Genomic DNA, 141718 nt, shown 5'->3' on the forward strand with positions numbered 1-141718 from the left:
ACTCATCTCTGAAGTCTACTGGCCTCCAAGAGAATGGACTTACTTGACACATCATTCAAGACTGGTCCCCAGAAAGAAGCATTAGGATGTTAGTGACTCTTCCATGGGACAAGGGGCCCAGTACATGAAAGGACATTTCCTGTGCTGCTTTTAGCTCAGGTTTGGCTCACAAAGGGCAGAGGGTACTGAGCTTTAGCTTGACTGGCAGGCAACGGGGGAATGGCGCTGGCGCTGGCGCTGACGTCCAGGGCAGGGCATGCTGCCTAACCCAGCGCTGACACATCCAGCCTGCCTCTTCCTCTGAACCAAGTGGTTTCAACTTTACGGACCTACCAAGTCAGAGGGCTGGCCTAAAATGGTATGCAGGGTCCCATCCAAGGGTAAGCTTTCTCCGCCAGGAAAATCTAGAAGTTGGGCTGAAACAAGCAAAGGCCTCCCGGCAAAGACAGATCCTCTCAATTCAAGGCATTTCTTTGGTCCCCGCACTGCTGTTTCCCAGGTGTACAGAGGGCTGGGACCTGCCACGTGTCTCTTTTCTTTTAGACATTCATCCAATCGCACTGGTAGGCAGTGGGGACAAGTCTTCAGCTTCTAAACATAGTTCATGTCTTAATTCAAATACAGCTCCCGTTTGGCTTTATCAGAAGCAACGCCCCAGTATTTTTGTCAGTAGGGACAGGGGTCCTTTTTCAATGCCTTGGTGTCAACATCAGAATTCCTTAGAGCTTTCTGTCCTTCCTGCATGTGGCTCTCGCTGCACCTGGGCCTCACCTCCCTCTCACCCCTCTCACCCCTCTCCATCTGGGCGGGTGTGGTGGGGGGTGAAACCCTGCCAGGGATCACTTAGGCCCACCTACTCCTTTTCTGCCGTTTCTGTATATTCCATGAAACTCTACAGAGGAAGCCACCCCTTGAGGACACAGATCAGAAGATTAGACGGTTAGTGACAGTTACCCAGGTTCTTCAAGAAAGGAATTTCCATTTATTTGTCACTGTCTTACCTGACATCCTCACCGCCCACCCACATGCTGGCTGCTGACTGAAGACTCTCCCATGGTCAAAAGACCCCAAGCTTTTCTGACCCCGGGAGCCTTATCAAGGTGCCATCTGCTGCTTTGGGAGATGGTGGCCTCTTACTGACCAAGACGTGATGGAGAGCAGGTCCGGCAGAGCCAGGCAGCGGAGCAATGCCTCTCCAACTTCAGTCACGGGGAGCTGGTTAGAAGTGCAGACGCCTGCCCAGAGGTTCTGAGTCAGCCGACTCCGGCAAGGCTAGGACTCCTGCATTTTCATGAGCTCGTCCCCCTCCGCCCCCCAGACGCGGATGGAGGCAGCCTTCCACCTTCGGCTCTGAGGAACCCGTAGAGCAGTGACGAGGCAGTTACCTGCGGAGGAGCAAATCACACACCTTCCACCAACACGCGGGCACGCTGCCCAGCAGCACTGACCCTCGGCCGGGGACGCCTCTGACCCCACGTGAGCCCTCTCCCCACAGCCACCCCACCCCACGTCTCCTGTCCCCACACCACCTATTCTATCATCTCCTAAATAAAGGCGACACCTCTGAACTCCCGGTACGTTAAGGTATGCAGTTATTTTATTTCCTTAGCCTGACAGCATAAACTTCATTAAACAAGAACCTGCAGCTGACAGAACTGACACACAGACCCCCCCGCCGAGGAAGGACCCCTTTCACTAGCAGAGATGAAGTGTCATGTCCGAGATGAATTGAAATGTCATGTCTGAGTGTGATTCCTGCTTCCCACCCCCACCCAGGTAACCAGCCCTAAAGGGAAGATGACCAGAGTCAACAGGGTCCCCGTGAACAGCTAACAGTCACCCGCTGAGATTTTTTATAACTGGCATCTGCAGCAAATGAAAACCACAGGAGGGGAGCACTGGCCACCACTGGGCATTTCTGTGCGTGTGGGGGAAGGTTTGGCAGCCCGAGAGTGAGAATTTGGGAGGAGCTGAGTGGGAGGCGCAGACAGTCTACCTTACTCACACCTGGCCCTTCCGTCCGTAACACACCTCTGTCCCTCGTCACGGACCGAAGTCTGGGAAATGCTAGACCAGTGGTTTTAGCCTGTAACTGGGAATGGCTGAGGCTCATTCAAGTCCAAGGTGGGTGTGGGAAAAGGGGCGCCCAAGAGCAAGCAGGTTAGACAGAGATGCTCAGTACTTAGTCAATTCCAGTTAATGCTACCAAAACTATCCTCATCAATGGCCCGCAGGCCTGGCTCCTCCAGCAGGAGAGCTCCGATCAAGTGCCTGGGTCGGAGGTCTGCTGCTGTGACACCTGTGAGATTACAGCTGGGATGTGGGGAGGTGTGGAGACAGGAGAGGTCAGGGGCCACAATGCTTTCATTACAATGGGTCTCTTGGTCCCCAGGAATGGTCCACTACCACGAGTCCTAAAACGGTCCCATCCCCCTTCCCTACCTGTCAAATGTGCAAACGTCAAAAATAGAATCTCTGGCCCAAGAGAAGGAGAGTGGGAAGTTACGGGTGGTCCACGACCTCTGGCCCCAGCTTGCCCACCTCCTGACTCTTCTACGGCAATCGCACGCAAGTGAAATCACAGCAGTGTTGTGAAGCTCCGTCGTCCTCACCCTTTTCTATCAAAGCCAGTCTGACAGCTCCGTCCTGACCTGCCTGCTCCCTGGGGGCCAAGAGAGTGGCAAAAAACATCAGTTGAGCGTGTGAAAATATGTTGATGGTGTGTGCAGTGTAGTGTTTCCAGATGTCTTCACCTTCTGTGTCCTCCATGGTGGGAGCCCTCCCTCTCTCTCCCCAAGCCCCACACACGCCCCTCCCCCTGCCCCGAGTCCAGGCGCTCCCATCGGCCGGCTTCCAGCACTCATTTCCCGTAGACGCTCTCGTCACTGTAGGCCACGTACAGAAAATAGTCTTCCTCGTGGTTGTCCTGGGGGAGGATGAAAGAGGACAGGTTCGAAAACATCATCGCATTCTCTCTAGGACCTGAGCCTCACACAACCTTGGGAGGGACGTACGGAAGGCATCCTGAGTCCCCACTAAAAAGAGGCCTGAAGCCCAGGGGACTATAGTCAATATCTTGTAATAACCTATAATGGAAAAGAATCTGGAAAAGAATATCTATCTATATACATGTATAACTGAATCACTTTGCTGTACTCCTGAAATTAACACAACATTATAAACCAATTGTACTTTAATTAAAAAAAAAAAAAAGAGGATTGAAGATAAAGAAATAGAAGTGGCCAGGACTCAACTTTGAGCTCTCAAGGTCACAAAAACCTTCATGGAGAACATCACATACACATATCAAGAACACAAACATGACCTTAAGAAGCTCATTCTGGCAAAGGGAACGTAGATACAATGTAACATCTATACTGGACTATGTACCAATAGGGAGTGTACGCTGTGGAATAAAAATCAGAGGTTACTGGAGGAGTTCAGGCAGTCCACAGATGGGACACCTTAAGAATGCAGCAGCCGGTGAACTCCTTTAGGAAATAACGCAGTTACAATCTTTGCTGACACAGCAGGGACAAGTCCTTTACTACAGTTTTCTCAGATGCTGACCGTTTACCAGTTAAACCAAACGAAATCACATTAAATTGTTTTCTCCAACTGAGTTTATCTGTTAAGGCAAATGAATCCGTTTCAAGGCTGCCTTAATTCTTCAATTTCATTTTATTTGGAATTTTGTTGGTCAGAAACCATTTCCTGCTGTTTCAACACAGATGACCCGGCGTTAAAGCGCTGGAGGAAGACAAGTCTAAGAAGAGGATTCAACGGGGCTGAATTTAGTGGGGCTGCTCATTCCCCAAAGGACAAGTGGCATCTGATCTCCCAGGGCCTTCCACTGCCGTGGGAAAGAGGATCCTGGTAACACCGCCTGCCCCACTTCCCAGGTGTGTTATCCACACGCACTGGGACAGAAGCTTGAGAACGCCAGACGGCAGGGCACCGTGCCCGGGACCATTACCTCATACAGCTGGCCCATGGTGGCGCTGGTCGGAGGGATGGTGTTGTTCACAAAGAAGAATAAGGCGTCCTCAGGTCTCAGGTGGATCCTCTTCCGGATTAAGAAGTAGAACTGGCCGACTGGATGAAGGGAGGTGTGAGAAAAGGCAGGCGAGGCGGAAGAAAACACAAGATTAGCAGAAGGATCGGATCCAGGAAAAAATTCTACTGCACCTGCTCCAAAAGGTTCCGGGTGTACCTAACCACCTGGGCAGAGCCGGATCCTGTCCTACAGCTTGAGAAACAAAAAGTGAGACTCACAGGAGCCTGCATCTTCCCTGACGCGCCACCGAGGAGTTTAATTCCTCACTCCTTCCCCACTTGACTCAATTTCTGACCTGACACCTTTGAGGGAATAAGACGAAAGTGAGACAGCCCCACCACCGTCTAAGCCTCATCTGAGACACACTCCCATGCCCGCTCCCACCCCGAGACAAACTGGTGATGGGAAGAGGTCCACTGGACTGCGGGAACCTGAGCTCCATCGCTGAGCCCAACGCTGGGGCCGTTGAGTGTGGTTCAAGGCTTTCCCTTTTTATGGAGCACAGTGCAAAAGTTCTATAAGGCTGATACCCAACAGATCTAACAACCCTGGAGCCAACATATCTACAAAATCTCTCCAAGTGTCTCCCGGATGCAGTGGTTATCCCATTAAGCATCAGTGTGGAGAATGCATGTATGCTCTGCAATTCCGAACAGTACGTACAAAATCCTCTGCAATTCCAAACGGTATCTACAAAATTTAAGTAACAAAAAATGGTAGCTTGAGGAGACAAGATACTTAGCTGAGAATCTCTAAAATGTGATCCTGCCAAGAAACGAGCCTGGTTTTCCTTTCGGAGTAAACTGATAACACAGTAACGAAGCTGAATTTCAAGTGGTTTAAATCAGGGACCTCTGATCTGTCCTTTCAGTCTTTTGCACTTTGCTGCATTTAAATCAAACAAGGTGCAATGACGGGAAATGCTTAAGGGAGGAGATGGGTGATGGAAAGGACTCTGACGTCACCATTCCTGAACCACCTGACTCCCTGGAGAATCCCACTCACTTTCTTCCACTCCCCTCCTCTCAACCTCACAGTCTCATGCATGCAGGAGGGTCTGGGAATGCTCTGCGGGGTAAGAAGGGTCGGGGCGGGAAAGTACGTTACCAGTGAGGTCAGAGGGCACCAGGTACTTCCTCTTGTCCAGATCAGGTACCCTGGCCTTGGGAGCCTTTTCCACAATCACCTGTGAGGAGAGGCAGAGACTGGGAATGAAAACTGCAAAACCCAACCTCGTATTTTTCCGTCCGCATCTTACAGCTGCCCCATCTGAAGTGGGTCTGTCTAGGCCCAATGAAACGTGTGCATTTCTCACTCCCCCCTTACCCCTTACCAAATGTGTGGGGAAATGGCCTTTCTTAGTGAGGCTGTAGTTTTGTGACGGCAAGGACAAGAGGATGGGGAGGGTACGTGATGAAGAGAACCATGATTTTAATTATAAGTTTCCTGTCGGATATACTGTTAAGATATACACCTTCTGGTGTTTAATTAGAGCGCCAGGAAGATCGTCTGGATTCTCTCAGATGGTCCTGAGTAACTGTTAGTTTTATTCTTTCTTATAAATGCTACTTATTAAAGGTACAGATAAGGTGGTTTAAATTTTACACTTTGTCAACATTTTTGAGAATGAGTGCAACTATGAAGTGAATATTAAGTTTTTTCACTTAATAGTGTCTTGAACATATTTTTTACAGTCATTCTCAAACATTTTTGAAATATTAAAACAGTTCTCATGATATTCTTTGATGTCAGTACAATAACTTCATTTACCAATATTGATTATCTGTTAGCATTTTAGGAGATTTTCAATGTCTACATTAAATATTTCTATACTAGTTCAAGTTTCAGAACTGTAGTGGAAAGGAAAATACATGTAAATTTAAAGACTTTTTATACATGTAGATTTATGAAATAAAAATATTTAGAAATTTTAAATATTAATTTAAATTTAAATATTACAAAAATATATTTAGCATTTCTATGTTATATAAATGATATGATATACAAAGTAATTTAAATTATAAATATTTATTAAACAAGTTTTCTCTTGCATAGCACAGGGAACTATATTCAATATCTTGTAGTAACTCATAATGAAAAAGAACATGAAAATGAAGGTATGTATGTATATGTATGACTGAAACATTATGCTGTGCACCAGAAATTAACACACTGTAAACTGACTATACTACAATAAAAGTAAATAAATAAAACAAAAATTTAAAAATTATAAATATTTAAAATCTATTGGAAAACCATCAGTTTTAGATTTTTGGTTTAGAAAATATAGTCATTCTAGACAGAAGGTATGGCAAGTACAGAAAAGTTAAAGAAGTAGAAATAAACACTGGACATGTATGTCTAGTAGCTGTGTGATATTCAATAGATCACTTAACCTCTCTGAGCTTCAGTATTCCAATGAGTAAAAGGAAAATGACAACTTTCAAACTCATCTTGTACGGAATCATGATCCTGATACAATGAACTTGAATAAGTTATGAAATTTTATGTGAGAATGCTTTGTGAATTATAAAGGTCTAAACATAAGGGCTGACTTGGAGAAATCTGAAGCTTTTAAATTAAACAGGACAAATTACCGTAATGAAAAACCTATTCATTTTTGCACAGAACAAGAAATTCTGCACCAGGAAGACCAGAAGGACATGATCACACTTAAAAATAAAAATAAATCTAGGTGCAAAATAAATGACTCTCAGGTACAAAATGTACAGTGCGAGGAATATAAACAATAACTAAGTAACACAGTGACACATCGTAACTAGACTCATTACAGTTATAATTTTGAAACATACAGAAAAAAATCACTATGTTGTGTAACAGGAACTAACACAGTGTTGTAGGTCAAGTATACTTTAAAAACAAACAGACAAAGGTATAGAAAAGGAGATCAGATTTGTGGTTACCAGAGGTGGGAATTGGGGAGGGCGGTAGCAGGGAGAACTGGATGAAGGTGGTCCAAAAGTACAAACTTCCAATCATAAGATAAATAAGTACTAGGGATATAATGCACAACATGAGAAATGTAATTAACACTGCTGTGTGTTATCTATGAAAGTTGCTGACAGCAAGATTTCTGATTACACGATTTTTTTTCCGTTTCTTTAACTTTGTATCTATATAAATGATGGATGTTCATTCAACTTACTGTGATAATCATTCCACAATGTATGCAGATCAAATCATTATGATGGACACAAACTTATACAGTGACATGGATCAATTATACCTCAATAAAACTGGAAGAAAAAAATTAGTAAGAAACACATAAAAATAAAAACTGGAGTAGTGATATGTGAATCAGAAATTAAAAGAAAATATAGGAAGAGCATCAGGAAGAGACCAACGAAGGCCCAGCAACGAGGATGGACAGGAGGCAGCAGGTAAATGGAACCAAAGGTTAGGAGGGACCCTGAGACCTGGCAGCTCCAGCTCCAGCCCAAGAAGGAAACCAAGGAGAGAGCAGAAAAAAAGCGATGAAGCCAAGTGGAAATATGACATCAGGAGGGGAGGGTGGGGTGAGAGGGACAGGAGAGAGAGGCAATCATTAAGGCCTTGGTTTACCAGGAAAATATTTAAGTTTCTGGGAATCCCACCTCTACTCCCCACTTACTGTGGGCCTTGGGCCAGGTGCTCTGCCTGTTTGGTTCTGAATTTTCCTTATCTGTGAAATGAGGCTACTACTCCACAGGGCTGTTCATGATTTTTTTTTTTTTAAAAAAAGACACTCTTTTCTTAAGTTTCCTGCTATGTTGCAGGTTTTCAATACACTGTAGCGTAAAGATAACTTCAAAATCCCACAAAACTCTCAAGGCCCAGGCACAACTCTTCTTTTGGATGGCAGCTACACAGACACATGAGGCGAAACTCAAGTCATGCGAGAGGTCAGGGTACGTGACTGCTTTAATCACACCAGAGGTCCAACTGGAAAGGGCTTTTAGCAATCATTTACTCTACTCTCTTTTCTGTAAACAAGACACTTGAGCACAGCGAGATTCAGCATCTGCCCAGAACTAGAACCAAATCCCAGAACTCAGCAGAGCTCTTGGTAGGTCAACACTGGAAAGGACACACGCTGAACACGTCAGGAGCAGCTGGGAGGCTGACCACTGGTTCAAACCTATCTGGAGGAGCCATGAGATCTAAGTGATGGTCATAATAGTTTACAAAGTATCAAAGAGGCAAAACATTGAACACCAAACAATGAGCAGAAAAACAAATGGGGGGGGATTGCTGAACTATTCTGGGTGAATGCATGGAAAAGACTGAAATGGAAAGGGCTATTTTGAGGAAATACATGGGAATTTTAACTAGACTTAGGCACAGGTACAATTCTGACTTTGTGGCTTGAAAAGAACTTCTGGAACAGAGCCTCATCCCTAGAGAATTCTCAATAAACAGTAGTCATTTTGCTGACTGTGATGTTTTCCTGGCAATCATATTACCACCTATGAACTCTTGAGGGCAGCAACAGTTTACTTCTCCGTCTCCAATAAACAGTGTGAGGCACACAGTGCCCACTTAAATAATTCTGTTTAACAGAACTGCATTAGAGACTGAGAAACAATATGGCAGGGAGGGCCCAACAGCCAGGGTGGGAATCCCAGCTCTGCCACGCACCAGCCACCTGAAGTCGTTCAGAAGTTCCTTCACTGCTCTGCGTTTCAGATCCTTCCTCTGCAGAATGGGAAGGCTGGCAATGGTGTGAAGATTTAGTCAAGGGCAGTGAGAATACTCCCAGGTGCACAGTAAACCATTAATACAGGCTAGTTGTCACTTTTAAGTCTTCCTTTAAGAAAGTAGGATGGGTTATCACCAGACTTGAGGGACAACTTTGAAAGCAGTCGTCCAAGGTCCAGAGACTAATTTGTGAAGGATCTTTTCCTGGAGAATAGGGCTAGCTCTCCCTTTTAGCTGAAAAACCTTTTGTATGTAATTCCTGGGGAATGAAACAGCCCCAATGTCTCCTCTACCTTATAGCAAAAGGACTGCAAGGGGTCTACATGGCCACGGTTGCTTCTGCTAGCTGTGAGCACAGGAAAGTTAGACGAAGATTGGAAAGGCGTCCCAAAGAGAGCACCATCCGATCATCGCAATTCCTTTACCTGTAAAATTGTAAGTAATATACATCCTAACGTCCCTGCCCGAAGATAAAGAGGAAAATCCTCAAAGTCCCTAGTCCTCCACCTCCCACACTCAACGACTGTTGCTCCCTCCACTCCACGTTAAAGTCTCCGGCCTTGCAATCTGGCTGCGCAGCTACATTCGAGAAAAGCCAGGCAAGTGGCGGGGGAGGGGGTGACGAGCCAAACGCCCGGATGCAGAAAGACACCTTAATGTTTCGTCTCTGTTCCACCTCACTGCCTGCACTAGCTCTAACGACACAAACCAGAGTCCAAAAACCGAGAGAAAAAGGCCCCAGTCCTTCCTTATTGTGTCCAGGTAATGTGCTCAGGGTAAATACCGGAGGAAGGCTGGCTGCCCCCACACACACTGGAGCCAAGAAGGATGAGGCAGCCTGGCTGCTGCGCGGAGAACGTGACCTTGTCTTCCGGGCCAGGCCGGTCTTGTGGCGCCCCCTCCCTCCCTAATCCAAACAAAATAAAAGAAAAGATCCACTGCCTTCCAAACACTTCCCTCCCAAACCCCAAGGCTCCGAGGGCCAAAGTCAATTTGGTGAACGGAGAACCATCCAAGGCGGAAATGGATGGGAGCAAATCCACCGCATCTGTTCTTCCCAAAACAATTTCCACGCAGTCTTAAAGGCAGCAAATACATGGCGCCAAGCTCTCACAAAAGGGCCACATTCTGAGCGCATCCCAGCCCACACAGCCTCCGGATACTGCTGAGTCACTCAAACGTAGGCTCCGCTCTAGAACTGCGGTCAGCTGGGAAGATGCGGACGGGCCCAGGGCACACGGCGTGTCGAGCGGTGCGCAGCCCGAACGTCCACTCCACCGGCTGCGGCCGCCGAGGGGCCGCTCAGGGTCAGTACTTTTAGGGACCACCCCCTTTCCGGGCGCCTCGGGGCAGCCACCACGACCCCCCGCCCCCAGCTCCCCCTCCCCTCCCCCTCCCAGCACACTCACAGGGACCCGGTCCGGGTATTTCTTCCGGATCTTTTCCCCCTCCTTTTTCCGATACTCAAAGGGATGGTCCTCCTTGTACTGGAACTTCATGATGGGCCGCAGGGCTTCCGCGATGCCCGCACGGGGCCTGCCTCCTCGCGGACGGGTGCGTCTCTTCCCGTCTTGACTCCCTCGGCCGGATCGCGCGGGGTCTCCGAGCCGCTCCGGAAGGGCCAGGCCCGCGTGGCGCCGCCGCTGCGCGGAGCTCTCAGCGGGGGTCTCGGGCCCCCGGTCCGGCGGCAGGGACGGCCAGGTGCACAATCCCCGGCGGCTTCCCCGAGCGCTGCGGGCACAAAAACAACCCGGCGGCGCGCGGGCCCCGTGACGTCACGAGGCCCCGCCCCGCCCCGCCCCCGCGGCCCGGGGCCCGAGAAGGGGGGTGGGCGCGGACCCCGGCCGCTTCAGTGTCCTCGCCGTCTGTGCAGACTGTGCCCTGACTCCGGTTCCCTGCGAACGCGAGCAATTGTCCCTTCTTATCTGATCGTGACTGTGACATTAAAGGTATTTTTAAAGCAAACAAAAAAGATGTTTCTAAAGAGGTCTTCCCTCTCCTCTGCCATTTCTTGGTTGGGCCCCAACACACATACAGATGGCGAAAATCAGCTTTTCCCCAGCTCGTTGGGATCTGGAGTCTGGGAAAAGGCGGGGTGGGGGTCCTGGGGCTCCTCTGGCCAATGCAGAAGTGGCCCCCTGCTTGCATTTTGCTCTCTGCTGCTTGGATTGCACTCACGCTGCGCCCTGGGTGCCAGGCTGGCTCCCCGCGACCGTGACCCCTCCTTCACCACGCTGGCGTCATCGTGTTTGGGTCGTTGCCGCAATTTGCTCCTAGAGCAGCAACATAAACAGAGCATGACTCAGGGATTTGATGAGACGTATAAGCTGAAGGGCGTGAGGAGGTGGAATCAAGGTCCAGAGAAGTCATGTCAGTCAAGACTACGACGTGCCTCACTCAGGCTCGAACAGAGCAATGATTTACTGTCTCCTGTTTACCCAGAAGTTTTATCTGTCTTCTGGAAAAAGAAAATGTCCAGCGATTCAGGCGATGAACTCAGTACTCCTCGAAGATTCTTGATTCTAATGCAAAAATTCACCTGAGGAGACGACTCGTCTCCTAACGCGAATAGAACGCGCCACCGGAAGGGTGGTGGGCGACAGGAGGGTGACCCAGGTGCCAGCGTCGCCTCCCTCTGGCCCTCCCCTTTCCCTACTAAGAACCAAAGGACTACGGCCTTTCCAACCACTGCTAACAGTGATTCCAGTGACCTGTAAGGGAGGGGCAGGAGACATTGTGAAAAATAAGAAGAGTGAGGAAAAGATAAACAATGATCTGTGCTTTGCTCTAAACAAGTCCGGGAAGTTCTGGAAAATATATTAGACAAAGGCAGCCCTCCTCACCTGTCTTCTTTTATCAAGATCTCCGGATCTCTGATTCAAAAATCAAACCCACGAAATAAAAGAAACTAAGTTACATTATTGAACAAGGAAAATGAATTGCATAGCCCTACACTTTTTGATGCCAGTTCTCTTTCTCCATGGCATTTTCCAATCCCTCTTATGTACAAAAACCCAGGAAATCTTTTGTCACATTATATCTTTATAATGTTTTAGTTTTTATTTTCAAAATGAAAATCTTAGCTTTTGGCCCCAGTATCGCTGAATCTCTCAAAGGAGTCCTTTAAAATCAATCGAGAAAAGTCATTATGATGTAGATTAATATTTCGAGTATTGTTTTCTGATCAAATCTACTGGAAACAATCGCAGCTAGTTTAAAGCTGATTTTAACTTCAGTTTTAAAAATACCTAACCACAGTGGCAATTTGTATATGAAAAGTTATTTGGAGATTAATTTTCAGTTAATCTTTCTGCCTTAACGCTTTTCTAAATGCTAATACTTTATCTTAAAACACCCAATCTGTCAACCTCCAAAAGCTTGCTCTTTAACTTTTTTTCCCCACAGCAGGACACTTAAAATATTATATAGGAGATAACTGTTTAAATTAAAACATTCAATCAGATAAAAAATATTTCAAAACAATTTTTTAACCAAAGACAAAATACTGTGTTAAAAAGTTCACATTTCAGGAACTTTCATTCATTGCTGATGGGAATGAATGATGGTATGGCCACTTTGGAAGACAGTTCGGTGGTTTCTTAGTGTCAACCAAAAATTGGCGCTTGCCACCTGCCTCTATAAGGATTGGATCACTCTGGCACTTGCCATCTACCTCTGCTGGAATTTGATCATGAGCCACCAGCAGTCCTGACCTCCAACCCTCCCTGAAAGGAGGTCAGGGTGGAGATCAGGAATGAGGCGCTCTTTGCTCCGGGAAAAACTGGCAGAACAGGCCTTCAGGTAGTGAGATATTTTCAGGAGAAGATTTTATGAGCCCAAGTGCTTGCATCTCCTCATATCTAGAAAAGCACTAAAACCATTAACAGCGACATCTGCTCCTCATGACCAGCAGCAGCCTCTGCCTGTGTGTGTGCTTGACTGCATGCACCCCCTTCACTGAAATCATATATAATACTGAGTTCCCCCCGCCTCTTCGGAGCAGTTTCTCAGAGCTAAGATGCTGTCTCCTGGGCTGTAGTCCTCATTTTGCCCCCCAGAAACTTCACCCACAACTCTCACGTTGTGCGATTTTATTTCAGTTGACATCAGGAACCGAAACATACTCTTAGTATGTGATACAGCAATCAGCCCCTTAGTGCAGGGGAGCAGAATTTGCCACCCTAAAAAATATCTCTGGTGTGTTGATTATTCTAAGTTGGTTGTTTTCTAAGAAACAGCACACATGGGGGAGAATTCTGAAAAACCCTTTGCAAGTAACATGTACGTCTGCAAGGAAAATCTTTTTTTTATAAAGGTGTCTCCCTTGCTGTTCCTGGAAGAGGATTATGACCGAATCTCTAAGAATGCTTATTAACAGAGGAGTCAGAGGCTTAAAGCCACATAATAACCTTACCCTTGTTTACTGTGTTTTTCCTGGCAATCTCCGTTGCAGTCTCGCCACCCTTCTGTCTTTAGCCGAGGAAGGTATTTAAGGCAAGGGCTTTGGACGTTTTGGTGAATGACTCAGTTCCCCTGGGTCTCCCCTATGTGTGCGTGTTATTAAACTTCTGTTTGGTTTTCTCCTGTTAATGTCTCGTGTCAATTTAATTCTTAGACCTGCTGGAAGAAACAAGAAGGGCAGAGGAAAAGCGCCTCCTCTCCAACCTTAGCATTTACCCAAAGAAGTTGAAAACTCCTGTCCACCTAAAAACCTGTACACAGATGTTTATAGCAGCTTTATTTGTAATTGTCAAAGCCTGGAAGCAATCAAGATGTCTTGAAGTAGATAAATGGACCACATCGCACCTCGCCAACCTCCAGATGGAAGGAATGTTAGAGAAATTCATGGACAGGTTTTAAAACCACCATTATTAACTAGACTTACTATGGTGATTGCTTCACGATATGTGCGATACCAAATCATAACATCGTACACCTGAAACTAACATTATATGTCAATTATACCTTGATAAACATACATAAATAAAACCACCATTATTACTCAAATCCATTATTAATTAGTCTTTAATTTTATCTCTATCATTTCTAGGAGGTAGAGAGAAACAGCTCACTGACATCAGAATAACTATAATAAAACCACATTTCATTGTGTATTTCTCTTCTTGATATTATTCAGTGGCCAGAGATTCTCTGTAGTCTTTGGAGAAAGTTCAAATTCCTCGGTAGAGAAATGGAGGACTTAGGATCTGACCCCTGTTTATTTCTCTAGCGTCATGTATAGCCGTTCCCTATTTTCTGTTCTCTGTTCCAGGCACATTAAGTTACTTAAACTACTTTTTGCCCTAATAGTGCCCTTGTTTCTGGCCGTTGGATATTCTCAAAATATCTTCCTGTGAAAACATTTTCTCCTTTTGTTTTTTTCCTAATTCCTACAAATCATTCAGGATTTAGTACAGGCATCACCTCCTCCAGGAAGCCTTTCTGATTTCATGTGCCTGGGTCCTTTCATCTCCTTTCAGTGGGCTTCCAAAGCTTTGTCTGCTGCTTGTTCTTCTAGCACATTCTATAATTATGTGTTGTACATCAGAAAAACTTATGCCTATTACTTCTCATTGTTTTTTTGGTGGGGGGAGGAGAGGTAATGCATGATTTTGGAGGGAACTCCTGCTCCCGCTGATAACCACACTGTCCCTCTAGTGGAATCCACTGATCATCGACCCTCACTGCCTTGGCCATCTATACGGCCATGTCATTTTGAGACTCGTCAAGATCTTTTCCTAGAATTTCTCACATGTAAACTAAGAGCAGGAAGCCTCTACTTTGGTGATGCAGTTTGGAGGACATAAGGTCACAGGCTTACGGTGGCCACTGTTTTAGTCTCCTGCAGCCCGAAAGTAGCAGTTCAAGGTGAGAGAGCACTGGGGAGGGAGAAATTCCTCCCCTCTACCCCTCCTGAGTTCTTGGGGCTGGACTAATAATAAAATTGACACAAGATGGATTAATGGGAGAAAAAGAAACAAATTTTAATTTGTGGGCACAGAGGTCTCAGAGATCTAAAAATGGCCAAAGCAGTCAGCTTTTATACCTTTTAGACAAAGAAACAGTACATTTGTGAGAAATTGACAAGTCAAAGAAACTTAGGTTTGGGGTACGCAATTAAAGAAGAATCTGAACAGAGCTTGGGCTTGGGGTAGTGAATTAAAGAGGCGGCCAGGTTTGCTCACACAGCCTGCTTGTGCCTGAGTCTCCTGTCTCGGGGGAGGAGCGCCCTTCTTCCTCCTGATGCAGGGGTGCACCTTTCACGTGGGAGATTCCCTTCCTCGCTCAGGCAGACAAGGATGAGGCTCACGGTGTCTCTCTTGCATCAGCTGTTTCTTAAGTAACTTTAATTCAAAATCATATGTCATTGAGGCGTATTTTGGAGCTGCCTGTCCTGGCCCAACAACAGATAAAGAAGATAATCCTCAGAGAGGCAAGATAGATAGATGGGGATGAAGACAGATGTATAAAGAATTAGAGGCAATTGTAATGGCATTTAAGCCCCTAGTTTGAGGCAGTCTCTCACATTAACTGTGGGATCTGGCACTATCTCTGCTTTCAGGAAGCAGCCCCCAAATGAGGAGGTAAACCAAGAAAGGAAAAGGCATGGCGTGTAGAAAACAAGATTCAACACCGAAGGGATGAAGGTAAGCTACAACGTAGTAAAAGTGATTGATAGTTATTAACGTAACTAATATACATGCTTTATATAGACTATGAGTATTTTTATTAACCTCCACAATCCTCACTTAATAATGTAAGGCATGTGTCCTCATTTGATGATCATTTTACAGCTTAAGAAATTGAAGCATAAAACGGTCAAGTCACTGTACCGGGGCTGGACAAGGAATAAGGGAAAGGACCAGGATTTAAACCCATACAGCCTGGTTTCACGATTGTAACCATTCAGTAGGCTTTTCCCTGCCTCCTATTATACTCATCCAATCAAAATTCTGATACAAGTATATTTAGAAAATAAGGGGCACAAGGAATGTTCGGATGTGTTGTGGTCACAAAGGTAAGGACGGTTGTGAAAAGGGCTACGTTTTTATCTTCTGTGATGACAAGTCCATAGATAGTGCTCCGACCTGAAAGTAAAAATCAAGAGTAGCAGCACATGCACAGTATTTGGAGAATTACAGATTTTTAAAAAATCCGCTAAAATGGAGGGATTATGTGTGCGTGTGCGTACATAAAAGATGCCACTTTTCTTCAGGAGCCTTGGAGAGCGATTTGACTTTTTCAGGTATGAATGTATGCATTTGATTTAAAGGAATACAAATTAAATTAAAAAAAACAAGAGCAGGGAAGATTTTTCAGTTTGGTGTTTGAAGTCTGAAGCTCAGTCACTCCACTCTCTGCTAATTACATCACTCCTCTGCAATTCGGCCTCCGGAGCTGACAAAAGGGAGCACGTGGTTTGCAGAATTAAACAGTGCCCTGTTGCGCTGCAGGCATCCACAGGGCTATGATTACTTACTGATTATTTGACGTCTGATGAGCTTTTGTCCCCTTTGAATTGGATTTGCATTTATTGACTTTGGGCCTTACTGAGTTTGGATTTACAACCCTTGAGGGGAGGAGGGGCAGAGAGTAATCAACTTTACCAGCCTTGGTAATCAGTATTAACGTTGGAGGGGAGAGCAGGTCCTAAATCCAGTGCCAGAGGGTGTGCCAGAGACACTCAGCATAGGCAAGTTTGATATGCAAACTGGGGCTCAGGAAAGGTCCGACACTCAGAACATCAGTGTCATTTGTGAAACAAGGACACTGAGAGCCAAAGGGCAACATGAACAGTTGAAGGATGAGTGCTCTCCGGAGGCAGACACGCAGGGAAGAGGCGTTACATTTAGTCTGCCGAACTTCCTAACTTTCCTATCACCGTGCTTTTATGAAAGAAATTGGAATTTTGTCTTTGGGGTAGTTAACAGCCTGTCTTCTACACCTCACTTCCTTATTCATCCTCCAGTGGCAACCAAGGCCTCTCACAAGTGACGTGGTCTCTCTTCCCGCTTCAAAAACTTTCAGTAGCTTTCACACAGTGCCGGAGAAAGACCAAACCGCTCAAGCCCATGGGTAATGCTTTCCGTAAAAAGATGCCAACCTGTCTTTTCAAATTGACTTATTTCTATCACTCTTGGAATTTTTAACATCCTCCATGATTCACATTCTCATGTCTCCTTTCTTTGCTCATAGGCAGAAAACGCACTTACAATGTGCATTCGATGTTTAAAATGTTATGTCCCTTCAGACTTCAACTCAGACTCGACCCCTTTCAAGACACCCTTTCCAAACTCTAAAGTTATGGGGAATTTGGAGGTGGGAAATACTGCAATTCTGGCTTCACCGAGGTGGAGGGGCCAACAGGACACCAGCCAACATTATTCAGACACAGCGTGTAAGGTATTTTCCACAGTTGAAGGCTCGATGTATCTTGTGCAATCCATAAATCACTGAAACTGTTTTCCCAGCCAGCCTGTCTAAGGACAGACTTCCCACCCTGGCGGGAACTGCCTTCCCGCCAATCTACTCACCCAAAGAAAAGAAAACAAAACTTACTGTTTCCAAGACTTTGCAGTTTTTCTCCCTTGGCTCATAAATGTGTTGTATAGATACCATCTTTGCTTTATTTCCAGGCTCTCATACACAGATAAACTCCTCATGTGTTAACTGATCAGACCCACTGATAAAGCTCTGACCGGCCACCCCTACAAGGCCGGGTCAGCAAGGTTCTGTGTCCAGCTCCTGACCTAGCCTTGGACCAGAAACAAGGCGCTGCAAGGTATCCCATACTGTTCTCTTTGCCTCCAAACCAGAAACAGAAAGTCATCAGAGCCCAGTCTATCTTCTCTCAGACCCACTGTTCCCCAGAAAGGAGGGCCCGTATCATCCTTGTGTAAATTGGTAGATGCCCACCTCTCAGGACCAGGAGCTCCATGCTGTCAGAGTCATGGCCTCCCGTTCTGGAGACACGGACACGTCCTTTCAGATGCTGACACCGCACTGGACACAGCCCTGATGGTAGGAGTTTCAGTTTGGGCAAGTAAAAAGTGATTTAAAAAAATGTGTCCCCCGCCAAGTATAATCACCCCAGGAAACCAAATGGAAGTGTAGCGAATGGATAGTGTGCACGTGACCTCCGGGCTGCAGGAGGTTTATATACACTTGTGTCATTTGGACTGAGAAAGAGGTGGGAGAGAATCTTCACTGCTTAAAATAGACCTTCTAAGTCTAGAACAATGGTGCAAAAGTCGTATTTCCTTACCATTTGGTTATTTTTTTCAGTTTGCGCCTAGCTTAGAGTTCTGCCGAAAAGAAGAAATAATTGTCGTTGAGTTCATTCCCATCACCCTCCACCTGGCCCCTGGTTCATTTTCAAGCTCTCATCACCTTTCACTAGGATTTTTACAATAGGCTCCTGGCTGCCAGGAAGACCCACCATCTTCATATTTCAGCTCAGACCTCAGACTTTTCACCGGTGTCTTTATAAAATTTGGATCACGTTATGGAACTCTTCCGCTAAGAAACTTGCATCACTTTGGTCTTCAAGTTCAGTGTCCGAATTACTCAGCATGAGGCTCAACAATGTGATGCTTGTCTCGTTCAGCTTACACAATCCCTTCTTTTTATTTACAATGCATAATTCATCCTAAACTACTATATACTAAAGGGAAGAAACTAGTAGAAAGTGGACAATTAGGGAATAAGCAGGAGGAAGGAGGATGCAGAGTTGATGATCTCGTTTGTACCCATATATATAAATATACATTTTTACTTGATGGCTTCCAAACTCTTGTCCTCCTATCCAGACCCCGGAGTCCCAGATGGGCAAATCCAACAATCTCTGTGCCATTTCCAGTGGCTTATTTTATAACCAGTACAAAGGTCCTATATGGATTTTTTTCCCTCACAAATTGAGAATTTTCTTCTTCAATCTCAGGGACGATGAGTTTCCTCCTCAGCACATTTGAACTTTCCTCGCTGCTTCCATGTAGTAGACCTTGATCTCAGAGGAACTTGGTTTCTATTTTGCCACCAAATGCCTTTCCTCCATTTTAGAAATCGTTGAATTTAATTTCCCCCTAAATCGGGTCTCCGCAAGTCTTTCCCATCCTAAGAAAGAGCTCCACCTTCCGCAGATTGGCTCAGGTCACTCACTTAGGAATCATTTCTCACTCCCTTCCCTTCCTACAGCTCCCCACCCAGTACATCCACAGGTCCTGACCATCCCATCCCCCACATTTCTTTCAGTCTGCAGCTCTGCTCCGGAGTGTAGACTTTGGAGTGCAATCAGTTAGCTTCACTGAACCAATATTTAAAGTTTGAAGGGTCAATATGAGGAAAGTTAAAAGGGGTTTAAAAATTGGAGAAGAGTGGTGCGAGTGATCGAGCTGATGAACAGATGCCTTGGAGTAAAGAAGCCAATCGAAGTGGCTGCCAATCATGACAAAATGGGAGGGTGACGGGAAGGGAACGCTGGGTGTGACTGAGGAGAGGGTCAGGGTGGGAGGAAGTGTGGCAGAGAGAGCTCTTTAGAATCAGATCCTTACAGGCAGGATTCCTTCTAAGATCTTGTTATACCCGAGGACGTTTTAACTTCTCATAAGACTGTAGTATCTTGAAAGATGAAAGGGCCTAGGATATTTTATGGAATATGTGATCACAGATTCACTTGGTAGTGGCAAAACCAAGCCACCCAGGGTGCTGTCAAAAATCCATGTATTTAACAATTTCCAGAGGCAGTTTCTTAAATGATGCAGGATAAATTCAGATCACCAGCAGGTTAGACTTAGAATGGGTTCCCTCTGGGCTGAGCGAGCATCCAAGAAGGAACGTACCGAGGTGGGGCCCTCACCAGCCGTCCCCTGGGATGCACTGCTCCCCGAGTCGTGGAGCTGACTCCCTAACCAACGAGTTTTCCCAAATATTCTTAACCTCCACACAGAACATAGTAAGAGGAATCACGCCTTCAACTGTTTACCGCCATCAACACATATTTATTGATGAGATAAGCTATGTTAGGTGTGACTTGGCAACAACGTAGCAGGCTGCCTGGCAAAAGGACAAATCAGACCGTGATTCTCAGCAGAATCACGGCAGGCGGTGAAAATTAGTTGTCAGTGCTAAGAGTAACGAACACATGTGCGTAATAATTTACAAATCGTGTCGTGTACAGGTAGCGTATTTGATGTGCACCACGGTCCTTGGCGGTGTTCGTTATCCTCTATTGTACAGGTGAGAAAACTGTGCTTGAAAGATTTCAGGGACTTTTCTAAGGTCACTGGTAAGTAGTCTTTCCCCAGATACGCTTCACTTCCTAAAGCTGCCAATAACAGTGCATTATGGAGGTGGGATGTTATGTGGACACCGTGGTTCCTGCCATTTTCAGTTAGTGCTGGAAGAACCGGAGAGGGACCCGGATTCCAACAGGAGGGTGCACTTCTACCACGGCTCCACCAGGTGGCAGTGGAGGCTACCACTAGAGACGAGCGTCTGTCCCTGTAGACACTTGGCTTTAAGTGGCCAAAGCAGGAGAGCGGGAAGAAGCAAAGCAAAGCTGTCTGTGCATGTGCATTTGCGTGCGTGCCTCTGTGTGTTTGCAGGGAAGAGGAACTAAAACCGGAATAGAACTGTGACTGCGCTCTGTGCCATCTCTCGTGCTGCGGGTGAGGAGAACCAGACTGAAAGAAAGACCTTGCTGTTTGATGCGTCCATACCTTACCGTGTTCTCTTGGCCCCTGCCTGCAGCCCCACCCCTGGATTCTGGGTGATCAGTGAGGTATTATTACATGACGTCCAAAAACATCACTGCCACTCAGTGTAAGAGTGAATGTTCTCTCGAGAGGGAGGATGCATGAATTCAGGGCACCCCTGTCTCTGGCTGTGCCTACATGTTTGTCCTTCTCGCCAGTGGACACCATCTATTCACGGAGCAAGCAGCAGGCAGTATCCCAGGGGCCAAGGAGCTCAGTAACGGGGGGGGGGGGGGGGGGGAGGATCCGAGATACATTTGATGCTTTCCTGCTCGGTACTAACAGCATTGCTACAGGTGAATTGCAAATGTTTGCCCCTAGGTAAAGAATGCATGTCCCTGACTAGAGCATTCCACGTCAGGAAATATACGTGTCTGGAAATGAGGAGTTGGAATCCATCTTTTCCACTGAATGATGTTTAGATGCTATCCTACGCCTTCTGAAAGTCAGGGGGGAAAAATGTCCTATTTGTCTGTGAATCTCTACCAACTCTGGGGATGCCCCCACCCCATTTGTAAAACCAGAGCTCCCATCAATTGGGAGGGTGTTGTGTTTGAGGAGACGCCTTCTCCAGTGGAGGCAGCTGCCCTTCTTCTGGTACTGGGGGTCGGTCAGATGCTTTCTGCCCACTCCTTGAAACGGTGAAGCGACTCATGCGAAGAGCTTCTTCGTACCCTGGGAGGGTGTCCAGGCAGGAGGGCAGCTGGCCCAGGGAGCTGTGCGAGTGAGCCACAGCCAGGATTCGTCGAGCCGCAGGGCCAAACACTGACTGCAGGGCTGGCGAGGGAAGGAGGAACGGAGCCCAAGTAAGAGTGGCATCTTCCGAAACCAGAGACTTACGACACACTTCATTCCCCTTCATTCTTAACCCATGTCCAAACTCATTGTCACCCTTGGCCACGGATGTTATGAAAATCCCGTGAAGCTGGTTTAGAAACCAGCTTCACTCTTTGCCAGCAGATCCCGGCTTCTCTGGCTCCCTCAAGTCATCTAGAGTGTGTTCCCCTGGCTCACAACCCTGTCCGCTCTCCTTTATGGATTTGGAACCCTTGACACCACCTGCTGAAGCTGCAGACTCCTTAGAAAGGGTCCTTTCTTCCCTACGGATCTTTTCTCCAAAATGACAGTGAGGAAGAGAAGTAGGAGAGGTGAGCTGTGACATGCTGTATTGTTGTCCTTGCAAAATACACATCACGGTGTCTTGTCACCTGCTGTTCTGCCTGGTACTTACCCTCCGATTTGAGGAAAGACTATAATCCAAAGACAAGAACCGAGGGAAATAAAGGAAAGTCATCAAGTGTCGTGGCTAATATTTAGTGTATGAGGATTGAAAATGCACACGACAAATTTTTCTCTAAGAAAAAAATAGTCTAGATAATAGAAAATGTAGGTTTCCACAAAATCTAAGACATTTTTGAAAAAGGGATATGTTCAGAGCTTACAACAGTCTTATCAAAATATTTATAAGCTTGGTAATTCTTCCTCTACGACATTTCCAATATTGTCCCCAACATTTTGCGTCTTTCTTCACTCTGACATCAGACCAAAAACTGAGACTACAGCAGCTTGAGAGGCCAGGTCGCCGCACCCTCAGGCTTCTGGGAGTGAAGGCGACCCTGAGTTTCAGAACCTTTATCCGACCGGTGTTTTCACACCGCTGGACCATGCGGATGGTTCTTTTAAACTTGGGTTCACCTCCCGTGCTCTGGGTCCGTGTACTCACAGGTGATGGTGCTCTGGAGTGTGCTGTCGTGATCAAAGGCGATGACCGTGACTTCATAAGGGGGCCGGCCCGCCTCCTCCCCGGCCTGCGGGTGAGCCAGGCAGCAGCGGAAGCACGCGGAAGTCAGGCCGCACAGCAGGAGCAGCGCCCCGAGGACCACCAGCAACCTGCGTGGGGCCCACGCATCAGTGAGGGCTCTGGGTGCTGGTCTGGTTCCCAGCTCTGCCTCATCGGTCTCCAATGCCTGCATCTCGATTCTTGTTTGGATAGTCTACAGAATGGCTGTAAGATTTGAATTCCCAGGACTTCACTGCACATACATACTTCCTTAATTTTGTCAGTAAGACCAGGTCAGCTCCCCGGAACAATTCCTGACAGATTGAATGTGGTTTGGGGACTGCTTTGGACTGAAGTAATCTCTCTGTGGTTATTTCTAGAGCTGACCCTGAGAAAGTACACAATAATCCGTTGATGTTGGCCCAGAAGATGGTATTGAAATAGGAAATCCTGGCATATTGTCACATAGGTTGGTGATGAGGTAAAGAAACTTTACTCCATGAGATGCTAGGTAAGTAGGCTGGCTGGCTCAGACTTTTTCTCCCCCCTGCTGTCAATCTATCTAAACACTAAAAAAACTTAAGAAAAAAATATCCCTGAGGAAAATAAAGTCCTTTCTAAATGTCTTTCTGGGTAATGTAGCTGAAACTTACCATATATACCAGAGATGCACCCAATCTGTGGTCAGGCAACTATGGAGAAAGAATAAGGTTTTTTGACAATAAAAATATAGTCAATGCCTATTATAATTCCAGAATCAGAAATATGAGCTACGATAAAATGATACTGTGTTATAATAAAAGAAATGCAGTGTAACTGAATCACTGTGCTGTACACCAGAAATGAATACATTGTGAATTTAAAAAAAAAATCTAACATAAATAAAGTCACAAAATCCTGAAAAAAAAAAAAAAGCTTCGCAGGTTACAGTAACTTCAGTGTAACCAGCTGAATCTGTTTGAAAATGGGATGATTTATACCACGGATTAAACTACTGATCATGAAAATAACGCCAATAGAAAATGTAACCATGACCAAAACCGACCAGTTTTGATGACAATTACCAAGAAAGAACTTGCAATGCAACTTTACACAGAGTGAAAATGAATGTGAAAGTTAAGATCTGGATATATTCGAGGTCATCCAAATGTAAATATAAAGAAAATTTCAGTTACAATCATGAAAGCAGTACAATGAAGCTTGGTAACGTTTTGCAAGTTGTCGCATAAAGGACCACCGTAAAACCATAAAACCTCCCACCTTAAAAGAGAGCTTTAAATTTTCACATCCATGATCGACACTGACAGGCTTATCTACTGAGGCCAAACGAGAAGGGGGACAAAGTGGAGAAACCAACTTCATCACGAGGAAAGCTAATTGAATATTCCGAATGAACTAGGGCAAGGGTCAATTTTCTCTATAGGATTAAAACATATGGATATTATGGGAGAAGGAGTGTGTGATGGGTTCAGGAGTGTGAAGGGGAGAAGGGAAATATTTGTCTTTGAAGATGAGTGCATTTTTATAAACAATTCATCTTTTTAAAAATATTAATTTTTTAACAGAAGTCCTGGGGATTGAACCCAGGACCTCGTACACGCTAAGCACGCATTCTACCACTGAGCTAGACCTTCCCTCTGAAGATGAGTGCATTGAATAATCCTTTCTGATATAATAATCTGGTGAAACCTACTGAAATTTTTGGACAGTTGTAGGCCGTAGAGTCTGCTTTTTGACTGAACAATGTCTTCTCTAGGTTTTCTCACATTCCCCGTTTGTTCAAAGCCCTGTCTAGTTCTACAGTGTCACGATTCTGACTCTATTAAAAATAACTCTTCCTGTGGTGGTAGGTGTCTAAAGCCTCAGAGAGCAGGTGACGGGTCACCCGGGCCATCACCGTTTCCCCTGGATGTAGCAGACCTGCCTGCTGGGAAAGTCTTCCCAGATGTGTTTTCCTCCACCCTAAACAAGTCTTTTTTTTTTCAACTGTCCCTGCTTTTTAAAATAGCTTACCTCCAAGAGGAGTGGGTCTCTTCTCTTTTAACCTTTATGTCTTCCATGTCTACATAGGACCTAGTTGTGATAGCATTAGATTAAGGGGTAACCACCTCCAAGTGATAACTAAAAGCTAAATGAAGTCTGCAATAAATATTAACAGGCCCCCCACATAGGAAGCACTTTTCAGATTTGAAGCAGTGGTGCCACCTTGGCAACCACCCAAATACATCTGCCTGTGGTGAGTGAATCCAGTCAGTCTCGGTGAGTCACTGAGAAGCGTGGGGAAGGAAATCTGCGAACCTCCTTGACCATATAAGCGGATGAAGTCTGCTGCTTTGATAGGAAGATTGGCTTTGGGGGAAAAATGCCGTCAGCGGTGTTATTTTGAGTACTCAGGGTGACACAGACGCATGTCTGTGAGGTGATGGGTTGATGCCCATTTCAGTAGAAAGAAGGGAAGTCACAGACCTCTGATGACATTTTGACCCTGTCTTGGGTGTTGCTATTTTTTTGCCTGTCTGGCCTTTCTCCCCGTGTGGACTCCCAGATACTTACTGTTCAGGATTGACACAGTTCTCCTCACATCTCGCCCGAGGAAGCTGTGGGAAGGGAAACAGAATCAGACAGGGAAATGGTCTCAGCTGCTCTGCTCAGCAGCCTCTGAGTCGTCCCGCGTGACCGTGCTGTTAGGTCGGAGGTGACAGCAGGGCAAGGACACGGTCATGGGGTCAGTCGTGTTTAGGACGGGTTTCATCTCCCCCGAGCCTGTTCTTTGTTCTGTGTGAAGTGGGAGCACCTGGGAGAGCAAATATCTCACCTGGTTTTTGGTTTTTGTTTTGGTGGTGGGTGGGCGTCCCTGCCTTCGTGAGTGAGAGGCAATGTTTGTATCAAGGTGTTTGTCCTAGAAGCTTTCTGATCTATCCCTTAGGATATCGCTGTTGCCTTCCTAATCCTCCACCAGTTACAGACTGAATTCTACCCTCAGGATGTCAGAGTCACTGTGCAAGAGAAGAAGGGGGAAAAGGGTCGGGAAAAACTTATTTCTTGAATAGCAACTCTATGCCAGTCAGACTGCTAAGAGTTTTTAAGATTTCATAGCATTTCATCACAATAACCTTGCAGGTAGGTATAGGTAACTTTATTTTGAGACGTTAAGGGACTAAGGCATAGATAAATAACATGACCAACTGCACACACTTATTGATTTGGGCAGAATTCAAATCACATTCTATTTTATATATATATATATGTGTGTGTGTGTGTGTGTGTGTATTGAAAGAATTAGCAGAACCAGGAATAAATCTGTTCTAACAACTCCTTGACATTCCTATCAAGTCCTTTCTACTCCTAGTAAAGGAAACTCTCACGCCTCTACTTTATATTTCAGTTGACTTTCTCCTTCAAAACCCACTCTAGGTAAACTTGTGTTCTAGAAACTGTTTCTCTCTCCCAATAACTTCAATGACTTGCTACTTCAGGAAATCAACAAAAAAAGGCCACAAAGTTCCTCTAAAAAGAGACAGAGATGTGAATTTATTGGGAATGAGGGTTGGGGGGCAGGGGACACACCTACGCGCATGATACAGGCTATGAAAAGACTTGTAAAAGGGCTAACGGGTGATCTCTGCAGGTGACATTCGCGAGACTCCTGGGTTTGGTTTTAATTTAACATCGTTGGCCACTAAGGATGACAAAGTGTGTGTTTCCTCAACCCGCCCCCTGGTACTTTGTTTTGCTTTCTTGACTAAAGATTTAAAAAAATAAAATAAAATAAAAAAAAAAGGCCTAAACTGCTCAGCAGATAAAATGCCTCTTTTCAGGCCTGTTGTGAAAAGAGAAGAGATGAGAAAGGAAGGGAAGAGAAAGACAAGGAAGAGAAGAGGAAGCAAAAGGAAATTACAAGAAGAAGATATGTTTTCAGACACTCATGGAACTGGTTTACAGGTAGCCAAACAACCCACTGCCTGGCAGGTGCTGTGCACGAATCTGAAACCAGCTCATTTCTTCATTTGCTTTCCTTCTTAGCAGATTTCAGAACTGTGTACATTTCTGCTGAAAATGATCCAGAGCCCCTCAGTCCAAGGACCGATTCTCAGTTCATGAGTTACCCAGGATCTTCTGATTTTTAGTGGGGAGAAATAAAAGGCCCAACGTAGTTTTCAAGAGTTTTCTCTCTTAAGTTATCTCTGATCCAGAGGCACTGAAACCTCCAGAGCAGTATTAGGGCTGATGAGGGAAAAGCACTGTGGAGGGGAATTATGCAGTCAGCTTTCCTAATATACTTGGGATTGGCAGGGGTAGGTGATAACGATGCTAAAAGACAGAAATGTACACGAGGCTTTTCTGAACTGCCATCACTGCTCTGTTTGTGCATCTACCCCTGCTTCACTGATGTCACTGGTCACACATGCAGTGGGTAACCCTGGAACACTAAGGAGACATTCCATCCACTCATTGCCCCACCACCCCTCCGATTTTACATATATCTTTTCCCTTCATTCATTTCCCCTCAGATTCTTCGAGAATTGATTTATGTGACAAACAAAGGAGCAAACAAACAAAAGCCTTCTTCCTGCGTCTTTACGACTCACCTGGACGAGATACACCAGGGCAGAGGCCACCAGGCTGTGGGCTTGCTGTCCCATCGGGCTGGGCTCCTTCTGCTCCAGGTCACGCACTGGGCGTCCGTCGCCTCCTCTCCATGCTCTTCTTGACCTGGAGGATTGACGGAGAGAAGCGTTTCTCAGCAGTAAATCAGTTTTTCTTTCTCTCTCCTTCTCACCTCTTACTGCCTTGGGCTTTTCTTTTCTGTGGTTTTTCTCTCCTCTGTCATCCTAGCTTCTTTCTCTCTTTCTATTTCTGGTTTCAGGTCTCTTTGCCTTCTTTTTTTCCCCTCCTCCTTTTAATCCTTTCTACGAGCCCTTGACTCTCTTCCACTGCCCCGAAAAGGAGGATATTCAGAGAGGACACGGGAGTCCTGGGAACCAGGTATTTTTCTAGGCAAGGGTGAGAAACTTGACTTGAAGGAGGATCAAAGGCACATAGAGGGAGACCGAATAGGTTCTCTTCTCCATCAGAAAAGTGGTACTATTCTTGGTCCTTCACCAAAGCACTCCAGGGCGACTGCTGAACTTTGAAAGTGACCCTGCCAATCTCCAGTTACTCCCCTCTCCATGTGATTAGCCCTCCTTTCTTGCTCTTTGAAACCCTCCCCTTCACCGTGTTGATAATCAACTCTCCTGGTTCTGGGTCATTTATTCTTAGACATTGGAGTAGGACTGAGAAGTTGCCAAATGAACTGGAAAGCTCTCCCATCTTTGGAGAGAGCAGATTTGAAGATTAGAATTTCTGGGTGCTGTCCATGAAATCCCCCTCCACCCTGACTTCAATTTCCATTGAAACAGTTAAATTAAACAGACATTTTTAAAGACTGAGTTTCAAGATCTATATGCCTCTCACTCTGTCTTATAAAATCTAAAGTCAGAGCCAAAGTAAGCATACATGGAAAGGACATAGAATATTTGGAAAGAAACATCTCTCCAGGAGCAAATGAATGCTACAGAAATGATCTATGCTTAAGCCAATACTCTTTGACTGAATACAAAGTATTAAAACATTTTTTAAAATACAAAGTATTTCATAAGAAAATAAGACATTTGTTTACAGGGTGTATCTATCTCATAAGAATTCAATAAAACCACCTTTGAGGTCCTTTCTAACCCTGAAAGTCTCATTTTACTGAGAGTTCTTGAGGGGCAACTTGTTGAGTGGAGTTGATTCAAAAAGCCCTCACATGGCATGGCATGCCAATGTGATATGAGAATGGAGAACATAAACTTAATTTTTTCTTTTAGCTCAGAAAATCAAATCATGAGCGAACAGCCTGATATGATACTGCTGATTCAAAATCATTCAATTCCAAAGCTAAAGGGCCTCTTTGTTACTCTTTTAGATGTAAGTGTACTTTCCAAATTTCAGCAGAGAGCTTGGCCAGATGGGAGGTACTTTGCTGGACCAGGGAGCGGGACTCTCATCTCGGCCCTCCACCACGTGCTTACGTAGCTTCCCCGCCCTCAGTTTACCATTTATGAAGGAGGAGTGGCATGCCCACTTGACCTGCCCGAGATGTTGTTCACAGAGGAAATGCAATCGGAGACATGGAGGCATTTTGATGAGAACGTCTCTATTCAGCCAGCCTTTCCCATGGAGCATCATTGACCTCGCCCTTCTCGTTCTCTTGTCAGTGAGGCACAAGGGCCTCATGGCTAAGAATCCAGCTGGGCTGTCGGTGACTAAATACTTACCTTGTCACTTACCAGCTGTGGGGTCTTGGGAGAGTTATTACATCTCTCTGTTGGTTCTGTTTCATCCTATATAAATTGGGGGAATAATAATAAGACTGTTTCTTCGTACCCTTACTGACGTTAAACATGTTAATGTGTATGAAGTGCATTGGATAGTCCTGATATATTTGTGAGTGTTAACTAAGATTGTCTTGATTTCCACTCAATTTTTTTCCACTTTTTTTTTTTTTGTTTTTGGAGTGGGAGGTAATTAGGTTTACTTACTTTTTAAACAGAGCTACTGGGGGTGGAACCCATGACCTCACGCATGTTAAGTACGCGCCCTACCACTGAGCCATACCTTTCCCACCTTCCACTCAGCTTTACCGATGACTTTTATCTTCAAAACGCTGGGTGACTGATGTCCTCCAGCCTCTCATGTCTATTGTTACCATGACCGTGTTTCAGCTCTCCTAGAATTCCAGGTCTTGAATATCCCCCTCATTGCTCTCCTGACCTCTCTTCCCCCGAGCATGCCAGCCTTCACCTGCATGAACAGGTTTGCCCGTGAACATGACTTTTTCTCCCCGGTGCACTTACCTGCCATGTGATTACCATCATCTTTTTTGCCCTCTGGCTTCCTAGCAGGTTTGAACAAAATAGGATTCTGTTAATGACCTTCTTGTTACTTTTTCTTTCTTAGAATGACTATTGCCACTTCCCCTCCCCCCACCCCTGTCCCCACCGGAATATTCCCTGGAGAAACAGAACGTCTGGTTGATCCTAATGGAAGTGATTCTATGCCTTCTGGCAATTTTAACTCCGAGCTCAGTCCCTATCGAAGCGTCCATGTGGAGATGGGTGTGAGCGGAAAGAGGATTCAGGTGGGAAGACGGAAGGAGGTGCACACTGGAAGGGCGGGGGGCCAAGGGAAAGGGGAATGGTCCTGTTACAGCCCCGCACGGTCCTGTTGGGGTTCCCGACGCTCGTGAATCATTAGCTCACACCAGGCTGTTCAGGACGTGGAGCGGAACCAATGGAGGGTGCTGTACACAGGCCTTTCACCTGTGCTGCGGGGAAGTGTTGTACAGAGGCTGCAGCAAGCGCGGCTAAACAATTGCTCACTGCTGGCTCCTGTGGTTGTTCTCCGTTTGACCTTGCCTAGCCAGGTGACCTCTGTGGGTTCCCTGCCTCCCTTGCCCCAGTGAGACGGGCTCTAGGACTACTATTAGCCCGAGTCATCAAGAGTGAGCTATAAAGAGCTGAGTAGGGAGTTTGGTCACAGCCGTGTCTTCAGAAATAGATATTATGGGGGGGGGGTAATAGCTCAGTGGTAGAGTGTGTGCTTAGCATGCACAGGGTCCTGGGTTCAATCCCCAGCACCTTCATTAAAAAAAAAAAAAAAAAGCAAAAAAACACCCAACCAGAAATAGATAATGTAGCAGGAGAAACCAGTTCTCTCTTGCAACTAGTGGGAGCTCCACTCGGAAGACGTCAACTATAGCGTTGATATATTATGACCCAAGGCAGCAGACTAAGGGTCGAACGTCAACCTCAGAGGTACTGAAGGTCAGTAAAAGGATTAGATTTAAGAACGTTTAACAAAACAAGAGGGCTAAGATTATCACAGGATCATCAGTTTTATATACCACGCAACACACTGCCACAAATTAAGCAATAATGTAAAACAACACACATTTCTTATCTCACAATATCTATGGGTCAGAAGTGTGTGTCCTCTGTTTAGGGTCTCACGAGACTACAAACACGGTGCCTACTGGGTTGTGTTCTCATCCAAAGGCTTAACTGGGGAAGGAATCACTTGTAAGCTCCCTTAGGCAGAATCCATTTTTCTGTGACTATGGAATTCACGCTTGCTTGTTTAAGTTCAGGCAGACAGAGAGGAGAGCAGAGAGAGAGAAACCCTAATGACATAGGCACTATACCTTCTGTGACCCACATACATGACATTACCTTTGCTGCACTCCAAGCCACAGGTCCCGCCCACACTCAGGGGGTGGAGAACACACAAGGGCATGAACATCGGGAGGCAGGGATAGTGAGAACCTCTTGAGGTCTGCCAAGTCTGTCCAGCTCTCTGCCCCATAAAGATTATGGAAATTATCCCCACGGACCTTTCAAAAGCAGGAAAAACCCAAATGTTCACCAATGAAGAAATAGATAAACAAAATGTAGCATACACATACAGTAGAATATTAATTCAGCTTTGAAAGGAAAGGAAATTATGATACATGCTACCATGTGGATGGACCTTAAAGACATTATGCTAAATGAAACAAGTCAGACACAAAAGGACAAATGCTGTATGCTTCCTAGAGGAGTCAACTTCATCAAGACAGAAAGTAGGATAGTGGTTTCCAGGAACTGGAAGAGGGAAGGAATTGGGAGTTGTATTAATCAGGTTTTCCAGAGAAATGAAACCAGTAGAATTTGTATATGTAGAGGAAGAGATTTATTATAAGAAACTGACTTATGTAATCACGGAGGTTGACAAGTCCAAATCTCCAGGCTTAAGATGTAGGAGAGTCAATGCTGCAGTTCTGGTCCAAAGGTTGTCTGCTGGAGAATTTTTTCTTTTTTGGAGGAAAGTCAGTCTTTTGGTCTATACAGGTCTTCAACTGATTGGACGAGGCCCACTCCCATTGTGGAGAGAAATCTGCCTTACTCTACTGATTAAGATGTGAATCTCATATGAAAACCCCCTTGCAGAAACACTGGAAGAATGTTTCACCAAACATCCAGGCCCGCTGTGAGCCACTCAAGATGACACATAAAATCAACCATCACAGGAGTCACAGGGGTTATTGTTTAATGGATACAGAGTTTCAGTTGAAGAAGATGAAAAAGTTATGGAAATGGATAGTGGTGCCAGTTGCACAACAAGGTGAATGTGCTTAATGCCACTAAACTGTACACTTAAAAATGGCTAAAATGGTAAAAAAATAATTTATGTTATGTAAGTTTTACTACAATAAAAAAAAAAAAAAGAGGAACCTACTTGTTTCTAACAGGCTTGAAAAGGGAAAGCAAAAAATGGCCACACTGAGGGGCTAAATCACCCAGAAGACAGTGACAGGTCTCATTTGACATTCTCCGTGCTGTGGCTCCTCCATGTGAACTTCTGGTTGGAAGGATGTCAGGAAGAGATCTGAGGATGATGCTGGTGTGGCTGTGCCTTACTCCACACTATGTTTAACGTCGCCTACAAACTGAGTATCCTCTGCCTTGGCGATCTGAAAAGTCTGTCTCTGAATCCTTTGAGAGAGAGTCATATTGCATTTATAAAAGCAGCAAGAAGAAGCCACCCATGTCTTTTATCATCTGGTATAATTGAAAGACCAGGGAGCTGAGTCCTTGTCTAGCATCAGAGAGAAAAGAGATATTCAGTAAACCACTTAAATCTTGGCGGAAGGGGACTTTAGTTCCACTTTCTCAAAATAAAAGAGCTGAGAGAGGTTTTCTTTAAATGTAGTTTAAAAATCCAGTTGGTGATGTCTTCCTAGTTAAGAATCTCAAGCGTTAACTGTCAGGAGAAATTAGTTTGCAGACTATTGCACAATATCTGGTATTCCAGGCTGGTAGAAAAGAATGAGAATCTCTTAATAGAAGGAGCTTACTTTTAAAGGGCATATAATTTAGTTGGCGAGATGGAAAAATGTTAATGGAATTGAACATTAATGCAGTGCACTGTTAGAGTATACAAAATTAAAAAAAATGATGATGGCAATCCAACTTATAGGTTTTGAGAAGATTTTTTAAGGAAAAAAAGGAATTGTTTTTGAAGGGAGTGCAAGATTTGTAGAGCACACCGCCCCCGCCCCAGGCCCTGGACTCCTCCGTGAGATTCCTGTGAGTGTTGACCCCAAGGACAATGGGTGATCATGTTCTCCTGGGCCTCGTGGGTGAAGCGTGGAGGTGAAGAGCAGAAGTCTGAGACATCTAGCTGCATCTTGGGACTTCCCTAAAGAATATAGTTCTTTCTTTCTGATCCTGTGTTTCTTTGGGTATTTTAACTGTAAACTCACACATATCCACCGGAGACACTTCTTCCCAGGACAACCCATAAAAGGTTACTAGGATGTGATGAGCTCACAAGAAACATGTGTCATGCCCATTTCATGAACGCGCGTACCTATACATCTCGGCATACCTGTATGTCTCGTAATCCACTAGAATACTGATGGCACCCGAAATCGCTGTGTCACCGTGGAAAATGATACGGTGTCCTCTTCCCTGTGGTAGCATTTTAGTATTTATTAACTCATCATTCAAATAATTTCCTGAGATTCTATTTATGGGACAGTCACCATGGTGAATGCTGTAATGTTTCTAGTCTTTCCTCCTCACAATCAAGGGAGGTGAGATGGGGCTTGAGTGATAAAAGTAAGTAACATTGATTCGTTACAAGTTGATTTGACTAGAGTGTATTTGCTATGTGCTGAGCTTTCTTTTGTGAACTGTCATAGAATAAACCTTTAAGTGATAGATAAACTTTCTTCACTTTGGTCTCAGATACTCTGCACAGGAAAAGAGAATAAAAAAAATTTAGAGGCGGGAGGGAAATGGAACCCTAATTAGGCTGTCAGTATTGGTGATTTTTCCTAATAGTTTCCTAGATATTTTATTTATTTATATTTTTCTCCAATCTTCTTTTGTGTATCTCCTTCCTTTTAGTTTTTCCTGTTGTAGTTTGAGACAAGTATCAGATATCATATGATTTTGCCCATAACTATTTTAGAAGATATCTTTAAAGATAAGGATTTTTTTTAAAAGTATAAACAGCAATGAGACATTTCTTATCTGGTTAGGAGGTTGTGAGAGACAAATAGGTGAGAATTCTACCAGTGCATACATAAAGGATCTTTACTGGGGTCCCACCGAAGAGTCTTCGTGCCTCAAGTCAATCATGCATAAAACGCATTCTTTGATGGGCAATTCAGCTGTGCTGAGTATTACTACTATTGCTGATGAAACAAGTCCAAATTAAAAAGGAAAATGTGAGACTTATGAAAGACACAGTATAGAGATAGTCTGCTACAGTGAAATAAACAAATATGGATCTTGGACTCAAATAATCTGGGCTAAATGCACGCTCTTCAGCAAATTTAGCGTGACTTACACTTTTGAATTTCAATTTCCTTATCTGAAGCCTAGGTACAAATTCCTCTCCTCTAATGCTTATGAAAAATACAGTTTTCCCTTTCATAAATTACTTAGTGAAATATCCTGAAACGCTATCCAAATCACCACTTTCCCCCCTCCTGCAATAGACATAACTCAAGAATTTGCGTCAGCCAACTTCCCAGTATGAAGCAAAGCCTCTCCTTCCTCCTACCAATGATTGGGTCATTCTGTTGGACAGCAGGAGCTATTTAAACACTCCAGCAGGAGCTCATGCATTTTTACTTTGTAGAAGTCCTTGACCGCTTCACTCGCTCATTCTTGGAATAGATTTGGTAATGACTTTTGAAGACCTCAGGAGCACGACCGTGAAGGATCAACCTGATCAGAAGCCAAATGGAGAAAAAGCTAAAGGTACCAGGGGTGGATAAATGTGTACAAGGGCAGGATTAACTTAAAAACGTAAACTAATTGGATACAGGATTAGAGGACTAAAACATCCAAGTATGGGAAGACATTAAAGGGCTAATCACATTTACTTAAAAGGAAAACAAGTCAGCTATGATGGTGATAACAGAGGTGATGTGATGAATAAACGAACTTGATCTGAATGAGGATGTTGTGGAGAATGATGACTAACTTCTACTGAACGCTGGCGACAGGCTTGCTCTACGATATTCATTTTACATGCATTACATCTCTAAAACTTCACACCTTGAGATTAGGGCTCCTATTACCTCCCTTTCATAGAGGACTATCTGGGGATCATGAGGATTAACTAAATTATTCAGTTTTATGCAGCTAGTAAGTTGCAGAGCGAGGACTGCTCTCTGAGAATATGGAATAAATATTGACCAGAGGGAAATGTTCATTGAAAGATGTGCTCAGATATTTGCCCCTAAGGCAAGGATCGGGCAATTATTTGCAAGACACAAAACTATCTTCAACTTCTTTTCTGCCAACTTGCCACACACATTCTAGAAGCTTAGTAACTTTCCAATCAGAGGATGAACCATATTCTTTCCTGTCAAAAATTTCTGTTTTGTTTGTATCATCTGTTCAGTCCAATAGAAGTGCGTTTGATGCATGAGAACTCTGTGACTATATTTGAGCTTTGTTGATTTGGATCATGACACATTCACACTGGAACTTTTGTGAGTGTGATGTTCTAAATCATGTAGCTACTGATTGGATTCAAGACCTATGTTTGGAGCTTAACATCTGTGTGATCTCAGGCAAGTCACTCAATGTTCAGTTTCCTTATTTGCACATAAAGGATAACATTAGCAGTGCCTTACTTGCTTATCTTACAAGGTGAGGAGTCCAAATCCATTACATGAATGTTTTCCTCTGGAACCAGTCATATCTGTGCTTTTTAAGTGGTGGGACACATAATTAGATATCCATACATCTGTGAGCTACATGATTTATCATTTTTGTAATAATGGGGAATTTGTCTCTTGTAACAAGAGGGCTACAGCTGGTATGAGTGTAGGACATGATGTTAATATGAATCAAGTGAATACTGAGGTTTCATTCCTGTTTTTCCTTGGTCACTGACCCCAACTTCAAGGTAACTTTAGTGGAATAAAAATTGAACAGCACAAAACTGCGTCTTAGTTCTTTGAGGCTATCTCAGGCGATTAACTGACCAGAGGTTTACTTGCTTGGTGTCTGACATCAATTTGTGGTACATTACTTATAACTGTGTGTGCTGCTGAACGCGAGTTCATGTGCCCTGTGCACAGTGAGGCCAAATAAGCCGAAACATTGGAGTGTGGAGCACAGAAAGGCTTATTGCAAGGCTGAGCGAGGGGGACAGGTGGCTCACACCCAAGAAAACCTGAACTCCTCTAAGGATTTCAGCAAAGCATATTTAAAGGCCAGGTGAGGGAGGGGGTGGCAGGTACCTGATCAGCTTGTGCACAATTCTCTGACTGGTTGATGCTGAGGGAACAGGGTGGTCAACACCAGCAATCCCAAGATGCCACAAGGTCTGGGGGCCACGTGCTCACAGTCTTCAAGTAGTTAATTTCTTCCCTTTGGTGGTGGTTTTTAGCATCTGAAAAACTCGGGGAATATGCATGAGATACTATTGTCTGGGTCCTTCAGAGAGGAGCTACAGCAGAAGATATGGGGGAGAGATCTGTCCCAGGAAGGCCCCCCAGGGTCCTGCTATGGTTGTGTGTCTGTGTGCATACAGACACATAGTCTGTGTTAAAAACATCAGGCTCTCTGTCCTGCAGAGGAAGTTAATCCAACCAAACTGGACTGAGGAGACTCATTGTGGGGAGAGAGGACAAAGCAGAAGTTTTAGAATCAGAAATTTAGAGTCAAATATCTGGTATGGAATCCTGGCTCCTAAATTTCGTCAGTTGTGTGACCATGGATAAATTGCTTGACTTCTTTAACCATCCATATGTCTCATCTGTAAATGTGGGGGATGAATTACGTGCAGAGCCATTGGGAGGAGTAGAGGCAACTACTGCAAAACGCCAGGTACAGACAGGGTCCAAAGAATTGTTTGATCGCTTGCCCCCATCATTTTTGTCTTTCTGATTCTACCCCTGTCACTCTAGGTCTTCATCATCTTTCCTCTCGGAGGTGGTGCCCTGTGGCTGTGACTCTGGGGACCCTGTGCCTGGGATTGCTGGTGACCGTTATAATGCTGATAATACAATGTAAGTGCTGAGCAGGGAAAAGACGGAGGAACAAATGAGAGCGTGTACACGTTTTATAAGTTTGTTGCATAGCAACTGTAAACAGTCTTGATTTCGATACATTGTAGGCAAACTGTTTTTAGAGTGAGTGGAAGATGAATGGGTATATTTTGCTCTTCCCTCAGAGAGGTTGAGACATGCATGGGGTGAAGATGATGAATGGTAGGTTTTTGTTTGGTTTTGTTTTCATAACTTCATGGAGAGAGCCTGTTTGCCTTTCAGAATAATGAGGAAGGAAATAACTTGAAGTTACTAGTCCCTAAGATCATCTGAGGGACCCCAAAGTAAAAGAAACTTCATTTAATGTTGAGTGTTAATAGAGATGATTAAGTACCAATTTAAAGTTAAGAAGCCAGAAGCACAGCCTTCATAAATAAAAGAAAACATTCTTTAAACTTACAATATGGCCAATTTAGGAAGGAGGAGATGTTAAGAGGATAAGAAATGGAAAGAAAATGGTGCCAGTCATCCATCTAACCCACCTATGTATTTAAGTGGTAGATCTGAGTTATGTAGGCTTCTAGAGTCCAGGTTATTAAGGTCTTTGATTTGTTTCTCAATTTAGGGTCGCAAACTACATACTTTTTTCAGTCTATGAACACTTTCAATCTGTAAAGCCCTTTCTAATGATCGGGAGGAGAGCCCTTGACTGGCTGGTGGTGATTTAGAAGACTCTTCTGAGGCTCTGACCCCTTTGCAACAGGGTCAAATCTGGCTTTCATGTCAGGGGATCTACTATGCACTGAACCATCAAACTTCCAGAACCGAGACACTGGACTCTGACCATTTGTTGCCTGCTTGATTTCACAACCTTCCTTTCGTGTCCAAACTTCCTAAAAATAAATCCAAAAATAACAAACTAAAACCCAAAACATGTTTTCAGACTCTTGTGACACAGTAGCTTAACGTATTCCGGTGGGAGGGTTTCTCAGAAATGGGGTAAGTGTCACAGTTTTTGAGTAAAATTCGGAAGTCTGGAAGCGCAGAGAGATGAAAGCAGAATGAAGGCACAAATAAGGTAAATCATTAGTGACAACGCCTGCGAATAGTCACTGAGTCCGGCTGGTGCCTACCTTAGATTGTATTGTATTTATGCTACTGGATATAATTTTTTTCTTGTGACTCCTTTTAACTTGTGTGTGACGGTCAATAGCAAGGAAAATCCTTTTTTCCCCTAGATCACAAGTATCTGTGATTGTTTCCAATGTTAAAAAAATATTTCAGGAATATCAAAGAACTTCCAAGTCCTCAATTTCTAAGCCAGTTTGGGTCATTTTGCAGTAGTTTATTGCCAAAGCCAGACGGTTTGATTTGCTTCTTTGATTTCCTCAAACTCCAGTGGAGGCACTTTTGTTGGGGATTGGAAATGGAGTCTTAATTCAGTTATGGTTTAGTATCCCAGGTGACTGATCTTCTAAAGCAACAGCAAGCAAACTTTACTCACCAGGAAGATATCCTGGAGGGACAGATTTCAGCCCAGCGCCAGGCACAAAAATCCTCCGAGGAGTCACAGAAGGAGCTCAGAGAAATGATAGAAATCCTTGCCCATAAGCTGGATGAAAAATCCCAGAAACTAACGGAACTTCAACAACGGAAAATGAATCTCCAAGAAGCTCTAAAACAGGCAGCAAACTTTTCAGGTATGAGGGAGGGAGGGGTAGAGAGAGGTGGTGGAAGCTTCTTGGTAAATCTTAAGCTTTTTTTGGAAATGTCTCTAAACACAAAATTGGCAAAATCATACATGTACCATTGTCCATTCATCATATTTTACACTGAAATCCTTTTTTCTTTTTCTTTTTTTTTTATTTTGCAAAAGGGATACATCTTTATTCTTTTTTTTTAATTTTTTTAAAATTTTTATTTTTTTTTACATTTTTTATTGATTCATAATCATTTTACAGTGTTGTGTCAAATTCCAGTGTTCAGCACAATTTTTCAGTCATTCATGGACATATACACACTCATTGTCACATTTTTTTCTCTGTGATTTATCATAACATTTTGTGTATATTTCCCTGTGCTATACAGTGTAATCTTGTTTATCTGTTCTACAATTTTGAAATCCCAGTCTATCCCTTCCCACCCTCTACCCCCCCACCCCGGTAACCACAAGTCTGTATTCTCTGTCCATGAGTCTATTTCTGTCCTGTATTTATGCTTTGTTTTTGTTTGTTTGTTTGTTTTTGTTTTTTAGATTCCACATATGAGCGATCTCATATGGTATTTTTCTTTCTCTTTCTGGCTGAAATCCTTTTTTCGTCATCCTCACCCTACCCTATGCCAAATTCTTGAGATAATCTGATTCAATTAACCACACGTATTGGTGGATTTAAGTGTTCCTTCCTCACAAGAGCCTCCTCTTTTTAATATTCTAGCTTTGAGATTTTTTTTCTGGAAGAACCCTCCCATCCTTACCCTTTGCACAGATTCTCATCTTTTTCCGTTCCAGTGTGTCTTAATCATTGATTTCTTTTCCTAAGGGGCCTCCCGTGTTCCAGGGACCCCTACCTCTTCGTTGGCTTTATTCTGTGGCACTATTTCTTAAAGTGTACTGCATCAATTTAAATTGAGTGAATAAAAGTAGGCTAAGCTTGTAAGTGTTGAGTAGATGCTTCAAATCAGATGAAAATCTGAGGGGCCCAGGAAGTTAGTCTCTATGAGTTGATTTTAGGTGATGAAATGAACTCAGACTCTAGGAGGCAGGTAGAAATAGTCACAGCTGTAACAAGTAAACGATGAGGTGAACTCTGATATTATTACAGAAGTAATTTGTATTATTTAGTTTCTCTACAGTCCGTAATTACAGCAGATATGTGCTTTCAGTCATGGGGAGAGTTAAAGGTATGAGATGGAGTTACGTTCAAAGGTACAGGTACATTGCAAGAGCACCGTAGTCTTGGCATTGGAACTGACCACCAATCATAAACAGAGATTTCTCCAGCTTCGTGCTTGCACAGTTCACTTAATCTCAACCATGTAGTTTCTTTAAATAAAGATTATATAATAATCGTTTCTAGATAGCCACCTTTTATCTTCTAGGTGAAAAAATTGAAACCCAGATAAGTTAAATGGTAATAAAGCAATATGTAGTTTTGTATAGTTTTGCCTTTATAAATCCCTCTAATGGGTACAAGGTTATTTAAATTTCCAAAGTTAGCTGAAATTTTTAGGCAAATTAATTTTTAGCAAGTGTCAACTATGTATTGAATCTCTTGAAGGCAAGAGCTACTAAGGAAATAAAATAATACATCACGTCAAAGAAGGCTTAAAAGGAGGCTAACATATCAAGGCTAGGAGTGTTTATATAAGCAGACATAGGTCCATACCAGCCATTGTCTTATTTCACAGGTGCGGCTGTAAAATGATTTTGTTTTTATCAGGCACATGGGATTAAATCTACATCATGGCTGTTTCAGAACCATCTCCCAGAGATGCCAAGTATGAACAACTAATCAAAAATAATAGGCGATATGTCTTGCTGGCAGATATGCCAAGTAACGTGCTCCATTCCTTGATGGTGTCAGATCAAGGCTAGTTAGTAGAGATGTCAAAAAAAGTGCCCCTTTTTATCAAGCAGTTTCTCAAAAATCATTGATAATAAAATACCATATGAAAAAATATGCCAGTTTTCTCAACTTTGAGACGAGTTTTATCTTTCTCGCTACCGAGTTGTGGTCCTCAGTGTAAACATAAAGAAGGAGAGATGCTGAGAAATCACCATACATGGTTTGCTTGAGGTCGTCCGGCTGGAAAGATGCGAGATCCTCACAGTAACAGGCTTCACATTTGAACACGGAATTAGTGGTGGTTCTCAACATTCCACGTACAAAACTATCATCCACGTAGCTTGTTAAAAGTGGCAAGTTCCACATTTACCCTCAAACCCTGTATCAGAATGTCTTGAGGGGCACCGAGAAATATTTCTTCAATTAATTCAAACTCCATCAGGAGTTTGAGAGGTAGTGTGATACAGTGATTGAACACACAGATGCTCCAGTTAGACTGCCCATGTTCAAATTCCCATTTTCTCCATTTTTCAAATGAAGAAAATGAATGAAGCCTGTCTCCTACAGACTGTCGTTGTGAGGATTAAATAAGCTAATACACAAAAATTACTGTTAACCGTTTTGGGCACGTAGCGGTTTTTGTGCTTGGTTACATTAAAAAAAAAATTAAAAGAAACAGAGGTGGTCTGAATACCACGTTTTGAGATTTATCTCTTTTGCTTTTTATGGCTTGGAAACCTGCCCAGACTTTTCTTTCCTTATGCATTCTTAACCCATACATTCTTTCCTTTGGCGTAATAGGACGGCACTTGGCAAATGAAGAAGTAAGAAGCTTGTGTTCACTGCTTTCAAGCTGGCCTCGTGTATGCCTTTCCTCATTTACTTTCTCCTTCCACTCTGTCCTCTCTGATAAAGCCCATTCTTAGGAAATTATCTAATGCCTTTATGCCACAATGAAAATTGAAATTAAAACGTTGCCTTTCTCAAGGATTTGGATTTTTCATTTTCGGTCGCAGCATAGAACCAAAGAGCTTTGTTCCCCACGAAAGAGATTCCACGTGCTAGTAACACACGGAAGACATGACGATGAGGGCGAGGAGGAGGACGATTTCGGGGCTGTTTAAAATACCTGTAAACACACAGACTTTGCCATATTTTGCCTATCGACTAAGCCCTGAGTTGAGATTTTTGGGCTCCCCGAGAATTTTTCTGCTGAAAACGTCTCCCTATTCTCTGAAATCTTATTGAAATTGAGGTTCTCTCTTTGCATCAATATACTGTTCTCCCTAGAACAGCTCTGTCCAGAAGAAATACAGTGTGTGTTTCACTAGCACCATTAAATTTTCTAGTAACTACATTAAAAAATGAAAAAGAAACATGAAATTATTTTTAGTGACGTATTTTCTTTAACCCAATATCTTGAAACATTATTTCAACACTAATCAATATAAATGTTATTAATGGCATATTTTATATTCTTTTTTCTTACTCAGTTTTCAAAATCAGGTGTGTATTTTACACTTAATAGCACATCTTAATGGAGACTAGCCACAATTTAAGTACTCAAGAGTCACATATGGGTACATGTCCAGAATCAGGAGACACAGTATTTAAGCCTAAATCCATCATTTAAAGATATGAAGTTCTGAAATATATAAGCATATCTTTGGTAGCAGAATAGCTATTAAATATTCACCCCCCAACGCTCACTTCCATAATTCCAAATATAACTTAAAAAAAAATAGATCAGATTCTAAAATTGTATCCCAGCTCAAGCCCTGCTTTTTAACAGCCTTGCTTTTTAATTTAGTTTTCTAAAATCAGAATGCTTCATTTGTTTTTTCTTCAAAAAAAAAGTGTTTTTTTGGGGGGGTCTAATGCTAATTAAGAGGTGGTGTGCAGGTGAGCGTGCTGAGAGATGAACTGATTTAAGAATTGTAGAAATATTTTTACTCCGGCATAACTCACTGATTAGGTATACTACACTTCATAGGTCCTTGTCCCCAGCACTGGCTCTGGCATGAAGAAAACTGTTACCGATTTTCCTCTGGCGCATTTAATTGGGAAAAAAGTCAGGAGAACTGCTTGTCTTTGGACGCCCATTTGTTGAAGATTAATAACACAGGTGATCTGGTGAGTTTTTATGGATGTATGTTGGGCTGGAATATTGGCTGACCGGGAAACAAATCAGGTTTAGGCCCTAGGTGAAGGAGCACTTCTTTGAGAATCAGAATATGTACCTGTTTTCTGGCCTAGTCTGGCCACTGGTTATGGCATGACCTTGCATGGAGAAGCTATGGGCTATCTCTAGGCTCCAGTGGACATTTCTATAAGAACCATCAAGAGAATGTCAAAGATCTCTTCGGGTCCTTCCGTTTTGTGAATCTAATCTAGAAAGTCCACATCGACTTTGTCATCAACTCAGAAACGTTACTCCCCACAGGAATTCATCCAGCAAGCAACCGCCCATTCCAGTTTCCCGTTCTGGATGGGGCTGTCTCTGAGGAAACCCAGCAACTCGTGGCTCTGGGAGGACGGCTCTCCTCTGATGCCCCACTTGTAAGTTTCCTATTCTCTGCTGAACCCACGAGTGAAGTCGCTGCCGCGTTCCACACACTGTCCTCTTCCTGTTGGAGAGAAGCTCAGGGGATTTCTGAGTCTCCTTCTCCAGTTCTCTCACACAGGGACTTGCCCATTTCCCCATCCAGGCCTTCTGAGTTCTCCTGCTCACTTTTATTACTAATTAGAAGCTTTAAGACAAGGCTAAGTGACACAAGGTGGAAGGAAATCTAATTTTTTTTTTCCTCCTGGCCTGCAGGTTTAGAATCCAGGGAGCTTTTTCCCAGATGTATCCTTCAGGCACCTGTGCATATATACAAAGGGGAATTGTTTTTGCTGAAAACTGCATATTAACTGCATTCAGCATATGTCAGAAGAAGGCGAATCTATTGAGAGCACAGTGAATTTGAAGGCTCTGGAAGAAAAGGAGAAGAACTTTGAATTCCCTTCTGGAATTTAAGCTACACTTCGTCACTTCAGTGCAAACCAGGGGAGCCCTGAGAACTGTTGTTACTAGCTGAGGAACTGCTTAGCAGAGACTGGGGCTCCGGCTGCTTGACACCTTGATGTAAAAAGTTTTCATTCTGTTTCTTTCTATGTTAGTTCACGTATCTCGTCCCGAGCCTCCCTGCCAGCCTACACTGAAGTCCATTTTCATGTTTCTCTTGTTGTTTCTAAGAACTGTTGCTTAACTCAAGGTCACAAAAATTTTCTCCTATGTTTTCCCCTAGACATTTTGTAGTTTCAGATTTTATAGAGAAATCTATAATTTATTTTGGGTTAATTTGTAAGTCATGTATGGGTGTACGGAAGTTTTTATTTTTTATTTTTTCTGCCTATGGACGTTTCTTGTTTCCACAACATTTGCTGAAAAGTCTATTCTTTTTTCACTACATTGCCTTTGCACTTTCGTCAACAATTGTCCATACATGGGTGGTTCCGTCTCTGGACCCTCTATTCAGTTTTCCTTTGATCTATTCGTATATGTGTTGTTACAACACCATCATGCTATTTTTGGGTTCTGTCGTTTTATAATAGATCTTGAAATCACGTAGTGGTAGTTCTTCAATGTTGTTCTTTTTCAGTTATTTTACTTAATCTGTGTCTTTGTATTTCCATTTTGATTTTTGAATTTGCTTGTCAATTTCTAAAAAAAAATACCTTTTGAAACTTTGAATGTGATTGCACTGAATCTATAGATAAACTGGGGGAAAACTGAATTCCTAAAAATACCGATTTGTTCAACTTATGAACAAGGTATACATCTCCATTACTTTGATGTTTCTTATTTTCGTTAAGCAATGTTTCATAATTTTCACTGCAGAGATGTTTCCCATGTTTTGTTAGATTATCATCATGTATTTCACATTTTCATGCTACTGTAGACAAATGTAAACATTTGTAATTTTTATTTCCAAAGTCATTTGCTAGTTTATACAATTATAATAAAGTGTTTTATATCAACCTTATATCCTGAACCTTGATAAACTCACTTATTTCTTCTAGTAATTTTTATTTTGTGTGTGTGTGGGTTTCACTGGACTTTCTACATACTTAACCGTGTTGTCTACAAATAAAATTTTTTTTTCCTTCCTGGACGTTTAAATTTCTTCTCCTTGCCTGACTTCATAGACTAGAACTTCCAGTACAACGTTGAATAGAAGTGATACAGGTGCATATCCTTATTTTGTTCTTGATCTGGGAAATAAGCCATTCAGTGTTACACCATCAAGTATGGTGTAAACTGTATCTTTTTCATAGACGATCTTTATCAGTTTGAGGAATTTCCCTTTTATTCCTAGAATACTGAGAGGTCTTATCAGGAACAGGTATTGATTTGTCTAAAAGTTTCTATACCTATTGAGATGGTCATTTAGTTTTTCTCTTTTTGTGTGTTTTTAACATGGTGGATTACATTGAATAATTACAGAAGGCTAAGCCAACTTTGGGTTCTTGGGACGTATTATCATTTAATACATGATTAAATCCAGTGCACTTAGACCTGCTAAATTTAGCTTAGGGTTTTTGCAACTATGTTTAGGAAGGATACTGGGAGGCAGTTTGCTATTCATGTAATAGCTTTGTCTGGTTTAGGTTTCAGAGAAGTATTCCTTTATGGCAACCTTCTGGAAGATTTTGGGTAGAACTGGTACTGTTTGTTCATTAAATGTTTGAAACAATTTGCCACTGATGTCATCAGGGCTGGGATTTTTCTTTGTTTTACAAGATTTTTAACTATTTTTACTGTTAAAGAGTCAGTGTCTTTACCAGATGCAGTGCCAATCAGATGACTTATTCTTGAATGAGGTTTGGTAGTCGGTGTCTTTTGAGGAATTTGTCCATTTCATCTACGTTGTTTAATTTTTTTGCCCTGACATTTTTCTTCATATTTTCTTATTCTTTTAATATCTCTGGAGTCTGTAGTGATGCTGTTTCTCTCATTCCTGATGTTGTTACTTTGTGTCTTCTCCTTTTTTAAAAAAATCAGTTTGGCTGTAAGTTTAAAAGAACAATTTCATTTTTCTTCTGAGGAAGGTTTTTGCTTCATTGAATGGAATTTTTTGTGAAAAGTCAAGTCTATTACTTTTTGATTTTCGGTGTTATTAATCTCCCCTGCAATTGATATTGTTCCTTTCCTCTACTTATGTTTTAATTAGCTCTTTTTTTCTAGTTTCTATAGATAGAAGCTAGTTTGTTAAGATTTTTTTTTTCAAATATAGCCATATAGTGTTATGAATTTCCCTTTAAGCACCTCTTTAGTGATTTGGAACAAATTCTAATATGCTGTGTTTTTTTATTCACTCAGTTCAAAACACTTTCTAATTTTCTTTTTAATTTCTTTTTTGATCCATTGGTTATTGAGAAGTGTGTTATTTGGTTTCCAAATCTTTAGGGATTTTCCAGAGATCACTATACTATAGGTTTCCAATTCAATTCCACTGTGGGTAGAAAACACACTTTTATGACTTGAATCTCTTAAATTTATTGAGACCCGTTGGTGATATTTTTATTTTTCTGAAGGAATTCCTTTATCATTTCCTGCAGTGAAAAGCTGCTTGTAAGGAAATCTCTCTGCTTTTGCATCGAGTTTGGAAATTTTAAGTTACTGAGCTATTAGTATGTTTTTTCCCCTCCTCGCCAAAATATCCCCCCCCCCAAACACACACACACACAACACACACTGCTCAGGGACTCCAACTGCATGTATACTGGGCTGCCAGAAGTTACCCCACAGCGCCCTAACGCTTCTTCCTTTCCTGTTTTCTTCCCTTCTTCCCTCCCTCCCTTTCCTGGTCCCTTCCTTTTCTTTTAGAATGATCTTGTCTGAGTGTTTCATTTTTGATAGTTTCTATTGTTATATCGCTAAGTCCATTCATCTCTTCCACCGAGTGTCTGTCATTAATATCACATGGTGTATGTTTTATCTCACACTTTGTGGTTCTCACCTCTAGGAGTATGCCTAAAAAAACACTTCCATGTCTCCATGGAGCTTTTTACACAGATGAAAATATGAAGAAGGTAGTACCTGTGTTAGTGCCTCTGCCTCCTGATTCTATCGTCTGAGTTGTTGTCTGTGATTTTATTTCTGATTAGAGGAGAGTTGAGCCTTGAGCAAGGTGGGGGTTAGGGGCACAAGCCCCCCGGCAGGCGAACATCCGTGTATAACTTTCCATCAGCCCTCTGTATCCTTGGCTCCAATCATGGGTGGCGTGGTACTGTAGTACAGATATAGTGGAAAAAATCCGTGTATGAGTGGATTTAGGCATTTCAAACTCATGCTGTTCAGGGATCTACTGTATAATTGACTGACAATATTATATTAAGTCAATGCTAGATAATTTAAGTTCCTATAAATATTCCAGAGTTTAATTGTGAGAGATATTTAAGTTACAAGGAAACCACATGATGTTCCTGGGTATTGTATTTATGATTATCCGGCAGTACCAAAGAAGTTCTCAGTCTGGGGTTAGCTAGTCTCCATTATGAAGGAAATATTTTCTGAGTATTCTGCCCAAAATACTCCATAAACGATGATTTTTTTTCCCCAGTCTTGCTGTTGGGAAAGAGCGCTCTTCCCTGCCGTGTGATCTTGGGTGTTACTTCCTGTATTCATTTTTGGTGGCTCTTTCTCCAGTCCCTCTGGTGATGCCCCCACGCTCACGCTCTGATCTGTAGCTGGTCCCCTGCGGATCTCTCTGGCTTCTTTCTCTGTGACGCTCTCCTCTCTCTTGTCCTTTCCTCTAAACTCTTGCTGCCTTTGTCTTTCTCAATTCGGGAGTTTCCCACTTATGTCCTCAGTTCCCCTTATGCATGTGTGGCCTGTGAACTCTGTAAACACGGAGAGCTGGGGCAACCACGGTGCTCACCTTGTCTGTTTCCATCTCTCGGGCATCCTTGTCCTCTGTTGTTTGTTACCCGGTGTTTTGAAAACTGCTTTATGTATATCGTCTGTCTCTGTTTGTTGGTTTGTATCAGGTAGGAAGGTAAACCCAGTCCTTGTTCCAGGAGAAGGATTCTGTAATTAGGTACTTTAGTTTCTCTTTCTGTTGGAGCTCCTGATACCTCAGAACAGAAACACGTTGAGCTGAGAGGATGCCTGGCGCGGGTGGGGGGGATTCTAGTCAAGACTGGAAGATGTATTTCTTGCCTATGCGTCTGGTACAGAAATTTCAAAGCTGATGACAAAGCTGTCTTCCCTCGCCAAGCTGCCAGTGGCTCTGAGTCATCGCTCAGTCACTTTTACTATTTCTGACGCCAGTTCGTCCAAACATTGGCAACTTCTGTTCCTAAACCTTAGATTTGGAGGCTATTGCCGCAATCTGATCTATCCTGGGGACTATCTCTCTGTTTATATGCTGCTTCTGGATCCCAAGCACGTAAATATTCTTGTGCTTGTTATTGTGTCCGTGAGGGCTACCGCCACAGCCGTGGCCAGGAGCTTATTTATGTCCGCCCTGAAAGCTAAGACTGGGTTTTACATTTTGAAAGCGTTATTAAAACAAACATGCAGCAAAGACTGTAAGTGATCCCCAGAGTCTAAAATATTTATTCTCTCATCCTTGGCTGAAAAAGTCTGTTAGCCTCTGATGTAAATAACTTACTGTGTGAGGCGTGTTCATTTCTCTGAATTGGAACTGAGTTCAAATCCCAGTATCTTCTTATCTCTGTGGTCTGAGGAAACTTACTTAACATCTTATTAGCTTGCTTCCTTTAACTGAACGTTAGAAGAACACTAGTAACTCAGAGACCCTCCTGTCATATCTAGCAGTTCATGGACACTTGAGAATTTAATGGAATAATATTTATATAATAATTCACGCAGCGCCTGGGATTTGGTGAGAGTTCAGAAATGTTAACTATACTGTTCGCTCATTTTTTCCCTGTCTTTATAGGGTCCTACAAGGGTTTCTGTTTTTGATAGGAGGTTCTTCATCTCTTACAGCAAATTGACCAAATAACTTAAAGGTCCTCTTAACTTAGGTTTAATTGGGTTTGTAAACATTGCTTAGCATTCTTGTTTATTGTTGTTGTTGGAATACTGTATTGAGGGATGTTCCCTGACTTGGCACTTGTTTCCTGAATCATAAAATTATTGTTTAGCGTTCCTTTCATTTCCTCTTTGTAGAGATTTTCTGAGTTTATTAGGGCCTGCGGGACATCTGGGTCAGCAAGGGAATAGATGACGTGGACTGGAGTAAATGCGCAGCCTAAAACTGAGTTAAGTTTCCTTTGGCCAGAGGGCGCGAGCCGGGATGACAGCCTCTCAGGTGGCTCTGAGGGACTGCTCCGCAGGGGTAGGGGAGGAGCTAGGATATATAGGAGCTTTACAGCACAGACCAGGTGGTTGGAACAATAAAAGATTACTTGTTATCTAAAGAAAAACAGGCACCTCAAGATAAGAATTTAGTGCTTTTCTGTATATGGGAGGAAGCAAACATTCGGGCTCACTGAATTCATTCCTTTGACAAGCATCTAGCTATCTAGGGCCAGTATCTTGTCCTTTCTTAGTCTGAGTCCCCTTCAAGTGCCCCATTGTGAGTGGCTGCAGAGGCCAGTCTGTGGGCTGGTCTTCACTGGGGGTGGGGGGGTGGCAGCCGCTGATGACTTGATGGCTTCAGCATTCTTTGTTTACTGATATGGTTGGCAGTATTTTTTCTTTCACAATGGTATTTAAGTGAATGTTATTTCAAATATTGAATTACCTTAGAGTATTTTGCAGACTTAGACTGTGCTGGTTTGGAAACAGGAGTAGAATGTATATGCTTTCTGAATCTATTGTTTGAGTTTTTAAATCTTAACAAGTAAAATGAACAAATTTTTAAAAATCTCGTCTTTATGTCTTATTGGCTCCAAATGTATCTTCTTTGCAGCTACATTTACTTCCAAAATCCTCTCCACCTCTCCCTCTCCACGATCAGTCACCTTCAACCCGGTGACGTGCGAGGTACTATCCTGTGAAAGATGCCGTGGACCAGACAATTGATGGGCCACTCATTTCCTGGGGGTAAATCTTAAAATGAGAGAGAAGTATGTGATTCTACGCATTTGGACAGTTGGGAACCTCAGCATTCTTAGTAGGGCTGTTAGCCATTTGACTTGTACCTGGACCCTAAGAAAATCTCAGTGGCTTTGAAAATGATTAAATTGGCTTTTGGTAGAAGCCATTTAAACTTAATGGTCCATGTTCTACTGCAGTGAGCAGTCACAGGCCTCAGCTCTGTTTTGGTTCTTTTACTCCATTAAGAGCACAGCTAGGTGGGGTGCTCAGTGGGAGAGCACGTGCTTAGCAGGCACGAGGCCCTGGGTTCAATCTCCAGCACTTCCCTTACAAAATAAATGAACAAACCCAATTATCTTCCCCTGAGAAAACAAAACAAAAATACTAAAAAAAATATAAATAAAAGCACAGCTGACAGATAATTTATAATTCCACTCTTACAGAATAAGCAATCCAGTAGTAATATAAATAATTCAAGTTTGGTAAAGCATCCTGCATGCCTGCCAGCAGGAATCTACCTAAATACATTCATAAACATCAAACCATCTGTGTTTGCTAAGTTCTTTTCTGGTATATGCTTATATAGTACTAAGTCTTTTACTTAATTGCAATAATCCCAAATATTAAAAAAAATTAAATAAACAACTTTTTCTAAATATTATGCCCATCCTATTAAGCATGTGTGTTATGTATGGGAAATGATGTAGGTGCATGATATATAACTTTAAAATACTTGTTCATATACATCAGTAACTTAAATATCAAAATACTATCAGGATACTTTCCCCAAGTTATTCTAATTTACTGTGACAAGGAGATGTGGAGTTGAGATTTTTCTCACTCTTTTTTGGGTACATTCATTCATTCATCTAACAGTGCTCTCTCAAATGCCTCCTTCCTTAGTGCCAACAGAGTAGACAGTAATGAATATATGGAGATTCTATTTTCAGGGTACTTACAGTCTACTGTGTTGGAAGGAAACAATTAAATTAAAGATAGCTACATATATACAATTTTATTTATTCTCTTAACATATGAAGTGGTACTCTAGATGCTGGGAGTTTGTAATGAACAAGGCAAGTTTCCTGCCCTTCAAGAAGGGATCATACACTGGCAGATACTAAAAACTAAAAGGACAGTAAACATCAGCAGTAGTTATTGAAGGAATCCAAGCCTGAGCACCACAAAATAACCCCTCGAAACTACAATTTCTTAGGAATGAGGAAATATAGATGCCTTTAAGCAGAGCAAAAGTCACGTTTTTATTATGAGTCAGGTCCAGACTGCAGAAATTTTCAGTTTTGCTCATTAAGTGCTTAAAATAGATGAACTTCCTCTAACTTGCCTTGAAATTTGCAGCACAAAGCAGCAGGTGGCACCATCACCTCATTCACTCCTGCCTGATTTTGCTAAATTTTTTTTTTTTTAAGTGAAGGCAAGTTTATTTAGGGAGATAGGTACTCCATAGACAGAATGTGGTCCAATCTCACTCAGAAGGGAGAGTAGCTTAGAAGATACACATTACACAGGCAGAATGCAGACATCTCAAAAGTCGAGAGGGAGAGAAAGCATGAGGTGTGGGAATGCTTCATTTAAAGCAGATGCACATGCCATAGACAGGGTGCAGGCCATCTCAGAGGGCAACAGAGAGAGTGACAGCGCGGTGTCACGTTAGTTTTTATGGGCTTGGTAATTTCATGTGCTAACAAGTAGGATTATTCCAACTATGTTGGGGAAGGGGTGGGGATTTCCAGGAACTGGGCCCCATCCACTTTTTGGCCTTTTATGAACAGCCTGGGAACTTTCATGGCAACTGTGGGTGTGTCATTGAGCATGCTAATGTACCCAAGGAGCGTATAATGAGGCTTGAGGTCTACTGGAAGTCAACTCTTCTGTCATCTTGATTCTAACCAGTTCATCCTATCCTCAACGGTTGTGTCATTCCTTCAGTGGTTGTGCCCTGCCCTCTTCCCTCCTGTCTCATTCCACCCACTCAGATTTTACTTCCATAATCTTATGGGAAGCAGAGGGGTGATGATCGATCTTCTGTAGCTGCTTCAGGGCTGAGTAGGGGCGCTGACCCTGCCTGTCAGGGAAATCTCTAGAAGTCTGGTCTAGGGGTCCCAGGAGCAGGACAGCTTCTTGTTTCTACTCAGAGGGTGGCATAGACTGGAATCCTCCAATAGCCATCGTCTTGATGTGGAACCTCCCAGAGAGAGTGATACTTAAGATGAGAACTGAGTATCACGAAAAATCCCACCAAGTAAAGCTCTCTAGGCAAATCACATCAGCCAGGGTATAGGTGCAAAGTCCCTGAGACGGGAACAACTTGATGCGTTTGTGTGATCAAAAAGAAGAATCTTATGTGATATCATTTATATGTGGAATCTAAATATTTTGTCCACTGTGTGGTCAGGCCACTCAAGGTGATTTTAGGATTACAAACAAATTTTACCACGTAAGTAAATTTGCTATTCTGGACTCCTGGATAATAACTATATATATTTCATATTAACAGGTCTGTGTCAATTTTCCTTTAGTAAATATTGTATTCTGCATGGAAGTTGATTCACAGAGCTCCCAGTTACACTGACATCTGGTTTTGGGAACAAGTCGGAATGGTTTGGAATTGCCCGTAGATTTTAAATAAACGTCATAAAGTCAAAGAAACAGAAGTTGAGTTATTTCAATTACCATTCTATGCAACTATTTGTAATTATTATCTGTACTTACATACGTTTCAATTTGTAGAGACATTTGAAATCTTCTAAAATTGATCCTGAAGAAACAAAGACACGAACACGATTGAAATTTCTAGAATAATTGTGAAATAGGAATTTTCTAAATCTTTGCCACAATATTCTAGTATAAATCTTTTTCTTATTTTTATATTAGTTGTTTCAATGGAAGAACCTTTTCAAAATTAAACAAAAAGTGGTTTTAAATCAATTGATGTGTCAGGGTACACGGTCTAGCCAACATGAACATGTGAAAAAGATTAATCTTGATGAAATTATTGACCAATTTGGAGAAGGTATGGGTCCAAAACAGAAATTGTAATGTTGTTATTTATTACTGTGATACACTTTTATATAGGTATAAATTCCTTCTCCCTTTTCCAAAAACAGTATTAATATAATCAAAAAGATTTTTATCCATATAATTAAAAGTAGTTCGTACAGTATTTATTTTAGTGTACATATATATATATGTACCTTTCAATTTTTACTGGCATGATTTTATATATAAAATTCAATTAAAAACTCACTGCTTCCATTTGTTTTCTGATTATTATTACTATCATTCATTCCATTTCGTGATTATTACTAAAAATCTGTCATTTAGAGAAGGAGGCAAAAAAAAAGTAATAAATGAGCTGTTGAAAGTATGCTAGGTGCACCACTGCTCAAGGTACTCAAGGATTAGTGAGGGAAACAGTTATAAGTACCCACCAGTAAGAAAATGACATATAAATATCATTTCTTCCTTGGAGAGACTGGAAAGTTTCAAACACAAATGCCACGTGAGAGTGATGTTTATATACGCTGTGTACACGTCCCCCCAGTCCAATGGAAGGGACAGGGCTCAAGTTAGATGGATAGCAAGGTCATATGTGAAATGTGAGCAGTGTAACCAGCTGAAACCACTAGACCATGAACAGAACAGAAAAGGGCAGTTGGACTGGGGAAAAAATGGTGAAGAACACAGTTTCACTCTGAAGGATCTTTCCATTATAAAGAGAGCCTTTGGCTTAATTAAAAAAATTTCAAGGACTCCACGAGAAGATTCCATGTCATTTGTAGTTAAGCATGACTACCACTGGAAAGAATGTTGTGAATGAAGCTGAGCCATTTTTGGGGTCTGCCCAGCCCAGGGCACACTTAAACAATTTAAGTAATTTATTTGGTCTTGATCCTGAGAATATAGTTAATGTTCAGTTGAGATTTAATTGCTTAATGGATGGATGGAGGGAAGGAGGGAAGCAGGAGACCCAAGTTAGCATTCACACCTGAGGTGGAATTTGAGGATTTTTTGGGTGAAATTTGTGAACGTAAATAGAGAAGTTATTTGAAATGTTGCTGTCTTCCGAAGGCTTACAATTTCTTTCTCTACAAAGGTTCTTAAGGGAATGATTAGTTTGTGAATAATCTTGCCACCTATTTAATTCATTTATTTCTACATATTCATATAATCCGTTCTCTTTATTCATTTATTTATATCAAATTTCCAAAAAGTCACATTGGACCTGTGCCTCAGGATCTCCTGTGTTTCCATTTCCTGGTGTGACGCTCATTCTAGTAAACTTACCCAAATAGATACTTTTTTGGGAAGGATATTATTTTTGAGATTTCATTCTGGGAACAAACGCTACTGCTGACAACAGTTCAACATATGAAAAGGTAGACTTTGGTTTGATTCCTTGCTTCAAAATTTTTATTAGCTTCTTAAAACTGAGCAAGGGAGTCAAATTCCTCTGTGTCAGTTTTGTCATTTGAAAATCGGGCTAAAAACAGCCACCTCAAAGATGTGTTGGAAAACTGAGATTGTATGAGAAAACACGTGCAGTGGACAATACTTAGCTCATAGCAATTGTTGAACAAAGAGTTTGCTACTTTGTGTTCTTGACCTCTGACAAATCTCCAAGAGATTTGCTTCCTCTGTTGTTACAACAATGTACCTGAGGCATCTTTCATACACCTACCTGTGGGTTTTCACTTGTTAGTCAATGAGCTTCCTCACAGGTATCTACCCATCTCTTGTGCTAGCTTATAGTTCTCTTAAGACTCCTCAGTCTCAGAAACAGGATCTAAAGGTACCAATGGGAAACTACCACAGCATAGTTTTCATTTCCTGCTTTTGGGTATCTGCTTGGACTACTTAAGCTCAACTTGTTAACACTTAGTGAACGCCTCTGCCACATGATTTGACTCATAGATCCTCTTTTGTCCACAGGCAGTTGTCTTAGGAGAAGAGAAGAAAGAGCTCTCAAATGCTGTGCCAATTCTGGAACTCAGTAGAATGATGGAATACCGTTCGTCACTGGAAAATTTGGATGAGGATGGATACACTCAACTAGACTTCAGCTCTCGCCACATCACCAGGAGATCCGTGGACTCAAAGAAAGGTATACTTTTCTTCCTGACTTCAACATTCTCATTCTCAATGACTAAAACTGGAAGTGGAAAAAGAATTTTGAGAGACTAGTGATTTGTTGGGGCTTTATTAATCTATTTTTAAAGGTTTCAGAAGCCCCTGAAGATAGTTTGACTGTGTGCTAAGCCTTTTTTTTATGGCAACCATTCAGTGACCAATCTTTAGTACAGTTGACCCTTGAACAATGTGGGTTTGAACTGCACAGGTCTACTCATACATGGACGTTTTTCAGTAGTAAATATGACAGTGCTCCACAATCTGCAGTTGGTCGAATCTGCGGATCCTGATCTACAGACAGGAGGAATCGCAGATATAAAGGGCCGACTACAAGTTACAGGGAGATACAGGGAGATTTTTGACTGGGGGGGTGGGCCCCTTAACCCTTGGGTCATTCAAGGGTCAACTGTATTTAATTATGATGATAGAAAATACAATTTCTCTGTTCTGTAGAAATAAACTCTTCAAAAGTGAGGAGTTGGTAATAAGTGTGATGAAATGCAATGATGATAGAATTCAAAGGGAGTAACTTGTGGCTTATTTGTTAGAAACGAGCAAGTTGTAGAATGGAGGTCAAGGACACTTGAAGAAAGAAGTGTATATGACCCGCATCAGGATGCTGGAGAGAAGAAAGGAAAGATGGAAAAAACCACTTGTGATTTTGCAGAAAAGGCCAAAGGGAAGTCAGAAGTCATAAGATTTAGAATCCCAAATCTGATTTTTTTTTTGATTTGGAATTTTTTAAGGCAAAAGGGAGTTCTTTGTATACCAGTGAAGAAAAAAACCTATGTGTTAGTTAAAAATATCTCATTATCAGGACATGTGACTTAGAATGTAAAAGAACTGAAATTTAGAGAAGGGCGTTAAGAGGTCTCTGTCTTCATTAAATGAGCAATTAAATCTCCTCTGTGATTCTTCCTATTTGTCAATTCTCTGAAATGCTTTCACTGCTTAGTCTCAGTCTTGGTGTAGTGATAGTAACATCAAGTGAGCTGCTTGTTATCAAAAGAGAGATTATTTACAGGTTTTGAGGCAGAATTTTCTCTCTTCTGCTTTCTGGTCGTCCACATTGCACAATTATTTATCTCTTGTCACTTAAGCAATTCTTTTCTTGGGCAACCTGTCAGGGAAGAGTGGAAAACTGGATGATGCAATGGGCAGGGAGGCATGTGTGTGTTTATACACATTTGTGGACAAACTGAGAGTTGTCTATCATGCACTGGTAGGTGCTTTTATGCGTGTCAGCTTATTTAATTCCCACAGTAATCCTTTGATGTATTATTACCCTGATTTTTCACAAAGAGCATTGAAAAAAAGCAGAGGAAGTAATTTGCCCAAGGATATGCAACAAATAAGTAAAAGGGGAAGATTACCCTTGGCAACCAGTGCTATTTCTGCTACATTAAGCTGTCTCTTCGAAGCCTGAGTAGGATTTCAGGAATCCTGGCAGCGTCAAGACCTACAGACATCAATGTGGAACTGAAATTAGGAGTGGGCAGATCCCACGGCATGGGGCTCAGATGACAGTTTCAGAACCTGAAGAAATGTGTTAAAGGTGGAGCAAAATTCAGACTAATCCAAGATGAGTCGGTTTTCTGGGGGTCAGATTTTGATGAACTGTAGGACTGAAGTGCTCCATGATCCAGAGACTCACCTTCTCTCTTCACTTTCAGCTTCCTTTGGTTCCTTACGACCTTGTGCTCCATCCCCTTGTTGGCGTCCCGTTGCTGTGACTGTGGGGATTTTATGCTTGGTAATGCTGGTGACAGCCGTGGTCCTAGGTACCATGGGTGAGTTTGGTTGGGGAGATGCACAACAATGGAGATTCAATAAACATTTATGATGTCCCAGGCACTCTTTTAAGAGCGTAACATAATCTAATTTAATCTGTATATTGACTCTACTGAATTGGTGGTGTTAGTTCTCATTTTATTTCTAGGGTCATAAACTGGTTAAGGTAGGGCCGTGATTAAGAATTTAGGTGATCTGTCTGAAAAACTCACACTCCTAACTGCATTTCTCTGCTACCCCCTTGAATAGCTGGTTTCAAAGCTGTGGAATTCCTAGGATAAATTAATGAAAGGAAACCAGTGGAGGTGAAGAAGGAAGTACAACTGGTGTTCATCTTCCTAATGAAATAAATTCTCTAAAGAGACTCTAAGCTCATTTTATGTCTCAAGATTCAAGGAAATTGTTTTATTACTGATCTTTAATATGAATCCTTTCGGTAATACCAGGAAACACCGAAGGCTCATTCCAAGTACGAAGTAGGTATTTTGTAATGGATGAACACATTTCCTTAGATTTTATATCTCTTGCATTCTACTGTCAACAAAGCATTATGGTGTCTTCACAGAGTCTTTATGAAAGATTCCTTAATTAGTCAAGTGTTTATTGAGTACATTTTATGTTGTAGGCACCAGGCAAGTCCTCAAGGATTCTCATTCTCAAATGATAGAAAATAGAAAATTTATTACTGTTTCAAAACTATCATGGCTCCAAATGACAGTATTTTATTTGCCTCTTGCTTTCTCTCTAACCCCTTCTTCTCTATCTGCTTCGTTTTTCTCTTTCGCATTACACTTTCTTCATGGAAGTTATTTCTTTTTTCCATCTATTTAATCTATCATCTATTCTATCCATATCTGTTTATCCATCTTTACCTCTCCATCAGCAACATATTATGCAGTTATCATTACTCAAGAGTGTATCCCTTTGAACCCTCCTACACTGTTGGTGAGAATGTAGTTTGGTGTAGCCATTACAGAAAACAGTATGGACATTCCTTAAAACACTAAAAACAGACCTACCCTATGATCCAGCAATCCCTCCTGGGCATCTATCTGGAAGAAACTCTAATTTGAAAAGACACATGCACCCCAATGTTCATAGCAGCACTAGTTATAACAGCCAAGACATGGAAACAACCTAAATGTCCATTGACAGAAGAATGGATAAAGAAGTTGTAGTGTGTATACACATATACAGACACACACACACACACACACAATGGAATACTACTCAACCATGAAAATAATAAAATAATGCCATTTGCAGCAACATGATGGACCTGGAGATTGTCATATTAAGTGAAGTAAGCCACAAAGAGAAAGAAAAATACCATGTGGTATCACTTAATGGAGAATCTTAAAAAAAAGGACACAAATGAACTTATTTATAGAACAGAAACAGACTCACAGACATAGAAAACAAACTTATGGTTACCAGAGGGGAAAGGGGGTGGGGAGGGATAAATTGTGAGTTCAGAATTTGCAGATACTAATTACTAAACATAAAATAGATAAACAACAAGTGTACTACATAGCACAGGGAACTATATTCAGTACCTTGTAATGTCCTATAATGAAAGAGAATATGAAAGGGAATATATATATGTATAGATGAATCACTACACTGTATAGCAGAAACTAACACAATGTTGTGTATAGACTAAACTTCAATTAAAAAAATAAAAATCACACACAAGAAGAACGTATCCCTTAACAGTCCAACAAAAATACGGGTTTGGGGGTTTTAATTTTCAAACATAATAACATGACCTTTTTCTCTGTCATTATTATTATTATTGTTCTTATATGAAGCTATATGGAGATCCAGTTCAGGGAACAACCCATTGAAGAATGACAACTTTCCATCAAGAAATAAGGAGCACCGCAGTCAACCCACACAGTCATCTTTAGAAGAGAGTATGGCTCCGACCAAGGCTCTCACAGGCAAGGGCAGAGTTAAAGGATGGATAGCAACCTTGACTCAGAAGGGTTCATTGTTGGTGCTAAGGTTTAGAGCAGGGGGTGAAGAAAGGGCTTTTGCATGCAGTGATCGCGCATTCAGGGAAAGAACACGGCAGTGTTATCTCAGTAAAATACACCCCGTCATAGATACAGTGAAGTGACACAAATGCCTTATAAACTTGGTTGAACAGTTGTAGACTGGATTTTTCCCTCAAATCAGTATCTAATTGATCACAGACTATGTCTTCAGGCTTATCAGAGATTGTACAACTTGACGTGAAGGAACAAGCTGTGTTCTCCTGCTTTAGGAAACTGACATTTCAAAGTAATATAATTAAAATAGGAAATACGATGTCAGAACAGAAAAAGGAAAGAAGGGAAATTGTTGCTAAGAATTAAGAGGCTACGTTAAACATGCACAGAAGAGATTTACCCGATAGATATGTTTCTAAAAACTGGCTAAATTTGTTTTCCTTTAATCATACAATTTCATTGATCTAATTATAATCTTTTAATATAATGAGCTTCAATTTCTGATTGCGTCATGATTGACTATGACAGTATTTTGACTTCAATTTTCCATCTCTGGACACATACCTCCTCACTATTTGTATCAAGTAGCTAATAAATCAAAACCAAGAGACTCTACAGGGTGAATAATAGCTCTTACACTTTTCTTCTCACTGGGAAAATTGCGTTCTGAAATGGACCTCACACCTATAAAGTAAGTTAACATGAACTTACTCTATAGCTCAATGAGTGATTTTGGGTTGATTTATTTTAAGTGTCATCCTGGAGAAAGGGAATTCTGGGCTGAATTTGAAGAAAATGGAAGACAAGTCAAGAAGGAAAGGCAGGTGGACTGTCTAAAACATTGCTTATCGTTACTCAATGCGTTTTTAAATTTAAAATGAGTAGGAGGATCTTAACGTGGCTTCTTCTGCAGTGCCATATCCCTACCGTTTGAACTGAAAATAAAATATATTAATGGCAAGTCATTGATCATTGATGGAGTGTCCTCAGGGTGAATGGTACTTACACTAAAGGAGGGGATTGGTATAGAATGAACCTCATTGTATTTACCTTTATTTCCAGGAATTCTTCCTAGCTCGTGTCCCCCTCACTGGATCACACATGAAAATAGCTGCTACCTATTTAGGACATCATTAGATTCCTGGGACGGAAGTAAAAGACAGTGCTCTCAGCTGGGCTCTCATCTCCTGAAGATAGACAGCTCAAAAGAGTTGGTAAGTGTAGATGTCAGTCACAAGTATCTGTGGGCTATACTGAGCATAAATACAGAGGTAGATTCCTGCTAGTGATGATTTTCCTTAGAAGAACGTCATTTTACATATTCTCCATAATTTTAATAATAGCATGCAATACGTGAGTAAAGTTCACAATATATGCTTCTATTTTTCATGAGTTAATCAAATAAGCACATTTTACTTTAAAAACAAATCCTTTCAAACACACTCCAAGTCTGCATGACTAAAACAATCAGGTCGCTAGTCATCTTTGTGGGTTTGGATTTCAGTTGTCAAACTGGTGGAGTGAAATAGAAAATTGTCCCCCTTGTCATCATCATTATCAAGAAAAATCGCAGCTGTGACAATACGCATTTATAAATCATTTACTTCTTGCAAGATATTGGGAAAGGCAAAGAGGTGTAAAAAAGTAAGCTTGCTATTGCAAGGGTCATTCAATTTGTAAGAAAATAGAAGCAATTCAACTGCTGTGAAAAGTTAAACATTGGGTATCGGCCACAAATACCATAGAAGTTCAGAGAGAGATCCCCTTCGACATAAAAAGTTGATGCCACAGTCTGCCTGCATCCCCCACCAAGGTGACTCAATCTGTTGCCTCTCAAAACCTTTGAGACTGTCTGTCTGTATCTTCTGTCTTTGTCTCTCCATCTCTAGCTCATGTGTTTGTCTTTATGTTTCCTTACAGGAATTTATATCATGGCAAGTGTCCTCCCAGCCTGATCATTCATTTTGGATAGGGCTTGCTCGCCGTCAGACTGAAGGACCGTGGCTCTGGGAGGATGGTTCAATGTTCTTGCCTGACGTGTAAGTGTCTGGAGAACCAAAGCGTCATAGCCTTTCCCAGGGAGGTGAGAGCTTGTCAGTTAAGAATCTGATCTGTTGGCCACAATAAGAAAGAGAGAGAAAAAGATACATAGTGGTGAGGAGAGAAAGAGTGAGTCAGGAAAAAAAACAAAACAAAACAGGAGGGTAGGGGGGACATTCGAGTCAAAAAGAGCTGAGTAGCCACGTAGGGCTACCGACATAATTATTCCCTCCAACAATTGATAGCATCCTGGAATCAATGAAAATATAACCCTAGAAAACAATAGATGTACAGATTTATGCAGTTTATTGGATTTTCCCACATATTTATGATTTTCATTGCTTCTTACTCCTTTCTACCTCTCCTACCTTCGATTTTGAAGTTTTTTTTTTATCTGAAGAATACACTTTAGTATCTCCTTCAGACTTGAAATTTTAAAGTTGGATTCTCTGTGTTTGTCTAGAACTGTCTTTATTTTAACTTTTCTAAAAAAAAGTTTTAGTATAAAATTAGAAATGTGTAGTTTTTTCTCTCAGGCATTCAAAGATACTATAATGTTTTCTACTTTTTTTATTGTTGTTTTGGAAAGGTCAGCTATTTGAAAGTAATACATGTTTAAATCTGATGTCTTTTTTTCAATTTTGAAGCGTTGTAAGCCATATTTGTGTCAAATGTCACCTCCTCCCTTCCGGACTTGTAGTTTTATGTATTCATAGTACCCTACGTGTTTCCTTTGCTTTTTCCTGCATTTTCATCCTTTCTCCTTTAATCTATATATTTAAGTCTCACATATCTTCCAGTTCATTTTTTTCTCATCTGTAGCTCATCTGCTGTTAAAAGCCTCAATTAAAATTTTAATTTTTTTGGATTTGTTCTTTTTTTTTTTAATAACAGCTTTATTGAGGTGTAATTTACATGCCATAAAACTCATCCTTTAAAAGTGCACACTTCGGTGGTGGTAGTGTATTCATCGAGTTGTATATCCATCATCACTATCTCATTCCAGAACATTTTCATCACCCCAAAGAGAAGTCTTGTTCCCACTGGCAATCCTTCCCCATTATCTCCTCTTCACCCTGTCCCTGGCAACCACTTACCTACTTTCTACGTGTACAGATTTGCCTCTTCTGGACATTTCATGTAAATGGAGCCATGCAGTATGTGGCTTTTCGCGTCTGGCTTCTTCCACTTAGCATAATTGGTCCATCTATATATTAGTACTAACATGTATTCATACATTGTGTTTATCCAGTCGTCTGTTGATGAACATTGGAGTTGTTGCTGCTTTGTGGTTGTTCTGCATAGTGCTGTCATGAACACTGTTTAGTGAATTTTTCAGTTTTATAACTTCTCAGATCTACTCAGTCACTGTCTATATTTCCTAGCTTTCTTTCAACAGTCTCAATGTTGTCTTTAGACTCCTGGAATACACTGTATACTTCTTTTAACATTTGTGTTGGATAAGGCCAGTGTTCTATACTCATGTGCACCTGCTTCCATCATCTCTTTCTTGTATTTTTATTCATCTTGATTTGTTTTCTTGTAGGCCTGATTATTTTTGCTAGCGGGCTTAACGTTGTATCTTAAATATTTGTAGAATTAATTTGAAGTGTGCAGAGTGGCTTTTCATTTGCTTCTCATAGGCACTCCGGGTGTGAATAGTGCTAACTCCTGAGTATGATCGCACTTTGATTTTAATACCACTTCACTATTTCACTTCGAATAGCCCAAGCACAGTGAATTTATTAACAATCTTAACAAAATATATCTCTTAATTTTCTATAGCATTTGTCTGAGTTTTCTTTTGCTATTTTAAAACATGACTAGTGGACTCTCTGAAGTCCTAAGTAGAGGTTTGATGTGTAACTACTCATTGGTGACAGTGATTTAATCTGGCTTGTACCTACCCCCCAAATCTCTTAGATGTCAAGAAAATATTCTGGTCAGAATTTCCCTGAGACTGGGCCTTAATCTAGTCATTTCTGCAGAAGCATTTTCTCAGTCCTTCAACTCCAGGGCCAAGGAAAGATAGATGTGCAAGATGAAGAGCACCAGACCACAGCTTGTACACTGAGGCTCACTGATGCCCATTGAGTTTTGCTAAATAACCCGGCTTCTTTAGGAAATTAAAGAGCAAATAGGACACAGCCCTGCCTCTATCTACCCATGGCCATTCTCATAGTGGTCTACATTATACTGCAGTACACAGCTCAACCTTCAGGATGCACTCAACATATAGAGTTGTTTGAACTGCCTCTAAATGGCCTTGATATCTGTGATTCCTCACTTACTTCTTGATAACTTTCAGCAAGAACTCTTCCACTCACTAAATACACTCAATAATAATTTCACTAAACTGTTGCTTTATTTGATAAATATACTTCTAGGTAAAAGGTTGAAAGATAAGTAAAAGAAAAAAACTGCCTCTACAATATTAAATGGTTTTTCTTTTTTGTCAGAGGTTTTATTTAGTTGTATGCAACTAGTTGTATTTCTTTAAACATTTTTGAGTCATTTTTATGACTTAATAATGAAGACGATTTTGTTACCATTTGGAAACAAATAGAATCTAAATCTAAGTTTCCTTTTCCAATAATATATACACTTCAGAAACTCTCTTTGCCAGTATCCTTACCAATTTATTTCAGCTCTGTGTAGACAGTAGACAACATTTCTTACGTTTGTTCCCATTACCTCCCTATGTTTTATTTTAACAGGTTTCAAATCAGAAGCACAGTTACCCAAGAAGACTCATCTCACAATTGTGTGTGGATTCATGTGTCAGACACTTACGACCAACGTTGCAGTGTGCTTTCGTACAGTATTTGCGAGAAGAAGCTGTCAATATAATGGTGGGGGTGTCACCAGGGAAACGCAAAGAGAAGTATGTAGGATAGTAAGAAAGGCAGGAAACAAAACAGAAAAGAGAGATGATTGAGGTCAAAACAAATGCTGAAAATAGCAAGAGAGCGCAGTCATCTTAGCTGAGAAACAGGACGGGGAGGCTGGGATTTCTGTATTTACCAACTCCGCTGGGCAACCCGAATTATATTCTAGTTATTAGAGCCCTAGAAATGGAGTCCAGGCAGCTGAACTTGAATTTTCTTTCTACCGCTGACTCTGTATTTACCTGGGATTAGCCACAAAGGTGTTTCAAGATCTTAATTTCTGGCTATACCGGAGTTTTTTTTTTTTTTGTCCTTATAAAGGGCCACTGGAGTACCTCTGGTTTGTTTCCATGATTTGTTCCTGCACTTTCAGCAGTGTATCAGACACAGGAGGAATTTTTTCTTTTATTACCACAGTTTAATGATTTTTTAAAATGTAGAAGCACAGGCAAGTTTGGCGGGGAGGGGGGTGGCTAGAAAGAATTATCGGGGGTAAAGGGAGCTCTCCAGGTGTCTGTCCATTTCATCCAGGCAGCTCTCATGATGGGTGGTATTGAGGGTGGCCTGGAGGGGCATGGTCACCTCCCCTCCGTGTCCTCAGACCGCCTGCTAGAAATCTTTTTTGAATAGCTAAATGAAGGAAAGAAAAAAGAAACTTCACTAAATCAGAGCCATTTTACTATTTCATTCATTGGTGTGGTCATGATTTTGCTCAAAATCATCATAAAAATTAGCAATTCCATCTTTTTTTCCCTCAATTAAATAGCTGACAGATTATGCCTGCCATGTCTCTAACTAGTAGAATCTTGTATAATGTGAAATTGTAGGAATTTGCTCTTACAAAAAAGCTTTCTCCTTTTTAAATGCTATCAATCAAAAAAAGATCTGATAATAAATATAAAAAGTAACCTGTCTTATTGACAGAAGTATTACCATTTTGTAATGCAAAGTGTGTTTTATTACTTTTTATGATTACTGTTTTGTAGTTGTCAGCAATTCCTTAGTAACTACTATAAAAAGGTACTTTTGGAACATCACTATTTTGTCTCTTTCTTGCTTTCTTTTAAACTTTTCCACTGGTGCTATTTATATTTCCGGGGGGGGGGGCGTTTCCAAATCACTGGGGAGCCATTTACACCCTTCCCGTGTTTATTAATATGTGAACAGAAATCGTGTCAAATTCACTGGATTTGTCACCTTAAAATGGTTAATGTTATGTAAATTTCACTTTAATCAAAAAATGTTAAAGAACCTCTGGCCTTTAAATGATGTTCTGTGTGTGATTAACCCTATCACTATTTGCTCTCTCCCCCAAAATGGTGACGAATTTGGCACTGGGGAGGAGGTAGCACAGTAGGTAGTTTTGTGATGAAGCATAAATTTTGGATCTTAAATATTTAAAAATCTGACAGAGGAAAATAGAGAGTTTTGATGAGGTTAACTATTTTCTTTTAATGCACTAACCTGTGCTGTCGCTCTCTGAAAAGAAATGTGGAAAGGCAAAGATAATTCAGGGTGAAAGCTCAATTAAGGCACAAAGTGAAGTTTGGAAGAGAGGCCATGTATTTTCATTTGGTTTTGGTTTGGTGGGTTCCTCCTGTGTCCTCCTGCTGGAGTGGTGAGTTGAAGAAATCATGACAATCAAGGGAAATAATTCTGTATGCCGAATGTCCAGAAGTCCCTCTCTAGAACAGCCAGGCTAGCAACAATAACCTCCAACTTAGAGATAAAAGCCTGACTTTAACAAAAGTGATGGCGGACAGTAGGAGTGCTCCAGGTTGGCCAAGGCATACCATAGCCCACTCGTTAATACACATTTACGCCACAGCCTACGTGGAAACGTGCGTGGGAATCAACACAAAATACACACACTTTTCCAAGAGATGGAAAGGGAAGACAGTTTCTAGCTGGACTTACGTCTGAATTCAAGATGAGTAGTGATCATACTGGAAGAAACACTTACCCATCCCAGGGCCCCTGTCTTCTCCTGCCTGAGTTACTGCAGCAATTTTCAAAGAGGTCTCCTAGCATCTGCACTCATCTTTCTTTCGTTCATTTTCAAACATAGCAGAGTGATGCCATTACATTTAAAACAAATCATGCCAGCTCTCTATTGAAACTCTCCTCGACTTCCCACATACCAGGGTTAAAAAAAAAATCAAAACAGAAAACAAAACAAAAGACCTTTACAATTGTATGCAAGGCAATTGCTGTGGCCCGCTTTACTCCTTTGAGCTAAGCTACTTTTCTCGTCTTCACTTACCCTGTTCAAGACGCTGGTTTCTGTATTACTTCTCAACCACAGCTAACATCTTTCCATCTCAGGGCCTTTGACCTTCCTGTTCCCTTTGCGTGAACAATTCTTATCCCCAGTATCTGCAGGACCTCCTCTTTTACTTCTTTCAAGTTGCTATACAAATATCACATCTTTTTTTTTTTTTCAAATATCACATCGTAATGAGGCTGACCGTGACTACCTTATTTAAAATTACCAGCCCACCTTCCTGTAAATTCTTAATTTCCCTCACCTCCGTATATTACCATATTTCTTATCATATTCTAACATATTCCACTGTTTACTTACTTATTATCTTTCTTGTATATCAGCTGCCGTCCTCCCTACAGTGCAGGCTCTAACAGTGCAGAGGGCTTTGCTTTACACTGGAGTATCTCGGAACCCGAGACCTGCACCCGGAATAAAGTAGGTGCTCAAAAAATATTTTGAAAAAAATAAGTGTTTAAGGACAAGTAGCAAAAATGTTCATGTAGATTGTTTGGCAAAAATTATCAGGGCTCTACTTGAATGACCAAAGTGTGAGAAATAATTCCTAGTTGGTATTTCTTTAGGATCATAATTATCAGCACCTCCTAAATGCATGTTTTCAGGCCCCCGCTGCTGCAGTTTCTAATATTCCATCCTTCTGCCTCATTCTCCTATGTGCTTCACTTTCCTCCCCCAATTTTTTTACTGCCTTCTCTCCAGTGACAATTTCTACTACATCAATCTGATGCAAATGGCCCAATAATTTTTTGTCTCCTACTTTTTTGCATGGCCTTATGCAAGGGAGATTTCCTTTAGGTTTGTGTTATTTAGAATAACCTGATGAGCAATATACAGCTCGAGACACAATGAATTCACAACATGTGCGTCTTGCAGCGCCGGTGTAGCCCAGTGGTAGAACACGTGTTTAGCATGCACAGGGTGCAGGAGGTCCTGGGTTCAATCCCCAGCACCTCCACTAAAAAACAAATAAGGGAATAAACATAATCACTCCCCAACCCCCCAAAATAAATGAAAATGTGAAAAAAAAAAAAAACTAACAAACAGCACAGGCGTCCTGACCCATCTCTCTGGCACCTGGCTGCCCCAAGCCCAACACCTCCCACACTATTTTGTGTCTAGTATGTTTGATTTAGCCAAGCTGTCTCCCAAAATACAGAAACGCATTGGTAGAATAATGTAATTCTACTGTACTGATTCAGGGAAAAAAATCCTTGGATAAAGCAATCTTCTTATTACCTTCTCAGCTGACTAAATTTACGCAAAATTTTTTACCTGGCTTCCTAAAATCACAGGTAGTAAGAATTCTAAAATTCTGGACTTCCACTAAAATCTGGGATTGTTCATAATCATCACGTACCAAATGTGTTATGTATAAAATGTTCAATTAAGTCCACCGACTGTATTGAATTGATGACAGGAGAGCATTTTTAATTTAAAAACAATTTTCCTTCCAGTTTTATTGAGAGAGAATTGACATACAGCACTGTATGCTTTTTTTTTGGTGTGGGGGGTTAGACTGTCTGTCTGTCTGTCTGTCTGTCTATCTATCTATCATCTATTTATTTAAATGGAGGCACTGGGGATTGAACCCAGGACCTCTAGCACGCTACCACTGAGTTATTCCTCCCCTCAAGGAGAGCATTTTTTAAAGGTAATTCTGTCACTGATCCGTTTTGTGACTTCAGAGCACTTAGCTGGGCTTCCATCTCCTTTTATTTTTTTGTAAAATGAAAAGGTAGAACCAGTTCTCTGTCCCCCGAAGGGCTCGTTCATGCTGACATTCCGTGTGCGTGACGCTTTATACTAGGCCGGTGGAGAAAGGAAGAGGCCGGTCCTGTAGTCCTTGCACTTGGCGAAGACAGAGGCACAGGGGTTACACTGACTGAGCGCCTGTGCGTAGGTGATGGGTGAGGTCTGGGTGACGTCCCTCTGACTGATTATTGCTCTGTAAGGTCAGAAGGAAACTTGGGGATTGTAAATTCTTGCTTTTTTTTTTTTTTTTTAACTCTGTAGTCTCACAGGAAGCACTAGCAAATAAACAAAAGAGAGCGGAGAAGGGCAGCCCCTTCAGGGATGTTCTGACTGAGCCCGCGCGGCCGGCTCGGCGTCCGGAGGCCGCGTTCTCAGGGGAGGGGCCGGGCCCCTCCCGGCGGGAACCGGGTCCCAGGCCTCCCCGGCGGCCCGCCCGGGATGCCCCGCAGTGCCCGGGCTTCGGCGCCGCCGTCTCACAGCCGCCGGGCGGCCCTGCAGGCATCCGGATGCAGGCCAAGCGCAGCAGCGCGCGGGACATGCTGGACGCTGACGGGGACACCACCACGAGCCTGCGTTCTGGCGCCTCTTCCGCAACCCAGCGGCCGGAGCCCGGGCGCACAGGTACCCTGCCTCCCGCCGTGCACACTAGCCAGGGCCCTGGCGAGGGCGTGAGATGAGCTGCCTCCCTGGGAACGTGCAAACGGAGGGAAGAGAAAACGTGCCTGTGATTTCCAAGAACGCGTAACCTGGCACTTTCTACACTTGGGTGCCACATATATGGTCATCTGAAAAAATGAAACTCTGTATGTGCACGGATTTTTTTTTCCCTAAGATTTTGTGGCTGGCCATTGAGGGTGTATTGCCCACAGACGGGAGCCTGTGCGATTAGAGCAGTGTCCCCTCCCCTCCCCGGGTTCCTAGGGAAGCCAGATCCAGGGCTGTTTTACTTGCCACCTGCGATTGATCTGGAAACTTCAGATTTATAAAAGCTACCTTTTTGCTAGTTTTGAACTCCTGGCTTTAGAGGAGGATTTCCAAGCAGACACATGAACCCTAATATTTTGTTATAATAATTCTGCATCCCGAAGTTGTGAAGCCTGGGGAGAGCCATGCCAACATCAAAGGTTTGGTTTTATCATCTGTGAAATGGGAGGGGATTAAAGCAAATGCTCTCTCAGGTCCTTTCAGCTCTGAAATTCCATGATTCGATGATATAGTGGCCCCAGAATCAGTTACTTTCCCTCCCATCCCCTTTTGTTTTGTTGACTCTTAGGATATTATTGAGATGATTAAGTTAAATTGTGAAAGGACTTAATTTTAGTTACATTCAGCTTCCATCTGATGCTTTTGTTTACAGTAATTCACTCTTTGACGTGGTAATAAAATACATATATTTTTTCAGTCCATAGACGAGATGATTCACATACATGGAGAAGAATCTTACTTCCTAAGGAACTCAGCCAATCTAAGGCAGAAATGTGACTCGAGTTCTAACGGAAAGACACCAAACTGTAAAAGAGACAGGACGGGGTTCTAATTCCAGGGGTGCCACTTACTGTGTGATATTGGACAAGTTCATTACAAATTCTGGGGCCTCAGCTGCTTTATTTATATGACGCTAATGATGGTAACCATGTATATAGCGCTTGTTACGTGCCTGACCCTGTTTTAAGCATTTGACGCATATTAATTTATATTAACTTGAACTAATGTTAAATAGAAGTAACAAAACCGCTCTTACAAGATGCCAGGGGCTTTCTAGAGCTGTTAAGGTTGACAGCTCTAGAAAGTCCCTGGTACATTGCAGATATATCAAAAATGTTTCTTTGCAATATTCTATTCCTTGAGAATTCCTAAAGTGTTCTGTTTAAAATTTTTCTGTGGGTCTGCATCAGAGAGAGATTCATTTAGTGCCTGCATCTTAGTTATGTCCTTTCTTTTGGACCATGTCCAGATTTTCTTCACTTTTTAAAATCTGGACACACATTGTTCAGTGTTCTCTTCCTTTTCTCCCTTATCAGCTAACTTTTAAGTTTTATTCCTTTCCCTTAATAAATTTTCCCATTCACATTTCTCTTCTTTTTTTGAATTATCGGTTTGTTTTGAAATAATTATAGATTCACAGTAAGTTTAAAAAGAAGTACAGAGAGGTCCCGGGTACACTTGACCCAGTTTCCCCCAACGATAAGGTCTTAAAAAATGTTAACAAAAGCAGGAAATTGACAGTGGTACAATCCACCAGTCTTACCCAGATTTTGCCAGTTTTGCATGCACTTGTGTGTGTCTAAAGTTCTATGCAATTTTATCACATGCAGATTTGTGTACCAACTCCATAATCAAGATACAGACCGGCTCCGTCACCACAGGCATCCCCCTTGCTTCTCTCTTCCAGTTACATCCATCTCCTTCTCTTTCCACGTCCTCCCACCCAGTTCCTCCCATTCACTTCCTATTCATTGAACGACCCTCTACCTGAGATCTACTGTTGTGGCAGTTTTTAACTTGCTTACTTACTTGTTTGTTTGTTGATTTATTTTTACTAAACTATCTAGTAAGTTATGAGGTGACCCTGGGGATTTCCAGCCTCCTTGATGTGAAACAAAGTGACGATTTTGGAGTGTCAGTTTCTGTAGCCACCGGGTATGTGTCATAGGATATGGTCCCTTTTCCTCCAGCAGATCCTATGAACAGTCAGCTCTTAGGGCTGTGGCTTCGAGTGGCTTGTGTACAACTTCATTTTCACCTTAGACTAGAGCCAGGAACTCTCAGGAGGATCAGCCATCAGCATAATCCGGAACAGGGTGTACAGATAAGTTTTGCTGGGGATGGAGGGTGGAGAGGTGGGGCGGAGAGGCAGGGTGGAGCGGGATGAAGCACAAACTGAAACATCTGGCAACTGTTTTTAAGGATGGAAATGGAAAATAGTAGTAGAGTTTACAAAAGAAGTGTCTTCGAGGCGAACATCTGAAACTACTTATCTGACCCTACACGTAGGATGTTTTGTTTTCATCTGGTGATAATGCAAATATTTAGAGGAATGTCACCATAAAAGTCTAGTTATGTATTAGAAAAATAGATCTGATACCATTTGACTGCTAAAAATAACAGAGCACGAAGGCATTTTGATTCTTCAGTAGGTGAAATGAGGTCACTGATGGATTTAAACAGGGATAACAATTTTCTGGTTTTAAAAGGCCATCTAGGTGGCAGTGAAGGGGATGGGTTGAAGGAGTGTGAAACCGGATGAGCTTAGGTCCATATTGCGCACTAGTCTAAACGTGAGGTTGGAAAAACCTGTACTGAAGTGGTGTACGAATGAGGAGGAGGGGTCGGAAGTGGAAGATACCGAAGAGGCAGAGTTTAAAGAACTGGTGACTGGTTACAAGAGGGAAGACAAGGGAAAGGAGAGCACGGGTTGACTAGGTTCCATCTGATGTGATGGGGACGGTCTACCATTAACTGAGATACAAACGGTAAGAGGAATAGGACAAATGATGGATCCAGTTTGAGTCTGAGGTGCCTGTAAGAGAAGGCACATGCAGTCGGAGCTGCCCAAAGGCACTTGTCTGTACAGCATGTAGGTTGGAGGTAAGGATTCTGAGCTACATGAACATGTAAGAATTCTTGGCGTTTAGGTAGGAATTAAACTTTGTGAGAATGAGGGAGATCACTGAGGAAGACAATGTAAAATGAAAAGGCAAAAAAAAAAAAAACCCCAAACCAACCCAACCCCCAGGAGAAGAGTGCCAAGGAGAGAATTTTAGGGGATACAACTCAGGAACAGGCTGAGAAAGAGATTCCAACAGGAGCTACTAAGAATGGCCAGTAGAGAGTGATGGATGTGGACTGGGAGGGAGAGGCATCTAGGAAGCCGAGAGGCAGTAATGTCGAGAGAAACGGACGAGTCAAGGGTAGATAGCGCATTTAAAAAATAATACACAGTTAACACGGCAGAGAGTTCAAGAAAGAAGAAAGCTAGAAACAATGTGTTGTCTTAGAAATCAGAAGGAAGATAGATTATTGGTAACTTTTCTTAGCAAGGGGTTTGAAAGGAGCTAATAGTTATGCAGCCAGATAAATGATTTAAGTAAACTTCTTTTCTTTTCTTTTTCTTTCTGTCTTTGTTTTTGAGGAGCCTGGCTGTAAAGAAAAAAGGCCAAGTGTTAGGAGCTGAGGAGTTGCGGGGTTGTGTGAGTGCTTATAAAAATTCTTTTTTAAGGGGCGGGAGATTCTAACTCAACTGTAGCTGGAAAAGAAAGGAAACTACAGCTCTTCACAGTAGTAATATACTGGAGAGAGAGAGAGAGAGAGAGAGAGAGAGAGAGAATAAATTAGCTGATGGACCACATTTCCTGCTGAAGACTAAATGTAATCCTACCAAAAAATATTAAAACCTATCTGTATGTAAGGAAAACAAAAAAAAAAACCCTTTAATGATAAATTCAAGTTGCACTTTTCCCCTACTCATCTTAATTACAATATTCTTGAATTTTCCCTGGATTTTTAGCTTTATTTCCTCAACTACAGAATAAACTCTTCCTTAAAATGTCATGGCATAAATCACATCTACGTGATTCAACAAATCTTTCATTCAGATCTACCAAGTATGAAGCATTATGGTAGGCACTGGGGAGCCTCTGTTTTTAGGTGCTTGGGGAAGTGGAAGGAATAATCTGATTTAATAATTAGAAGAACGTGTCATGTAGTACAACTGAATGTGCGTGGGAGGCCACAGAAGCAAGTCGGGGTGAATAAATTACTGGGTGTGTTTATTCATGCGTGTATTTTTGAACGAGGTGACATTTGATCCCATCTGCAAGTCTGAGTCCAGGTTTTCCAGGAAGAACAAGACGGGCACGGGGTGACCTTTCCACAGTGAGATCACGTGTGCAAAGGTAAAAGCAGAGAGGTCAGAACTAGTTGGGTGCAGTGTATTAATGGGTACAAGGAAGGAAGACAAGACGACAGAGGGAAAAGATGAGGGGTGAATTTTGGACTGGAATTTAGATCAGGATGAGATAATTTGAGGGATCATATGCAGAGTCAAATAGGACGGCAGGGTAGACTGTTGGGCTCAGGAAAGGGTAGTCCTCGAAGGGAGGGGTGGATGGGGGAGGTTTGGGGCAACTGAGGCTAAAAGGAGGGTGGAATGCTACTATGCAGGGCCTCTTATAGCATGCTGAGAAACATTCTTCCCTTAAGGGAGAGATTAAATGTAGGCGGTTCACCTTGCGGATAGCAATGGAAAATGTATGATTAAAGGTGGCTATGACTGAGATAATTCACAATCTGGAAATGTAAAGTTGCAAGCAGGAAAATGCTAGTCTTTCTGCAGTTCCATGTGGAACTGCCTTATGAAGGCAAATATGACTGTGGGATTTGTGGGGACAACTGGGACGTGATTTAAACTGTTCAGCTCCGGAATGAGAGCGCTTAGGGAGCCCTTCCGTCCCATCATTTACTAGCTGCTCAACGCAAAGCAAATTCAGCAGCTCCTGGGCACAGCCGTTTTCTTACCCAAATAACGGTGAATAGTTTACACTTGGTAGTGTCAGCACTTGGGAGTGGGGCGTACCAAGTGTTCCCTCGGATGCCTGAGCAAGTGTGACAGGTCTCTTCATCCACAAAGTTTCTTATACTCACAAAGGAATTTGTATTTAAAACATGACCTTAGCACTGTAACCTTTTACAGTATAGTTATAGTAAGAGGATACAGGAAAGGGGTGTTTTTTTTTTCATATATATTTCTTATTATTCCTAGGGATGTTTATATCATTCCTTGGCCTCTCCACACCTTTTTCTGAACACGCCCCAGGAGACAGCATAGGGGCTGTCTTCCAAAAAAATAAAACCATAATAAAGCCAAGCCAAACTGAAGCATCTCCCAGGCAGCTTATTTTTCTTATTTTAGGTGGGAGTGGTCCCTAGAGAGAGACCTTGTTATGATCAGGGCACTTGGAATAAAACTCAGGAACATGAAACTCACCGTTAGGAAAAAAAAAAAAATCTAGAGGGAAAAATAACATTAAGAGGGAAAAATAGCATTAAGAAAGAAAAAGTAAAATTTTCAACAGTGTTGTCTCCCATCCTGGAAGTTGCTTTCCTAGGAAATGATTATACCTGCTGTAGAAACTCCCAAGGGCTGTGTTTCTCTGGGACTTTAGTTAAAACAGGAAGACACTGTGAGTTCAAACAGGGAGGAGAGACGGAGGGAGGAGAGGGAAAGATCAGAGAGTCGGAGCAGAAAGATTTCCAAATGATCAGGGAAAGATAATTCCTTAGAAGGGAACTTTTTAAACTTTGTTTCCTTGGCTGGAGCTGTGCTACGCTTTTTTCTTCTTCTGCCCTAGAGTCAACCGTTAAGAAGGTTCATGTATTTATTCTTTGCACGGATGTAATTAGTATTACATAATGTTCTAGTCCCTAAATTCCATTCCCATCAAGATTTCAGTTCACTCTTTTTGATCCTTTGGGCAGAAAAATCAACATCTCCCTTGCCTTCAATATTATATAAGGAAAAGTAGCTTTCTGGAGGCATAAAGAATTTGATTTCCATAGTTCTACTGATTTCTAATTTTGGCCATGGAAATATTAATCATAAAAAGGGACAGGACTTTTTAAAATGTATGCCTTTGAGATGTGTATTAATATAAATAGGTTTGAGCAGGAGTAGACAAGCTTATGAATCAGACTCACATAAATCTGTGCATGGAAACCAGACAGGCTAGGAGGTGACTTTAGCTGAGTCTGCCCTCTGCTGACAGAAATACTGCTGAAACGCGAATAGATTAAAAAAAAAAAAATCAAGCTGTAAAGTTTACCTTTAGATAATGCTCTGTGCCTTTAAATAATGCTAAAAATTGCATAGTTTAAGTAGTATTACATTTTCATAATTTCATTCTTCCTTCCTTTGCTCATTCAAATATGTATTCAGCCCTTATGTGCTGAGCGCTATTTTCAGTCCTGCAGGCACACTGGTGAACAAGATAGACAAGATCGTAGTTTTAATGGAATGTACCTTCCAGGGGAAAGAGATAGACAAAAACCAAAAAAGTCATGAAAATATGACTTAGTAATCTTATTTTAAAAAAAATACATGATGGGGTGATGTGCAGGAGATGGACTCCCAAGGACGTCTTCCAGGGACATGCCATGTAGATGGAAAGCTGGGTAACGGGGAGGAGGCTTGCCGGTAACCCGTCTGGGGACTCATCAGTGCAGATGCACAGGCAGAGCTGATGCAGAGGTGCTACGATGGGGCCACGCTTGTTTGGCTCGGGGTAAACAGAAAGCCCCTGAGAGCAGGGCGTTTGGCAGAGAATAGTTCAGAAATGCGTGAAAGCACGAGGTGGGGTCCAATTGAAAAAGAGTCTGGTAGAATTTTATTCTAAGTGCAACAAAACCATGGGCAGTTTTCAAGTCTCGAAGTACCGTAATAAAACCTCAACTTAAAAAGAAAGAGCAATCTGGGTCTTTAAGAAAAGCCGTGTGGATTTTATTTTAAAAGTAATGCATGCCATTGACAGTTTTTAATGAAGGAGATGATTATGAAGAGAAAATGAAATTCACATTTTTTTAGAAAACAAACTTATGGTTACCAAAGGGGAAAGGGCAGGGGAGGGATAAATTAGGAGTTTGAGATTAGCGGATGTACACTACTATATACAAAATAGATAAACAACAAGGATCTACTGTACAGCACCGGAAACTATATTCAGTAGCTTGTAATAACCTATAATGAAAAAGAATGTGAAAAAGAATATATATGTGTAACTGAATCAATATATGTACACTAGAAACTAACACAACATTGTAAATCAACTATTCTTCAATTAAAAAAAAATTCATTATAACGCCAAAAAAATTCACATTTTAAAATATGTCAATGTCTGCTTCCTGATTTTTACTTATTTTCCCTGTTAGGTCACAAGTCCCAAAAAGATACTGATTCTACGTTCTATTTCTATACTATGTTTACCAGTTATCATTCCCCGTATGGAAATAGTGTTTGGCGCAAACCTCTGTACCTAAAATATATGATGTAGAGGACTTTGCTAAAGAGGGAAGGGATTTATGTGTCTTTAATTTTTCTGCTTTAGAATCTGACTTGAATTCCTGACGAAGCGAAACTCACAGGCCATGAAGAGACCCGAGTTGGTTGGAAGATTTTGCTGTCCTGTTTTATTTTAATCACCGTTTTAGATACTACTGGCAGCTGACTGAAGGTCTTCCTTCTCAGATATTGCGGGTCAATCCGACTGACAGCTGACCTTACTTGGTGATAGGTTGACTTGTGACTCAGCAGAGTCTTTGCAGTTACCCCAAGGCCAACCTGTGCGGTGTGGACAAGGGAAGGAAGCTGGCCAGAGGTTTTTTATTTTTTGATTTTTTGGTAAATTACTTAGCGAGTGCAAAATTGAGATTGCTTAGATCCATCGTTGAGAAATTGATGACCATGTTTCTCTTATGACCTATTTTGGTGCTCTCAGTCAAATGAATGAGCAAACAAAATCCTACAAAAGAGGGACTTTCAACCTAGAGATCCCAAAGAGAAACAGTCAAACAATCGTTTCTCATTACTGATACGCAATTTGCTTTTTAGAAGAAGCATATGTGGAACTTGGGAGGGGGGCGTTTTGCAAAAGTAACAACAAATTGATTCCATCTCTTCTCTGTTGATGTGAAGACTCGTTCTTTGTTCAGGCATTTTCGTAAGGTCTTTCACAACTTGAATTTTGACAAAAAGACGGTGATACAAACAACCGTTTAAAGATAATAGTCATGCCACCTTGATGCTGTGCAAAGGAGGACAGGGTGGACGGGGAGGCTAGAAGTGGGTGGGGCTTGTGACAGCATCTAGCTATGATAAGTGAGGCTTGGCAGGGAGCCTTGTGACAATGTTTCCAGGACAGAGGAAATGTTATCTAGCCCCTGATTACTGTTCTCCTGCAAACTTTGCTTCTGCCCAGAACCAACTCACTTGCTACTGACATAGATCCAAGAGGAAGAAACAGTGAAACCCTGTCTTTTCTTTTGCTCCCGGCAGGACACCGGCCTTCCCCTGCTTGGCGCCCGGTGGCCCTGGTCCTGTTGACTCTGTGTCTGGTGCTGCTGACGGGCCTGGCGGCTCTGGGGCTTGTGTGTAAGTCTGAGCTCTGACCTGGGCGAGGAGTCTGGTTCCAAAGTTTGTCTAGGAGGAGAAATGCTTGCTATGGATTTTGTTTTTTACTTAAATTCTGGAGCCTGTGAATAGTTTCAGTGTCCCTTATTGTAATGCAACTCTGTAAAATGTGTACCGTGGAAGAGGCATTAAAATACAACAATCACTTACCACTAGGCTTTTACATTCTGTCTGAGATAAGAAGGTTTTTGTCTGTTTGCATATATGTCAATATTTAAATTCAGCAATTTTTAATGACTGCAAACATGGGCCCTCTTCCAGTCCACAAACTAAAAATAGACTTACCATATGATCCAGCAGTCCCATTCCCAGGCATATATCCGGAGGGAACTCTAATTCAAAAAGATACATGCACCCCAGTGTTCATGATTCATGAAGGGTTTTTCTATTTAGAGTTAGAAACCTGGAGTTTAAAGCTAAGTGTTGAAATTTTCTAGCCAAGTGATATTAAGAAAATTACTTGTTCTCACTAAGACCAATTGCAAAGCTATAAAAATACAGAAGTTATAATATGACGATTTCAATGACTAAGTGGGGTAACAATACATGGTACGTTGTCGATACTCAACAGAATGATCAATAGATAAATGGGTCTATGATTTTAGGTTGAGTAAAGGTTTGACAGTGTACACAAAAAGGCCTATTGAGCAGTAAATAGGGTTAAGAAATTTATCCTTGAAGTTAGGAACTGTTATTGTGACTCCACATTTTCAGATAAGGAAACAGAGAAATTAATTTGCTTAAGGCAGCGCAATTTATTTTGTACTAGAGTCCAAGCGCGAATGTGGGCAATATGAGATCTCAAAGCCTTGGCTCTTAAACAATGTACGGTTTTGTCTTCCCCAGATGTAGAAAGTAGAAATAAATATAGAAATGAAGAAATAAGCTGTCCAGTCTGACTTGGTAACTCGGGTTAGTTTTTCAGTTCTACCAGCTCTCCAACGCTCAGCAAGACAGCATTTCTCAAAAGGAAGAAAGATTGGGGAATCTCTCCCGACAGCTGCAATCTCTCCAAACCCAGAACAGGAAGCTCGCAGAAACGCTGCATCACGTGGCTGAGAAACTCTGCCGCGAGCTCTACAACAAAACTGGAGGTGAGTCCTGATCACTGCGCCCCCCTCTGCCCTCAGGATCTCTGTCCAGAGAGGGAGTCTCCCCTCAGTGCACCTGGGAACCCTGTACTATTTAACTAGCCGTCTGGCAAACTTAATAAAGAGTTTGGACTTCCTGAGACCCCCCAGTTATTGGGATCATGTAGTTCAGCTATGTCTGTGTTACCACACTTGAGAGGATTCATCAAATCCAGACATTTTAAATCATAAATACAATTAACTTTGGATAACCCAAATAACACTACTAGTAAATAAAGTACAGGGTAATTTCTTAATTTACTTTGGCACATAAACACCAAAGAGTAGTAAACATTTCATAACGCGTTTACAAATTTTTCCTCTTCAAGATGTTAATGAACTCATAACTACAGTTCTTGAATTTGAAGAATCGTATAGGGATCGGGTTAAAAAGGCAAATTCCAGTTATTTTAACGTAGTATGACTTGTCTGGGTACCAAAAATCTGCATTTTAATAAGGACCACGTAGGACGACAAGGCCAAGGGCAGATGAAGCGTGCTGTGGTTACTGCAACTGGATAGGCTTAGGAGCACCCCCTCAGCCCTGTGCCTTCTTTTCCTTCTATCCTTTCGGGGTTTCCTAATACCCAAGCCTAGTCAAGTCAGCCTTCTTTTCTGTCCTCCTTGTCATGCACGCATAGGAAGCAACATACGTTTCCAAGTCCTCAGTTTTTAGTTTTCTTTCAGGGACTTTGCAGTAGAATGAGGTCTCCCAGTCTCCCACAGACGCGCTGGTTCCCACACTAACGGGACAGCCTGACTGCGCGGTCACCCAGGAGGTAACGCCAGCGCGCACGCTTCCACTCCTCCGAGGGCATCCTTCCCGCGGGACCCATGAGCTCGCTGGTCACGTTTGTTTCTTTTCTTGATTCTTTTTTTAACTTCATTGAGGATTAATTGACAAATATAATTATATCTATTTAAAGTATACTATGTGATTATTTAATATGTACCATCAAGTTCAAGATAATTAACACATCTACCACCTCATGTAGTTTTGGGATTTTTTTTTTTTTTTTTTACACTTCCTATGTATCTGACAACCCTGTGCACATTCTTGCATTTTTTTCCCTGTTGGGAACCATATCATCAAAAGATGATCAGGTTTCTCTGAAACCATTTTACATCTAGTTGTATAAAGACAAATATAAAGAAAATTACATAAATAAACTATATTTGGTTTAAATATAAAATCTACATGCAGATGCATTCATGATGTTCCTATTCTCATGAAAATATTCGTATATTCTTGGTTTGATGTTTCTTCCCAGTTTTATTTTGCTGCTGTCCATTTCTTACTTTCCTCTTTCCCAGTATCCATTCATCCACGCATCCATCCACCCATCCATCCATCTGTCCACTCGGCTAGTATTCATTAAGGGCCTTCTGATGCATACTATACAAAACACACACCGACTTCTGTCCTCATGGACCTCTCATTCTATTGGGGCGATGGTAATAAATAGATTTCCAAACACGAAACATGCTCATCAGCTTCTGTGGGTTTGCTCAAAACTTTTCCAGTTTGAATACTGAAGATCTTGCATTCTGGGAAACCCTAGGTTCCAGGCACACAAGACTGATTGGTCAATATATATACATAATGTATGAGAGGGTAATCGATCCTGTGGGGAATAAAGTAGACAAAGGAAGGGAGATTACGGATTCAGGGATGGTGCGTTGCCAATTTAAAGAGGGACACCACGAGCCCTTAATAAAGATGATAATGTAAGAGCAAAGACTTGAAGAGTTGAGAGATGCAGATATAGGGAGAAAGAATAAACCAGGGCTGGGAAGTAGGAAGTTCAAGAGCCCTAAACTGTGAATGCACCTCCATATTCAAGGAATTGTGAAGAATCTGTGTGCCGTAGACTGAGAGGGTAGAAGACGAACAGAGGGTGTGGTAGAGGTTATTTGTGGCATTAGGGGACATTGTAAGGGATCTGGCTTCCATCTGGAGCGAAATGAAGATTCATTATGGGATCTTGAGCAGAGGAAACACACATCTGACATGAGTTTTTAGAGGCTCGTTCTGCAAGTACGTTGAAAGTAGACCCGGAGAGGGAAGGATAGAAACAGAGAAATCACAGAGGAGATGGTGCCCCAGCTGGGATAATATCAGTGGACGTAAATGCATGATGGACTAGAATGGGGTGTGAGAGAAATAAAGGAGTCAAAGAAAACTCCAGGATTCTAGGGCAAAGCAACTAGAAGCAGAGATGAGATCAAGTGAAACGGGGAATAATTCTGTGGTTACGAGGGGAAAGGTTGGCAGTCAGGAATCCTGTTTCAAACATGTTGAATTTGAAATATAACTTAGACATCAGGGTGAAGCACTGAGTAGGCAGTTGGATATATAAGAAATAAGGTCTGGGCCAGAGATATAACCTGACTTTCCAAGCACATCTCCCAAATTATTTATTTATTTAAAGCCTCGTTTGACTTTATGAAATATTTCAAATAGTCAGAAAAATACAAACAACAATGTAATTTCCATTTGTGTATTGACCACTCAGATTTTAACATGTTAACATTTTGACACTGGATTGCTTTTAAAAGCAAGACCTTTTCGTGGAATGATTGAGTCTCTACCCCACCCTACATGCAGGAGGGACTTGGTTACAGGTACCCAACTGTTCAAGGCCCAAGGCCATGTGCCCACATAGATGTTACACCATGGATCTCAGGACCTTGTTCTTATATTTTCAACCACTAGCCGCAGAGTCCATTTCCCCCTTGACTTGTGCATTTATTTCTCTGACTTTGATGCCCCCTCTTAATTTCTGACACACGGAGATTTACTGTTCCAGTTCAGGCTTGGCTTAATATTCATGTGATCTTTTTTCTAAAAATTCATTTCCTTATATTTTGACTGAGAAAAGATCCATATCCTATTGGTATACATTTCAATAAAAAATCTTTTTATTATTATATAAGAATTATATATTATTATATAAGAAGAAAATGATAGAAACTGTAATGGTTTCTCAAATACAGTGCATATATATTGAGTTTCTGAACAGATGGAAAGTTCTTTACGAATTGAATATACTCTCTGAATGCTGAATTACACAGGGCAAAGAACATTGATGTTTCAGTCATTCATGACCAGATTCCATCACCCATAAAAGCAGGCAGTGTCTGTTTTAATTCCCAACGTATGTGCAGTACCAAAGACAATTCCTGGTGTGTAGCGGATGTTCGATGAACGTTTGTAATTTTCATTGCCTGAGCAATTAAATGTCTAAGAGAAAGGGGATCAATTATTTCTTGGGTCATCAGGTATTATTGAATTTCAAGAGAAGAAAGGGTAGAAAATAACTTACCAAATTTGGTTCCTTTTCAAGAACACAGATGCAGCCCTTGTCCAGAAATGTGGAAGTGGCATGGGGACAAATGCTACCAGTTCTATAAAGAAAGCAGGAGCTGGCAGGGCTGTGAATATTTCTGCATTGCCGAAAACTCGACCATGCTGAAGATAAACACACAAGAAGTGCTGGTAAGGTCCTGAGGCTTGGTCGGTGTTCGAAGTGTTCTCAAAAAAAGGGACTTTAAGAGAGTGTGCAGGAAGATTCTAAGGAGTCAGTGTCTACAGATTTTCCCATTTGTTGCAATCAAGGGCTAAATCATATTCCTATTGCTCTGACTGATACCCTGAGGTCATCCTTTGTGGAATGATCTCCACAAAATCCACCCCTTAGGAACATGAGAGAAAGCCCTCAAACTCCCCATCAGTCAGGAGTCAAGTGAAGGATGTCTTAATTTCTTACCTCCTTTGGTTTGGGTAGAAAGGAAACAATATCGACACAACATCAGAAAGATGAAAATAGAACTTCTCGCTCTTCCCTGTGAAACCGACAAAACTTTCGATGGAAAGATATTTAAGTAAATCATTGCCATCGTCTTCAGGTGAATATCCTGCCTTCCAGAGGTTTACAGTCTAACACAGGCTGGTCAAAGCAAATAGGAAATTAAAATGGGCACATGTTGAGCTAAGTACATACAACTCAAGTGCAGTATTAAAATGGTACGATTGTTCCCCTTTCTCTTACATTTGTCATTGCCTTTGGATTCAGTTCCTCAAGCAGTATGACTATCATTTACTTAACACTGTGTTAGCAGAGGTCTAGGCACTGAGTAGTTAACAACAAAGAGTTATTTAGTTGAAATAAATACTCAACTAAGTATGTACCATTCAACTGGGGGGGCACCATCCACTTGGAAACAATGTTTTCAACTTCAGTGCTTTTGTTATGCCTATTCTGTGGCTATTGCTTAGTGATAATTTCATGTATATTTCCAGTAATCTTTTATGGAATCCGTATGTGCCATTGATTATTTGAGAGACTGAGGATGTGGAAATGAATGAAACAAAGTGGATGTCCTCAAGGAACTCATAGTGAAGTGCAAAAGAAAGACATCAAAATGGCTAATTAAAATAGATTTAGATAATTTCTGAGTTAAAGAGTGAGACTAGATAGAAGGAAATAAATTACTTTAAACATCTTCAATATGGCTGGTAGAGAAGGAATTACATATATGTAAATAAACAAACATGTATACGTATATATGAAACACTTTTATTTCCTTCTTTGTCGAGACATAAATCATCCTTATAAATTCTTCTTTTACCTCTTTCTGCATCAAAGTGTATTCATTATTCTTTCCTCCTTCCTGGTCAGTTCCTTTCACATGTATTTGTAAAGATTATGAATCTTTGGACCTGGAGATTGTCATAGCAAGTGAAGTAAGCCAGAAGGAGAGAGAAAAATACTATATGATATATGGAATCTAAAAAAACAAATGACACAAATGAACTTATTTATAAAACAGAAACAGACTCACAGAGCTAGAAAACAAACGCGGTTACTAGGGAGGAAGGGGGGGTTGGAGGGATAAATTGGGAGTTAGGGATTTGCAGTTACTAACTACTATATATAAAATAGATTAACAACAAGGTCCTACTGTACAGCACAGGGAGTGATATGCAACCCCTTGTAATAGCCTAGAATGAAAAAGAATATGAAAAAGAATACGTATGTGTATGTATAACTGAACCACTGTGCTGTATACCAGAAATCAACATTCTGACATTGTAAACCGACTATACTTCAATTAAAAAAAATTAGAGAATGAAATAAATAAATAAACAAAGATTTCTTCCCCGTTCTGGCATTTCTCCTTAGGTCTCCTTCCGTTTCCCGAATCACTGCACATATTCTCTATGTCAGTCTTGTTTAATCCTGTGTTTAATCCTGTGACTTGAAAATAGTGGGTTATTTATAAATCCTGGTTGATATGATTGTCAGCTTCAGAACTTCAGGCTATAGTCCATGTTTATTAAGGCGCAATAATTCTTCAGCTGGGACAAATTAACTGACCTCAGCATGGACACTTTTTCTCTTAAATGTACTCCGGTGTTGTTCTTGTACTAAAAGCACTGGCCAGCCCGACACATCTCTGTCCGCATGTAGTATGGCATCTCTAAAGCTGAAGTTTTCTTGTGTGCCTTTCACAGGACTTTGCCATGCCCCAGAGCTACTCTGAGTTTTTCTACTCTTATTGGACAGGGCTATCCCGCAACGGCAGCCGCAAGGCCTGGCTGTGGATGGACGGAGCCCCTTACTCCTCTGAACTGTAAGCCTTCAGCACGTTTCCTGGGAAAGGCATTGAATAGCGAGGTGTTGCTTGGGTGACCAGAGTCCAGCAGTTTGGTTCAACAAGCGTTATTGGAACATCTGCTTTGAGCTGGGATACTGTGTTTGTTGCAGGACGTCCAAAGATATATAAAACATAGTGCTTAGTCCCAGAATGGCTTGTGAACCAGTGAGAGGGACAGAGTGGGATTCACTGAGAGAGAGAACGAAAGACTGAGGTCTCTTATGGATGAAGAAACTGACGTCCAAGTTGTGATGGTGACGCAACCCCACAACTTGTCCACACCCAGAGATAGTGTAAGACCTCAGAGTCCTTGCTTTCTGTGCAGTGAACTGGGGAGCACATCTTTAAAAATACAGTCTCTGAGAATCGATTTACTGACAATGTAAACAAGAATATTATTAAAAATTAGTTTTACTCCTGTGAGTGTGCGTGGTAGCCTTTGAAATCGCAGATGTGATATCTGCATCAGAATATATGACAGTTTAAAGCTGTGTTTGAACAGACACCTTTCTATATACCCATAGAGAGGATGTATTTTACCAGGAAATGGTACATATTCAATGTAATTACTTTTATTTTACAGTTAAATAAACTGAGTCACAGAGGAGATAGATAATTTTCTAGATGGCAGTAAAGTCCATCGAATTATAACGTATTATTTTAATTTTAGTTAGAAATAATTTCTGTTGTTTTGGGTGATCTGAGGTGACTAAGAATGCACCTGGAAATTGAGGGACTGAGAGAAAAGAGACTGGTGACCGCTAAGATCCCTCCCTGTGTACTTTCTGGGTACTTAGCATTTCATTTTAGAAATAAACTATGATAAAATTAACTTTTTTTCCCCTTTTTTTAAGGTTTGAGATTATAATAGATTTCAGCAGCCTAAGAAGCAGGGATTGCGTGACCATCCTCAACGGAAAGGCTTTCTCAAAGGACTGCCGTGAGCTGAGGCGGTGCGCCTGTGAGAGAAGGGCGGCCAGGGTGGAGCTGCAGGGGCTCCAGCAGCCTCTCTGAGGCTGGGGTCACCTGTTGCTGGGGTCACGTGTTGCCGGGGTCACGTGGAGGTGAATGGTTCTCCAGCGACAACTGCGACTTCCGACCCCCTGCAGAGAAACTGAAGACTCTGTTTTGCAGAACAAGTCAGTCTCGCTGCGTGCACCTGGCATAGCTGGGGTTTCAGTTGCCATTTTCTCCCATTGAATTCCTGTTTATACCTTTCAGGTACTGAAGAACTGATAATAATAAATGTAAATAATGTAAAGTGTGATTTTAGAATGGACTTGTGATGGAGGGAAAAGTTGGCATAAAGGTGCCCTTCAAAAGATGATACCAGCCAGTGTTGTGGTTGTGTGCGCCTCATTGAGAGCTTGTAGGGAGTCTCAAGAGCACTGAGTATTTCATTATTCCAGGAACACAGGAAGTCTTTGAGATGCATGCTGTCTTCAAGAGGGCGGTTTTAACATTTTAAATGTTACATCTTTCGAGGCACGCTTATGTCACCAACACGTGGCTAAATATGAGTGGTCCAAACTGCAGTGAGTTATCCAATCAGGTCACGGCAAGTGAAGGGTAACCCACATCTGCACCCAAGAAGCGCAGCTGGCTTCTTGTGCAGGGCTCCTTCCTCAGGGTGACCACACACACAAGTATAACAGGAATGATTGCAAGTGACACCATCACAGACACTGACTTAGCTGGCTTATGGATAAATCAATTTTAGGAAAATCTATTCTAATTATTTTAATTATTTTCAACAGTGCAAAGTGGGATGCTTCAGTTTCATTTTCAGTAAAAATCTATCTCTTAGTGAAATGACATTAAATTAGCAAATAAATGATAAAAAGAACACTTTTGTATTTATTCTCATAGGACTGTGTCACTTATCAATTGCTATTTGTAGATTTCTTCCTTAAGAATTTTCTCTTCGATTAGTTAGGACATTTCTTTATGTTGAACATATTTTGTGATGATTTATTGTGCTGTGCAAAAAGAATGGCGTTTGTGGCCATAAGATGGGAGCTTTAGATACCTTATTCTGATTCATTATCGGGCAAATCCCTTTACTTCATGAGGTTTATTTCATTAAGGAGGAAGTGGAAATATTTACAGTTTCTTCATGGTGTAACTGTTGGCTGAAATGAGGTACATGTGGAATTAGTTTCATAATCTACATTGCAATATAAAATGCATGGAATATTAACAATAAGTAAAAAAGCAGAGAAGGGATTTAGTTTTTAAAAGTAGGGGAGTAGCGGGTGGGGGCTTAGCTCAGTGGTAGAGCATATGCTTAGCACGCCCGAGGTCCTGGGTTCAAGCCCCAGTACTTCCGTTAAAAAAATAGGGGAGGGAGAGAGTGTACAGCTCAGTGGTAGAGCACATGCTTAGCATGCAGGAGGTCATGGGTTCGATCCCCAGTACCTCTGTTAAATAAAATAACAATAATAATAATAATAATAATAATAATAATAATAATAATAATAATAAACTTAATTACCTCCCTCCCCCTCAAAAAATAAAGTTAAAAAAAAAAAAGAGGAGCAAAGGCAAGCATAAGCAACCTTCTCTGGAGACTTACATTCATGAACAGATGGTAGAGAGGCACCCACATTGGGGAGCTGTAGATATTACCCAATATTTTCTATGATGGGTGCAGGTACTTAATGAATGTGTTTAATATAATAAGCACATAACCAGAGACAGGGATGAAGCCTTTAGTTAAGTGATTATTTTTTAAGCCTTGCTACTGCAGGAAGAAAATATGGCTCATATGAGAAGGTCCACTGATTTTGTGAACTAAGGTGTCACATTGAGATTGCAGACATTAAGTTTTGACCCCTGGCATCCTACAGTCCTACAGACTAGTTCAAGGCTGGGTGACTCTTTAAATGCCGTTGCTTTAAGGAGTCTGGCTGCATGGAGAGTAGGTGTTGGATTGTGTTCTCTCTCCAAATCTGCAACCTAAGGGAAAGTGTCACTTTAGATGGCTAGCAGGGAAAAATAAAAGCATTGATTTGATATTTGTTATTCTATCCATCTTTGTCCTCAGTCCCCTCGTCTGCATAAGAAAACCCACAGTATCGATCACAATGTGAGCAAATACTGCAAAAGGACAGGAAAGGAGTATGGGACAGCATTCTCTCCACACATTTTTTCTTCTTCTGTTTTTTTTTTTTTTAAGAATACAACAATTTCAGACTATTTCATGACATGTGAGAATTACATGGAATGAAAGTTTCAGTGTCCCTAAATAAAGGTTTATTGGAGCACAGCTACAAAAAAAAAAAAAAAAAAGAAAAAGAAAAAGAAAAAGAAAGCAAAGAATCAGAACATGAATTTGAAGCATGATTTTCTCGGGACAGTTTTCCATTGAGAACCAGAGAGAGCAGCGCCCTGTGAGTTGGTTTTCTACCACGAGACTTTTTTTCTTCTAGGCTCTTGTGTGTTGAGGTAATTCTGAAGAAATTGTGGGAAAAGTCAAATGAGGATCATGGCCTTTCCTGGTAGATCTGAGTTCCCCGGGGTACACAATGAGCCGCGTCTTTTCCTGAGGATATTGAACCAGCTCTTAAACACTTATCAACAGGAAACAGGCCAGGAGCCCTGGAACAGCAGGAAGTGTGAGAAGTGTGCTGGGAGCTTCTACTGTGGAGATAGAAGCAGATTGCGAAATACGTAGAAAGGTCTAAAAGGTTGCCTCAGCGTTGGCCTCAACATTTGGGAGTCAAATACTTTCCAAAGGGATTCTTGCATTTTTTGAAGAATGCCAAATGCAGCACGATCGGATTTAAAGTGCACATGACTTCTTTCACAAAGCTCATTGCATGAATAGCTTTTTAGACTCTAATGATACATTTTATTTTATCAATAGTACGATTCTAAAGTTTTTCTTTTCACACATTTAATGTCTTTTGAACAGACTATGTTAAAAAGCTTCTATACGTTTGTAGAACAGAGTTCTATTTTTCCTACTGTCTGCCTTTTTAAAAATGATTCTGGAACTCAGTGAGATGGATTAAAGAGACCCCATTCCTTACTGGTAGGAGGAGGATATGAAACTGGTTATCCTGGAGCTGAGGTCCAATCTCTTACCGCTGTGTTGAAAAAATGCCTTGCTGTACCGGGCCAAGAGCCAACCGCAAGGAAGAAATCTATCCTCCCCCCCCCCCCCCCCGCCACATCTGTGTGCAAAGCAGCACCGTCACTGAGGAAACCTGAGAGGTTTGCGCCAGCTGCGCTGTAGGCAAGACTCGTGGACGCGCCATCGCGTGCTGACGGATGACATCAGCCGAAGGATGTTTGCCTCTTGTTTCATTGTCCTTCTAAACAAGGCTATTAAATGCTTCCTATCCTTTCTCTAAACACAGCTCCATGACAATACTTTGAGGAGTCTTGAAGGCAAACACTCTTTATTACTCAGATTTGCTATTGTTTCTCTTTATTCCAGGTTATCATATTCATCTGCCAGCTGCCAAAACCAAACGGAAGAGATGACTTATAGCGTGTTTTCTTGGCTGTTTTCCTTTTATAAGTTCAGCAGAAAATGAGAGAGAATCCCTTTTATTGGAAATTCCCACCATGCAAACTCCAAGGCAAGGGTAAATAAAGAAATAAACCCCCAAACACGCTCTTCCAATCCTTAAAGGACATTCTCTTTCGGAGGTTGTCTTTTACAGTAGATTTCCCAGTTGCTTTAAATAATTTCCACTGCCCCAGTAAGTTAGGTTTTATTTTCCGTTACTTCTTTAAGTGGTGCACTTATTATAAGGCGAGAAAGATGAGAATCTAACGTATCTCAGCTACTCTGTGTGAGAAACGAAAGACTGAATTTAGCATATATTTGATGAGAGTCTGCTGTATGGCAAAGGTAAGGTGCTGTTCTAAGGAGGGTACGTGGTAGAAAAGTAACACACTAATACTTGGAGAACTCTTCCTTTCAATCACAAGACATTTTCACATCCAGTGTCTCTGGGGAACAAGTGAGTCTATGCTTCAAGGAGCCCGTAGACTTAGGACAGAGAAAACCTATAGATTTATTTGAAAAGACTAATTAACTTTATTTATGTATTTAATGGAGGTACTGGAGGATTGAACCCAGGACTTCGTGCATGCTAAGCACATGCTCTACCACAGAGCTCTACCCTCCCCCCACAACTTTAAAACAGACATCCTCTCCAGACAGTGGGTGACAATTTATCCATACACTTTATTCTCTCAATATTTCTATAGCCTGAGCAGGGAATGGGGACATTTTTATCTAGAATGCGCACATGAGGTTGATGCCCTGGGATGGCTGGTTATTTACACCAAATGATAAAGGTGAGTGTTAAACTCTGTGCAAGGGCTGTTCTCAGCAATTTACATGTATTCACAGCTTAGTCCTGAAACAACATCTTGAAGTAAGTTCTATTGTTATTTTACAATGAGGAGACTGAGGCACAGAGAGATGCAGTAAAAAGTGCTGGTGTGCCAACCTTAAGAATTCAAGCCATGAGTCTGATTGGTGAGCAGTGGGGACGGTCAGTGAGATGGAGGGGAGACCCTGATGTTGGCAGCCTGACTCTTCCCACCACTTACCTGTAGTTCTGTTGGCTCTTCTCTCCAGGAGAACCCTGCAGTCCTAAAAATGGTACTGTCTTACCATCCCTTCCAATATGAAAAAGCCACATCTCTGTCCTCCCATCCTACTGGCCTGATAACATAATGCCTGGGAGCCCAGCAAATGCATAGAAAGATCTGGCAAACAGTGAGTTTAAAAGATCATGTCTCTTTATTTACTAAAAAAGAGTATCAATCAGCTAAAACTGCACATCTCCCCACTGACTTACAGATTTCTCTGCGGAGTTTAAACGCACACTAGGTTAAAAATAGAAGGAGAGAAAGACAAAAAATGACCAATGGAAATAATTTTTCTTTAGTTTGTTCTCAGCTCTTTAAGGTTTCATCCTCTAATGCTCTAAATCAATTTTATTCTTATCAATTTTTTTGAACAACATCAAAAGACTGTCTGGAAAGGATTGAGGAATATTGCCAAGTGTAAATGCTAGACAGATTTGGGTTACAGGTAGAGAGTTTCACAGCCCTCTGACTGGTTTACTTGTGTGCTGGCTTTTGGGCTCTTTGTGATGGGTTTTCCAACAACCTGTTGCACATACTATCATGATAGAGAGATGACTTCAAGCTCAGTTTCTTTCAGGTAGATCTTAATGCGTACTTCTCACAGATGAAATATTTCCAGCTGCTGCAGTTGGCGGAAGAAAGGATTTTGTCTTTGAGGTATCCACACACCCGGTTAGTTGATGGGGGTCCCTGTGCTGGCGACCTGGAGAGGCAAGAAGTCAGCGCATCTGAGGTTAAGTGTGGGGCTTATGGGGATGTTCTCTTGGGCAACAGAACGAGAGATGTACAGCTTTTTGTTTTGTTTTAATCTGTCACCCTCCTGCGATAGTTTTGTCCTCTTTCTTCAAAAACAGAGCTATTTTCTCTCAATAAAAGCTGTTAATATTATTTCAACAAGCAGCATATTTTAAAAAAAAAGTTTGGTTACACAAAGATAGGCTCTAATTTCAAATCTCTTTTCTGACTCTTAATTCTCAAAATGTGAAAGCACCTGATTCCATTGACCAGTCTCCCCAGTTCTTTCTGAAAACTTAATATGGAAATTGCTTAGTGATTACTATAATCACTTGCCCTTGGCCCTCTCTAGCCATTAAATGGTACAAAGGGGATGTACCTGATTACATGATTACATAATATTGTTCATTTAGACTCTCCAATTTTGATGTGAGTGTCCTGGAGCGTAATGACAGAGGGGCTGAGAAGGTTCAGGGACAGAGAGGTTTAGAAGCCTTGTAGCTACTCTTAAATTATCTTGGCTTTGATTCCAATCAGAAGCCTGAAAAATTATCACCCTGGTTCTGTCTCCTGGAGGAAATGTAAGGTATAAAATCAAATGAACCTTTAAATTCCCTTATGTGTCTAACTCCCCTTGGACCGTTTCCCTCAGAGACTTACAGGTCAGGAGCAGGAGAGCCATCCTGCCAAAGCCAAGGTTGGCTGGGTCCAGCCTGAGACAGTCCCACCCAGTAATCATAGTTGCTTTTGGTCTTCCTCAGGCTGCCAGCGATAAAGTCCTATAAAAATAATAAGACCTGAGCAGCGAACTGAGAGAATGAGAGGAAAAAGAATCCCAGAAAATCTAAACACACACACACACACACACACACACACACACAAAAGCCCAATAAACTACCATGAAATATAAAGTGTGGTATTTTGCCTACACAGAAATAATTGGGACTTGAGAGCTGGAGAAAGGGGTGGAGGTTAAAGGAAAGGATACTTATTTTTCCCAGTTGCTAAATGATCAATGTGATGTTAAAGGTTATTGAAAAAAATAGATATCTGGCATGAAAATAGTTTTAACAGATTCAGAATTTGGTAGATAGTATATGTCTTTCCCAGGATACTTCAAAGTGAGAAATAGTTTAGAAGATTCCAGAAGCAACTTAACTGTACGCTTATTTTGTTAGAAGAAATATTTCTAACTGTTGTCACTAAATTTGTACAGAAAAATTAGTGCAAATCTGTAATCATAATAGGTGAGTCCAGCTTGCCTTGGCTTGCTGCATGCATATCCTTACCAAGTTGTTCTCTATTATTCTTATAAAAATGAACTTTGACTAATTACTGAATATAGAAGGCATACATTTTTAATAAATTCAGAAATGTGTAACGTGCATTCTACTTCACACACAACTTACAGGTCAAATGATTTCAGGGGAACATCTTACTGTTTGCTCATTAAGATTTTAGTAAACTAGGTTTAATGCCAATTAAGCATTTTATTTGGCAAATGCTTATTTTCAGAGAACTTTCCATTTTGTGATGTCACCTCACTGTTTATACTTCTATGTTTCCTGGATAATTACAAAATTACAATAGGTTATTATACTTCCCTACAGCATTGAAAATTATAAATTTAGAACACATGCAATTGTAATGTATGCATATCTTGGAGTGGATTAGCATGTCACAAAATGGCAATGTCCTTTCCCCTTTTTGATTACCAAAGTTCACAGAATTAACATACTGTCCTCAATTTCTAAATAGCCATCCCGTTTTTTGGTTTCTCCAATTCATAGGGAAACAAACCATGTTAATTACTACTTTGTGTTCAACTCTTCTTTTTCAATAAATATACTATGGTTAGGGAGTATCAAGGAACTCTATTTTATAAGAATCAGTCATTTTTTTAACGTATAATATGGTATTTTCAGAATGATATGAAACCATAAAACAGTGTTTACCATTTCTTCTTTGGTGTCTATTTGTAGAAGTTTAGAACATTCCTCGAAACAAGCCTCTTGACTAGCGTGCCAAACTTTCCAGTTTTCAAAGACATGGTAACAACTTTCTCCATTCTGAATCCAGTTGTCTGGGCAAGGGCCGTGCTTATGGGCTTTGAATATAAACATTTTATTAAAGTTATTAGTAAAATGTTAGTAGCACATCCCCTCAAATGACCCCCTTGTATCTCTCTCAGTAAAGCTGAACTCTATCTGAATGGTTCATGTGATACAGTACTTACCAATTTCAGCTCAAAGGAATTTGAATTTGGTAAGGAGGCTGAATTTGGTAAGATTTATATAATTATTTCCCAAATGTGATAGGTCTCTAAGAATTAGTTCAAGATAAAATTAATTGGGGAGTATCTTTTCCTAAATTGTTCCTCTTCTATAATAATTGGTCAGATTAATCTACTTTTATAAATCTTTCCTCTCTTTAACTTTACATCATTTATAGTCTTCATTTTGTTTGCTTATTGTTTCATGTCTGTTAATCTTACTGAACCAATTTAATTGAAATGTACTGAAACTGAGCCATTAGGTGAGCAGAATAATAAGCCTCAAGTTGATGTTGAAATTCTGGGAGTTAAACATGAAAATATCCCTTAAGGAGCAATTTGAAAATATGTGGGTGAGGAAAACTGAAGAAAAACACAACTGACCAATATGTTTATTTTCAGGCGTTGATGTAACTAAGAAGTGAGCCATAATGTTTAATCAGTTTTACAGAACCTATCTTAAGAGAGAATGTATTCACAAAAGAGGGATGTTTAAATGTGTAAAAGAAGAAACAAAGAGTAAAAATCTGACCAAGTGTTTCTGGCACAGTTTTATAGAGGCAAAGACACAGAAACTTCCAGAACTCTAGTTTCTTGAGAAAAACCTTCTGCTAAGGGTTACAAATAATTCATTATCAGTTTCCAAGGCCCAAATGTCAAGTTACTCAAGGCTCTTCAATATCCTTTGCTTGAAATACATTCTAATCAACGTCTTGAATATTGGTAAAGTTATAGCATAAGTGGTGTTGACAATGCCAGTTGATGGTAGAGAACACGGTGGATTTGTTGGTCTCCAAAATGGATATTGTCACTGATTTAAGGTTGATGGCTCAGAGGTATCCATATCTCATGCTTGTAATAGTCTGTTATATTTAAAAACATTGCTGTCTTTTTAAACATTTACTTGACTAAATTTCAATTAGAAGAAGCTATGGTAGGTTTTTGACCTCTCTCATTAACAGTTACGTAAATGTTATCCACTACAGGGAAGTTAATTCTCTAAATTATATGTGTGAGTGTTATCAAATGCTGATTCAGTAACAATAGAATACTTGATACCCTATTAATAGGTAGAAATAAATGCTTATAAGGTATAAAAAAGATAAAACTTATATAACTTACTAGAATTTTTTAAAAGAGCTGAATCCTGCTTTGTTACAATTTTTGTAAATACCCTAATTTTCAAAATGAATTTTCTGCTCTAAGAGCTATCTAAATTTGAGTCTAGAGCAATATCTAAACTCAATAAATTGAGGAATTTGGAACTATAATTAAAGATACACTTATAAATTTGCATGATGGGATAAAGCATGGAATGTTGTTTCTTTAAAAAAATCTTACCTGCTAATCTTACACATTCCATTTTGACATCTGACTGTATATTTTCCTTATCTGCATTTCTTGGAACCTCAGTATTTTCCACATGCTGTTGATATATATAAAAGAGACTGAGCTGGAGAGCAGATCGAAATTATGTCTCTCCTATTATAAAATCCTGACTACAATTTTAGAGAATAAAATGTGTCACCTTTTTTTTTCTTTAAATTGGTGTACACATTTGTATCTGCACAGTGGGAGCTGATTTTATATCAATTACCTGAATGGAAAGAGTTTTGCGTCAAGGTTTGACAACATTTCATCTGGAGGCGATGGTTTCCATTCCATCGTGTGCAGTTGAGCAGGGTTCTGTCCTGTTGGATGAGTTCTTCTTGCTGCTTCCTTGAAACAGTGGACACCTGGAACACTTCAAACCATAACAATCAGATAAAATGTGAACATAAAACAAAGTAATCCTTCAACACAGACTAAAGAGAGCTACAAATTACTGATGATATTTGAGACTAAAAGAGACAAATGATGCACAGTAGAAAGGGTCTATGACATCCCTGCTTCCTTATTCACTCAATCCCAGCCCCTGAAAGTGGTCAGGTTTACCAATTTTTAAAAAAATTCTTCCAGAGATATTTTGACATTTACCAGCAAATAAACATAAAATCCCCTCACTTTACACAAATGGTAATAATCTTTTTACATGGCTTTTCATCTTTTATCACTTAAAATATATTTTGGACATAATACTATGTTAGTTACACAAAGAGCTTTCTCATTCTTTTGTTATATAGGATTCTATGGCATGGATGTATTGTGATTTCTTTTAATAATTCTCTACTGACTTTTAGACTATTGGTAATCTTTTGGTATTACAGAAATAAGTATTACTGTCGTAAAGAACCTTGGTTATACATAATTTCACACATGTGCAAATATATTTCTAAGATAAGTTGACAGGTCAAAGTTCTTGTGCATTTAAATTGTGTTAGATATTTCCAAATCACCTTCCATGTATGCTGGTGCAAATTGTATGGGAAACCCTTAGTTTTCTCTTCTGTGAGCCTTTCTCTTGTGCATCTTCTTTGCTTTTACACCACTACCATGCCTACACTGCTGACACCAAATGTGTGGTCCCCGCCCCCCTCTTCCATACACCATCTAATTCAACTCTGACACTAGCTTCCTGGAAATAGTGTCAGATCCCACAGGTCAAGGGCTCAGTTCCACAAGTTGTAATGATATGCATACATAAAAGCTATGTGTGGCATGTAATCTATCTATCTATAGATTGCTTTGAAGATACCTGTTCATACTTACACTTGACACCCAAGAAAATGGAGGTTGTTAATGAGCCTGTGCAGAAAATACACAAAATCACCACCACCAGACACCATGCTCCTAGACAAGGAAAAGAGACAATGAAATGGAGTTTGAGAAAGTAGATGAGCGATGTGGGTCAGGCTAGGACTAGACCGAGTGAAATAAGGAATTAACAGTAGACATTCCTCCTGGAGAATCACTGAAGCCTCATAACTGTGTGTTAACAGGAAAAGGTGAACTCAGACTCTTCAAAATGCAAGCGGTAACTTGCAATACACTTGACTTGGGAAAATGCCAAATTGAACAGCGTTAATAATATACTTCTGTTACCCTTACATGGCACCACAAACTTAGTAACCAGTTAGATGTAGCCTCTTCCAACAATCTTTCCGAGATGATGGCAAGCCAGGCAGCAGGCTTTAATTTCTGAGAGCAAAGATGATGCCGTCTCAAATCTCTTCACCTCTTGTCAGTGTCACTTGGCTGTGATTGGTTCAAAGGCATTTCCCTTTAAACATATGATTTTGGATGAGGATTTTTTTTTTTAAGGTAACAGTTGCAACTATTCAGGAAGGGAAACTGAGAAACATGTGTTTTTTTTATATTCTTTTTAAAAATTTTTCTTTAATTGAAGTACAGTCAGTTACAATGTGCCAATTTCTGGTGTACAGCACAATGTCCCAGTCATGCATATACATATACGTATTTGTCTTCATCGACTTTTTCATTGAAGGTTATTACAAGATATTGAACATAGTGCTATACAGAAGACGCTTTTTAAAAGAAAATCTATTTTTATATGTAGTGGCTAACATTCATAAATCTCAAACTTTCAAATTTACCCCTTCCCACACACCCTTTCCTCAGTAACCATAAGATTATTTACTATGTCTGCAAGTCTGTTTCTAGTCTGTAGGTGAGTTCATAGCGTTCTTTTTTGTTTCTTTTTTTTTTTAATTCTACATGTGAGTGATACACAGTATTTTTCTTTCTCTTTCTGGCTTATTTCACTTAGAATGACAATCTCTAGTCCATCCATGTTTCTGCGAATGGCATTATTTTATTCTTTTTATGGCTGAGTAGTATTCCATTGTATAAATATACCACAACTATATTCTTAATGCCAGACAGAGAAAAATGCATGAAATGTTATCTTTGCATAGTTTGGTAGGCTGACTAATGCCCCTGCCCAAGATGCCTACGTCCTAAGCTCTGACACCTATAGATGTTACCTTATGTGGAAAAGGAGACTTTAAGGATATAATTAAATTAAGAATCTTGGGATGGGGAGATCATCCTGTTTTATCTGGGTCATTATAAGTGAGATGTGGATCAGAGGGACAGACTGCCTTATGATGAAGGGAGTAGAGAGACATTTGAAGATGTTCTGCTGATGTCTTTAAAGATGGAAAAGGAGCCATCAGTCAAGGAAAGCAAGAAATGCAGCTCTAGGAACTGGAAGATGGAGAATGAATTTCCTCTAGAACCACTTCTAGGGAAGGTAGCCCCATGACACCTTGGTTTCAGGCCATTTTGGACTTCTGACCTGTAGACCTATAAGAAAATGAATTTGTGCTGTATTAAGCCCCTACATCTATAGTAGTTTATTACTCAAACAATAGAAAACTAATACAAATATTAAAGAATATAGAACTGATCCAGGCTGATGAGAGTTGGCCAGTTTTTTCAACTTATGTTTTCTCTTTTTTTTGTCCCTTAGTATTTATCAGATAATTTGCAGAGTGTTTCTCTGTGGGAACTAAAATTATACAAAATATATAATTTCTCTAACTTATTTTCCAAATCCAGGGATTTTTTTGTCTTTCTGGCAAGCAAAAGAGAGAAAACCAATGTGTTACATATTTATCAAGTCCGTCTCTCTTTTCCTTTTTCAACTTTATCTACCCCCTCCTTCACTTCACTTCATTTTAATATTAGCACATTCTGCACATGATAATACTCTGAAGTGGGGAATCTCAGATTAGAAAAATCTCTTGGTCTCATTGTAAAGCAGTAACAAATGAAAGCCATAAACCACAAGGTCTTGGTCTAAATCGCTGGAACTGATTACCTGAATTTTTGGTGGAAGACCGATGCTTTTGGTAAGGGCTTGGTGTTGGATTATCCCACTGAAGAGAGGTGTATGTTTCATCCTCCTGCATGTCTGAGATGCTCTGACAGGCGAGGCAGTCCACTTGAAAGGCTGAGACAAATAACTCCTTTTGTAGTCAGGAGCAGATTAATGAAAGAACTGAAATTAGCTACCTTTTCACACCAGTGGGGAAATATACTTGAGTTTAAGGAAGAACAGGTGTATCTTCATCCAGAAAGCAGAAGTTTATGAAGTTTAAGCCAAAGCATAACTTGGTAAAGAAGGAAGTGAGAAAGAAACTGAACTCCAAATGGCCAATGATAGAAGTTTATTGTTCTGGATTCTACAATGCCGCAGAGGTTGAAGGTGATAGCACTGGATTGCTGTTAAGACGGAAAGGCTCGAAGCGCAAAGAATGACCTTGAGAACAAAGGTAAGCCCATTGCTGATGCTGGGCAAACCAGTGCATAAGGACTTGTAGATCTCTGTGTTTCCCTAAATAAATGTACACACTGTATTAACTGGGCTGATGCAGCTGCTGGGACAAATGAACCTTAAAATACCAGTCATTTAACACAATCAGAGTTTATTTCTCACACACGTAAAATTTCAGCTCTAGTAATCCTGGTCAGGGGGCAGTTTTCCTCCAAATGTGACCCCAGCTCCTTCTAACCTGTGAGTAATTAAAGTCTCGTAGTTCTAGCCATTGAGGGGGAAAAAAGAGGTGGCAAATTCACATTTGCTTCTTGAGCCATAACCTTGAAGTACGATGTGTCACAGCCACATCCACTAATCTAATGCCCATGTTTGGAGCTAAAGGTTGGTCCTGATAAATATAATTTTTGCCTTTCTAAGACACTTTCCCTCTAGAAGGGAAGTATGAATTATTTAGTGAATAGAGGGCCATTTGGGCCACATCCTATGACTACGGCACTGGTATTGATTTTTGCTTATTTTGGGGGGTGGGTAATTAGGTTTCTTTGTTTATTTATGTTTTAGAGAAGGTAGTGGGAATTGAACCCGGGACCTTGTGCATGTTAGGCTTATATACCACTTGAGCTATACCACTCCCCCACCCCGGCATTGGTATTGATAACTTTGATACTTGAATCATCATTCATATATTGGCCATTTGTCTTTATGGCCGAAAGTCGTGTCTCAGTAATGTACAGTCTGCAGATCCCAGCAATCTGCAAGACTCTCTTTTGTTTCCCTGTCTTACTGGTCCATCACTGACCTCTGTAGTGGGAGAAGACAGATGGCACACTTCAGGGGCAATCTGAGGGCGTTTAACAAAGATGCTCCTACAGAGTCCTGGGAAGGATTAAGGGAACCAAAAAGAGCAGTGAAATACGAGTTGAGAAGCTATGATCACTCCCCAGGTCTGAAGGATTAAGGGGGAGGTGTTTATTGGAACTTTGTTTCTTGTCTGACAAGGACCATGGCCTGAGGTGTAGACCATGAAGCCTCTGCCAAACAATGGCAGGGTAGGACAGAGCCAGGGGCGTAAACACCCTTGATCACCACCGCGTTTGCCCAGATGCTGCTGTATGTCTGAGTTCCGCCTCCCAAGGCACAGGGTGGGACCGACAGGACCTCCAGCGGCAAATGGAGACCATCCAGCAAGTTCTCCAGGTATTTCATATGATTTTCATGGGACCTGAGATTCTGACATGGAAAATAATGTGACCTAACTCCTTGTCACCTTTACAACGGAATGCTTTCTATCTTGAGGTGAAGAAGAGGGAGAAAGCACTGGCATGCCGAACGTGCAGCGAGTGGCATCGGGAACTTAGAAACGGAAGCTGCCGTTCATTTCCAGGTGCTGGCAAATTCCATCGGCACCGTCAGTCGCAGAAGGAGCTGTTTTCCCCAGTGCAGTATATTCTCTGATACATTTATTTGTGTGAAACACTGGGCTCTCCCATACTAAAAGATTAATATGTCATTTGTGTTATTTTTGCTGTTTTTAATTATACTACCTTATTTATTAGTCATTACATCCCAAGCACTGGTTCCAAGGGCTTTGACATGAATTATTTTGGTTCCCACAACAGCTCAATGAAATGAGCACTACTGTGAGTATGTTGTAGCTGAACTTCGAATTGAGGCACAGAGAAGTCGAAGCATTTAGCAAAGTTCACTTACATACTTAAGCGGAAGAGTTAGTATGTAAACTAGGTGGTCTGATCACAGAACATGTGCTGTTAAAATCTATGTTATTCTGATTTCCTGTAAAAGATGTTTTTGGTATGAGTACCAGAAAAAAAAAAAAAGGAATCTTTGTAGGTACAGTTTAATTGGTTTACATTTTTGAAATGCATTTTCAAAGTGCCCTCCAATGTTATTCTTTGAAATTTAGTTGTGTTGTAGTGATCTAAAATATATGCATTTCCATTCAGAGGGGAGATCAAACACTAAATTCCAGAGAGACGGCTGATTTTTGGATGATTTGTTGAATTATTAGTTCCTATTTGGTTTCTCTAAATAAACAAGTGAAAAATAGGAAAATAACAGAGTTCTGTGCCCCCAAAACCAAGATCTCGGGACCTTTGAAGTAAAAGCAGGATCCGTGATATTTCTGTTTTTTTTTTTTCTTAGCTCCCTAAATCTGCTTGTTTATTGCTAGTCTAAAATAGAATAGATTCACATGCCTTTGGATGTCAGTGCACAAAGCTATAGAAGTCATATATATTTACTGAGTATTTATCACACGCTTGGTACTCCGCTCAAGGCCTTACATGATTGTATTAAACGATCCTCACAGCCCCTTATGAGCAAGATAGCAATAAACTCATTCCATGGGTGAAGAAACTTGAGTTTTAAAGAGACTAACCAACTTACCAGACACCAGATAGGGAGTTGGTTCTAAAGTAATGTTTCTCAACATTAAAGATGGCTTGTATCAGAATCAAGCAGGGGTGCTCATTAAAAACACAGGGCTCTTCGTCCTCAGTCCCCCAGCTGAGAGCCATATGTGTTCGTGTTTGAACATCGACATGTTTTCATAAGCACCTCGGTTGAGATGTTTGAGAATCGTGTTCACACATTTTATTACCACTGATCTCAGGAGAAAGAATACTTTCCGGGAGGCTGTGAAAAGAAATGAAATTTTTGCCTATTATCCTGCTAAAGGGTGCCTCTCCACATATCTCTAAATACTTCACGAGTTACTCGGCAGAAACCAAACATAGAACTACCCGGAAAGGAGCGAGATAAAGCATTTGTGTTTGCTGGTCAACTAGCCCGCAGGCCTTGTTCAGAGCGTTTACTCAGTTTAAAACCCCATCAGTTTTCTTGCAAGCTTTATTTTCCTTCTCTTGGACAGAAAATGACTGCTCCTGGGTCTGACCAAAGGTGGACCTGGAATAGAAGTTGTGCTTGCGTAATGTTTCACTGGTTGTGGTGCTTTCTAACGAACTACCTCACACAATGAGAAGCAAACATGTTTCCGTTTCCTGTGAGGAGGGAGCTGTGTTTGATGGCATAGAATAGAAAACGGGAAAGTCATGGTGTTTGCTTTCCCGGAGTTTCTGAGATAATTAATACTCTGAGGCTTCATTTTAGGTTGTGGAACTGTGAGGCGTATAAGGCAGGTGTTATCCTATTTTATTTGATTTTTCTCCCCTTCGTGGAGGCACTGGGGATTGAACCCGGGACCCCTTGCACACTGAGCATGGACTTTACCATTGACCTATACCCCTCACCTCCAGGTAGTATCTTATTTTAAATATAAGAAAATGGAACAGGTTACCTGACTGCTTCATGGTTGTACTTGAGTTTAGTAATCACATCATCTAAACTATTCTACTGATTCCAAGTTTAGTATGCCTTCCGCTACCTTATGCTGTCTTTCAAGCTTAGGGATTTTGCATAGTCTCAAAGTTAGATACTTTGCACAGTTCAAGTCATTTAAGCCCTAACCTTCTTGTTTCAATGTAAAATGTATGTGTTTATGTCTAAACATGCAGTGAATCATAGTACGTTGAGATAATTAGGAATAGAAGACAAGAAAAATGAAAATTAACGGAAACAGAACACTTGGGAAACAGAGGATCCACTCACAGACCAGCTTCTGGATGTATTAAGAAGGTACTAAGTTATTCCTTAGCATAAAGGGCTGTATAAAGAAGGGGGTAAGAGGTGCTGGTCGGAAAGATAATGTAAAGATGACTCCAAGGGGAATAAAGGGAAAAAATAAGCAATTTTGTGGCTAGTGATTCCTTCATCCAGATCTTTTATTGTCCAATCAAGCCCTTGCCTGTGGCATCTTGCCCATCACTTTGCATTAGAGTAGTTGGTCCAGCTTGGCCCTACCTGCCTTCCTCTCACACATAAAATAATGCTTGTTCTCACAGAAGGTGGGGCGGATTTTCCCATTATGAAAATAAGCACAAGTCATATTTCCCGTTTCGCTTCCAGAAAGCTTAAACCTGTGAATGGAAAAGGTAGAATTAGTTCCTTTGAAAGCGAAATAATCAACATCCAGACTCTGTATGTAGTATTTTGTTGCACAAAGTAGACACAAGAAGTATGGAGGAAAGCAACACTCAGATCATTGGGAAACTTCCAATCTGCTTGGCAGTAGAATGCATGCACAGTTGAATGGCTCAACAGAAATTTAACATAGCATAAGACTAAGCAGCACATGAACAGTAGGTACCGCAGGAGTCCAGAGGAAAAGATGGATGGGGATCCGAAATGATGAGAAAGGCTTTAACTTCTCATCTAACATCATACTTTAGTTCTGTCTTGAAGGAAGGGTAGGACTGAGATAAACAGAGAGGAGCTCCTACAGGGGGCCCTATAGGCGAGTAGCTGTACATAATGGAAATGAGCTCAAGGGAAAGTAAGTTGATTAAATATTTTGGACATGAGGATCTAGGCTGTAGGGTAGCAGATATAAGACAGCTCCCCACTACATAGCTATGACAAGAGGACAAAGGATGTATATTTATTAATTCATTTGCCAAATATGTATGGGATACCTACTACATGTCAAGTTTGTTTTATGTGCTGATGATAAGAGTGATGAAGACAAGGTCCTTTCTACTGGGAAACTTACATTAGCGTGAGAGACTGTTGGTAAGAATCTAACCAATAAATAGAAAATTTCAGAGCGTGGTAAGAGTGATGAAGAAACTGAACAGTGTGATAGGATAGACTCGAGTGGAGGTGGTGGAGGGAGCCTAACCTAGTTTGGAAAATTAAAGTTGGTCTCACTGAGGAAGTGATGTTTAAACAGAGACTTGAGCCACAAGGGGGAGCCCGTCAGGGAGTTCCTGAGGTGGAGCATTCTAGAAGGAAACAGCAAGTACAAAAGCCCCTAAGACTACAAAATGTGTTTCATTTTTTGGAAGAACAGAGGGGTCACCAGGATTCCTGCCATATTGTGAACGAGGTGAAGTGTAGGGTCTATGAAGAAGCTTGCTTGTACTTGTGGTATTCTTGGCCCCCATAGTAAATACTTTATAAGTATCTGTTGAATACATTAATTAAAAATTAAAGCAATGGTCAGATTGTAAAGGTTTTGGTTATCAGTTTGAATAGAGGTGGACTGTGACTTAGATAAAGAGCAGAGGAACAGGAGAATAGGGAAACAAGACTGTTATTATGGGTGTTCTCCTGTTAGGATCAGGGTGGGAGTGGCTCAGCCACTGCTGAGGTAACACGCAGCGTGATATGGAGCCACCTCCCCACTTTCGAGCAACTTGCACTCAAAAGGATAAAGGATATCAGGAATAGAAATTGCTCGTTGTGCCTTGTATTCTGAGGGTCCAGTGACTCACATATTTTTGGAGGGAACTGAGCCATCTTCCCACATCCAGATGTCCCTGGAGTTCCGGCGGGACAATCCAACCCAACGAATCAATACAGTCCTGCTAGTGATGTATTGCTATTGCAGACACAAATAAATATAATAGTCAGAGTGCTTCTACAGTTCCTGTGATGACATAAAGGCAAAGCTTCATGGTAAGATCCTGGATACGAAAAGTTAGATACGTGTCTATATTAATATTTATTAATTATAGTTGATATTTAGAATTGTACCTGTAGGATACAGGGGAAAATCTGTACACAAGATAGTTGATATTCTAATCATCCTGTGTGTTTATATTCCATCAGTTGAAGATTAGAATAACAAATAAAGTACCAAATATGTCTCCTAAATGAAATGAATGGTAAACAACTAGAGAAGGAAAATGATTTAAAAAAAAAAAACCATTGTTTGTGAATCTTATATTCCCTAGAAACAAGCTCTACTTGCTTTGGTTTCATTACTTAGGTTGCCCACAAAATCTTATATATTGGAGTATTCATTTGCTTTCATTTACTGAGTAAAAGAGAATTATATGACATCTTGCTCAAAGGGATTTACAAATGACATACATCTACTTTTTTCTACTTAGAAATTATCTTTATTTACTCTACTGTGTACCATAGCAATTTGTTTTGTTCATTGCCTTTTGCTTCAACTGGAATATAAGTTCCATAAAGTTAGAGAGTTTTGTATGTTTTATTAATGCGTGAGTTCAGGTCCTGGAATAGTTCCAGCACATATTTGTTAAATTAATGGATGAATCAATCAATCAGTCAATCTATGAGTAACAAAATTAAAAGGAAGTCAAATGTTCATGTACCATCATATGTCTCCCCCCAGAATAAGTGAAGACGCATCCTTGGCAGATCTATGAGACACAAAATGGCATTCTATCAAAGATTTTGTGAGTCACTGATTTCTTAAAGCTTCAATTTATCTGTCGCCTTTCTGTTAATTTATGTTTTTTTTCTTTAAAATACATCCACATTATCTACTTCACTGCAGGACCTGACAGGCAAAGGCTGCTTGAGATTCAACTATTCTTTATTTCTCAAAAATAACTTTATTTCCTCTTTTAGTTGTAAATCTGCAACCTGGTATCAATAATAAGATTCAAAACATACGTAGTCTCAAACTGATCTCTTTGTAATAGAATTGAGATTTTAAGGCACTCTTTTTATTTTGGGTGATTGAAAAGAAGTGAATTTGTTTCTCTGAGTGTCTTCTCTGTGAGTCTGAGCCCACACACAGAGTACGTATATGGTACAGCAAGTTAGAATAAATGAACATGAATGTCACTGGGCTGACTTCCTCATGTCTGCTCCATACTGGCTATTCCAGCTCTCAGGAAGGTGCAGGTCAATTTTGCAAATCATCTATAACAGTTGAATATGACTTGCCTGAATATTTGAGTTCTGCTGACTCTCTGTCTACATATAGCCCAAGTCCTGATCTTCTATTCTAATTAACATTTGCTTTCATTTTTAATATGCAAAGTCATGAATCATTCCTGTGCTAGAAATTATAAGAAAAGAACAATAAATAATTTCTGCCTTTTAAAAACTATGTTTTCATAGACTGTTACTGGGTTGAAGGGAGACTCCAAGGCTTGGTTCCTGGCTTGCTTCCAGGATTTATGGAAAGAAAAGCTATATTCAATCGGAAAAGGAGAGTGCAGCAGACGGTGTGGATGTATTTTGTTTGAAAAGAGAGCTTTCGTTAGAAGCTGTCAAAGAGGGAAATGTGGAAGAGCAGACATATTTAGTAGAAAATTTTCAACTGAAATCCTGTGTTGTGCCAACGAGATTGTTCTCCAGGCTATCTGGAAGAGCTTCTGAAAAGATGGCGTTTGCATGATGGTCCGTTCAAAGCATCAACAACTTAGCAAGAAATGAGAAGGCTTGTAATACTGGGATAACACTGTTGTTTATGCTTTGCAATCATACTGAGTTTCTTTGCACTTTCAGATTCTTTTTTTGAATTAGTAAATAGAGCTAAGAAGCCAAGAAATGATTGTAACTCTTGTTGCTGAGGTAAGACCAGAAATCAAACGCTCATTCACTCTATTTCAGCATTTTCTACTCTCCAGTGTTGTAAACGGGAGGACCTAAAAATGTGAAAAAATGAAAGTCGAATATTTAATTTGAAATCTGTCTCCTTATGATTCCAAAATACTTGACACAGAAATCTCCTTACCAGGACGTCCTGACTGGCGATCTTCAGGAGAGTGGCGTTCGTGTCAGCGCAGTAGTTCTTGCTCTCTGCCCATGTCAAGTTGTGCCTGAAGAAACCATAGCAACTGTCTCCGTAATACCTCCAGTTTGTGTCACATGGGCTGCATGTATGGCCTTAAGGAGAAATCAAGCAGAGGATCTCTTTCATTCTGAGTCAGGCTGACTTTTTCTTCTTATTCAATGTTTCCTGCAAAACCTCAAGATTCTCTACGGGGAGCATCACAAAAGCTCCAGAGTTAGGGGCGGTGAAGAGGCTATGGAGCCGTACTCACTCTGCTTTTGTCCTGATTGTTTTATTAAATCTTGGCAGAACTTCTTTGCTAGTTGTCGCAGAGTTCCTGAGAGATTTTCATTCTCGGCTTGTAAGTAGTTTTGCTGCGTGACAGCTAGATGGAACAATTAGATGATACTTTGTAATCAGGATAATGAGGATGATGCAGAAAAAAAAGAAAGCCCTCTCAATGAACTTTAAATTCAGTAGAGGTATCACTGTATGAAATGTTTACTAGGTACATATGAGTAAATGAATGGGTTCAGGGTAACGTATAAAGAATAAATTAAGAACCACGCAGAGCTGACCCCCAGGGTTTTCCAAAAGACTGGAACCTACTTGGAGGAGACAATCACAAGTAAGAAAATGCCGTGATCAAAGCAGCTGTTTTGACATTTCCCTGAACACAGATTTCTAAGCACGTTTCGCAAAGCGAGTGACCTCTGTTGCTCCAGTTTTCAGATACTAAAATATCCATTCACCTAAAATATACATATTGATTTCTTGTTATGCTCAAAGTACTGTGATAAATCAAAGATAGCGAATGAAAGTTTCCAAAATATCTTATTAAAAAAACCAAGTATACAAACAAGTAACAATTGTACAAATGATAATGTGCCATTAGAGGGCTTTTAGATTTATAGGAAGACAAATATTTTTAAATTAGATGGGATATGACCTGTCCCAGTGGAAGTAAATACATTCCATTAAAAATATGGGAAGGGGGGCATTTCAGGAAGAGGGACTGGAACGAGTAAAATCTCAGGCAGGGGGACAGACCGTTTATTTGTGAAAGAGGAAATTCCATGTTGGCTGGATCTTAAGGTGCATAGAATAGAGAGGGAAAAAAAAAGTTGCAAAAGATAGCCTGGATTTATACTGAGGAGGATCTTAAAGACCAGCTTAGGGTTCTTAAAAATAATTTTCATTAATTAAAAAAATCTAAAAGATCGTTTTAATCAGAAGGTAAATGTCGGAGCTCTCCTTTATTGAGCACACCTTGGCAGCTAGGTAGAAGTGGTGACAAACAGACAAACGGTAACAATTAAGCTCACTGGCGTACACCAGGCAGACCCTGAGATACTGCCTCCCTCAGATCAAATGACTGGGAGTAAGCCAATACTTACACATAATTCCCAGAGCCACCAGCCCAACAACCATCCCCAGGCAGAAAATCAGCAGACTCAAAGCCATCACACGCCAGGAAGAGGAGGCAGCCGAGTTGACTGTGGGCAGACAGTAAAGATGTCAGGGAGCATGCAGTGTGACATACCCCTGGGGCAGCACCATCCCGTCCCTGCCCGCTCGGAATTTTCCAAGAGCTATAAACAGCTTCACTGGCACACCTTGCCTTTGCTCCCTTGATCGTCAGAGGGAAACACAACCCACTCCATCCCCACTCCCGCTGCACTTCTCTCTGAGTCAAAACATCACTAGCTGTTCAGGTCTCGTGTACTTGTCTTTGTTTTGTTTTATGCCTACCCCTACAAATAACTGCGGTTATAAGCAACAACTGTAGAATCACACCCCTGTGCTGACGTCTTAGAAAGTGGAGTTTCCAAACATTCTCTCCCCCATCCCCTTGGTTTCTATGCCCTCCAGCGTTTAACTCTATAAGCCTTAATGTAACGTGCCCTGCTTGCATCTTTTGTTGTTTGTATTCTAAATAAGTCTATCTGAGCCTATGTTGATACCCCTCAAATGCAGTAAAGGAAGAAGGCCATTCAGAAAAAGAAAACAAAACTATGCACGCTATCACTAATAGAAAAAAGGAAACCAGAGTGGATCCAGTTCAATCATAATTTTCCAAATTGTTGGCTCTGGGCATTCTTACCTGAAGTGAGAGCGGGTTTTTGACTTTTAACATTTAAGATGACATATCCCTCTTCATCCTGCATGGCTTCCCTTGGACTCCAGGTGAGCTCAGGGGTCAATAACTTTGCAAAATGTAGTGTCTGCTCTTATGGTTCCGACATCTACCAGCCTGCAACCCTCCTCTCGCTGGTAAGGTGGAGCTGTATGAGTTGCGGGTGCATGGTTTTTGTTTTTTTTGTATTTTGTTTCTTTCCAGGAAGCCTTTTAATAGCTACTCCGAGATACATGGACCTTGGACACAAAAAACCAAAATAATAACTTGTGGCAAAGGACTAGATATGGCATTGGTTTCCTGTTTCCTTAGCTTCCCCTCTGAATGAAGTCCAACGTGTGTATCCTTTCAAAGAACAGACGTTCATGCTTCATTTTAACCTTAGCGGAGTTTCAATCATCTTGTTTAAATGGACTGATTTCTGGTGAAAATTCATGGATCAAACACCAGTAGGTACACTTTAAAGTAAATTTCCAGGAATGGGTTTTGGACCTTTGATAACTTTAGCTATAGCCTGAGGGGCTTATGTCTGTATCTGTGTTCTATAAACATATCTCTGCCTTTATTTGTATCTATCAAGTGCAGCTTTCTGGTGTTAGAAATACGCTGGGTGAGTGCAGACTCTTGGGGTCAAAGGCCCTGATAACATAAGGCTTAATTCTGCTTCCTCTCTCTACATACCCAAAAGTACAAGCGCAGATACTCAGCAAAGATTAAGCAGAGAACTGCAGGAAAAAGCGATAGATATAACTAACTTTTCCCTGCCTCTTCCCCAATCCACAGGCTTTGTTAGGTATCTCTCAATCACCCTACAAGGCCTGTCGCCGACATTATATTTCAACTTGCATATTTTATTGCTCCCTCTCTCCTTGGCTTAGGAAAGTAGAGCTGAAGAAGTCTTTCATTCCAAATATCCTGATGAGTTTGAATTTGGAATGAGAACCTTTGTTTACTATTTTGGAGATTGAGATAGTATTACATAAATTGTCTCTTTTATTTTAAATCAGGTATTTTATTAATTTAATCATGTGTCAGGCACTGAAATTAGTGGTGAGCATTCATGGAGAAAGTCATGGTCCTGGCCCTTGGGGAGCACGGAGTCTTAGATTTTAGCTCTCTAACCTTTACCTTTTAGTGTTTAGAACAACTTTCCCACCCCACCACTCTCCAGTCTCACCATCTGTCCTTCTTGCTTCATGCTTTTTCATTGCACTTATCACTGCTGGACATATAAAGTCTTATGTATGTACATTTTTGTCATGTGTCCCCACAAGAATGTATTCCATGGATCTAAAATAGTGACTAACAAACAGTTAGCACTCAATAGATATTTGCTGAATGACGAATGAATGAATATATGTACAACGGGCATTTTAACCCTAATATTGCACATGTAGGAAGAGGAGTTTAATTTGGGGGCTTTTGTATGATCATGCTTTCTGTTTTCTGTTTCTTATTTTTTTTAATTGACATATAGTTGATTACAATGTTGTGTTAGTTTCTGGTGTACAGCACAGTGATTCAGTTTTATATATAGATATATACATATATATATGTATATATATATGTTCCTTTTCATATTCTTTTTCATTATAGGCTATTACAAGTTATTGAATTTAATTCCCCATGCTAGACACTAGGACTTTTTGCCTTTTTTTTTTTTTTTACATTCAGCATATAAGTGATATCATATGGTATTTTTCTCTTTCTGGCTTACTTCACTTAGAATGACGATCTCCAGGTCCATCTGTGTTGTTGCAAATGGCATTATTTTATTCTTTTTTATGGCTGAGTAGTATTCCATTGTATGTATATGTCTATGTGTGTGTGTGTGTGTATGTGTGTGTATATATATATATATATATATATATATATATACATTTATATATACACCAAAGTTCTTTATCCAGTCATCTGCAATAGACATTTAGGTTGCTTCCAAAGCACTGCAATGAACACTGGGGTGCATGTATCATTTCAAATTAGAGATTTCTCGAGATATATGCCCAGGAGGGGGATTGTTGGATCATATGGTGATCATATTTTTTGTAAGAAGCATCACCGTCTACCTAGTTTCCAAGTTCCTTCCACTGAACAATGATGTCTTTCAAATTTAGGTATTGTCCAGACTCCATTATCTAAGCATAGAGCTGAGGAGCCAGTAAAAGACGCTATGCTCACAATGGCAAGGAATCAATGCAAAACAAAGAGAACTAGTGGAATGTAAAGTGCTATGGATAAGATTGATCAGTATATAATGATGGCTAGAGGATGAATTGATGTTTTTGTTTTCTTCAGATATAGATCCAGGGGTGGAAATGTTGGATCGTGTGGTAGTTCTATTTTTAATGTTTTGAGGAATCTCCATATTGTTTTCCCTAGTGGCTGCACCGATTTACACCAACAGTGTACAAGTGTTCTCCTTTCTCCATACCCTCGTCAACATTTGTTATTTGCGGTTTTTTTTTTTTTTTTTGATGATAGCCGTTCTGAAAAGAGTGAGGTGATATATCATGGTGGTTTTTATCTGCATTTCTCTATGTTGAGCATCTTTCCACGTGCCTGTTAGCCATCGGTATATCTTGTTTGGAAAATGTCTATTCAAGTCTTCTGCCTTTTTAAAAATCAGGGTTTGGGTTTTTTATTTTTTTTTATATTCAGTTGTATGAGTTGTTTACGTATTTTGGCTATTAACCCCTTATCCATCATAAATATTTTGCAAATATTTTCTCCCATTCAAAAGGTTGTCATTTAGTTGATGGTTTCCTTTGCTGTGCAGAAGTTCCCACTTTTAAGAGCATCCAGAATAACTTATGCTTAATTCTGATATAATAATAGTGATACCATTTATTATTGTTTCTATACACTTATATTAATTGCCTTTGTGTTAGGTGTTATACTTAATGACAAAATAAGGCACAGAAGTTAAGTGGCTTGTTGAAAGTCACTAGACAAGAGAATGTTGATTCAGGATTTGAATCAATCAGTCTTTCTCCATAACCCTTTATTTTAATCTGGATATTTTATTATCCTGATTGGATGAATATACATTTCAAAATAAATTTTCTTACACTCATCCTATGTCTCCTCCTTGTGGCCATATTCTTCCTTCTGCTTTTATCTTTTCTTTAGGTCTTTGATACCCCTGGATTTAATTTTTATTTTTTTCCATTCCTTTTTGTAAATAACTTTAAATTTATTCCTATGCTGCCCATTGTCTGAATAGTATCCAATACAAACCCCTTTAAAAGTGTGCTCTGAAATAGGCACAGAATATGGAAATGGAATAGTCACTGAAGAAAATGGAACGAGAGTGCAACTTCCCATCACGTAAACTCATTATCTCTTCATGTATCCCAGGTGAACAATACTTCCATGTTTAATACCTGTGTTCCCTTATTTTCTGCAATGAACAGTATTTTCTGATGGATTTTATTCATGAGAAAGCAGCAAGGGAAGTCAAAGGTGACTCTAAGTTTTGGACTGATGATAAGTATGAAGTTTCCATTTACTGAAATGGAGAAGTGTACAGTGAAATGATTAGAAAGGGGCTGTTCATTTTTTTTTTTTGATTTGTTAAGTCTGAAAATTCTGTAACATATTAAATCAATATGCCAAGTCTCCATTCAGACGTGAACCTGGTGATCAAATCCTGGAGTGAATATGCATCTTTGGAGGCTATCTATGTATGGCTGTTACTTGAAGCCCTGAATCTAGAAGACTCATCCAGGGATGAGTATAAACAGAAGAAGACAGAGGGTCAAATACTGGACTCTGGGGCTCAGCAGCATTTTGCAGTCAGACAAGGAAGGATCCGCAAATCTGATGGAAGATTAGATAGTGAAGCAAAAGGAAACCGAGATAATGGTGTCCTAGAGAGTAGAGTATTCTGAAGAAGAATTTTAAGTTAAAGGGAATAATTAGTTATGTCAAATGCTGTTTGTAGTTGAGTTAAATGAATCCTGAGAAATAGGCATCGGATGCATTAAATGTGGAGGTAAATGGTGAATGGAAATAGTAAGGGAAAAGCCTGATTAGAGTGGGCTCAGGAAATGCAGGAAGAAATTGACACATTGCAACTAATTATACCTCAAATTTAAAAAAAAAGTAGAAAGAGCCAGTAGGTACAGACAACCTTTGAACACCTTTGCTGCTAAGAGAATTAAAGAAATGGAGTAATAGGGTGTGTTTGGGGGGGGGATTGTGGGGGAGCAGTAAACAAAATTTTTTTGCTTATTTTTTAACGAAGATATTACATCATGTTTGTGGGTTAAGGTAAGTGAACCATTAGAGATAAAAAAATGAGGATTCCAGAGAGAAAAAGAGAGAAATTTAGAAGGTAAGAATGTTTGAGTAAGTAGATGGAATGGATTCTAATGTTAGATGGAGACTAACCATAGGTAAGAGTATATAGAATTATTTTCTTTTTTATTATTGAAGTTTAGTCAGTTTACATTGTTGTGGGTTTTTTTTTTTTTGAGTATGTAGAATTTCACCATAGAAAATGGTTGAAAATTATATTATTTTACATATAGATGTAAAATGTTTTTTGTATATTTAGTCAGTGGAGCAGAGAAAATTTTCTCAAGATAAGAAGCTAGATTATTAATTCAATTTGAAGAAAAAGAGAAGAAATTTGAGACTTGAAAAAGGAGGAGAAATTGGAAATTAATGGATTCACAGAATAGATTGGTTAGTAAGAGTGCTGGCAAGTTATCATTCAAAAATGTAAAATAAGGCCAGTTAATAAGGTCACATTCAGCTACTTGTATGCAGTTATAGAGCAGGTAGAGTTTATTTAACAGGCTGCATTTTTCAGATACGTATGATGAGTGAAGGAATAAGCATTGGATTTGTAGCTGAATGTACAGAAACTATTATAATTAACCCCGAGAAATGGTCTAAGCCAGGTAAAATAGGAAATGAGACATGAGGGATTTATGACAATGAACAGTGCCATGGTCACTGAATTTGATATCCCAGTGAGCATCAAAGTAGAATCTGGACTGCAAAGAAAAAGGTTGGAGGTTAGAGAGCAAAAATCTAAAGCTGAGATAGTTGAGGAGATGTCCATAATGGTAAAGAAATTGTCCAGACTCTAATGAGCACCATCCAGTAGAATTTTCTGTGATAATGGAAATCTTACGTATTTGTGCTGTCCCGGTCCCTAGCTAATAGCCAGCCACCTGTGGGTTATCAAGCACTTGAAGTATGATTAGTGTGACTGAGAAAATTGATTTTTAATTTAAATTCATGTAAGTTTAAATCGTCACATTGGCTAGCAATTACAATAATGGACAGCATAGCTTTAATGCATGATCACCGTAGTGGGTGGTTGATTTGAGGGTGAGGTCAAGTTTATTGGAGGTAAATCCAGCACCTGAGAGCCCAGGGTATTGCAACTATCATCTACACGAATACTGAAATCACTGATAATCGTGACAGGAATGGAGGTGAACAAAGAGATCTAAGACAGTTGAAAAAATGGTAAAGAAATGAAGAGAAATGTCCTGGAATTTGGTAGATGATTGCAACAAGGTGTGTTATTTGATAGTGTAATCTGATAAATTGAGCTACAGAGATGCTGGAAATTTTTAAGAAGGAGTATAGACAACAATTTCTAGATAAAATTATCAACTAATTACAGATAATAATAGCATTTTAGGGTCATAATAAAGACAGTGTGTAGGAAGTATGGTCAGTCTTCTTTCTTACAGAAATAATTAGAAACCTAATGAGATTCTTCATCATTATTTTACCCAAGCATTATTTCATATAAGATAGTAAGGGTAGAGGGTGGGAAGGGATAGACTGGGATTTCAAAATTGTAGAATAGATAAACAAGATTACACTGTATAGCACAGGGAAATACACACAAAATGTTATGATAAATCACAGAGAAAAAGAAAAGAAAGAAATTTCTAAATAATCAAAAAAAAAAGATAGTAAGACATTCAGTAATTTTTTAGGGAACTTTAAGGTATGTGAAAGAGTCAGGCAAGTGAAAATGAAAACATAATGTGCAAAATTTGGTTAAAGTGAAAGACCAGAACAAAGACAGAAAAAAATCCTTGAGTTCTCATTTTTTGTAATCACCTATTTGATTTAACTTTTGCTCATACCAAAGATTTCTGCCTTCATCCAATTTACCTAGAATAGAAACATAAACATAAACTTATTACTCATTTCTGCACGTTTGGCAGTGGAGTTTAGCTGATTATGACTCCAGAGCTTCCACACATTTATTTTTTTTTTGGACTGAGCACATGATCAGTTTGGGGGAAAAAAAACACTAACAAAAAATATATGTACATTTATGTATTTAGAGATTATGCAAAAATATTACTGAAGAATTATTATTATGTTGCATTTCTGTAGTCCATTGGAAATTCGTCCCCACCCGTGAAGTGGTTGCAATTCATTTTGAGGACATTTGACTAAGATAATCTTCACACAGAGATGGACCTCGGGAGATTTTTAATCACTCCCCCAACCACCTGAAAACAAGAGCCCACACCACGTCCTCTTCCTGAGTGCAGTTACTTCATCTCCTCCTTACCCCAAAGGAAACCTTTACAAATGATTCCTTAGTCCATTTCCTCACGGAGAGCCCCTAAATATTTTGTGAGTTCCAGATTTGCTGCATTGCCCAATTACACAAAAATAGCAGCTTAAACAGCACTCATTTATTGTCTCCCAGCTCTGTAAGTTTAGAAGTCTGACAGGGATCTCACTAGGGTAAAATTAAGGCGTAGCTGTGGCCCTTTTAGAATGCCCTGTGGGAGAAGCTGTTTCCTCTACTTTTCATCTTTCAGCGTTTATGCCCTGGCCCCTGGCACCCCTTCTCCATCTTCCCCCTGCAAGGCTGTATCTTTCTGACTTCTCTTTGTCATCACATCTGTCTCTGATCACATCGAAGAAAGATTTTCCACTTTCCTGTGATTAACTTGGGCCCACCCAGATGATGCAGGATAATTTCCTTCTCAAAAATATGTAATCTTAATCACATTTGCAAAGTCCCTTTTGCCACATAAACTACCATAATTATAGGTCTAGGAATTAGGACATGGACATCTCTGAAGGACTGTTATTCTGCCCACCACAGGTTCTTAACAATTTACTTAAAAAAATTTTTTTTATTGAAGTATAGTCAGTTATAATGTGTCAATTTCTGTTGTACAGCATAATGCTTCAATCATACATATACATACAAATATTCATTTTCATATTTTTTCACTATTGATTACTACAAGACATTGAATATAGTTCCCTGTGATATAAAGAAATTTGTTTTTTTGATCTATTTCATATATAGTAGTTAATATTTGCAATTCTCGAACTCACACCTCTCACTTTCTCTGCAGAAAAACAGATCACCATTCTGTTCTTACAGAGGGGCCGTGGGATGTGTCTGGGGTCAGTTTGGTGCTGATAGAAAAGCTCCCAGCCTTGAAAAGAACATCCTGTTCCCAGGCCTGAAGATATTGAAACATTAATTAGGTAAATTTATAGTAGAGCTTTCTTCTGCCATGTCCGAAGAAGTGACCTACGCGACACTCACGTTTCAGGATTCTGTTGCAGCAGGAAGTAATTGGGATGGAAACAACCTAAGGAAAAGAGGTAGGAAAGCAAGATGTGACCTTGGAGAATGGACAGGTGTTAGATGCCCTGAAGTGCTGGCTTTGAGACCAATGCTAAAGAGAGATGTGGTGTGGACTCTCCAAAATGGAGACCAAGTTGGGGGATTTTTCAGTGGAGCGTGTTCCCTGTCCTTGAGGAGAAAGTATGTGATTTCTAGGACCTTTTAGAATGACGTGACACTGCTATGTCTCACGAAGCTTTTTGTGTTACGGTGAATTATTTTGACTGAATATCCTTCAATCAGAGATTGAGTTTGGAGACTAAGAGTTCTTTTTATAAATGTAGTCCTCGATATTTATACCTTTTCAGAGAAGGCAAGGGAATGTTCTTTTGGAAGCCAGTTGGGAGTCTCCTAAAACAGAGAAGGTGGAGGGACCTTTTTTTTTTTTGGAAGCTATAAATAACTGAAGAGAAAAATTGGAGGATGAGTGAGTTAGAAATCGATAGGTTCTAGTTTCTGTCTTATAAGTATTTGGAAACTTTTTTTTTGAGGGAAGTTTAAGTTCTCAGTATAATTAGTCATGCTGAAGCAATAATAACAAAGTATCTGTGTAGTATTTTATATTATACCCTTATCAAAATATAATTGTGAAGTAAATGAAATAATTTACTTTCTCCAATGTATTAATGAGAAAACTGAGGCTGAAAGACATTAACTGATTTAACCAAGTTCATACAACTGTTGTGTGGTGGAGTCCAGACTCAGTCCTCATCTTTCACTCATTCCTTTGCACCAAATTAGAAGAAATAGCTGTCTCTGTGGTCGGGAATCCAGCTTCATACATTGGACTACACCCCTTGCCTTCAAGGACCTGTTGACACTGTAGGCTGTTGTCCTGGATCATCTAAAACGTCCCTCTTCTCTTTAGATTTATTTTTATTAGATAGATTTATTTTGTTAAAATAAATCTTTATTAAAAGCACATGTGTGTATGTGGTTTAGGGGGCTAAAATACAAAAAGAAAACAGGAGTAGACTTTGCATGTGATTGTACATTTTTGTTTTGTTTTGTTTTAAAAAGTCTAATCCTTGAGAAAAAGGGAGTTGTGACTGTGGTACATAGGGCAGGGCACCTGGAGATGGTATTCCCATCTCTCTGAAACACTGGGCTAAATGCCACTAGATCCAGAATTAAGGAATAGGAAAGAGAGTTAAATATGAAAAGCATTATATATAGATAGATAGATATAAATAAACATATATATATATATCTATATATAATATATAATTTATGTATAGAGATAAAATACATATAAATGAATAAATATATAAAAATTGCTAAATTTTGAAGCATTATCCTCTGGCTTTTTGCTCTGTTTTGCTCTTTGTAGATTAGATTGCACATTCATTCATTCTTTCATTCAGTATTAATTCCTCATCCACGAGATGAAAAAATAAAATACATGATAGATAAAAGCAGAATTCACAAAACACCTGCCTTGTGGAGGTTTGTAATGTCAACAACGTGGTGTCTCTGCCATAGTCAGGATCATCCAGAGGAGAAGTTCCACAGCATCTCATTCATGAATTCAGGAATCTTGAAGAAGAAAGGTGTGTGGTGATGCAAAACCAAGCCCCCCAAATTATGAGACTCTTGCTCTTCAAAGACTGGAGAATGGCAGAGAAAATAAATGGAGGACCTCTATGGTGGGGCCCTTTCTCTGCACTATGTTTAGTGTTTTCTCGGTAGGAGAACTGAAGAAGCAAGAGACGAATTTTAGTATCAGGAAGCTTACTGACTAGGAAAATAAACAACGCAAAGTGTAACAACCAGAAGGCATTTCTGTTTGCTAATCCTCCTGCTGGCTTTTTTTCAGGGTATCCAGCTCCATCCCCCGTATGGCGTCAGGCTGCCCTGGGTCTGCTAGCGCTTTGTCTGATGCTGCTGATTGGGTTGGTGACCTTGGGGATCATGTGTAAGTGTGCTGGCATCAAACCCAAGACGGGAGACCGGGAAGCATATTTGTAAGCTATATGATGGGTGCTGGCCTCCTGAACCCTCAGTACCTTCTGCCCCCTCTTACATCTCTCATCCTCCATGTCTCCAAGGTAAACCTGGGAGGGACATACTTTATCATTTTGAGGATTTTGCCCTAAATACTTGGTTTTCTCTTGACAAACTAGACTGGACTATGAAGACAACTTTTATTTTTCTAGTTATCAGTTGGAATCAAGAACCTCCTTTCTTCCCAGGCACACATCCACTTACTATCCTGATGCTGAGAAACAAGGAGTTGAGGGAGGTGGCTTCAAAGAAGGGCGTGCCATTGCATTTACCTCTAAGACTTGATCCTAGACTGGCTTAATCTGCTCACCCAAGACCTTGCTAGCGTAGAGAAAACTTCTAAGCAGCAGCTACAGCTTGACTGCCGTGAAGGAAAAAGAGATACAAACAAGGAGGAAGTACTGCCTGATCCCACCTCACTCAGTCAATAGAAAGCTGACACACCTCCATATGATAATGGAAGTCCACTCTCAAGCACCATAGCCAAAAAATATATATATTCTCTGGATTCTGACCCATCATTGGGCAGTCAGAGGTGGATAGGACAGGGAGTCTGAGACTAACAGTAGGCGGAGAAAAATCCTGAGAATACACACTTTTTAGGTTGCTGGTAAGTATATGAGGTACAGAATAACGAGTTGGTACAACATTCACTTTCAGGGAAATTGAATCAAGAAAGTTTATTTGCTGAGTGACATTAACACCTCCTCTGCTAAATTTCATTTTTTAAAATGTATTTAAGATCTCATGGACAGTTAGGATTTTCTAAATTGAAGCGCAGTTGACTTACAATGTTATGTTATTCTCTGGTGTACAGCATAGCAGTTCAGTTATACATAGACATTCTTTTTCATTATAGGTTATTACAGGCTATTGAACATAGCTCCCTGTGCTCTACAGTAGGACCCTGTTGTTTATCTATTCTGTATATTGTAGTTTGTATCTGCTAATTCCAAACTCCCAGATAATTAGGATTTATACATACTTAATTTGGACCCAAAGAGGCTAATGATGCAACTTACTCTTTTGAAAAGAAATAAGATCTTCTAGCAGCAATAACAGATATTCAGTAGCCAATCACTATGAGGATGAGTAATTGATTTTCTACAGTGATGTATATTTAAAAGAGTGAATGAAGATACAATAATATATATCCATTGGCTCACCATAGAAGGGTGAACACTTTTTTTTCCTAAAGTGCAGTACTTTTAGTGCGGTGGTTATTAAATTTATTGTACTGGCGAATCATTTAAAGTACTTATTAAAAATGCAGATTTTATTAATTTAGGACCAGAAATGGTCTAGTAGGGCATTAAAATTTGCTTTTTTTTTTTTAATACCCGAGGTAATTCTGGTGCAGGTAATCTGCAGACCATACTTTGAGATACTCATTGCCCCAAAGAATTCTGTTCCTATTAAGACAATTACAGGGGGAGGGAAATAGCTCAGTGGTAGAGCACATGCTTAGCATGCACGAGGTCCTGGGTTCAAGCCTGAGTGCCTCCGTTAAAAAACCAAAAATAAAAAGCAATAATTACATTAATGAACTCCAAAAAGAAAAGAAAAACTCCACCAATATGAAAGGAAAAATGACTGGCGTTGCCTTATGTGAAACTTTCACTGATAAATAATTATTAATTCATTATTTTAACACAAGTACAATTGTAATTAAGATGTAAATACAATAATAAAGATGAGTACTAAACAATGTGAAATAGAAAATCAAGTGCGTTCCCTCCATGATAGCGGGATTATTAGGAGCGACTAGTAAACCTTACAAATTCTAAGCAATATTTTCTGAGATGTGAGTTTGTTTCCTGCCATGTCTTGGAGTTTTGCAGACATCAAATGAATTTAACTCAGATTCAGAGAAACTGAGTCAGCTTCAGAAGGTCATCCACGAACAGCAGGATAACTTATCCCAGCAGCTGAGCAACCACAGGAGCTTCCCCACGGAGGAAGCATCTCTCCAGTCACAGATCTCCAGCCTGTTGAAGAGGCAGGGACAAATGGCCATCAAACTCTGCCAAGAGCTAATCACTCACACTTCAGGTAATCAGGACCTGGGGACCAATCAGATCAAAGCTGTTGCTCCGGTCTAGGCTGATTACGTACGTGCACCACCTTGGAGCGTGAAAGACTGTGTTACCAATGACTTTTAAAAGAATTAATTAATTAATTATTTATTTATAACACCTTTATTGTGGCATGGTTCCTGTACAGTAAACTACACAGATTTCAGACATACGATTGGATGAATTTTGATAGACACACCAAAGAAACCACCACCACAATCAAGGTAGCTAACATTTCCATCACTCCCCGAGAGGTGCAGATTTCAAAATTTGCACCAATGACTTCTAACGATGCTGTGCTGAATTTACAGAAGACAAGGGAAGATGCGAAATCCTTTCACATTTCTGAGAACACAGAGGCAAATTTGGTACGCGTCTTGGGGTGATACCAGCCTGGATACTTCCGCCCCTCATTTTATGAATTATTTTTAGGTGATCCTGTTGTTATAAGAAGTTAAAAGTGTAGCTAGTAATTCTGAGGCCAGAAAACTGAGCCTTGGTTAGGGAGTTCCAGTCACCATTGTTCCAAAGTGTCATCGGGGTGACTCTCTTTTCAGAGGCTCCCAAAGCAATATGTTTCCAGGGTGGTGGCTTTGAGGTTCTATCGTCCAATTAAATGATTTGCTTTCCAGTCCCCGGCCATTCCAGAGTGGTTCAGTTTGTGCTATTGGGTGCATTTCTCTTTCAGACCATAAATGTAATCCTTGTCCTAAGACGTGGCAGTGGTACCAAAGCAGCTGCTATTATTTTGCAACAAATGAGGAGAAAACCTGGCTCAACAGCAGAAAAAACTGCGTGGACAAGAACGCCACGTTGGTGAAGATAGACAGCTTGGAGGAAAAGGTCTGGTTGACTGTCCTGCCCTGGTTATGGAAATTACCCATACGATGCACAGCAAATGAGTGGAACTTCTGATTCACATAGTAGGAATTCAGTACATTCTGAGTAAGAACGAATATAGGAATTCGATGAAGGTTCCCATCTCTCTTACTCCTGCAACCTGGAATGTAGCTCTCATGTTACATTTTTTCCTGTTGTCTCTCTCAGGATTTTCTGAAGTCACAGCCAATACCTAAGTTTCCTTTCTTCTGGTTGGGATTGTCATGGGATCCATCTGGCAGACGTTGGCTCTGGGAGGACGGCTCTGTCCCCACTCCATCCTTGTAAGTCTCTAACTATTGGGGAAATAAACAAGCTAAGGATGCTGGGAAATGGAAGGCTCAGAAAGTAAATATTCATTTAATTATAAGTCTAGATACAAAAAAGACTACAACCTACAAAGAAAAGATATGGAAAGGAAGATTACCTGGAAGGGCTTTCCAGTGCGGAATAAACTCATGGCAAGACACGGAACACCATCTATTAGTTTAAATTTCTTTATTTAACAAGCGCATGTAACACTTACTATTTTCAAAGTACTTTATAAATATCAGCTCTATGATGAAAGCACTGTTATATTCCTATTTTATAGATAAAAACGGTATCTGAGGGAGATTAAATAACTTGCCTGAGGTCACTTAGCTCATAGTGGCAATTTCAGGTCTGAGCCCAGCCTCCCAGCCCTCAGGTCTCTCCAGCATTTACAATTCAGAAGGGTGGTGTTTATCATAAGAACATACATTAGCATTTTCATTCAAATTGAAATAACTCTAACAGAAAGGAAGTCTGAACAGATTAGTTTAACAATTAATTTTGTGGTGGGAATTTGCCAATTAGATTATACGGCAAATGGTTTTCATGAATTAAAATGAGCTAAACCCGCCACGTCAAGGTTTTGGTGAAAATCTTTAAAGCACATACAGAGTACATAATACTTGGAAAATTATATTTTTGGAAGCTATTTGAAGTTATGAAAAAAATTTATTGGGGAACATAGCATTGCAAAGTTCTTTTAACTATAAAATCAAATATTTTCAGGAACACCCCTCATCACAAATATATTAAGAAAATACAATTATACTCATAATTTAATATAATGCATGGTATTTTTATATTAGATGAAATTTAAGAGCACTGGCATCTTTCTTGGTGTAGCAGATTTTTCTCTACCTCCCTACCCCATCAAGTTATTAATCCATTCAACTCACTCCTGTTTTGCTTTGCAATGCATGTTGTTGAAGTTTCCTTAATTATAATGGCTCATTTTCTGTCATACTGTGCTTCAGCTGGGACTCAGCAAATTCCTTGAATAGCAATGACACGTCTATACTTTTTCTCCATAAGTACGCTTTATCTTCATCCATTTCCCAAAGCCTTTTCATGGATTTTTCTGCTCAACACCCATCTCCCACTTTTTAAAAAAAGAATGTTTAATTTTAATGGAGGTACTGGTGGTTGAACCCAGGACCTCATGCATGCTAAGCACATGCTGTACCCCTGAGCTACACCCTCCTCCCCTCCAATCTCTCACCTTTTAAAACCACATCTAACATGGTCATTCATTTCCTCCTAACCTCTGCCTTACTCTCTTTTCACCCGCTGTGTATGTATAAATATACACGAAATTATATTTTTTCACCTAGTAAAATGTAATAAATTTTTACACAGAGTGTGATTTTATTTTTTCTGTTTTTCTTCATAGAGTTCCAGAGTAAAGAAACTCCAGTAATTTTAATATCACCTGCATTGGGTAGTTTCTACCATGTTAGTAGAGAGAATACAAATTCTCAACTCCAAATTTCGACTTTCTTCTTAAATGCTTCCATCTGGTATCAGGGTTAATTTGAAATAAAAAACTCAGACGTGCCAGCTTGAGGTGTCTTGACGGGTGGCGGCAGCAGAAATCTCTCCACATTCGGATATATAGATACTTGGTTGTCAGGGGAAATGAGAACCCTGAGGTATGATCAATTTCAAATGCGACACCCGTAATTAATTTAAAATTGATTAATTTTCAGATTTAGTGCTAATGAATCTGCCCAGGTCAATGGATCCAAAGGATGTGCCTATTTTCAAAAAGGAAGTATTTATATTTCCCGCTGTAGCGCTGAAATTTCCTGGATTTGTGAGAAGACGGCTGCATCAGTGAAGATCGGAGATTTGGATGAATAAGTACTCCAAATTCACCACGAAGTAAGGGGTTTGGGATCAAGCTTATGTGAGGAAGGACCAAAACTACACCATGAGAGCAAAAAACAGATGAAAAAGTAACTATGTATTTGAACTCTCAGGCAAATAAACTTGCTTCGCAGAACATTCTCTGCTTCCTCGTCTGATGCCTTCTGATCTGACGTGCTTGCTTAAAATCACTGAGAGCCTACAGGAACAGCTGTTCTGTGGCTTTACTGCTCTGTCTCAGACTCGTTTCACTGAATTTCCTCTCCCCACAAATAACGACTTTTCTTGCTTTATTGTTACGAATGCACAAGTGCACAGGGTGATGTGTCAATACTTAACAGCCAGAACTAACACAGGCCACAGCACTGGGACAAGGTCCAGAAGATCCTGTTGTGATCGTTGCTGGATCATGTAGAGAGCTGGGGGGTCTTGGGATGGCAGCGCTATACCAAATTTGGAAATGTGTTAGTGTCTTAGCAGACGGTTCACCTGGACCACCGGGTACCAGCTAAGTGTCAGCCTGCCTGAGCGAAGGAACTCCTCCTCCCCCAGCTCCCTATGAAAATACATCTTTTACTAATCTTTAAAATTTAGAAAATTTGTAGTCTAGGTGAAATAGCACATCATTTAGTGTGAAAATTCTCATTTATTTAAATTAGTAACATTAGGTTTATTGACTTGCTAATCTGGATATTAGTGTTAGTTATTCCCTAATAACTGGGATTTTATGTCCTTCAGACAAGCCCTAATAGATTGCTCTGACATTATAATATTAGAACCATGATGTTTTAGTTTTTTAGAACTTTTCTTTAACGTAGTTTGTCAGTGTCCCTGCATGTTAGGTGCTGAACATTACAGAGTTCAAGAGTTCTTCGGAAATGAAATTGCTAATTTGAGAATATTGGTTAAATATATGGTTTTCATCATCTCCTCATACAATTTTACAGTTATGTATAAGGTAAAGGGGATGGTAAACTAACTTGTGACACTGATTTGGCTAGACTAGAGATCAAGAATTTACTGGAAAAACTGATATGATCTAAGTTCAAAGCTAGCTGCATTTCAGAATACTTCGATATTTCTTTGAAGGAACATCTTTATGCATATATCTAGTAGCCTGTGACTCTTGAAAGGTTTAAAAATCGTGGGCTAATCAACATTTTATATATGTACCAACAGAAAGTCTAGAACAAAGAATGTAAAGTCTGATGTGAAAATTTAATAAGAATTACGAATGATATATTTAAGCACAGATTTTTAAATGTAGACAACTATTTTATCATAGTCCAAACGAACTGGCTTGACTGATTCTTATACAGGACTGAAATACAAGTTACATACACGTGAATCTAAAAAGCAACTTAAGTTTTCATTTTTCTTTAGTAGCTTACTGTCATTGTCATTCTCACAAAGATAAAACTATTTATTGAAGGTCAAGAACTCTGCAGCTGACTCCTACACATTGGGTTTTTTCTTTATTGCCATGGAAAATATAATTTCTTCTTTTTCCCTCTCTACTTCTAAGCATAGAATTATCCGCTATTAATAATTAAAATATCTTTGTTGGTTATTTTGTTCCCTAAAAGAAGTTACAGGGTTTTTTCCTGGAATCTTGTATCCTTTAATTCTTATCTCATGGACACTCATTTTCACAGTCACAAAAAAAAACTATTTCTATCTGACCTATTTGGAGTGGCTCTGGAGTTTGATCAGAGCCTGGTGTTTGTAGACCTCTCCCCGCCGCCCTGCCGTTGCCGTGTTATCCCTGGCAGCCCCTCCAGTGGGTGTGTAAATCCGAAGGTCTTCTTGAGGACGTATCAACCTCTTATGTCAGAGTAATTCATCCCTCCTTACTTTGTGATGACTTGGCTTATGAGACATGGTGTATCCCACGAATTTCAATCTCTCTCTGGTCAAAATTCCTGGGAGATATTATACATACACACACGTCCTGTCAAAATTCCTGGGGAAAAGTCAAGTTTTGTATGTATCTTAGATAACTTTTCTTTCTTCATTGATTATTTGTATGGTTTCCAAAACTGCCTTCACATAAGAGTTACATGGATAGTCTCCTTAAAAGTACAAATTCCTGGGCCATGTCTCAGATCTATTGGCTCAGAATGATTGGAGAATCTGTTGGTGCCACAAACTCCACAGGTGATTCTTATTAACTCAGCCCACGTATTTGGCTGTGTTTGGATGGATAATCTCAATACCAATTTCCTGAGCAAATATGTCCAGCAGTGCTGGAATTATTTTCAAATTGGATGGCTCTTTCTTTTTTTTTTTTTTCCTTTGTTATTATTTATTGTTTTCTAGCTTTATTGAGATATAATTGACATATAACATGATACAAGTTTAACTTGTACAACATAATAATTTGATATATGTATACACTGTGAAACAGTTTCTACAATAAGTTAACACATCCATCAACTCACTGGATGGCTCTTTCTGCAATGTTAGCAAAATGAGTTTGATTTGGGCAGGCCAAATTAGGTTAAGGTAGGTCAAAATTGGAATGGAAGTAATTACAAATGTAGGCTATTTCATTTTTGTGACCTTGGCCAACATCTCTTTAGTGAGGAGATTGATTGGGACGGTCATGATGGGCAGGTGATTTGATCTGTCAACTCAAGGCTGCGAGTATCAAAGAACCAAGGGAACATGACACCACCAAAGAAACAAAGTAAAGCATCAGTAATCAACTCGAAAGAACAGAGCTTCCAAACCGCCCAACAAAGAAGCCGGAAGGGACAGGGGATACTTTTTAACCATACTGTACTTGGTGAAGAAAGTATCTCATGCAGAAATTGGTTTTTGGAAAATGTTTGATTGACAGAACCTATTCTGTTCATTGATCCTGTTCGGGTGAGCTGTCATTATCTTTGCAGACCCTCCCTTTAATCATCTTCCCATAAATTTGTCAACTGCAGTCTGGGGTTCCTGCTCTGGTACCAGCCCTTGTGGATTTTTTACTCCTGGGCCTCTCTGCTCCAGCAAGCTGTTATTCTCCATTTCTTCTTGTCTGTCTCTTCAGTTTATGGGGCAGTGGTTTGCCCTATAAGCTTAGTTCTCTGATGAATCTAAGAAGGGTTGTAGCTTTAGTTTTTTTTTTTTTTTCTCTTGTGTGGATGGGAGTGATCATTTTCAGCCTCCTTACATGCCAGACTAAAAGCCACAGGTGCATTATTTATTATATAATCTTAGGCATAATAGTTTCTGCAATTAGAACATGCTTATTTATTTAATGGATGGATAATGAATAAATGAGTACAGTGAGAGTTTAGTAAAAAGGAAGCAACTACAGTCATGATGTGACGAATGTTTTTATTCCCTTAGAAATATAAAATGGATCAAGAAAATAATTGTTTTTTTTTTTAATAAAGAGGATTTCCTAGGAAATAGAGTCTGAAACTCTAAGACTTCTGTGTAGAAGCTTTTGATGATAAATGCTCTTGAGGGTGAGGGAAGCAACACTGGATAAAGGTAGTTGTTCATCCATACAGTGCAGTTGCAACAGAGGCCTCAGCCAATCCTGTGGGGAACTCCGGAGCTAGGCTGGTCCTTCAAAGTTGCACTTCTTGAAGCCAGAAGGCTGAGCTTTATACCCCAGTTTGTCACCTTGCTGAGCCATTTGTCTAGGCTGTCCCTGCGAGGGGTGACTCCCTTGGACAGAGAGCAATTCCAAGAACAAGAGTCAGCTGAGAGAAGTCAGTAGCCAACATTCTCAGTCGCTTTGGAGGTGACCACATCAGTCTTGAAGGGAGTGTCTGGGCAGCAAGCCAGAATATCCGCTGCAATCCACTATTGTGCTGCTTGGATCTGCTTGGTTAATGTAAAAATGTGCCATGATCACCCCCTCCAGTATTCTATTCAGTTTCTTTTCTTGGTGAAACTCACCAAAGCAAGACTAGTGGGACAAACTACGCTCCTCATCATTGCAACTGGTCTTGAAGTTGCACTAATTTCCATCACCTCCCTCCTCCACTACTCACTGTAGATTCCACTCACCCTTGGCTACATCCTCAGCTAGACTATTTTACCTAGTAGGGTGACCAAGGTACCCATCACTAAGGAGTCTAAGCCCCTGGTTACAATAACTCATTTCTACTAAACTTATCTATTAGCTGTCGACATTTAGCAGGGGACCATCAAGAGACATCCTAATGGCCCACCTTGGTGCCAAACACGTGCTTCACTTTCCCTCTTATGCAACAACAGCCCTACATTCTCCTGATAATCAGGTTTAATTAACCCTGTCAAGATTGTGACCCTTTTTTTTTTTTCCCCTGCTGGGATCCTGGCATAAGAAGCCCAGAGTAGCAGCTGTAGCTTAAAATTTAGTGAGCTTCTCACTGTGATGCTGGAGGAAACCAGGGCTGCTAGACCGGCAGATCCTAAAATTGTGATGACATAGTACAGATTCCCCAAATCAACGGTAATATGGCAAACAGGGCCACTCACATGTCCATCTCTGGTGCCCAGACCTGTATATTCTACTTCCTGGGACACAGAACCACATAACCATTGCTGATTTAGAATGCATTCTGTTAGTCAGATAATTGTGCACTTCAAATAATAATCTCTGGAGACTCTCCAAAACTATTGAGAAAGGAATTTTTTTTCTGAGTAAATAACATTAATAGTCATAAAAGCAATAATTATATTTTTAACCAGTTGTGATGGTTAATTTTAAGTATCAAATTGATTGCACCATGAGGTGCCCAGACATTTTGTCAGACATTATTCTGGGTGTGTCTGAATGAGATTGTTTTAATTGGTACAATGTGTAAAGCAATCTTGCCTACCTTAATGTGGGCAGGCCCCAACCAATCAGTTGAAGATCTGAATATTTTTATTTTAAAGGCTGAGTGAAAGCAACTTCTCCTGCCTGACTGTTGAGCTGGAACTTCAGCCATTTCTTACCCTTGAACGGGAGCTCCCCCGTCACCTCTCCTAGGTCTCCAGCTTGCAGCTGCGTAGCTTGGGACTTTTCAGCCTCCGTCGTCACGTGAACCAATTCCTGGTATTAAATCTATATGTCTTAGATTTGAGCCAGTTTACAGACCTAGAATGAAACAGAAGCTGAGTCCCCATAAGGAAGGAGTCTGATACACTGTCAAAAACTTAGACTTTTCATCTTTCTTCTAGCCTTCCCCCAAAAGTTCTTACAGCTTTTTACTAGGGTAACAGTACATTTCAGGAAAGAAATGATCAGGCCTTTGGGAAAATACTAGACCCTGGCTCTGAGGCCATACTAATTCCAAGAGACCCAAAGCATCACTGTGGCCCCCTATGCAGAGGAGGGGCTTATTGCGGTCCAGTGACCAATGGAGTTTTAGCTTAGGTCCACCTCACAGTGGGCCCAGTGTGACCCCAAACCCATCCTGTGGTTATTTTCCATTTCTAGAATGTGCAATTGGCATGGAATACTCAGCAGTTGGCAGAATCCCCCCCCCCAAACACACTTATAGGACATTTAGTCCTGTCCAAAACATCCATAAGATATGTGGTCCATGAGACATTTGATCCACACCAAAAGGTTCTTGATAGCTGGTTGTACTTCGTCCTGTCTAAAACCATTTGGTGTGGATCAAATATGCTCATGGATGTTTCATATAGGACCAAATTTCAAGGACCTTTTGGCATGGACCAAATGTCTTATGGATGTTTTGAACAGGACCAAATGTCTGCTAACCCCCCTGACCTGCAAAGCTATTGCTGGGTCCTTTGGTACACTGACCTTAGCCATCGGTATGCATGCTCCATGGCTCAGTTCCTGGGCCCCAGATTCCTTAATTTGTTTCTTGTTACTAGGGAAACTAGGTTCCCTTGGTCCTTTTAGAATATCCTGTACCCGTGTAAAGGGAGACAGGGTGTGGCTTACACGCTCCCTATCTCTGGGCATGTGTGATCTCCTGGCTAATGCAAATGTCTCTATCAGGACCTCTGCCATGATACATGCTGGACATCCACACCAGGCCATCGCTGTAGACTAGTGGGTGTTTGAGGACTGGGTCCTTTCTGTCACCTCTCTCAAAAGTTTGAGAGGAAGTTTGTCCCCGATAAACTCTGTATTGTATCTGAACCATGCGGCACTGGTGATTCGTGCCCCCTTGCATGACACTGATGATATCCAAACACAATTTTAAAAACTACTTTCTTTGGCCTGTAGATACAGAGAAATGAGAAAAGAAAGAGTTAAGAGGAAGAAAGACGTTCCTTTTTGCAACTGCATTCTGTTCGTTTCTGGCAAACAGCTCATTTCCGGACTGTGGGTTATTGGCACTGTTTAAAAACAGAAGTTTAAAGTTATAAATTTAAGCTTTGATTTGTAAAGAGAAGTTAAAGTCACAACTCCTGTTTAACATCCAACTCTGTTAGTTCTCCCTCATCTTTTTTTTTTCCAGTTTGTCAAGTTTTCTTTGCATCGCCATCAATGTCTGAAGAGGTCACTTATGCAGATCTAAAATTTGAGGACTCCAGTAAGACTGAACATATCCAGGAGTTTCACGAATGTGGGATAAAAGGTAAGAGTTTGAACTAGTAATTTGACAATAATCTTTCAATTTGAAGTCTTAAATAAGCCTCTCTTTTTTCACCAAACCTACCGCAGATGTCCAGATCTAATGATTATAGAGGTTTCTTTTTTAAGGCAATGATAAGGTCATTGAACACGCCATCTTTTACAAATTTTTCTGTTTTTTAATATCACACTCAAGATAATTAGGATGGGAGAGTGCTTTCGTATGACTGGATTGTGAAACATTTTTTTTCCCTCATGGAAGGAAGCCATGGAACAATGCACATATGTTGTGCAGGAAAGCCATGGTTTTGCATATTTTTTTAATAAGAAAATGCTTGTGTGTGTGTGTGTGTGTGCATGTCTAAAAAAGAAACAAAGGCAGAGGCACAAAGAGAAAGACAGAGAGGATCTTTAGGGAATTATATTTGACTTTCTACCAAATTAAGCCCAAATTGTTTCCTATTTCTTTTGGAGATCTTTTCCCAATTCACTAAAACATAGACAAGGTTCAGTGAAGTGGAAGCCACGTCAGGGACTATAGGGAGAAAAAAGATAAAGAAATATTGGAAGATACAACATTCAAAGCCACCTTGTACCTGGAAGCTTTGTATTTTTTCATTTAAATTTAATTTTGATATAAATGGACGACTTGTGTGTACCTTCAACTTACGTTTCAATAAAGTGCACCCTAATTTCCATCCTACTCATAATCCTGTATTTCTCTTATTGTCTGTAGCTCTGACCTCGTGGCTTATGGCTTGTGGCTTTTTGGATGAAACTTGCCCCAGAATATCCATACTTAAAATCAGTGTGTATAAATTAAAAGTAGATAGGAGAACACAATAAGGTGGTAATATAATGAAATTAAGAGAGAAGAGTAATAGAAAAATTCTCATGTATTCTTTAAATGACCCCCACCCCCCACCCAATGTAACTCTCTTTGAAGTTCTGACTTTACTGTGAACAGAATTTTTAATGCTAAATTTTGGATCCACTAACCAAGCTTGGATCCATTCATCAGTGCTGTAAACCTGAAGAAAGGATAACAGTTTAATTCTGTGGCTTCTTCCTTTAACATGGATCTTTTTTTTTTTTTTTTAAAGAGTGAGAGGTTAAGGATTTTGCAAAAGTTTCTATCGTAATTTCCTTATTTGTGTTTCTTCTTTTTTATGGTTGGTATAAGAGGATCGACCATGAGTTTAACAAATCATGAATGAGTGAATGAATGAATGAATGAATGAATAAATAAATAAATAAATAAATAAAATTAATTTATTTTAATAAATAAAAATATACTTAATTGCTCTTTACATATCCCTTCCCATTTCCTGTCCTACTAAACCTTCTTATTCAGAAATTCTTCGACTCTGCAGTCAATGTCTGGTTGACTTTCTCAATTTTGTCTAATTTTCTCATTATTCAGCTTAAAGTCTATACCATGTAATATAAACTTTGTATTATTTAACATCTACCCTTACTGTCTTACATGTGTATATATATATGTATATACCTCCTCCTTGTGTTTTTTTCTTGAAAAAACTCAGTTCTTATTAAACTTAAATACTACCCGCTCTGTGTCCCACCCAAGTAGCTGAATGCCGTCGATAAAAAATACACAAACGTGCGAGCCCAGTTTACTTTCACCTGATGAGCTTTGCTCCTATTTATTTCATTCCACTCCTTTACTTTCTGCTACCAGCATCTCCATCCTTTCGCATCCTCGCTCATCCTCTCCGCCTTACTGCTAGATGATATTTACAAGGTGATTTACAAGGTGCTTATTTCCTCTTATCGTAAGACAGACTTTCTCATTTGGTTCTAAATTTCAACCCAAGTGTCCTTAGCCAAGACATTTCCTTTACAATTTTCTCCTTTCTCTCCTACTTCACTATTCTCTCTCTCTCCTCTGGCCGATTATCCCTCCCCAGTGCACCAGCATGCTCTGTTACTCCTATTTTATCAGAACACAATCCCTGCTTGACCACTGAAATCTCTCCATTTATTCTTCCATTTCTTTGTTTACTTTCACAACCCAACTTTTTTTTTCTTACTGAAGTATAGTCAGTGTACAATGTTACATCAATTTCCAGTGTACAGCATGTTTCAGTCACACATGTACAAACTTATATTCCTTTTCATATTCTTTTTCATTATAGGTTACTGTAAGATACTGCATATAGTTCCCTGTGCTATACAGTAGGTCCTTGTTGTTTATCTATTTTATACATAGAAGTGTGTATTTGTCACTTCTTTTTTCAACCCCATTTTTACCTCTTTGTTTCTGGAATCTACCTATCAATTAACAGCCTTTTCTTTGAGAACCAGTTTGCGTATAAAACAATTAACAAAATGTTTTTGACTCTAGTATCACTCTTGAGAAGGATGTCTTAAACAAAAGTGAAAGTGCTCATTTCCCTTTTATTTATTTCCTTAATTTTGTGCCTGAAACCAGCTACACTTTAAATGAAATGTGCAGGCGAAATACCGAAGCAAGTTAAGGGTTCGAAGCAGGCTTCTAAATACCGCCTAGGGGGGCTTTCTTGCTCACCACAAATTAATTGAAATCTATACTGCTATCCCAGTGGGAGAAAATATTTGCAAAAGATGAGACTGACAAAGGCTTAATTTCCAGAATATATAAATAGCTCATACAACCTAGTAATAAAAAACAAACAACCCAATCCAAAAATGCACAAAAGACCAAGACAAGCAATTCTCCAATGAAGACATACAAATGGCCAGCAGGCACATGAAAAAAAGCTCCATATTGCTAATTTTATCAGAGAAATGCAAATCAAAACTACAGTGAGGTATCACCTCACACCAGTCAGAATGGCCATCATTCAAAAGTCCACAAACAATAAAGGCTGGAGAGGCTGTGGAGAAAAGGGAGCCCTCCTACACTGCTGGTGGGAATGTGCCAACCTGCAATTGGTGCAACCATTATGGATAAAAGTTTGGAGATTCTTCAGAAAACTAAAAACAGACTTACCACATGATCTAGCAATCCCACTGCTGGGCAAAAATCCAGGAGGAACCTTAATTCAAACAGACACCTGCACCCCAATGTTCATAGCAGCACCATTTACAATAGCCAAGACATGGAGACAGCCTAAATGTCCATCAACAGGTGACTGGATAAAGAAGATGTGGTATATTTATACAACGGAATACTACTCAGCCATAAAAAATAGTAAAATAATTCCATTTGCAGCAACATTTGTAGATCTGGAGATTGTCTTTATAAGTGAAGTAAGCCAGAAAGAGAAAGAAAAATACCACATGATAGCACTTACATGTGGAACCTAAAAAGGAAAGATAAACATATTTACAAAACAGAAACAGGTTCACAGACACAGAAAATAAACTTACAGCTACCAGAGGGGGAGGGGGTGGAAAGGGAGAAATTGGGAGTTCGAGATTTGCATATACTAACTACTATATATAAAAATATATAAACAAGTCCATACTGTACAGTACAGGGAACTATATTCAATATCTTGTAGTAACTTATGGAGAAAAAGAATATGAAAATGAACATATGTATGTGCAAGTATGACTGAAGCATTATGCTGTACACTAGAAATTAATATAACATTGTAAACTGACTATACGTCAATAAAAAATACATACATATAAAGGTATTACAAAAATATCCTTGAGTTTCTAGCAAAACATTTCCTTACCAGGAACATGTGAGGAAGGAAATAAAGGCAAAATAAATGAATGCACAATTCAAATTAAGACGTATACCATTTCAGGCATCTTGGCTAATTTTGCTTTCCGCAGAGCCTCCTGCTCCTTCCCACATATGGCGTCGAAGAGCCTTGGCTCTGATTCTTCTCTGCCTTCTGCTGCTGATTGGACTGGGAGTCTTAGGAGGCATATGTATGTATTTTTATTATTGTGTTTATTGACAGGGAAAACACCTAGAATTGCATGAGCTGTACTCCCTGAACTGAAGCATTGGAATGATAGGTGATAACACCCACAAAGTGAATTTAGATAAGTACTTGCAACATGGTACTTAGTCTCTTTCCCTGACTCCTGTGAGATAACTGCTTCTCTAGACCTTCAATATTCTTAATACAATTCAGCCAAAAATGGGTGGTGGTTGTATTGAAGGATTACAATTTTTCATCATCATCTCTCTCTCTTTCTCTTTTTTAATCTGGAGTTTATATAACTTCGAAGACAGACATGGGGGAATTGAATAAACTACAAGAGTTCAAAGAAGAACTTCAGAGAAATGTTTCTCTGCAACTAAAGCATAACATGGATAGTTTTGAGAAGGTCAGGAACCTCTCGATCACACTGCAAGAAACAGCCACCAAATTATGCCATGAGCTACATAGAAAAAACCCAGGTAATTTTATATTTCTCTCTGAGTTATTTATTACACCATGAACTAAACCTAGGAGTCACTTGAGAATCATTTCATCACTAGCCTTTCTCTAGGAAGCCATTATATGGAGCAAAGAATTAAATGTGATTGACAGAAGCTCTGTTGACATTTCTGTCTAGTTAGAAGATAAACAGAAAAAAAAAAACAATGATAATATAGGCTCCCAAATTATCAGGAGATGACAGTTACTTACTAAAACATTAGACAGTAAACAGTTTCTCTAATCTGACATTTACCTCGGGCACTGAGGTCAACAGAGTATAGGCACCTCTTTATATCCGTTATGATGGACAGTGATGGAAGATGGGTCCCTTCTTTATGGGTGACCTCGGTGCCAAATTTCAGTCAGTGTTGGATAAGAGTCAACAGAAAAAAAAATCAAGTCAAGTCTTACTCTTGGAAGTGGGAGGAATTGGTCTTTTAGTATCTCTAACAGTTTCTATGGTTATTATAACTAAACCTTGTTCTTTGTCGTCTTGGGAAGTGTCCCAAATCTTCAACAAGGCAGAGCGCCAGGAGCGCTCTAGTGGGAGGGGGCAGCATTGACGTAGGTTTGTAAGGCTGATTCTCATCACACAACGTTTCTTGTAGTTAACTTTTATTGCCATGTAGAAATACACACAGTGACAAGGGAAAAAAGGAGGTTAATTCATTGTTATCCAGGGCTCCTGAAGTAGAAAAATACACCGGAATCCGAGTGTGTAGTTTCAAAACGTCTTCTAACTATGTTTTGTGGTGGTGCCTGTGAGCCCGGAACTCAGGATGTATTATTGTCTCCACCTTTGATGTTAGAGGGAAAAAGGCAAGTGAATGTGGTTAATTTAACACAGAGGACAATGGGGACACTAAGAATTGGGGCGATGATCCACATAAACATAAATTTATGTTCTTCTTTTAGAGCACAAATGTAAACCTTGCCCGAAGGAATGGATGTGGCATGAGGACAGCTGTTATCTATGGGTTGAAAAATTTGAAACATGGCAGAAGAGTGACATGATATGCTCCAATCACAATGCCAGCCTGCTGAAGATTAAAAACAAAAGTGCGCTGGTGAGACCCCACGGATCTCTGCCTGTGACGAAGGAAGCCGCTCTCCCCGTCACAGAACAGAGAGGAGGGAGGCAGGTTGGGGGAAATTTGTACTAGTCCAGACGTGATTCCGGCTTATTCTAGTAGCGGTAGGATGTGACTGAGAGTTCGTAAATTTATCTCAGAGGACCAGAGCTAGAGCTGGTCATACAAAACCTTAGCTTAGGACCTTAGCATCAGTGAAATTTCAGAGGCTGACGGGCAGATGGACACGTATGGGCACAGAAAATCTCCAGGTCTGTCAGCATTTCCAAACTGGAACTTCAGGGTCAACTCTCAGAACACAGTTTCTGAGCATTTATATAAAAACAGAAGATCTGGAAATTATTCCTGAGTATTACCCATTCCATAAAATCTACACAGGAGGAAGTTCTTTGTTTCTGCCAATTATGTATTTTTTAACCGTATACATGTACTAGAATAACAAGATAGTTTTGATAAAATATGTATAAAAAGTAGAGGAGGCGGCTAGGGCTGAGTGATAGAGCACATGCTTAGCGTTGAACCCAGCACAAAGTCCTGGGTTCAATCCCCAGTACCTCCATCTAAATAAATAAATAGACCTAATTACCTCCCCCAAAACAAAAACATTCATTCATTAATTTTTTAGAAATATAATTAAGTTGGGGTGGCAAAGACAAGTGCCAAGCAGATACATTGCACTGAGTTCCCAGGTTCCAGGAAAAGTGAATTCTCTGCACGATATATTTATACACTTATTTATTTATTTTCTAATACCTAAATAGTATCTCTATATTTTACTTATTAATTAGCATTTCTAGTCTTTCAGACAGTAATCACATATTTATTTTAAGCAAAAATATATTTTCCCAAAAGCCTCAGCTTCTCTGCTGTAATAATTTTTGTCCTCCTTTTCAGAAGAGGGAAAATCAATCCACAGTCTCTTCCTTATCTGATTATTTTCAAATGACCCATCTATAGTTACTTCGTCAACAAATTACTGAAATTTGAGGAAAAAAACTGTTACTTTGGTAATAAAATTCTGGACTGGTTTTGAATTCTGTTCTATACCCTTTCATCTGACTTTGCCATATTTTCCTCCTATTCCTATGTTTCTCTTAACTTGTGTTTTTTAGTGAGTAATCACTTCTTTTACTCCCAAACTGAATATTTACTGCTTAATATTTGAAATCTGAAATTATGCACTTCATTGACCTTAAGGCAAGGTTATGCATGGATTGGTAAATCCTTCTCCATGTGAGATAGTAACTGTGGTATAAATGTTGAAGGAAATCTTTACAGTAAGGGACACTTTGTCTCAATTTCTTTTGATGGCATAGAAAAGCAGTGGTAGCATGTCAAAGATGTCACCTTAGGGCAGTAATTTGTAGGAAATTACATTGTGAGGTTCTGTACAGAAATGGGAGCCAATGATTTTAGCAAACCATCTCTATCGCCCATAGGAATTTATAAAATCCAAGAGGTTATATAGATATTGGCTGGGATTGTCTCCCAGAAAAGGGAACCCAAGATTCAAGCACTTGGATACAGCAATTATCTCCTCTGACTGGTAAGTCTGAATTCTTGTTGCATTTTTATAGGAGGTTTGAGTAAAGTTTTCCTTGGGAAGAGTGCAGAGTAGAACTTCAGCCAAAATTGCATCCTCAAAGAACTCTTTTCCATCAGGCTTCTGTAATGTGTTTACAGTGCAAAAAGTTGCTGCAAATATCTTCTCACTTTCTGGACAAGTCACTAAAGAACTTATAGTAGCCAAATGAAGGAGAACTTCTGTAATAATGCTCTTACGTAAGAAAATATAGAAGACGACAAAATTCACTAGCTTTGAACATGTACTTAAAATTGTATGAAATGCTGGAATTATAGAGAGGAATGAAAGCTTGATTCTTCCTTTAGTTACTTAATCTTTAATTGAATGCACAGGCTAGTTAATTCTACAGATTAAAAAAATATTAAGTGATCAACGTTTCAGCAAGAAGACAGAATAGCTAAAAATAAATTTGAGCCTTTAAATTTGTTATAACTGACACTTGAAGTGGCCATTTTTGAATAAAACATTTAGAGATTGACTAGATTGACTGGAAGAGCATTTCTGGTGAGGAGAATAAAATGAACATGGACATGATACATTGCATATATAGGATATATGCAATATTTTCTTGTGTAATAAGAAATATGGCTATAAATATGCCATTATAAATGGATTCATATGTTGTATTTGTTCTTGTAATGACGTGGGAAAGGCTTATATAAAAACAATGCCAAAATCGATTTGTGCTTTATAATTACTTAAACTTGGGAAGTGGACAGGATTAGACTAAAGAAAGAAACCAAAGCCTCAAACTGCTGCACAAAGTTACAAGCTCACAAACTGATACATACCTGTGGGTCAAGGACACACCAAGTGGGAGTGAACTCAGGACAACTGTGTTGGGTGCTGTCATCCTGAATCTAAACCCTGAGATTCCCCCATACTCACATGTTGGGCAAGGCAGCAAATAGAAGCTTTGCTTTTGTCTGTTTGTTCTGCCTTGTTTGCTTTTTCCATCAGCTAGAAATAGTAGGTGAAGGAAAATGGGTCAGAAAGGCAAGGCAGCTGTACCTTTGGCGATCCGCAGTGCTAGGACGGGATGAGGGATAAGATACGTACAGACGAAGGAGGGAAGGGCACATGGTCTAAAGCTCTCATTCGGAGTGAGGGACTAGAGGTAAAGGCAGTGTGAGCGTCAGGGGGCAGTATAGATGGAATCTTGTTTTAAAATGTAGAATTTCCATGTGCTTATCCGAGATTATTGCTAATGAGAAAGTAATACATAACAGGATGGAAAACACAGCAGACACTTCCAATTATCCAGAAATAAAAAACTTGTATAATAATATATGGATATAATATATAATCATATATAATGCATATGATTTCCTTTTTTATTCTCAATGTTATTTTTGGATTTGCTTCTGGAAATTGGCCATGATCAATAACACCTGTATTGTGTCACTTCAAATAGGAAATTTCACTTTTGAAAATTTAGTTGGTGAACTTTTTATATGTTCATGACCATGACTTACTGACCCAAGTATTGATGCTACACTTTCCCCCAAAGATAATTTATTTAGTTTGCAAGTTTGTCTTTAATGCATAGCCCCTCATCAGTGATTGGGGGCTGGTGATTATTCAGGACTTCATAGTAAAATCTCTGAAAAATGGAGGGAAAAACATCACTTCGAGATGATGTTGAGCTTAAGGTATCCTAGATTAGGTTAATTCTTGGCTTTGGTGATTATGAAAAACATTTGAGAAGGACAGCCTCGCAGATTTACTACTACTCTAGGACCACTGGTCCAGTTTTCCCAGAGAGTCTAATGGAACTGCATTGTGCTAAATCATATTAGATGTTGGGGAAGGAAGGAGCTATGACCAGAAGTAAAGGATGACAAATATCCCAGATGTGCGAAAGCAGAACAGACAGAGAGAAATCAGGCGGTGTGTGACCTGGCTTATTTGTCAGTAAAAATGGGTTACTTGGACCCTCGACATTCTAAATAATAATTAAACTTTATTTTAGAGAATGCAGACCCTAGGAGCAATGATATGCTGGGAAAGTCTTTTTTTTTTTTCTGTGAATATGTTTCAAAGGTTGGGCTTGCCAAGGGTAATTCTTCATTTTGTCTTTCAGGTATACAAGAAATACAAATGACTTAAATGATCAGTTAAATTGTGGTTACCTAGATAACTCATATGTTTATTACACAACCTGCACTGGAGCACAAAAAATTATATGTGAGAAGCTGGCCAATTCAGTGAAGATTGAGAGTGTGCTAACGACTGAAGTGCCAGGTGGAAGGACGTAATGAGTTGCAATTATTTTGCCCAGCGACTATCCTGAGATTAAAGGCAACTTTAGGGAGCATACATCTTGTGGACCACACGGACGACTGCAGTGAGATTACATTTCTGCCTCTCTCCTCACAATTTATATTTTCAAACTTTCTCCTTTCTCCTCATTTGCTGAGTGAATAAAATCTAAAGTCATAACTAAAGTTACACCTTATTATTCAGTCCAGATACTGCTGAGCATAAATAGTGTTTTGTGTGAGAATACAGAAAACTGAAGCTAATTTTTCCTGCTTTTCCAGAAATAAGGTGAATACCAACCTTACAGAAAATTGAAGAAATTATACATCAATCATATTTCTATATGTTAGCAGTGAGCAATGCAAAATAAAATTTATAAAGCAATATCATTGATAACGGCATCCAAAACAAAATAGTAATAAATATAACAATAAAAATGTGGAAAACCTCTGCATGGGAATGTTATATGCAGTGTGATGCTTTTTACCTCATCCAGAGTTACACCTCCTTCCAAGGGATCTCCACGTCCAGTGACTGGTAAACACAGTGCAGCAAGGACCAGGGGCTGGTTGTAAAATGCCTCAAAGAAAACAATAAGCCGTTTGCTGTCCAGTTAACTAATATGCACCCATTCCACGATGGAAGAGCCGTGACTCACTTTAACAGGAAGAGATGCATATTTTGGGAATGGAATTGTTTGTCCTGCCCACAGAGTTCAGCCAGAACCACTGTCCACAGGCTTAGTTAGAGAATAATTTGATCAGCTGGAACATGATCTTACATAACATCATGTCTGACCAAGGGACACACTTTCTAGCACAGAGGTAAGGGAGTGGACAGCTGACCACGGGATCCACTGGTTATATACCACAAACTGAAGCCACGCAAATCTGCAGGCCACACAGAGCAATGGGGAGGACTAAGGGCCTGTCAAAACACAGCTGCAGAAGCACCTCAGAGGGAACCCTTGACGACAACATGATAGTGTCTTCCAAGCTACAGTGTGTACTTTAACTCAGTAACCTTTACACGGCGCTGTGTCCTCAGTAGGTAGACGACAGGGATCTGGAAACCAAGGGGAGAAGCCAGAGTGACCCCACTTGGGAAACGGGGCTTCTGTCCAAGGAACTCTGGGTTCTGTGGGTTTAGAGAATCTTGCCTGTAAAGGACAGATCCTTCCACTAGGGGGCACGAGATCTCATTAAATGAATGTTATCTTGGGAGGAGTAATTGACTCTGATCAACAGGAGAGGGCGTAAGGTTGCTGGTACAGAAAAGGGACCGGAAGAAACACGTGCGGCAGCCAGTTGCCCTGCTTGAGTACCTCTGTATGATCCACGCCCCGCTTTGATGGTAAGTAGGCATCCTCGGCGGGCACAGCTTGAGAAAGGTCTGGCAGACGGGCTCAAACCCCAGGCAGCTGACGTGCGGAGAGTGAGAGGAGTCTGCAGGAATCACAGAGGAGCGGGGGATGAGGAGCAGCTGTGAGTCTGAGCTCAGCTGCAGCATCGGGGGCTAGAATTCATTCCGCACGTCTTCCTCTTACAAGCTTATTCCAAGAAGAGAGACGTACCTTCATCCCGGACTTGCTTCCCTTCCACGGACGTTAAGCTGTAGTGACTCTGTGATGTGATCCAAGAGCCCTCCCCCTTCGGGACCGAAGGGCTGGTTCTGCCAGTTGCAGGGCGAGCTGTCAACACGCAACTATCAAATGTGAGCCTTCGCCTCCGTCGAAGAGAGTTCATTCAACCGAGGTCACGCTCCCTTCCCAGGGCAGCTCATAGCCAGTGACCAGTGATGCGGGGCTGAGAAGGTCTGGCTGCCTAGCCCTCACTGGGGAAAACTCGGGTCCAGCTTCTGAGCGCCGTCTGGAGCTGACTGAGGCCTCCCTGAGGGAACGTCCCAGCCAGCCCAGCTTCCCCTCTGCCCAGTCCTGTTCCCTTTGGTTCTCTCCACAGGTGGACATGCCAAGGGTGTTGCCCAGTAACCGTCCATCATACTAACTGATTGCAGAATCTGCTTCTTTGGAAATTAAGCCTTAAAGAAAACCTTACTAAGGTTTTCTTAGTAAGATTAGAAAAGTTCATATTCTTGGGACGTCAAGTTTCCCAGATTTCCCTCTGGATTGAATACAATCCCTGAACTTTTTCAGACGGAGGTTTTTAAGTGACAGGCTAATTCTAAAATTAACATGAAAGTGTACAAGAGTTAGAATAGCCGAGAGAATACTGAAAAAGAAGAATATTTGGAGAAATTGTAGTCCTGAATATCAAGACTTACTCTAAAGCCACAATAATAAAACAGTTTTGACTTGACACCAGAATAGATATACACCTACAGGACCAGATCAGGGGTCTAAAAAGAGATTTAGATGTATACGGTTACCTTATTTATTTAAGTTTTTACTGCCATTAGAGGTAAAAAAAAATGATAGTCTTTTCAATAAGCAGAGCTGAATTAATTGGACATTTGCATGGAAAAAAAATCTGATAATCGACCTTATGCCATATATAAATATTAGTTCAAAATGGATCGTATAACTAAATATGAAGCTTCAAAATATAAAGCTTCTAGTATAAAACATTCCTCACATCCACTGACATCTTTTCCAGCACTGTAATTTGCACTTTCTGGAATTTTAAGTAATAGGATCATTAACTAAGTGGATTTTTTCGTGTGGCTTCTTTCCATAAGAATGATTACTTTGAGATTTTATAAGTTGCTGTTTGTATCAATAGTTCCCTCTACCTACTTGCTGCATACTCTCCTATTGTTTGGACATGTTAATCCATTCCTTGCTGATGGTCATTTGGATTATTTCTGGATATAATAAGTAAAGTTATTATTTACATTTGTACATGAGTCTTTATAAGAGCAAACACTTTCATTTGTCTTTGGTGATACTTAAGAGTGTAATGACTGGTTATGTGACAGGTGCAGGCTTAGCAGTTTAAGAACTCACCAAATAGTTTTCCAAAGTTATTGAACAATTTTACGTCCCCATCAACAGTGTACAAGAGCTCCGTTTGCACATCACCAATCACCAGGAAAATGCAAAACAAAACTACAGTGGGATATCACCTCATGCCTGTTAAGACGGCCATCATCAAAAGCGCAAGAAGTAACAAATGCTCGCTAGAATGTGAAGAAAAGGGAACACTTGCACTGCCGATGGGATTGTAGTTGGCGCAGCCGCTATAGAAAACAGTACGGAGGCACCTCAAAAAATTAAAAATAAAACTATTGTTTGACCCAGCAATTCCACTTCTGAGTGTTTAGCTGAAAGAAATGAAAACGCTGACTCAAAAAGATATCTGCACCTTCTGTGTTTCTTGCAGCTTTGTTTACAACAGCCAAGACATGGAAACAACCCGTGTTTATAGTTAACATTTTCCCTCAGTTTCCAGGGTCAGAGAGCCCAAAGTACTTTCCCAGGCCTGTGTGGTTTGTAAGTGACTGGGGGGAAGTATTCAGTCTTACATCTACCATTTTATTTTACACTAGATGGTTTACTACCCCACAGTCTTTCCTTCGCTATCTCGATCATGTTTTCTTCTCTTCCTGGACTACCTTCTCAATGCCTGCAATACTTTGTTTCTTTAAATATCCATTAGTTATGTATTTGATAAATAAAAGTTGTTTTGTTTTAACAATTTCATTTTTGAGGAGCATCTTTTCTCAAGCCCGGTCGCTATGGGGGGATGCTCTTCCCTTTCCCTTTCCCTTCCCTCCTGCAGCAGTGAGGACAAAAGCATCATGAGGAAACAGAGGATGGTCTTAACGATACTTTCTAACATTTCTTGAGTGCGCATTCTCTGTGATTGTTTCTCTTTTAATCGTCATAAAACTTAAATTAAAAACGAAAGATTCTATTAGGTTGAAGGGCTGGCAGGTGAACGAACATCAGTCTTGTGGGAAAGACAGGTTTTGTTCTAATAACCCACACAATGGAGAGATTATGTTTTCTGAATCTTTTGAAGTTCTTAGGGACATGGTCCTTTCTTCTGAAATTCTTTTTTTTTTTTTTAATTCTGAGGCTGGTATTTACCAATTTTGCTCCTTAAGTTATGGTTATATCTGTCCAGGAAACTCAAATTCACAACACGCAGGCTCACCACTGTGTTCCAGTGCTTCCCAGTCTCAAAAGCGGGGTTTGCATTTTTAAAAATTAACTACGGGATTACACACGTTTTTTTTTTTGAAATCTCTGCTTCACGTGAATCTTTTTTTGTTTCATATTTTTAAACTTAATTTGGGCATTTCCTTAAACAAGGAACTAGTGCTCTGTTGAGTCACACCAGACATTTTTATCTCAGATAAATTTTAATCTTAAAAGTATGTCCAGTTAGTATTCTACACTGGTGTAGCTGTCATTTTAGTATGTGCTTTCCACTAGATTTTTGAATAACTATTGTGATATTAGTATAATCTACTGGAAGATTTTGGCTATGTTAAAGTCATGAATCTCCTGATGTGAGTTATAGATGACCAGAAACTCAACTTGGGCAGCAGAACAGCATATGACACTCAAGAAAACATAACGGGACAGGTGGAGAGAGATACGATATTACACATGAACGTGCATGAAAATGTGTCAGGTGAGCACCCCATTTTAATAGTATGTTAGAAAACATGAAAAGAGTGAAACAGCTTTACCT

General features: G+C 40.4%; 9 protein-coding genes across 16 annotated transcripts; 5 read left to right on the forward strand and 4 right to left on the reverse strand.

Annotated features, from left to right (window-relative positions):
- Positions 1-1575: 1575 nt before the first annotated feature.
- GABARAPL1 (GABA type A receptor associated protein like 1) lies at positions 1576-10526 on the reverse strand. Its single transcript, XM_072954184.1, has 4 exons — positions 10165-10526; positions 5165-5243; positions 3977-4095; positions 1576-2926 (listed from the first exon to the last, which is right to left on the reverse strand). Exons 1-4 carry the CDS (start codon positions 10252-10254, stop codon positions 2861-2863), a joined length of 354 nt encoding a protein of 117 aa, XP_072810285.1. The 5' UTR covers positions 10255-10526; the 3' UTR covers positions 1576-2860.
- Positions 10527-15368: 4842 nt separating this feature from the next.
- On the forward strand, positions 15369-43965 carry OLR1 (oxidized low density lipoprotein receptor 1). Of its 2 annotated transcripts, none has more exons than XM_072954280.1 (8): positions 15369-15402; positions 22669-22799; positions 34004-34125; positions 36291-36392; positions 37826-38071; positions 41931-42070; positions 42381-42496; positions 42756-43965. In XM_072954280.1, exons 3-8 carry the CDS (start codon positions 34050-34052, stop codon positions 42898-42900), a joined length of 825 nt encoding a protein of 274 aa, XP_072810381.1. In that variant the 5' UTR covers positions 15369-15402; positions 22669-22799; positions 34004-34049; the 3' UTR covers positions 42901-43965. The 2 variants fall into 2 exon arrangements, with proteins under 2 accessions (XP_072810381.1, XP_006199921.1); XM_006199859.4 differs by lacking the exon at positions 15369-15402 and adding an exon at positions 22441-22581.
- TMEM52B (transmembrane protein 52B) lies at positions 21041-26931 on the reverse strand. Its single transcript, XM_072954281.1, has 5 exons — positions 26878-26931; positions 24842-24885; positions 22942-22980; positions 22232-22398; positions 21041-21285 (listed from the first exon to the last, which is right to left on the reverse strand). Exons 1-5 carry the CDS (start codon positions 26929-26931, stop codon positions 21041-21043), a joined length of 549 nt encoding a protein of 182 aa, XP_072810382.1.
- A 9986-nt stretch (positions 43966-53951) lies between the features above and the next one.
- CLEC7A (C-type lectin domain containing 7A) lies at positions 53952-63886 on the forward strand. Of its 3 annotated transcripts, XM_015235624.3 has the most exons (6): positions 53952-54120; positions 55820-55936; positions 57749-57880; positions 58994-59145; positions 59852-59970; positions 62689-63886. In XM_015235624.3, exons 1-6 carry the CDS (start codon positions 54015-54017, stop codon positions 62819-62821), a joined length of 759 nt encoding a protein of 252 aa, XP_015091110.1. In that variant the 5' UTR covers positions 53952-54014; the 3' UTR covers positions 62822-63886. The 3 variants fall into 3 exon arrangements, with proteins under 3 accessions (XP_015091110.1, XP_006199919.2, XP_072810373.1); XM_006199857.4 differs by lacking the exon at positions 57749-57880; XM_072954272.1 differs by lacking the exons at positions 57749-57880; positions 59852-59970.
- Positions 63887-67057: 3171 nt separating this feature from the next.
- On the forward strand, positions 67058-87458 carry CLEC1A (C-type lectin domain family 1 member A). Of its 3 annotated transcripts, none has more exons than XR_012066824.1 (7): positions 67058-67516; positions 75942-76037; positions 76994-77170; positions 80554-80705; positions 82725-82843; positions 83722-84088; positions 87312-87458. XR_012066824.1 is itself a non-coding variant. In XM_006199855.4 (6 exons), the coding sequence occupies exons 1-6, from the start codon at positions 67402-67404 to the stop codon at positions 83879-83881; spliced, it is 819 nt and encodes a 272-aa protein (XP_006199917.2). In that variant the 5' UTR covers positions 67058-67401; the 3' UTR covers positions 83882-84128. The 3 variants fall into 3 exon arrangements, 1 of the variants encoding a protein (XP_006199917.2); XR_012066823.1 differs by lacking the exon at positions 87312-87458 and adding an exon at positions 85914-86010; XM_006199855.4 differs by lacking the exon at positions 87312-87458 and having other exon boundaries at positions 83722-84128.
- Positions 87459-88863: 1405 nt separating this feature from the next.
- Positions 88864-96342, reverse strand: CLEC9A (C-type lectin domain containing 9A). Its single transcript, XM_006199854.4, has 6 exons — positions 96214-96342; positions 94140-94220; positions 93088-93234; positions 91174-91325; positions 89879-89997; positions 88864-89186 (listed from the first exon to the last, which is right to left on the reverse strand). Exons 1-6 carry the CDS (start codon positions 96302-96304, stop codon positions 89057-89059), a joined length of 720 nt encoding a protein of 239 aa, XP_006199916.1. The 5' UTR covers positions 96305-96342; the 3' UTR covers positions 88864-89056.
- Positions 96343-100454: 4112 nt separating this feature from the next.
- On the reverse strand, positions 100455-106589 carry CLEC1B (C-type lectin domain family 1 member B). Of its 2 annotated transcripts, none has more exons than XM_031670678.2 (6): positions 106395-106589; positions 105688-105786; positions 104562-104675; positions 104252-104403; positions 102024-102130; positions 100455-100667 (listed from the first exon to the last, which is right to left on the reverse strand). In XM_031670678.2, exons 1-6 carry the CDS (start codon positions 106456-106458, stop codon positions 100523-100525), a joined length of 681 nt encoding a protein of 226 aa, XP_031526538.1. In that variant the 5' UTR covers positions 106459-106589; the 3' UTR covers positions 100455-100522. The 2 variants fall into 2 exon arrangements, with proteins under 2 accessions (XP_031526538.1, XP_072810508.1); XM_072954407.1 differs by lacking the exon at positions 106395-106589 and adding an exon at positions 105907-105966.
- Positions 106590-113773: 7184 nt separating this feature from the next.
- On the forward strand, positions 113774-121343 carry CLEC12B (C-type lectin domain family 12 member B). Of its 2 annotated transcripts, none has more exons than XM_006199995.4 (6): positions 113774-114047; positions 115886-115984; positions 117907-118125; positions 118837-118991; positions 119196-119311; positions 121046-121343. In XM_006199995.4, exons 1-6 carry the CDS (start codon positions 113957-113959, stop codon positions 121197-121199), a joined length of 834 nt encoding a protein of 277 aa, XP_006200057.2. In that variant the 5' UTR covers positions 113774-113956; the 3' UTR covers positions 121200-121343. The 2 variants fall into 2 exon arrangements, with proteins under 2 accessions (XP_006200057.2, XP_072810469.1); XM_072954368.1 differs by having other exon boundaries at positions 113954-114047; positions 117937-118125.
- A 5788-nt stretch (positions 121344-127131) lies between these two features.
- Positions 127132-137245, forward strand: CLEC12A (C-type lectin domain family 12 member A). The gene is made up of 7 exons (XM_015235621.3): positions 127132-127206; positions 127593-127738; positions 131524-131622; positions 131912-132100; positions 133038-133189; positions 134653-134759; positions 136882-137245. The coding sequence occupies exons 1-7, from the start codon at positions 127163-127165 to the stop codon at positions 137054-137056; spliced, it is 912 nt and encodes a 303-aa protein (XP_015091107.2). The 5' UTR covers positions 127132-127162; the 3' UTR covers positions 137057-137245.
- Positions 137246-141718: the final 4473 nt, after the last annotated feature.

The sequence above is a fragment of the Vicugna pacos genome, chromosome 34 (genome assembly GCF_048564905.1).
Source record: "Vicugna pacos chromosome 34, VicPac4, whole genome shotgun sequence".
Lineage (NCBI taxonomy): Eukaryota > Metazoa > Chordata > Mammalia > Artiodactyla > Camelidae > Vicugna > Vicugna pacos.

Bases quoted from the DNA above. Each gene is read 5' to 3' on its own strand.
- GABARAPL1 (XM_072954184.1), bottom strand. From the start codon at position 10,254: ATGAAGTTCCAGTACAAGGAGGACCATCCCTTTGAGTATCGGAAAAAG. The intron at 5,244-10,164 runs GTGAGTGTGCTG...CTCTCCTCACAG, and splicing joins AATACCCGGACCGGGTCCCT to GTGATTGTGGAAAAGGCTCC. The intron at 2,927-3,976 runs GTAATGGTCCCG...ATCCTCCCCCAG, and splicing joins CCATGGGCCAGCTGTATGAG to GACAACCACGAGGAAGACTA.
- TMEM52B (XM_072954281.1), bottom strand. From the start codon at position 26,931: ATGGGACAGCAAGCCCACAGCCTGGTGGCCTCTGCCCTGGTGTATCTC. The intron at 22,981-24,841 runs GTAAGTATCTGG...CTTTCTCCATAG, and splicing joins AACTGTGTCAATCCTGAACA to TTGCCTGACCACAGATTGGG. The intron at 21,286-22,231 runs GTGAGTACACGG...TTCCCTCGCCAG, and splicing joins ACTCCAGAGCACCATCACCT to CCCTGCAGTCAGTGTTTGGC.
- OLR1 (XM_072954280.1), top strand. From the start codon at position 34,050: ATGACTTTTGAAGACCTCAGGAGCACGACCGTGAAGGATCAACCTGAT. The intron at 36,393-37,825 runs GTAAGTGCTGAG...GTTATGGTTTAG, and splicing joins TATAATGCTGATAATACAAT to TATCCCAGGTGACTGATCTT. The intron at 42,497-42,755 runs GTAAGTTTCCTA...CCTGGCCTGCAG, and splicing joins TCTCCTCTGATGCCCCACTT to GTTTAGAATCCAGGGAGCTT.
- CLEC7A (XM_015235624.3), top strand. From the start codon at position 54,015: ATGATGGAATACCGTTCGTCACTGGAAAATTTGGATGAGGATGGATAC. The intron at 57,881-58,993 runs GCAAGGGCAGAG...CTTTATTTCCAG, and splicing joins TCCGACCAAGGCTCTCACAG to GAATTCTTCCTAGCTCGTGT. The intron at 59,146-59,851 runs GTAAGTGTAGAT...GTTTCCTTACAG, and splicing joins TAGACAGCTCAAAAGAGTTG to GAATTTATATCATGGCAAGT.
- CLEC1A (XM_006199855.4), top strand. From the start codon at position 67,402: ATGCAGGCCAAGCGCAGCAGCGCGCGGGACATGCTGGACGCTGACGGG. The intron at 67,517-75,941 runs GTACCCTGCCTC...TGCTCCCGGCAG, and splicing joins GCCGGAGCCCGGGCGCACAG to GACACCGGCCTTCCCCTGCT. The intron at 80,706-82,724 runs GTAAGGTCCTGA...TGCCTTTCACAG, and splicing joins TAAACACACAAGAAGTGCTG to GACTTTGCCATGCCCCAGAG.
- CLEC9A (XM_006199854.4), bottom strand. From the start codon at position 96,304: ATGCAGGAGGATGAAACATACACCTCTCTTCAGTGGGATAATCCAACA. The intron at 91,326-93,087 runs GTAATTGATATA...TTATATTCAAAG, and splicing joins GCAAAACTCTTTCCATTCAG to CCCATAAGCACGGCCCTTGC. The intron at 89,998-91,173 runs GTAAACACTGTT...TTATTTTTATAG, and splicing joins TAGACACCAAAGAAGAAATG to GACTTTATCGCTGGCAGCCT.
- CLEC1B (XM_031670678.2), bottom strand. From the start codon at position 106,458: ATGCAGGATGAAGAGGGATATGTCATCTTAAATGTTAAAAGTCAAAAA. The intron at 104,676-105,687 runs GTAAGTATTGGC...TGTTCCATCTAG, and splicing joins GGTGGCTCTGGGAATTATGT to CTGTCACGCAGCAAAACTAC. The intron at 102,131-104,251 runs GTAAGGAGATTT...TGTCTGCAATAG, and splicing joins TCGCCAGTCAGGACGTCCTG to CAATACATCACTAGCAGGAC.
- CLEC12B (XM_006199995.4), top strand. From the start codon at position 113,957: ATGTCCGAAGAAGTGACCTACGCGACACTCACGTTTCAGGATTCTGTT. The intron at 114,048-115,885 runs GTAGGAAAGCAA...GCTTTTTTTCAG, and splicing joins AAACAACCTAAGGAAAAGAG to GGTATCCAGCTCCATCCCCC. The intron at 119,312-121,045 runs GTAAGTCTCTAA...ATTAATTTTCAG, and splicing joins TCTGTCCCCACTCCATCCTT to ATTTAGTGCTAATGAATCTG.
- CLEC12A (XM_015235621.3), top strand. From the start codon at position 127,163: ATGATACATGCTGGACATCCACACCAGGCCATCGCTGTAGACTA. The intron at 127,739-131,523 runs GTAAGAGTTTGA...TGCTTTCCGCAG, and splicing joins TCACGAATGTGGGATAAAAG to AGCCTCCTGCTCCTTCCCAC. The intron at 134,760-136,881 runs GTAAGTCTGAAT...TTTGTCTTTCAG, and splicing joins GCAATTATCTCCTCTGACTG to GTATACAAGAAATACAAATG.